This window comes from Epinephelus lanceolatus, chromosome 4 (genome assembly GCF_041903045.1).
Source record: "Epinephelus lanceolatus isolate andai-2023 chromosome 4, ASM4190304v1, whole genome shotgun sequence".
Lineage (NCBI taxonomy): Eukaryota > Metazoa > Chordata > Actinopteri > Perciformes > Serranidae > Epinephelus > Epinephelus lanceolatus.
Window position 1 is genome coordinate 35459751 of NC_135737.1, and position 132789 is coordinate 35592539.

The 132789-nt window shown below is 41.5% G+C and overlaps 1 protein-coding gene across 1 annotated transcript; it reads right to left on the reverse strand.

The window, feature by feature from the left end:
* Positions 1-40040: 40040 nt before the first annotated feature.
* zbbx (zinc finger, B-box domain containing) lies at positions 40041-117684 on the reverse strand. Its single transcript, XM_033630789.2, has 21 exons — positions 117500-117684; positions 114216-114349; positions 113620-113733; positions 100710-100812; positions 99038-99089; positions 98203-98318; positions 92088-92183; positions 83588-83725; positions 81298-81523; positions 77899-78046; positions 71214-71314; positions 67515-67636; positions 67260-67318; positions 66342-66547; positions 63353-64201; positions 57997-58223; positions 55660-55828; positions 49908-50072; positions 46416-46703; positions 46119-46197; positions 40041-40468 (listed from the first exon to the last, which is right to left on the reverse strand). The coding sequence occupies exons 2-21, from the start codon at positions 114278-114280 to the stop codon at positions 40390-40392; spliced, it is 3402 nt and encodes a 1133-aa protein (XP_033486680.1). The 5' UTR covers positions 114281-114349; positions 117500-117684; the 3' UTR covers positions 40041-40389.
* Positions 117685-132789: the final 15105 nt, after the last annotated feature.

Here is a 132789-nt window from a genome sequence, read left to right on the forward strand (position 1 = left end):
ATTTCTATTGGTTGGTTGGTAGATCATAACAGCGGTCACACAGTGAGATGGAAAACCAAAAGGCAACACTAATTTATTTTTTAACAATTTCACACAGTATGTGGTAGCATGGTGCATGACACATCACGTGACATATGATGTATTTGATGCAAGTCACATGAGGTATGTCACAACATATTACCATAGTAACAGCCATACTTATTTTTAGCCAGACCATGACCTCTTTTCTAAACCTAACCAAATAGTTTTGGTTGGTGCAACCATTTCAAAACATGAACACGTGTTGCACGTGTTTATAACTGCGGCCATTAACGGCCATACATGAGCTATTCTGTCATCCGCCACTAGGGGCGCTAATTTAGGAAACGCTCAGGGGGGTAGAAACATACGACCTAATTAGCCATAACAGTTGAAGGACTTGTTGGTCCTAACCGTTTATCTTAGAGTTAGTTCAACTATTAGTCTGCTAACACTTCATTTGAAATTTCTTTTTGAAAAACTTTGCCAGAAGATGGGAAAACTTTTTTGTTTTTGTTTTGTGTGGTTTTTTTTTTTTTTTTTGCAATCTAACAGGGTTATTTTATGATGGATGAAGCATGCAGTCCCATGCTTCATTTTTTAATAAGTCAGAATGGCTTCACAGTCCACCCAGCTTACTTCATCCAAGAGCGCAACCCGTCTGCCAACAACATAAAAATGTGGGTCTTGTTCATTTGAGCTGACAGGAAAGCTAGGCTCTCTAAAGGGTTTTGCAGAAGGGGAAAAAATCTATACAGTACTCAGGGCTGTGGTGTCTCTTTTCCAGTTTGCCAATTCAGTGGTTTTAATTTCTGCGTTAAAGTTTAAAGTGTCAATTAGAGTGTCCGGGGATATCATTAGTGCTCGCTCAGTCTTTTCCATAGTTGCAGGGTAAACTGAATGACTTGTAATTGTGTGTCATAGCAGTCGGCAAGATTGTAAGCTGTGATCCAGACCGATCATGGCACAGTGGGTTATAGCCCACATTAAGGGTGACAGGCGGGGCTCAATTTGAGAGGGGGGTTCAAGGGGATAACTGTTGATGCAGCAGAGACTTATCTGGATCAGACACAATTAGGATGCAATATTTCTTGCTAGCTGTTCAGTGTTGTGCAGCTGTACATTCAGTTGCATTCACATGGCACTGACAGCCCTGTCCTGTGGAGTAAAGTTGAGAAATGGGTTTATATTTATGTGAATCATTGCATGTTTGTTAAATGCTGCAGCTGCTCATAAGTTGGGCACTGATGTATGAAACAAGCTCAGCGTGTACTATCTTTGTGTGGATGGGTTGCATTTCAATTGTGGAAAAAAAAAACACAGCAGGTTTGCACCTAAATAAGGGCTTGTATTGTCTGACAATCACCAGATTACTTTTTGGGGGAATCAATCCAGTTGGCCGTGGTGGAGTTCAAAACCAGCAACTGCTTGCTGTGAGATGATACCTAGCAACTGAACCACCAGGTGAGAGGTTTGTAAAATAACAACCTACCCAAGCCCAACCTGGGCAACATCCTAAAAGTGTCTCTACAGAGTATGTAAGCTAGCTCTAAAATTGATTTTTCAAGCAAAATCTATAGATTCAATACCCAACTTTTCCTATAACCATCAAACTGTATTCTTGCACAACATTAAAAATGCTGTTACATGAAAAGTGTGTAGTGTACAGGTTGTAAGTATCAGATAGTTTGTAAACCATTGACTCTGCTCAGAGATTCTGTCCTTGAAAATCACAAACAGAATAGGTGACAAGGCACATCCCTGACAGAGCCCAATGTCCACTGCAGGGAATGCAGACACAGCTCTGACTGCAGTTACACAAGGACTCACTGGCTCATGGTAATGGCCCAGGTAGCCTCATACACCCACAGTACATCCACAAGGTTCCCCTAAGGGGTATGTTCAGAGGCCTTCTCCAAGTCCACAAAACACATGTAGACTGAATGGGCAAACTCCCATAACCCCCAGTGTAAACACTGTCCACTGTTCCACAACAAAATCTAAATGGGTCCCTCTGAATCTAAGGTTTGACGAGTCTTCTTTCCAGCACCTTGGCATAACCTTTCCAACAGAGGCTGAGTACATTCTCTGGCCCCTTGTCTTAAAAACAGGAACAACTACTTTGGTCTGCTAGTCCACAGGCACTGTCCTCCACCTCCACGTTCGCACCAATGTTTGGGGACTCACAAAAAAGTCACATTGTGCAATGACAACTATAAAACACTTTAAACCTCCCATTAAGGCACTATACAGGACACCACCACTGCCTGAGAAACACCCTCGGTAGGGCCCCTTGAAGCTAGGGCATGACAGCTGGATACCGTTAGTTAGGACAGGGCCTCAATGGGCTTCTTTGCCTGGGGCTCCCCAGAGTTTAGGATTGCTCCTGTCCACCTCCACGCAACATACAGGACCCAAGTGTCTGGAGCCTTCTTCATGTCAGGGTGAATCTCACACACCCCAGGTGCCTTGCCACTGCACATCTTTTTAACTATCTCAATGACCTTTGTGAGACAGAAGACCTTTCCTTTCCTGAGCCCTCCAGCTTTCCCCCTTCACACACGATGTGTCATTAGGGTTCAGAAGTGTTCCTTCCACCGGCTGACAACATCCTCAGTCCAGCAATCAGTTTGGAAGGGTTCTGTGTTTTTTCAAATTATTATTTTCTGTGTTTAAATTGTGTCACAGTTATGTTTCACAAACAGTAATCATAATAAGTTGTAGCAATCTATTGGTGAGGCGTGTGACAAGCTGTCGATATATGGGTGTAATAAAGGACAGATGATGCTTGGTTAGTGGATAGATGGACTGTGACCTTATGCTACTGCACTGTATGTTAATCACCATAAACATTTCATTCATAGTAGTAACACTCAACGCTGGGCGACTGTCTGTTACCATAACTTTCATTGACAGCAAACATACTCACACACACACTCAAACTCATGCTCATGAATCTCTCAGACTTAGGCTTGGATGGCTCATTGACTTGCCATTAAAAGAAAGAGCCTTCATTAGTTAGGATGTCCCTCCTCAAAGGATACCAACTGTGCAAATTTGTGTGTGCGTGTGTGTGTGTGTGTGCGCGTGTGCATCTGAGAATTGTTGTGTGAGACATATGCATCTAACTATTCAACCGGTCTCCAGCACAACACGCACCCGCGAAGGCGTATTCATTAGCATGAGGGGTGCCATTCCCCGGCACTTGGAAACTCAGTGGAGCGTTCATGGCTGTGGCTGGATGTAGAAAATAAAAACATACTGGGACAGATTCAGATGAACAGAATGGAAGAATGCAAGCGGAACATTAAAGAGCATTCCAGAACGGAGCGTTAGCGAGAGACAATCAGCTCCGGTCAGGGACAAACAGGATCGGAAATGAATTCAGGCAGAAAGCTCAGGCATTTTCCAGGCTAGAAATTTTACAACAGCAAGGACGAATAATGACAGAAATTATGTTCAGTGGCTTGGACATAATATAATGGTAAGTAAGCTTCTATGTCAAGGAGTGATTCTCGCCGCTTTCAGCTCTCAGACTGAGAACGGCGGTCATCAGTCATCACTTTAATATGTATTGCCTTGTAGTAGCTATAATATATTTAGATTAGTCTCACCTGTTTTCATTGATAGAAAAAAAAAATAGGATTACCGCCTTGCGTTTATATGCCTCTGCGAGAACGCATCAAGTTGCAGTCTTTGAAAACATGGATGCTTAACACACATCTTCAATCCTCCCCATGCAGCACAGAAGATCCATACAATCATCACAAAGTGGGCACCCAAGATTAGCGTAACCAATTAGCATCTGACCAAACGTCGCCCCTTCTGTTCCTGAGTTATGACGTTGCATAATGGCAAGAAAGTGTTTTTGCAGAACACTATGATGTCACAGTGAAGCTGACCTTTGACCTTTAGGGTATAAAATGTCATCACTTCATCATTATATCTTATTAGACATCCATGTGAAATTTTGTCACGATGGGCCTATGAATTGTGAGGTCATGGTGACCTGTGACCTTCAACCATCAAATTCTAATCAGTCCATTCTTGGGTACAAGTGAATGTTTGTGCCAAATCTGAAAATTCTCTCAAGCACATCTTGAGATATTGCGATCGAAGGAATGAGCAGGATGAAAGATGACTGAGGCTACAATTCGCAATAGAAGATTGGAAAAACGTTGCCTGGTCTGATGAGTCTGGATTTCTGCTGCCACATTCAGATGGTAGGGTCAGAATTTGGTGTAAACAACATGAAAGCATGGATCCATCCTGCCTTGTATCAACGGTTCAGGCTGTTGGTGGTGGTGTAAGGGTGTGGGGGAGATTTTCTTGGCACACTTTGGGCCCCTTAGTTCCAACTGAGCATGGTTTAAACACCACAGCCTACCTGAGTATTGTTGCTGACCGTGTCCGTCCCTTTATGACCACAGTGTACTCATCTTCTGATGGCTACTTCCAGCAGGATAACGCACCATGTCACAAAGCTCAAATCATCTCAAACTGGTTTCTTGAACATGACAATGAGCTCACTGTACTCCAATAGCCTCCACAGTCACCAGATCTCAATCCAATAGAGCACCTTTGGGATGTGGTGAAAAGGAAGATTCGGAAAAATGGATGTGCAGCTGACAAATCTGCAGCAACTGTGTGATGTCATCATGTCGGTATGGACCAAAATCTCTGAGGAATATTTCTAGCACCTTATTGAATCCATGCCACGAAGGATTAAGGCAGTTCTGAATTCAAAAGGGGTCCAACCTGGTACTAGGAAGGTGTACCTTATAAAGTGGCCTGTGAGTGTATCTGATGTTCTTTTCCTACAAATACATACAGTTGCATTGATCTCATCAAACCTGTGGTTACTGTGGTAACAGGAGTTGTGATGTAACCGATAACACTCTTTAAGCAGCTACTTTGTCATAAGCACAGTCAGAAATACAACAGAGGAGCAACTGGTGTATCTGTGCAACCAAACAAACCCACGTTACTTTAATAAAGCCAGTCAATAATAATTGCAGCCACCATCTCATTTCATGCTGTGCACAGTGTGACTAGTTGTCCACTCAACAGCGGGAGGCAGTAAGAAAGAGATGGTTATCTTACTGAGAAGTCAGGGGGGGCGGGGTGCAGCCTGCTGCCTGCAACTCTCCATTCATTACATTCCTCTCTGCAATATCTGAAACTGCTCTGCTGTCAGTAAATGTTAGAACGACTTGTCTTGTTTTGTAGATGCTTCACAGTAAAATTCAACCAAGTTTAGCCAGTAGGATGCTTTTAATGTGTTGGCAGGAAGACATGTTTCATTTGCATTAAAATAAAGTAACTTAACATTGTTGTAATTATTGAATGTGAATACACTGAATGGCTACTGCAAAAAAAATCCTTGCCATAAATAGCATTAATTTTTCTAGTCTGAGAAAGTTTAAGCCTGCACATTAAACTCTGATTGGTCGACTGTTTCTCCAATCGACAAGCCACTGGTGGCTACAAGATCAGACCTATTTAAATCACTGGATATATCAGAGAATTGGTGGTGTTTCAGAGGTCTGTAATCAGCCTTATGTCAGCCAAAGCCTGCTGTTCAAGATAAATAAACCCAAATTAAAGTGATATAGTTCTGTGATGTCAATGCACAATATTTTTAACCCTCACTTGACCAACTCTGCAGGACGTCTGAGGATGTGATCGCAAGTTAGAGTGGGAGTCTTTCCTTTCTCTGCCATCCATCCCATGAATGCAGTGTTATGCTGAGGAGCTATCTCTGCTTTTTAGTGTTCACTTCACACACATGTAACCTTGTAGAATGTAAATTGTGGGCAGAACCTTGGTATAATTAAACAGCTGCATATTTAAACAGTGTTAAAAGTGAGATGCCAGAGCAAGAGGAACAGATAAAGATAAGCACATGAACCACCACCAGTGCATAAAGATTACAATCTCTATGTCTCCCCTCACACCCCTCATCAAAACCAAGCTCAGTATAACAATGCCGAAGCTCAGGATTAGTCAAGAGGACAATACTTCCAGCGGGCCAGGGTGACTTATGTTTAGATGCCCTGAAACGTGGCTGTTAAAGAATAAGTGGATCGTTGCAGTGGCAGATGTTACAGCATGAGTCGTCCAGCAGCAGCATGTGCTATCGATGTGGATGATGATTAGGTTACATTAAATTTGACAGATGCATATAGAGATCGTAATGCTATAATAGAGACACCTGCGCTGTGGTTATGCTTTACTTGAGTTAATGTGTGTCAAGATGTGCTTTCAGGTTTACGAAATTTCACTGTCACTGATGTGACTGTTGTGACGCTGTAACACCAGCATGAAATGAAGGTTCCTCTCTGGTACCCACTTCTGGACTACTAAAGCTACTAAAAAGAGTTCCTTCATATGAAAATATCTGATTGCAATTATTTTGACAGATATCGTGATTATGATATGGTTTGCAACCCATGACCCACGTGTCTTGACTAAAACTACAAAGGTGATAATGATGCGATTGTTGCTGGGGTTTATACCAAACAAGCATGTTCCCTTATGTCTGGAATAAGGGCTGCCCCCTAGAGTCGACCAAATGTTAGTCAACCAGAAAGGTCGTTAGTTGGCAAGATTTTATTGGTCGCTTAGTCACAGAAAAAAAAGGAAAAAAAAGTGACACTCTGTTAGGAGCTGCGACTTGGCAAAATATATCAAAACCTATATGATTGGACCATGTGTGAATTTAATTTGAAAGGACACAGGAAGAGACCACGCTCAGCAGTCAGACAGGAGTCACGTTACAGACCAATCGCAGCCAACTTTTTTCCATTCTGTAAATATTCAGTCCGATAAATACAGAAAAGTTGATCATGTTAGTGCAGGGCTACCCAGAGCTTTATGTCTGTCCCACAGACGATAGGCCTACACACTTATAAACAGCACCTGGAAGAAGATCAGCTCTGCACTCAGGGTTTCAGGTAAATAGGCTATACGGTGCATGTTAAGGTTGCTTAGCAACCTCAGACCCAACCTGCCGCCACGCTCTTGGAAGCTGGCACAAAAAAGGCACAAAAGTAGCATGCAGCCCCCGACCTCGCGTTTTTCACGTGGTTAAAGATGTGGCATGTGTACGGCCCCTAATTTCCAGGGCTGGTACCTGCGGTTATTCCACAGGCTAGTTAATAACATGTCGGGCAGGAAATCCAAAGTGTGGGATCATTCTGAGAAGGTGAAGGACGAACCCAAGGTGATATGTAAACTCATCTTCATTGGTCGACTACAAACATGACGTATCATCTGAAACATGGAAGCAGCTACATGCCCATTAGCCACTTAGCACAATCATTACTGCTTTGCCCACAGCGTCATTAACAGGCGGCTCGCTCAGTGTGTGACGTGCACTTGTAGATAAAATATAGGCCTATATTAATGAAGGTTCATTAGTACGGTTTTGTATTTCTCTGTAATGTAGCACAGTGTTAACAATGTTACTGATACTATTCTTTCTCACACCTTCAACTCAAACCATTGTGTTGCCCCACCCAAAATATATCATTTAATAATTAAATTAACATCGTAAACATGCGGGGGACTAGTCAACTAATGGCCCTAAATAACGACTATTAGTCGACTAGGAAAATTCTTAGCCGGGGGCAGCCCTATCTAGAATATAATTTCTAAGCTGTTGCATCTCTGTAGCACCACAATTCTTAATGTATAATGTATGTTGTGACACTTTTATCCTATCAAAAAATTGCAGCTCCTGGGATTTGGATATTGCAATTTTGACCATATTGTGATTTTGATTATATTTAATTAACTGTGCAGCACTACTTCAGACTTTGCTACACAATAGGTGGATTTAGTTCATGTAGTTCATAATTAGAAGGCAGATAAAAGAGCTGGAAACTGTAAAGACTAGGAATGATTAAGCTAAGAGCTTAGCCACTTCTGTGACATCCATAGATCAAGGCAATAATAACAGTGACTCCTGTTTTTCTGCAGTGATTTGGAGAAAAATAATATTGCAATTATAAATTCCCCAATCACAGATTTACAACCATAAAACACAACACATAACAAGATGCAGTCAAGTCTTCAGAGTGTACTTGTCCTGAACATATTGCACAATTAGTTTTGAGATAATTAACAGCAATTTGACACGCAGCCACTTCAACATGTAATGAAAAGCAAGTAAACAGTAGTTGTACACATGCCTGTATGTACCCACAAACACAAACAACAACATTAAAAATTAACACCCCCCACCACTTCAGACATAGGCACAGGGGGATAGAGTAAAACTAAACAAACCTTGGAAGTTTTGAAAAGTAATAACTCCTTGAACTTGAGACAACAAAACAAAACAGCCAGACCACTAAATGTGTAAATGAAAGTGGCGCTCTCCTTGGACAACAACCTTTTAACGAAACAGCTGTCCACAGCTGATCCTGAAACAGCCACAGCTCGCCTTGTTAGGGAGCAGACCCTGGCTGTTTGATCATGACCTCAAACACTGACAATGCCAACGACAAACCGCAAGTGTTCTTAGTATAGAGCAGAGTGACCAGGTGAATCCAGGTGGATCTCTTTTTGTTTTAACCTTAAATCCACTTTAATAATCAGGGGGAGAAGTGGGCAAAGTAGAAGAGACGGGATAAATAAGGATTAAAGCTACAAAGACATGGATTGTGCACAAGTGAGTATTAGGGAAAGGCTTCTGACAATTTTGCACATCAAGATTAAGTTCCCCCATTGGGGCATTTAGCCAGCATTACAGCTGCAGCAACCGCTACACTTTAAAAGTGGTCAGGCCTGAGTGCAACCTGTGTCTCAGAAAGCAATTCACCCTCTGCTGCGGCCTCTTAACTAAAAAGATGTGCATTCAGTGTAATGTATATCTCTCCACCTCCTGCAAGTGTACACACATTTTTTTCTCATTCATTTTACCTTCAGGAGTCAACCAGTATATTGAAATGTAAGTTAGATGCATATTCATATATGCAACTTCTGAGTTTGACTTCAAGTTTCACGAATCAATATTTATATTGGACGTCAACTGATTTATCGGTATGGCCAATTAATCTGTGCGGATAGGATGTTTTAAAAACTGTTGTTATCAGTGGAACTTGGCTCCAATAGTGGCCGACAGCTGCAGAATCCTCCACCAGTCATGCAGGGACAACACATTCTCACTCTGACCTCATCACATACGGTCATGTCGTGGACTTTCCACGTCCACATACAACGTGCAAGGTACCCTGGGTGTGTTGGTTGTTTACGTTCTGGGACACTGTGTCAAGTTCTGCCTGTTACATGCATCTTTCAAAATACACTTCTGTTTTCACAGGAAATTTACAATGACCACCCCCCCTGCCCATCCCGCTCAGACTTTGGCCACATCAACTTTTGATCTTGTCCGACAGCATTTCTCCAATACCAAAGGGCGCCATTAAACTATAATGGCAACAGACTGCATTGCACACAGACATTAAACGATGGCTTTTTTTTGTCGGTGTCTGCTGCTGCAAGTCACTGCCCATGCACCAGATTTCAATGATTTCGGAGTGAGACCAAGTTGGCAGGGACATATATCCTCAGCCAGACATGAAGTGGGAAGGGTTGTGTTAAATCAAGCAATAAGAAGCTGATTAGAGGGTACAGTTCCAGAGAAAACAGGTACCTCTTGGTGAGTGTGTCTAAGCTATTGTTCTTCATTTTAAGAGGTATTTACATTCATTTTTGGCTGGACTGTAGCAGCCCTACAGGGGCGCTAAATTGGTCTTTAATAATCCACTATCAGTCGACCTCTAATTTATATATTAACAATGGATCAAATGACTGTGTGTCATGTAATATGGATCCCTCCAAGTGACGAATAGGGACGTTCCTAACAACAAATTTCCCAGATGTTTAAACAGATGTTTCAATTTAAACTAGCTAACAAGAGTAAAAGTTTAAACTATAAGGTTAATAAACATTGTCCAACAAAATTTTGCATCTGTTAAAAGAGCCATATCAAATCATTAATTGCATTTTTCAATAACCAAAAAAAAGAGACAGCAACTCACAAAATGGAAGTTAACAAATAACATTTAATTACTGAGCATTCAACATCTCAAATGAGCTCCATTCAAAAACACACTCATTTGATAACTCTCTTAAACATGAGAGTACACACACATTCACACACATACATACACACAAACAAACAACCAGGCTTCTTAGGATCACCCGTGTGCCCAAAAGCACCTCTCTCATTCAGCCTAGCAAGAAGACATCTAACTGGAGCTATTGTGTTAGGCTCAGATATAGACTGATACAGGTCATGTGGATGTGCATGCAGTTCCATCCATGAGAGCGCATATGTGTGTTTGTGTATGTGTGTGAAAGAGACGAAAGAGAGCCACTGATGATCAGAGCTGGTTAGTCTCTCATATCGACCCAAACCACTCCCTTTTCCTCTGAGTATCTATTAATGATAAGCTAAACCGACTACTATTTCTGGTTCAGACTAGCGAAGGTAGCAACGTTTAATTGACTGTTTGACTAATCGCGACATGCCTAGTGACAAACTTGCAGAGAATTATTACCCAACCCTCCATTTCCTTTTAGCTTCACTGAGCTACTCGGCATCTTTCAGCTCATTGTTGTGGTCCCTCTGGCCCACAACTTTAATGTTTTTGTTCTGTTCTCATCAGCTCCATTTGCAGTCACAGCAGGCGGCAAGCAAGCTCTGAGAAACTCACTGTACACTACCTGCCCATCACCAAACAGTACACACACAAAGCTGGAAAACATAGCCGAGCATTAAGCAGCTTAAGAGCTGGACTCTTCCTTCCTGAATATGTTAATGCTGTGCGGTTTGAACACTGCATTGCTGTGTATTAGCATATTAATCAATGTAGCTATATCCACATTTGGATCACTGTTTGCACCTTTAACAGTAACTCTCTAAGACCACGCTGTTACTCATGTAGAAAGTCTTTGATGCTTTTGGTTTCCAATAGTTTTGGCAACACATTCTCCGTAACAATCAAACCATTGCTGTTGTTTCATCAACTGTTATTGAATCAGTCTAAATACTTAAATCTTGTTCATTCTTTTTATCTTCACTAAACTTCTCTTGTGTTTGCCAGCTCAAATTAAGCAGCATTCTCTCGTCTCATGTTAACAGCCTTTTCTATTTCTTCTCTACCCTCAGCAGATTCACTCTTATTTAGAGTTCATCCACTTTTTGATTTTCTTTTCCTTTCTTTTGACGGTTTAACTTGTCTCGTAGCTAAACTGCATTCTTCCTCCAACATTTTTAGTATTTAAAAAGGATGACTGAGAAATTGGCAAAGAAGAAATGTTTTTGAGACAAACTAGGCTACAATCTTTCGATGCAACCTGCTGTCAGTGGAGCATGGTGCAAGAAAAATTTCAGTTCAAACTGCACATAACTGTCAATACATGGTAAGGGTGGGAATCGCCAGAGGACCCACAATACAATATTTTCACGATACTTAGGTCACGATACCATATCACTGCAATATGCAAAGTATTGCAAGTCAAATTTATTGTGTTATAGTACCTTTTTTCCCCAACTAAAATTATTACCCCAAAGGAAAACTTTGTCAACATCAGTTTTACTTCATAAGATAAAGTTTTCAGTCTGTTCATCTGACTTCAATCATCTTTATTGCAGGAAAAAGTGATGCAGACAGACTGACCAACACCATCATAAAACCTGTCAGAAATGCTGCATATATCTGACAAACTGAACTGTTGGCAGATTTAACGCCCTCTGCGAGGTCAGGTTAAGAACAAAACGCTTCACATGAAGGTATCTCAATGACTGAATGGCAACATCAATATAAGAGGCTTCTGTTACAAGAACAAGGTTTTTGTCTGCGGCCCCTCATTCTTGTGCTGCATTTTGCAGTAGGTCTGCAGTGTTTGCTCTAGTTTGGTGAACATGTGACAGCAGTCTCCAGTCCTCTGTGAGATAATGTGCCATTATAGTCACTGGCGCCTACCCCTATAGGCAAGTAAGGCAAATGCCCCTCCACTTTTGTGGGGGGGGCAAAACTCATATTTTGCCCCCCCACTTTTTTCAACTCTTTTTAAGTCAAAACGTTGTTGCATAATATTTAATTGAACATTTTCAATATAAAATGTAATTAAAATTTAAATAAATTAATCTTATTTACATTTAAATAATCGTATTTGAATTATTCTGCACCCCATTTTCAATCCAAGTGGCATATTCCAGGCAGTATGGAGCAAGTGCACCATGGTTGCCATGTCCGCTCATTAGAAGGGGTTTGGATTGTTTGTTTTTCTGTAAATTTGCTCTCAAATACTGGTAGTTAGCTTGCCTGTTTTAGTTGTGAATGCATTTCACGTTTTCGCCATTGTAGTTTAAGACACATTAATGATAAAAACGGGAAAGATGTGGAGAAGCAGCTTGTCTGATTGCGTGTTTCACTCCAGACATCTGGCGCTGCTCTCTGCATGGCATACTGCAGCAGAAGCTGTACAGTCTGGTACAGTGTGCCACAGACTGTAGGGTAGGCCTACATGAAAAACCAACCATGAAACGCCAGCTAACTATCCATAACTTATGGAACAATAAGATAAGGAAAAAAACATGTGAGGTGACCAGACGTCCCACATTGCGTGGGACTGCACAGCATTTCTCTCTCTTTTCACACGTCACACAAATTGAGACCATGTCCCGCATGATTGGTTGTCACCCGCGCTTGCATTCCCCCTCAATGAGAAGAAGCTGCATGCAGCGGCCGGCCCATGTAGGCTCTCTGTTTATTGTCATCGTAACACCGCATGTGCTTTTAAGCCCTGTAGGGCTCGCCCCTCCCGCCCCATATAGCAATTATTTCAACCTCCTTGATCGCAACAGGTGACACTCGTTAGCGAGTGTCCATAGGCTCGTTGGAACTGCGCCTCGCCTGGAAAGTAGACGAGAGCAGGCGGCTGGAGCGGGGCCGGTGACAAAAAGCTGCGGTGAAGTCGGACAGTTTCCCGACAGTTTCCAGCAGCCTTCAGTCCATAGGCCTACAGGGAGTCACAGACACACTATCCTGTCTGGAATGATGTCAATTCATCAAAAAAGTGATCAGACCCATATATCAGTTTGTTTTCAGTCTTCAGTTGTTTTTGTTTTGATAGATTAATTTAGTAAAATGCTTTACAGGTGATCTGTAGTTTATGTTCATGGTTTATCCTCAATTTGACATGAATTCTCCTGTAAATCAGCATCATATCAGTTTGACCTGTCCCCTCAACTACACAGGCTAAATAAACTGTGTTTGACTGTAAGGTTAATATTTTCAGGGAAAAAAATACAAGACAACAGCTTTCATTAAGGCTCAGTCAGATACAGTCAGGGCTTCACATCGGTAGGCTATAGATGTTATTATAAGAATCCTCAAATCCCACTGAAGACAAATCTCTGTGTTGCTAAATACTTCAATAAACAAAACAGTCCAGTGTTAATATACAGTAGACTACGTATAGTTTATGATGAATGTATTTAGTCTCTGATGACTAAACTTCGCACTGGGGGCGGGTGTCCCACATTGTCCCTCATAAACCTACTCCTTGTCCCACTTTTGGTTTACTGGGACCTAGTCACCCTACATACAGTTGTGACCAATGCAGCGTTAATGCAGAGCCCTCCAGCGTTATGTTGCTCTGGACAGTTGAAAAAAAATGTGTAACTTCTGCCTTTTTTTTTTCTGCCATATTTTGCGCCCCCCCCCCCCCCCCCCCCCCCCCCCCCCCTCCACTGACCTTGAAGTCCAGGCATCACGAGTTATTGCCACCCTTCCTGCTGTACTCAAAGATTCCTCAACTTTATGCAGAGGATACGGCTGTGTCAGTGAAAAAACTTTGGGACGGAGTCACATACCTGGGTTCACGTGTTCTTAGCATGTAACAAAAGCCTTAGTTTTCAACAACCCTGTGTGGACGCAGATCTTTGTACATGAAGTAGGTGATAGACTGTGTTATTTTCCCAGGTCTGTCAGAGTTGGATGGTAGTCGTGTAGAGCTAAATTTGTCCAGTGTTGGTTTATTTTGCAGCAGAACGGGTTTAGTGTTAGCTTGGCCGTCAGCGGCTACCACTATCTCTGGATGTGAAGTGTGAGGTGAGCCCTCATGTGCGTAATATTCCTCGAGTATTTCATTTTTATATGACAATGCCTCCAAATTGCATTCGTCATATCCACGTCCTCATTTGGTTCCATGTTAAAAAATATCCAAAGTAAGTCCAGACGTTTCATTTCAACTCCGATGGCGCATTTTTGATTTCCTTTTTTGGTGCCTCCATCTTTGTTTTGATGAACTTCCTGCCAAATGCTGCTTACTGAGACCTCTGGTGACCTCACCAGGGCCAAAAAAAACAAAGCAAAAAAAACATCAGCACCATCTAGTGGACCGAAAAAGCATTGGGTTTATATTCTAGTACCAAAAGTTGTATTAAAAAGTGTATTTGCAAAAATCAATAATGTATATAATAAAAGATCGATACTCGGTGACCTCGATTGATTTCCCCCAACCCCTGGTGACTTTTTTGATGTAGAGATTTACCCTTCCTATGTGCAAGTCATGCAGTGCAGATTAAAGAAGTCTGTGTTTCTTCATATGTGATTGAAATGTACTGTAATAAACTATTGCCAAGAAATTATGTTAAGCGGGTTCAAAGAATAAATGTTCCTTATCACATGCTGCCATGCATGTCATCCATCTCATTATCATTTGCATTTTCCTCGGATGTGAGTTTGCTCTTTCTCCAAATGGTCTCTATGCTGAGTGGGTGGATGTGCCTCGTGAATTTGCTCTTAAAATGCTATCAGAGCTCTCCTTAATTATTTCCACTGCAGCCTCCATAATTCTCAAGCAGAAGAAGCAGAGAGAAGTGTAGAAAAAAAGACGGAACATGACCCACGGGACAAATGTTGACAGATGGCATCGGTGTTTGGCCATTTGTGGTGGATTCCTCTTAGATTTTTGTTTCACAGATTACAAACATGACAGATTGGCATGGCTTTAAAGTAATAGCTCAGGATTTTTGGAAACACACTTATTTGCTCCCTTGCAAAGAGTTAGATGAAAAGATCAATATCACTCTCCCATCAGTGCGTTACTCATGGGTCTAGAGCTGGAAGCTGATTAGCGTCAGTGTTTTCCCTATAACTGGACAGGTCTGGCAGGCCTCCAGGCCAATGGGAGCCCCCTCTAGGCCATAAAAAAATTTCATACCAAAACCAACACCAAATATCTGTTCCAGTGTTTCCTCTTTATTCGTTCTGCAGTGGAGCTGCATCTAAACTGTTGGTAGGCTGCTGGTTACAAAGTGGACTGATTGTGAATAACACGCTAACGTGCTGACAGATTGTGTGTTTTGGTTCTATTAGCTGAGCTAGACCAGAGAATGTTTGGTTAAAACAGATCAGTGATGTTGTTTTGCACTCACTGGTCTCTGTGTGTTAATGAAGACTCAACACCCAGCAAAAGTGACCTACACTCACCGGCCACTTTATTAGGTTCACCTGTTTAACTGCTCCTCCTTAGCAAAGCTAAACTGATAAAAAAAACAAACAACAACAACAACAACAACAACAACAAAAGCAAAGATATAATGTATTTTTTAGAGCATTTATTGTGCAGAATGCAGATCTCAAAACTCAAAATTAAAACCCAGTACTCTATGGTGCAAAATGGGATCTATATCAAAAGGTAATTTCCTTCTTTTAGCGAAATCCCAAATGACTGAGTTGTGTTTTTTCCACCTGAACCTTTATGCTCTGCCATTTCTCCTCTAATCATCACGCTGTAACCTGTGACAGGCTGTTATGATACCACAACTATCACACATTCACATATGGAGTTTTTTGTGGAGCCCCTAGCGTCACATGGGTTTACATTACCAAAGGTTTATGACAAACTCTCTTGCCAAAAACCAACTCCCGTGTGCGCACGGCGAGAGAGGAGAGGGAGAGACGCTGTGCTGCTGCCAGAGGAGACGCTGAATGAGTTCTCTCTGAGCGGTAAGTCGCTAAAAGAGTCTGAGAAGTCCGGGGCTGTTCATAAAACATTAACTCACTCACTCACAAGTTCTCCAGCAACACATGTTGCACGTGCAACGCTAATCACGGACGTGAACCAGCTCCTCTTACTCCGCTGTCTCTGTGCTCGCAGCCATTTTCACACTGAGGCAGGTGCGATGACGTCATTGACAATAGGACGGTAGAGCGCAAATCTCTACCGTGGGCCAAATTTATATCATTTCTACCGTCTACCGCATATACCGTGCAGCCCTAGATGGTAGGGTCAGAATTTGGTGGAAACAACATGAAAGCATGGATCCATCCTGCCTTGTATCAACGGTTCAGGCTGCCGGTGGTGTAATGGTGTGGGGGATATTTTCTTGGCACATTTTGGGCCCCTTAGTACCAACTGAGCATGGTTTAAACACCACAGCCTACCTGAGTATTGTTGCTGACCGTGTCCATCCCTTTATGACCACAGTGTACCCGTCTTCTGATGGCTACTTCCAGCAGGGTAACGCACCATGTCACAAAGCTCAAATCATCTCAAACTGGTTTCTTGAACATGACAATGAGTTCACTGTACTCCAATGGCCTCCACAGTCACCAGATCTCAATCCAATAGAGCACCTTTGGGATGTGGTGGAACGGGAGATTCACATCATGGATCTGCAGCAACTGTGTGACGCTATCATGTCAATATGGACCAAAAAGGAATGTTTCCAGCACCTTGATGACTATGTCACAGTACTGAAGGCAAAAGGGGGTCCAACCAAGTGCTAGCAAGGTGTATAAAGTGGCCGGTGACTGTATTCCTTTTTAGCTAAGTGTGGTGCAGGGGAACTAATCTGTGCCAATGTGAAGAGTCGTATATATGGATTTCAAAAAGCAGGTCTAATATAAGTGCTCAGAGTGGTACCGATCTCCTCAGTCAACTCTCAGCAAGAAAGTTTAAATCATTTCCCAAAGTGTCTGATTATTTCCTTAAGAACATGGATGCACTATGGGGCAATAGCAAATTACATGCAATCATGGGAACTGATAAAAAAAAGGGCTGATCGTACCTTGTTTGCCTTGATAGAGTGCAGGCTAATTGAATATCGAGGGTAATGACAAAGTGTTAAAAAGGTGCGTAATTCAATTTTGTCATTAGTCTGCTAGCCAAACTATAGCTTCTGCAGCTTATGCTAACAATCCTGCCAACATTATTTCCTGTCCTGTCAGCGTTTTGCCACAGCATGTCAGTATAATTGACCTTTCCACTTTGGCCAGTGACTCTGAAGCCTGCAGAGTACATCATTTTGAACACACACAGTCTTCAGCAACACAGTAATCCTTCATAATGAGTTGCTGTTTGTGCATACAGTACATACGAGGGCAGTTTGACCTTTGTCGTTGTAGTGGTGATGGATGCACGAGCAAATGAATAATAGATAGAGAGCAAATTGAAGATGTGCTTCCAATCGTTCTCAGAAATGATGTATTCCCCGACTCCTCACGTTAATGCACACACTAACACACACACACAAACAGGTGCACACAGGACCACTCTCAATGTACAGCATATGTGTTGTCTTCCCGCACATGGATTGTGCAGTTCATCTCCGTATATCAAGAATTCTAACCAGCAACACTCTCTTTTAGTCTGTGTTTCTGCAAGTCTGCGAGCAAGTCGGTACTGTAGGCACCTCCAGTAAAGCGTGTACTTCAAATATACACAGTATCACATGGATTTCCCTGCCACTATCGATGGTGGGTGACTCAAAACATGTCTGTGGAGAAAAACAATTCATCTACATGCACTCTGAATGAACCCCGTCCCTCTCTCTGAGCTCCTTCCTCAACATTTTCCCTTTGAAAACACTAAATGGGCAAATGAGACGACTGCAGGGACGAGAACCGCCAAGAACTGTCAGGAAATAAACAGTGAGTGGAGCATGTTCACATTTGAATGCACAAAAAATCTCTCTTTCATCTCATTTTAGATAAAAATTACAGCAATGCTGGACCCCTAAATACATGACATCATATCTCATTGCCTTGGTTACTCAGTCGCCCCGTTTCCATGGTGTCTCATGGGGAAGCGATTTCAAAAGCGGATTTGATTGGTTGCTGGGACTGTTTCCCTCTGTGCTGCTAATTAACAGTCTCATGGCTTCCCTCAGGTCTGTAGTGAAGTTAGTGGGACAACAGGCTTTCATACTGAAATACACACACACACACACACACACACACACACATAGAAAAGCGTGCACAGAAAACACATCCACACAAGTATGTTCGCACACACATACACGCACTTGGCACTGTGTGTGCCGTCAGCAGGACAGCTGCACTGTTGTGCTTTTATCATGTGAGTTCAACTTAAACACAACTGTCTCCCTCTTCCTCTCTGTGTTTTACATGTGGTGTTTTTCTCCCTTTGTGTGTCATCACTTCCCCCCTGCCTTACTTAGGGATGTAATCAGGGAAACAACACAAAAACAAAGCGAAAAAAGCAGGGAAGCCAACTCCCATTGCAAATTCATGGAAACTGAACGTCGCAAAATAAAACAATCTTGGAAAATGAAAGCTACTCTGTCTTTTGCACAGCTTCACCCTGTTGTTTCATTTAATGATAGCTGCAACCTGCTTCTCTTCATCCGCCCATCTTTCCCCTCTTACCTCACTTTTTCCTCCACAACTCCCCGTCCACTTTTCTCTGTCCATCACTCTCCTCTTCCCTGCCTCTCCTGTACTCTGCTCCTCTTCTCCTCTTTGTAACAGCATTAACCCCATGAGTGTCTATTTCCACCTCTCATGCTACTGTGGGCTAAACTAAAAATGCAGCTCATGTTTCCATAAACATATACAATACTCTGGTGGCACTGGCCTCTGCAGCATGTGTAGGAAACATTTATAAGCATGGGGAAATGATGCAGCCATGTGTGAATGTTATATTAAGGCACAGGTTTATAATCAATACACACACTTACAAATACCTGGGATTGCCAGGAAATGTTTAGAAAAATGGAGAAAAATACTATTCTGTCCAATTGTCCAGTTTCTTTTAAAGAGCAGTTCAACAAATATGAAGCTGAGTGAACCCCCTATCAGCTATCAAGGAATTTCTTGGCCAGGCTTGTCTTGAGGTAAGATGCATAGAGCTCTATGTAGATTCATTACTCAAAGTTTTTGTATGCACAAAAGCAGAAATATACATGTCAGATTTATGTAGCCGTGTGAACGCCCGATTCTGTTTTATAAATCTCAATCGCTGAGCCTCATATCACGCCCACAGTTCGTCATAAATGGAAGCAGAAACACCCTTAAACATCCATATGCATATCGATACTTATGCCCTTCCGCCATTCATCAGATCTGTCAGTGGAAACTATGGTCCATAAAGTGCAATTTCACCAACTGTGTTGCACCCGAACCCCTAACCTCTCTCCAGTGGTGCCAAAACAGCTGTCATTATGCACAGCTGTGGATATTTGTAGCGTCCATGCGACTAATTTATCACGTTTCTGCAAAACATCATTCATTCTTTTCCATTACTGCTTATCCTGGCCTGCCAGCCAACAGGGGTCACGGGAGGGCTGGAGCCTATCCCAGCTGATACTGGGCGAAAGGCGGGATACACCCTGGACAGTTCGCCAGACTATCACAGGGCTGGCACATAGAGACAGACAACCATTCACGCCTACAACCAATTTAGTATCACCAATTAACCTAGCCTGCATGTCTTTGGACTGTGGGAGGCAGCTGGAGCACCTAGTTTGAACCAGGAACCCTCTTGCTGTGAGGCAACAATGCTAACCACTACACCACCATGCTGCCCTCTGCAAACCATCATAGCAATGAAATCTTAGTAATCATAATTATTAAATGTCAGAGGGATGATCAATGACTCACTCATAGTGCTCATGTTAAAACTGGCTGTGTTTCACAGGATAAAATTAAACAATCACTAACAGGCAGATGAATGTCAATGAAGCCCTGGCGAAAGTTCAGTCAGGAAGACAATACTTTTCATGCTCAGGCTGTAAGTTTCTTTCTCACCCTGCCATTCACCTCTTGCACATATGCTCACTCACTATCTCTAGCTGACATTGTCTGGGTAGGTCAATAAAGTCATCAGCTGATGGCGACACACCCTCTCTGTCAGCCTATCATCTTAGTGGTCCTCATTTTAAATATGGTTCTCTCTGCCGTAGTTCTTTCTTGCTGCCGTCGTGCGCGCCCTCCACCTCACCATCACCACCTCGTCTTTATGGATTCATCAGCCTCATCTGCCTCAGCAGTCATCGGCCTCAGAGTCATCAGCCACCACCACCAGTGTCTGGACTCCATGGGGGGGATTTATCCTGCTGCCACTCAGATGTCCCTGAATCACAAAATATCTCCCTCTGGTGTCCAAGAGCCAAAGACTCTAAATCTTAATCAGCACAAATCATCTGTTACACTCATACTCTGTATTGAATATTGTGTTTACTTCATTCTCCTGATTGAAATAAAACTGATGAAATTTATCACTCATAAATAACACTCACATATAATTACATAATCAGTGAAACTGGCAAACATCCTTGAAAAAAAAACCTTATCCGTCTCTGAACTTTTCAAAATTCTCCTTATCCTATCACCTGCAGCTCTCTCAGCTAAAACCGTGTGTGCACTTGGTCTACACACATTCTCACCGCACATTCGTCCTTAAACATCAGTTAATGTGTGGGAAAAGGTGTACCCATGATTTTTGTGCACACAAATTATTTATGCATCGGCCCCTGGAGTCTTTTTGTCTTCATATTTACTGTACAGACATGAACATTTAACTCTTAGTACGACAGCAAATCAGAATATTTCCCAAATATCAATTTATTCCTGTGTGAATCATTTAAATATATGTATGTACATCTACAGCTGAAACAATAAATTGATTTGAATTAAATAAACCTGTGAACTCATTAAAACCTCATTCCACTGTCTGTTTAATGCTCAGTATTTACAGACAGTCACATCCTAAAATATGTATGACCTTCCTCTGATAACTAATAACCTCATTAGCATCTATTAGTGTCAGCTTGATGCAGTGTTGGATTTCAGAACGAACCCTTCCGACATTAAAGGCAGAGCTCAATCTCACAAACAAGATCTCAGAAGCCTTTTTTTCCCCTCTGATGCACTCCCTTGCATCATGCCCTCCTTCAAATCAGTGTTTATAAGGATCTTATAAAAAATAAACTGCCATTCTCTGAGGGTGCACATGATGAAACAGATCATTGTCAGGTATGATGGGATTCATATTCCGAATCAATAAGGGCTCGTACATCAGGGCACAACAGCTTCTAACACTCGGAACTCTGTATGCTGCGGGTGGTGCATTCAAGGTCCTGACTTTTGACTCTTTCAAAGGAGAGAGGCGGAGAGGTTAGGTGAGGGGAAAGTGGTGTGAGTGAGAGGTGAAATTTAAAGGAACTCTGTAACATTCAGAGCATTAATACAGCAACGAATAACCATTTGCTATGTGAAGATATAGTCAGACTTTCTCACTAGATTTAAAGACTCTGCAGACCCTCTTCACGACTTCATTTCTAAATGGCAACTAGCAACACATTTAACAACTTATTCAGACCACTGAGGAAAAAGAGTGACACATATTCAAATATGTTATGTTATATTTAGGGTTTGGTACTGAAGGTCAGGAACCAGTACCTATACAACCAATACCTATCGGACCGAAACAAAACGCACATTACTCCCTCTATTGGACGTTACACGTAACAGAATCATTCATTATTCATTCATTAATTCGTTCATTTGTTGAGTGTATATTATTATTTAAAGGCACGCTAAGCACTGTTGGGCATCACTTCTGTTTATGTTCAACAATGTTATCAAACACAACGGAGCTAGGACGGAGGAAACACTGTTTTTATTATAATTTAAAACTGTTATACAAAATACTCACACACTTCTGAAGGGTGGCCCAATCATGTCACTTTTCAACCTCCATAAAAAACTCAGATTGAGGTATCGGTTCAGACACCGTTTAAGCACCGGTAACGTTTTAAAAGTATCGGTTTGGCACCGGTATCAGAAAAAAACCAAACGTTACCCAACCCTAGTTATATTTCATTCCCATGCTTGCTGCTCAAAGTAATCACATTCAATGGCTCCTCCACTGATCTCCACCATCTCTCCCCCTCTCTCCTCGGTCTCACTGCAAACTTGTTGAAATCCAGCACTTGGGCAGTGACTTGCAACATCAGACACTGTCTTTTAACATTGGTATGATACGCCTTTATACTTTAATGGCGCCGGTGCTGTCAGATGGAAGCACGGTGGGACAAAAACAAAAGTTAAGGCAGCAAAAGTCTGAGTAGGGCAGGTGGGAGTGGTGGTGGATGGGTATGACTTTCACCCCTGAGAGTGGTGTTCACGTTCCGTACGATTATAAAGCCAAACCCTGTTCTTTTTTCCTGAACCTAACCATGTGTTTTTTGTTGCCTAAACCCAACCGCAAGGTATGTAAACGGTGAATGTCCTGTGGAAACAGAGTGTATTTTGAAAGAAGACAATGCATGTAACAGGCAGAACTTGTCATGGCGTCCTAAAACGTCAACAACCAACGCACCCAGGGTACCTTGCACGTTGTATCTGGACGTGGAAGGTCTTTGACCAAACGTCGATATGTGACGAGGTCAGAGTGAGAATGTGTTGTAGGCACAGGCAGGCCAGACCAGCATGAAGCCAATCAGCATCCATCGTGACTGAGCCTTTATAAAACAAACTAACCAACCGATTTAGGGGCAGCAGAAGACCAGAGACTCACTGTGTTCTGTTCTGTTTCCGTTTCTGTCAATGGAGTCTGGTGGCTTTGAAGAGAGCGTAATGTAACAACTTTAGTTTCCTGTTGGAAAGGGACAGCAAAGAAAAGCAGTAAAAAATATTCTGATGCTGACTTTTTTTTGTAGTCCTATTTTATGTGGCTAAAATATGTTTTGCTACTGCCCCCGTCCATTGTCACCAGAATCGTTTGACAGAAACAGTAACAATACCTCATAGCCCTTCTGCTATTCAAATGCTTTACTGAGGATTTTTCTGTTGAATCTCATTCGGCAATTAGCAATAATTCACAGAGGCCATCAGTGCAGGGATCTGTAACAGTAGGCAGCAACAACTAGCAAAGCAGTCCACTGCTTTTGTCAAAGCCAGAGAGAAGCCACAAGAGCACACAAACCCAACAGGGGGACCTCTGGCAACAGCCCGGGACTGGCAGCTGAAGGTCAATCTGGTGAGACAGCTCAAACTCCCAGACACCATAGCTGTGATCACGCTTAGGCCTGACATGGTTCTCGTGTCGGAATCATCAAGGCAGGTGGTCCTGCTGGAATTGACCTGATGGGAGAGGCGTTTGAGAGGAAGAAGGCCAAGTACGAGGAGCTTGCTGGTGAATGCCAAAGCAATGGACGGAAGACCCGATGCTGCCCTACTGAGGTCGGCTGCAGAGGATTTGCCAGCCAGTCGCTCTACAGTGCCCTCAAGTTGCTGGGGATCAGAGGACATCAGGAACATCACTGACGCTGCTGAGAGGGCATCAAGATGGCTGTGGATCTAAAGGGGTGATCCACGGACCACACTAGCTACCAAAACACAGGCCGGGGTCTGATCAACCCTGGCTTGGTCTCCTGGGTGAGGGTGTGCGATGCTGAAAGACCCGCAACACCCAGTGACCCCAGGTTACATCACTGATGAAGGAAAATTTCACCCCACCACCATTCCCTCCCTCCTTTCAAATGAGGCATCCATATACTGCTGTCTCCATACCAACTTCCTCAAGTGAGGTAGATTCCACCATCTACCTGTTTACATGGCTTGTCCTGCACATTCTCTTGCTACACCCAATGGACTATGAAGTCATCAATATGCAAATGAGCACAATGACATCATCTAGCAACTTTTGGAGCTAGTGCTAGCTACTGTCATTTGAAGAGAGTTGGCGACACTGGATATAGCGGAGTCATGGCATCCTGAGCAGATAATGAAGTCATGCTCCCTCTGTATGTTTTGTAATCTGAGCTTCTCTGTTCTTTGTTTTTGTAGACAGCTCAGCCACGCATGCATGTTTGTGAATGTGTGTCCCCCATTGGCTAGCTAATCACCACCGCTCTGTACTGCTCTCATACACTTGTTACTGATATTGGGACAGTGGCGTCCCAGAAGAGTAGCGCCCACCCTCTGGTTCCCCCCCGATTAAGACGACTCATTTCCACTGAAAATTGCATAGAGCTCCTTTAAAATGCAGTTAAAGACATGTGGGTAGTAAATTTGCCGACAGAATAAAAGATGGCGGAGAGCAGGATGCTTGAGCATAATTTTGAGCGAACAGAAGATAGTTTTCACAAGCTGTACAAACATATGGATGGGGGGATAGACAAAGGGGTAAGAGAGAGCAAGATCCAGAGAGGCCGGACAGACAGACGGTAAGAGATGTACAGCAGGTTAGGGAGATAATAAAGACATGAGGAAAAGCGAGACAGCAAAAAGGATGGAGGCAAGGAGGGGGATGTTTATCCTCCCCATGATCATGTAGCCGTCTGTCTCTCATTTAGCCCAAGGTTCTGATTAAGTCGTTTGTGTTTAAAGAGGAGGAAGCCTCTAATTCCCCTCCTTTCATCTAATTTAATTATGTGCTGACATTCTCCCTTTCTTCCTTAGAAGGATAAAAAGCAGCTTAAGCTTTTATGTGGAGCTTTAATGACAGCAGCGAGGAAACTTTACTCGCTGATTGCTTAGCCTTAAGTGTGTTTAGCCTTAACACAGTGCTGCACCAAACACAGTTGTAAATACGCTCTCGCAGACACATGCACCATATCCCACACAGCCGTCCCACACAGGCACACGGGTGGCTTGTATACACGCTTTTCACACACACAGTGAAAGTCTTTTTATGTTTAACTAAAGTTCAGGCAGGGAGCTAGAAACACAGCGCACTGTTTAACATGCAGCTGCATTACTGCCTTTGGGTGCGCTCACGCTGTTGTGTTTTGAAGTTGCTGGCATGGTGGATCAGTGGTTAGCATGGTTGCCTTACGGTGAGCAGGTTGGCTGGGGTTCTTCTGTTTGGAGTTTGCATGTTTTACATTTGTTTTTGTGGATTTCAACCCACAGTTCAAATCAAAATAGAAGTTAAGTGAATTAGAAAATGTAAATTACCTAGAGATGTGAGTGTTTTTGTGTGTTTGCATGGTCGCCCTGGCCTTACAACTCTTGCCATGAAGGGGAAGTTAACTTTGCATCAACACAAACAGCCCCACAAAATGTACACAGTAAACAGAATCATATCAGAATACAGCGCAATAAAACATAAATCACCAAATCAGAGACGGTCTCAGAGGCTCTTTTCAGCGGGGGTAAATACTATAAAAGCCCCAGCTACTAGAATGTTCTGGCAATCTCATGTAGAAAACATGAATGGCTTGCAGCAGGACTTAAAAAAACTGCAATCTCTCTCCAGTGTGCACCCTGCCTCTCACCCAGTACATACTGGGATAGGCCCCAGCTGTGGGGTAAGTGGTTTAAAAAGGTTTAAGGGGAGGAAAAAAAAACATTTCAGTCAGCTCACTGTGGATTTATTATGAAGAAAGAAGCTTTCAAAACTTTTTATAAAGCTGCGCTGCAAAAAATTCAAAAACTCAGTCGATGCTGCAATGTTTCTAAAAAGCATCGAGAATGAGGCTATATCAACAATAGCGTTATATTCCTGCATATGTCTTAGATGGATGAGTTACTACTTGTTCTGGTGTGCTGCACATTGGCCAACTGTCATAATTTCTGTTGACTTTCCTAAAAGTTACCCCAGTGTAGGTACAGTAGAAAAGCATTATCAAACTATCCAGAAATAAATAAATAAATAAATCTGTAAGCCTTTCTGGCAAAGATAATTAGGACAGCAAACAGAATTTAGATACAAACACTCACGTGAACTAGCAAACGCTTGCATTTTCACAGACACACACACACACATATTCACAGGGAGCTTCGTTAATACTCTGGGCATGTCTACACTTCACAAAAATAATCATCCCATTCCCATCAAAAAGTAAGTTTAGAGACATTCATCAAACTACTGTACAGCATCGGCGTAACAGCCCTCAGCAAGAAGTGTATTGTAAGAATCAGCTGTATAAACAGCACTACACGGGTGGGGCCCAGCCAAATCAGCAGAAATATCTTTAATTAGGATGAGGGCTATGGGTATAGTCACACAGACAAACAAACAAGCCATTAATCACCTCATTGGCAGTCTCACACACACATTCTTTAAGAGGGAGACTAGGGGTGTGTGTGTGTGTGTGAGAGGACAAAGTCAGAAAGTGAGAGCAACAGTCAGAGGCAGAAAAAGAAGAAAAGAGCACTGTGAGAGAAACTTTAATAAAGATGATGAAATGATGGAAAGACACATTTAAAGAGGCCATGGAGAAGAGAGGGACAGTGAAAGGTCCAAGTGTTATAGTGACAAAGAAGGGACTATAGGGCTGCCCCCTAATAGTCGACCAAACGTTAGTCGATCTTACTCTTCAGCGACAACAAACCTGCAGGCTCACCTGCGAGCTTACCACCCAACTGAGGCAGCGGAGGCAGAGGCGCCATAGACGAGCGTAGCAGCACCAAGTGCACAGCCTCGTTTGACTGCGTATTATTCAGCATACTCAGCCTCAGCAGGCCCCTTGTCAGACGCTCGTAAAAAGACCATCACCGATAAGATAGCAAGATTTATATGTAAGGATATGCGGCCCATTGGTGTTGTTTTGGGAGAAGGGTTTCAGGGTCTCATGATGGATCTGGAGCCACGATATAAAATTCCCAGTCGCACCACAATCTCAGCACACATAGTGCAGCTGTATGACACCACAAGGGAAAACATAAAGACTATTTTAAAGGACAAAACACTCACTCTTACAACAGACGGGTTGTGGTGTTTAAGGGGAGCAGACAGGGTTTTACGGGACATTTTAAATTTGTTCGACCTTGATTTTATTGAAAAAGTGACAGCCCTACTACACACTTATAAATAGCGCCTGAAAGGAGATCAGCCCTGCACTCAGGATTTCAAGTAAATAGGCTATACAATGCTTGTTAGGGTTGCTTAGCAACCTCAGACGCAACCTGCTGCTGCGCTCTTGAAAGCTGGCACAAAAAAGGCACAAAAGTAGCATGCAGCCCCTGACCTCGTGTTTCTCAGGTGGTTAAAGATGCGGCATGTGTATGGCCCCTAATTTCCAGGGCTGGTACCTGCGGTTATTCCACAGGCTAGCTAATAACATGTCGGGCAGGAAATCCAAAGTGTGGGATCATTTTGAGGAGGTGAAGGACGAACCCAAGGTGATATGTAAACTCATCTTCATTGGTCGACTACAAACATGACGTATCATCTGAAACATGGAAGTAGCTACATGCCCATTAGCCCACAGTTGTGTTGCCCCACCCAAAATATATCATTTGATAATTAAATAATATCATAAACATGTGGGTGACAAGTCGACTAATGGCCCTTAATGAGGACTACTGGTCGACTACGAAATCTCTTAATCGCTGGCAGCCCTAGAGGGGACAGAGGCAGTGAGAGTAGGGGGTTAAATAATCAACAAAAGTCAGAGAAATGTAACAGAAGAATAGAAGACGTGAAAAAGAGGAGTGAATACAGTTCGGTATCATGCAGCTGCACGTGTTCGTATGTTATATAGACCAACATTCATCATCATCATGAGGAAGTTAATGAAGCACAGTAGCTTAGGGGCAGGATCCCTATCTGTGTGGATGGCACATTATTCACAGTATAGCACTCCCTCACATACACCACTGTTTCTATGTGAGACACTGTCATATGTATATATAAAAGACCTGCCAGCCAACATTTACAGGTATTTACATCAACAGCTAACTAACCCCTGAATCCCTTCAGGCACAGCTGCACAGCATTCCTGCTGCGATGCGGACATACTTTGTGATTCTACCACATGTGCTGCACCACATTTCATGAGCGTCCCCTAGGGATCCCAGAAGCAGCTCTCTGCTCTGCTCTAGAGCTGCAACACATCATTGATTAGTTGTCAACTATTAATTTAATTGCTGACTAATTTGATAAGCAACTGATTGGTTTGAGTAGAAAAAACGTACTCCTCTATAACAGCACACTGAATATCTTTGTGTTGTGGACAAAACAAGACATTTGAGAATGTTATCTTGGGCTTTGGGAAACTCTGATCACCATTTTCTTACATTTTATAGACCAAACAACTAATTCATTAATCGAGAAAATAATAAACAGATTCACTGACAATGTCTCAAAAGCATGCTAAGGCTTTTGAAAAACTGTGGGAGCAGACAAAAGTCAATGCAAAAGAGTACATTTGTGCTCAAAAACAGCAACAGGTATAAACTTGAGTCATTGATATGGAACAAAGACTGCCTCCTATGCAGCAGCTCTTCCCTCACATCTCAATCTCAATTCTGAAAATCTGACCAAACATGGACTTGTGAATACTGGAGTCACATGTCAGGAATCCTTCTGCGTCTGCTGCTGATGTTCCAGGACAGCCGCTACCAAATGCAGGGACATCAACAAAAGCACATGGTTAGGTTAAGAAAGAAAAAATCATGGTTTGGCTCTACATTTATACAGAAAGTCAACACCAGGCTCCCAGGTGAAATTTAAGGGTTTCTTTGACCATCCACCACCCTCCCCAGCCACCTTATGGGGACTTTCCAGCTTCTTATATTATGTCAGTACAAGCAGCGTTTCAACCTGAGGTCATCCAGCAGTGAATTTTACCAGTGCAACAGGTGCTGTCCGGCGACGTTATAAACTGACGCCGCCCCCAAAAAAACACTCATCAGTTCTAGAGTATGGACACCAAGTATTGATATTTTATCATACACATTATTCATTTTTGCAAATACACATTAATACAACTTTTGCTACGAGAATAATAAAATAAATTGCTTTTTGATCCACTAGATGGTGCTGATGTTTTTTTGTTTTTCCCTGGTAAAGTCAGCAGAGGTCTCAGTCAGCAGCATGTGGCAGGAAGTTCATCGAAACAAAGATGGAGGCACCGGAGAAACAAATCAGAAACGCGCCACTGGAGTTTAAATCAAACATCTGGACTTTCTGGGATTTTTTATGCAAGCAGTGTCATATGAGAATAAAATACTGCGAATACTACGAACAAAGACAGCATTATCTGCTGACGGCCAAGCTAACGCTAAACCCGCTCTGTTGAAAAGTCAACCAACACTGGACACATTTACCAAAACTACCACAAAACTACCATCCAACTCTGAAAGAGTGATGAAAATAACACACTCAATCACTTACTTCAGTTGCAAAGATCTGCGTCCACACAGTGTTGCTGAAAAGGAAGGCTACTGTTAGATGCTAAAAACACGTGAACCCAGGTATGTGAATTTGTCCAGTTTTTTTTTCACCAACACAGCCGTATCCAAGCTCTACAAAGAGGTGAAGCATAAAGTTGAGCAATCTTTGAGTCCAGCAGGAAGGGTGTTATTAACTTATGACGCCTGGACTTCAAGGTCAGTGGATTCATATGTGACTGTAACGGCACATTTTCTCACAGAGGACTGGAGACTGCTGTCTTACGTTTTCCAAACTGGCATGTTCTCCAAACATACAACGCTTCTAACATGGGAGTTGCCATTCAGTCAGCGGGATGCCTGCATGTGAAGTGTTTCGCTCACTCACTTAATCTGGCCTTGCAGAGGGCATTAAATCTGCCAGCAGTTCAGTTTGTCAGATATATGCAGCATTTCTGACAGGTTTTATGACAGCGTTGGTCAGTCTGTCTGCTTTGTATCATATTTTGCTGTAATAAAAATGACTGAAGTCAGATGTACAGACTGAAAACTTTGTCAACGACAGTTTTACCTCAGAAGATAAAGTCTTCCTTTGGGGAAATAATTTGCAGCTGGAAACAAAAGGTAATAAATCACAATTTATTGCACTTAATTATATCGCAATATCACAATAAAATCATATTGTGACCTCAGTATCGTGATAATATCGTATCGTGGGTCCTCTGACCACTCCCACCCCTTTAAGTCTTAAAAAAACCAATGGTTCAGAACTTGCCTGAGAAGCATTGCATTTTAAGTTTTCTTTGGTATCAAAGTAATCCAGCAGTAGTCGTCTGCGCATCCATAGGTCCATCACTTCCAGGAACTCAGTGTCAGAAATTAGCAAGGGCCACGGGCCATTCGGCCAGCAATTTATCCAAGAATGCTCCCAAAAGCCATGTTCTGGGGGCCAAAATTGCCCCCAAGTTTTCGAAACAACTATATGTATTTATATTTTTAACAGTATTACAATCTGACATTAAAGTATAATTTTATTTTCATTAAATTAATTTACCGTCACGTCTACAACTCATTTTCCAGACATAATCAACGAGATTGCACTGATTACGTGAGAGTAATCTGACAGAGAAGGGGAGGGGGCTTTGCTGTACCATAAGTATAAATTAACCATTTCTTGGGTGATCTGTGTCTACACAATGACAAATTAATGAAAAATTAAGGTAGAATGAATGTTAAATTTTAAATTAACTTACTTACAGGATTGCATCTAAGGTTTTGCTTTTCATGTGCTTATTGTTAGAACATAATTACAGTTTTTTGATGGCCCCCAAACATTTTGAAAATGCCCCCATTTTTTAGACCGTGGGGGCCAAAATTGCCCCCAAAATATTTTGTTAATTTCATACCCTGACGGAACTGACAGATAATTCAGCATACTTTGATTGCTTCATACTTTGATTAGCAAATATCCTGACTGCGTACTGTTTTTACACAAAATTCAAACATAACACTGACAAAAAAACTGGATTGACAAGAAGCTCCTCCCACATAAGAAAAAAACTTCTCATTTTAAAAGACAAGGATGTTGCTTCAAACAGGATTTAAATTTCAGAAGCAACTTTGCTGAAAAACAGCAGGTAATTACTGCTTTAATCACTGCAAGCGTTGGGGGTGAAAAATTACCCACATACACACTCCAGACAGGATTAATCATATGCAAATAAACAACATAGTATGCACACAAAATTTACTGCACTGCAAAATCATCTTAATGCAGCATACCCGTGCTTCTTCAGCATTAAAAAAATATTCCTCTTCCTCCATCCAATACATTTTTAACTCTAACAATGTGACAAACAAAAACACATCACCCTCTGTATTCTGAAGATTCTAAAATGTTGTCCTAAAAACTGCATATTTTTATAATTGCACCACAGATAGGCGGTACACACACGCGCACACACGCTGCACAGAGGAGAGGGACTAGAAGTCTAATGGGACCTGAACAAGGGATTCCTAACGAGGAGCTCTAACAGGTGTTTCTCATTAAAGCTGGAAGAAATGAATCTAGTGCAGGGAGAGGCAGAGGGAGAGCCGAGTGTGAAGAGTGAAGGGGAGAGGAGAGAAGCAAACGATGAGCTGATATATTCCCGTGTTATTCATTAGTGTCTTACAGGCTGCTGATATTAATGATTCACTGTCCATAAGATTTCCCACCCTCGCTACACACACACACACACACACACACACACACACACACACACACATACAGAGAAAACAAGCACAGGCTCATAACCACCTTCTACTTCGCTCTTCTGTCCTCTACTCTCCGGCCTCTTGCGTTCTGTCAGCTCAAAAACAGACTTGTCTTTTAATCTCAGCTGCCTTTTTTTGTTTGTCTAATTTCGCCTCATATGCCTCTCTGTCTTTTGTTTTTTGTCGATTCTGCTGCCTCTCTTTTATGGTTGTCTCTTGCTTAATGGTATTCCTGCCATCTGTGGGTGAGTGTGTGTGCATCTGTTAATCCACAGCAGGAGTGGGTCAAGAATAGACTGTAATTGATGCAACTGCAACCAACAGGTTAGCGAAAACACGCCGCTGCGAGCAACTAAAAGCACATACGAGCGCACGCCTACGCCCACCCCTACCTTCTACCTGGCATGTGTTCTTTCCTCCCATGGCTGGACATTTTACATCTACCCTTTACCTGTCCTAATTAACCAGCTGGACCGATTCGTCACCTCGGGAACTGCTCCGATTAACCCTCAACGCCCCAAACTCACCTTCTTTCCCCCCAAACCCCCTCGCCAGCTCCTGTTCCTCACCCACCGCTGGCAACACTTCACTACACATCAATGCCTCGGCTCCATTAAGCGTTATAGTGGACAGTGCCAAAGCCTTCGTGCAAAAGAAGGAGGAGGAGGAGAATAAAGGGGGGGGGGGGGCTCTCATTAAACACAATAGGCCCCGACAGAATCAATTACAGTGATGTATCGATTTGTCAGCGGGTCCCGGTGGCTCAGTCAGGGCTCCTGGACCTGCCACCGAGCAGGAGGGAGTGGGGACAAATGGAGGGATTAAAGGGAGAAAGGAATGGAGAGGTGGAAAGATGAAAGGACAGCGATGGAGGTAGACATATGGGACGAGGAAATTTTCGAGAGGAAGGAGAAATGGAATTGGAAAGATCGCATTGGTGAGGAAGTGGGGAGGACTAAAGAGGTGGAGTTGGGTAGAATTGGTTGAAGGAGGTGGAATAAGAAAAGCGAGGTGGGGAGAAGAGGCAGATGGAGGGAGAGAGAGAGCGGAATATAGACCTGTAAATGGAGGGAAGTGGGAAAAAAAGAGTGGAAATACATTTCCGTATCAACCTACCAAGCGTTCTCATGACGAGTGCCGCCTCATTTCTTTCATGTCCTCCGCTCACCTTTCTTTGATTTCTATCCTCCACCTCCTCAACCTCTTGTTCTTTGTGTTCTCCCACTTCATCTCCCTCTCTCCTCCCCTCCATTATAACTTTCTCCACCTGAACTTTCCATCCAGGGCGTACTGTACTTCCATCTCCAGCGTGTGGGGTCACTTAAGCTCAGACAGGGCTATAACCTTGAAAGTAATATCGAGCCGCAACTAAGTTAAAGCCGTGTAGGCTGCAACATGCGAGGACGCCGCAGGGACGTGGCCGGGGAGACATAATAATACTGTATGTCCACGAAACGGGGATTTGTGTTGATTAAAGTAAGAGAAATGTGGAATCCTTTGGGTTCTGGTGTAATAAAACTTTATAGCCGGCTTGAGACAGTTTTATCTATCCATCCATCTATACTGTGAGATAACTTATGCCTTTGGTGTATTTCTATAAGCATATATGTGGTGTTCATACGTGCACAACCATTATTATCTTTTGCTATTTGCCAAAGTCATCTCACACCTGTGTTACACTTTGCTGCTGCGTCTATTCAGAGCCAGGGAATAATAGGGCAGACACATACGGCAGCCCGCACAAACTAAGTAGCTACGAGGCTTTTTATGTTTCACAGATGACAGACAGCACGTATTCTCCTTCCCCTGTAATGAGGCAGCAGGGCTCCAATAGACAACATGGGACATGATTAGATGGCACATTCACAGCAAATATGCCTCCAACTTGACAACCATAGAAGGAAACGAGCCAGTCATTCATGCGGCGGCGTAGATGGCGTGCTTAAAAAGGCGTACAGGTAGAATGACGGTGCATGATTCACTCATGGTGTGTTGTCAGGGTCAAGGGTAATCATGTTGTTGTTGAGCAGTAAAGACAAGCACGGCAAGCTGAGCAGAAGTGCGTTCTCTGTCAGTAATGACGGACATAATACTAGAACGGGAGGATAGGACATTTTCTGCCATTTTGTTTATCATAATAGGCCTTTCATGTTTTTTCTTATCTCACCTGTAAATGCTCAAATACAGATGTGGGTGTTTCATAACCACAGTGATGGCTGAATTACACTGCTCTTTTTGTTTGCTACAGCTGTCGAAATTAGAGGATCCTGAGCTCCTGTGAGCCAAAAATCAAAAGCTGTTTCATAAAGTCACCCCTTAAAGCAGTTAGGTCAGTTTTCTATGGAGATAAATTTCTTTCTTTATTATTTGTAAGCAGTTTGACCATCTGTGTGTAAATGTGTAAATGTAAATGTGTGCCTTGTTGATGCCAGAGGTCAGAGGAGAATGGCCAGACTGGTTCAAGATGATAGAAAGGCAACAGTAACTCAAATAACCACTGGTTACAACCAAGGTCTGCAGAAGACCATCTCTGAACCAACAACACGTCCAACCTTGAAGCAGATGGGCTACAGCAGCAGAAGACCACACCAGGTGCCACTCCTGTCAGCTAACAACAGGAAACTGAGGCTACAGTTCACACAGGCTCACCAAAACTGGACAATAGAAGATTGGAAAAACGTTGCCTGGTCTGATGAGTCTGGATTTCTGCTGCCACATTCAGATGGTAGGGTCAGAATTTGGCGTAAAAACCATGAAAGCATGGATCCATCCTGCCTTGTATCAATGGTTCAGGCTGGTGGTGGTGGTGTGATGGTGTGGGGGAGATTTTCTTGGCACACTTTGGGCCCCTTGGTACCAACTGAGCATGGTTTAAACACCACAGCCTACCTGAGTATTGTTGCTGACTGTGTCCGTCCCTTTATGACCACAGTGTACCCATCTTCTGATGGCTACTTCCAGCAGGATAACACACCATGTCACAAAGCTCAAATCATCTTGAACTGGTTTCATGAACATGACAGTGAATTCACTGTACTCCAATGGCCTCCACAGTCACCAGTCCAGCCGACAAATCTGCAGCAACTGTGTGATGTCATCACATCAATATGGACCAAAATCTGAGGAATGTGTCCAGCACCTTGTTGAATCTATGCCACCAATAATTAAGGCAGTTCTAGCAAGATGTACCTAATAAAGTGGCCAGTGTGCGTGTATATATATTTGCACATCCATTTTATATTTGAAAAATAATTCTGTCTTTGTGAAAAGTGTTAACACACAAACTGTGAGCTGTTCACACAAATAATATTGAGACAAATCTATCTCTGTAGTTTCATAGGTAAAGCAGAGGCTACACAACACAAGAGCCACACACTTTGAATATTAACCCACATTAGCTTTCCCGGTAAGAACTCCTTTTATCTTACCTACAGACAACAGGTAGTCTCACCTTAGTTTGTTGAACAAGCCACCAAACAAACCTTTACTGGAGAAAGTGCACTGCTACAGTCAGTTTGCGAGCTAGTTGCTAATTAGCTGCTCAGCTGCAGCTCATTAAACAGGTGCATGTAAACTTACCTGCATGTGTGACGTCAGTCCGTTAGATGCTGGTGTAGTACTCTTTACAAGTGATAACAACCTGCTGACAGCCCGTGACACGTGCACTACAGTGTAGCCTTCACCTGTAGTTCCCTTCCGGTGCGCACCTGCCACTTTAATGGACATGACACGACACCCGTCTGCAGCGGGCTGACAGGAAAAGGAACATTTCTACATTTTTTTTCTTTTCTTTTTTTTTAAATCCAAAAACCTTTTTCCTTCATTTTTAATTAATAAAAAATAAAGAAAAAAAAGAACAAAATATATTAATAAAAACACGTTATTATTTTTTTTACTGCCAAAAAAACGAGTGAATAAAAAATAATCTTAGTTGAACTATAATAAATATTTTCTGAAAGCATATATTGTCAAATAACACTGTATAGAAATGTATTAACCCTTTCATACATATTGGTCACCGCAATGGACAGCTGTTTAAAAGCCATTTTCTTGCAGGGAAATATGCTGTAGTTGCTTTTAAGTCACTTTAGTGGACCGTAGTGCGTCATGCTATACACTGCCACCCACTGGCCAGGTGTTGTCAGTGCAACACAAAGCTCTCAAAACCAAGATGGCCAACGGAATGCAAGAAATGTGCAGCTCAAGAATATCTTGCCAATCCGTCTATAATAGGAGACCCTGGCAGGTAAATAAAAGGGGGGTGAGGGGTGAAGAGGAAGGAGGTGAATGAGGGAGGGAGGTACAGGAGGGAGAAGGAGAGAGAGAGAGGAGAAGCTGAGGAGTCAGGAGCAAAGTTCAACGTCTTTGCATGGCATTGAATAGTATTGGAACATGTTGAAATATGTGAACACACAAGTTTAACAGCATTAAAAATATATATTTTTTTATAGTTTCACATGATATATTTACATCATTGTTTTAGTTTATATTTCCTCACTTGAAAACTTAAATGCATGTGTGAAATGTGAATTATGTGGAAAAACTCCTTGAAATATGCATGTTTTTTTAAAAAAAGGAACTTCATAATTTTTTTGTCATGCCTAAAAAGGTCATAAGAATTTATACATTTTGTATTTTGATTATGTTATTTATTTATCTTGCTGTACAGCACTTTGGGCCTCTGTGGTTATTTTAAAGTGCTTTATAAATAAAGTTGGATTGGGTTGGATTGGAAATACAGTGTGCCAAAAATACCAGGATGTCCTACTACACCTGGCACGCTTTTCTGGCTACTCTGACCCGCAATCCTTTGTGCAGTGGACGAGATGTCACATCTACTGAGCCACAAACAAATGACTGCTGATTGACAGTTGTCAGAAGTCACAGTGATGGATGACACATTCAAGTAACTGATGACCAGTCGAATAGTAATAATAGGAATATTGATTTCTTAAGTGAACAACATAATCATAAATATTACAAACAACAAAATATTACAAACTATAAAAATACCAGTGACAGAGATCTGCAGATGTATTTTCACTGTTGCAAATATGTAAGAATCTACAATCTGTGCAGTTATAACTATTAAGTTCAACTTCATACGTTGCAAAGTAACAGCAGCAGAGCTCTCCAGACTGATCTCAGTCTCTGGAGAACTTGGTAAGTGGCATATGTTTTTTCTCCACATACATTTCAAGGGCAGCTGCAGCACCTACTAAAAGTAAAAAGAAAAAGTATGCGATTCGGATTCAGTCTGTACACTACAAATTTGCAGCAGGAGATGTGTTTGAAATAAATATAGTGTTTAGTAGGATAGTAGTAGCAGTAGCATATTTATGCAACTGAAGCATGATTAGCATTTTACGGTTTTAAGCACTTAGTTAAACCCTCATCCTATTGACTGGAGTACCTGCGGCCCTTAGAGGTATCCTTTCTATCCCATCTCCCAGGTTCTTTATTATATCATTACAATTTGTCATCACTTTGTCATTCAGTTTGTTCCTAATGACTTTACATCATTGTTTTCTGTCTCCGTTTTAATTAGTGTTTTTCAATAGTACCAATGTATTGGGGTCCGTGGGGACTTAAGTCAAAAGCACATTTCTGTCTGTGCACTTTTAAAAGATGAAACTACTTATGTTTGCCATGAGTCCTAATTAAAGTGTAACATATTATCAGTGGATTAGAGGCACTCTATCAGTCATTATGAAGGACACACACAGATTTCCTCATGTGCTGTCGACAACCCTAAACACTGCTCCTGCTAAGATGATGTTCAAAGTCAGCTGACTGTAACTTAACTGTAAATATCCTTGAATAATAATACTCCTTTGTCAGTTTATATCATTTCATATCATCTCATCAAATCAAGTAAGATTTTAAAAGAGCTGCAGCAGCATGAAGTGTAAATAGTTAAGGCAGTAAAAGTCCGTGTAGGGCGGGCAGGAGCTGTGGTGAATGGGTCCAACAAACACTGACTCTCACCCAGGAGAGCAGTGTTCACGTCCTGTAAGATTATAAAGCCAAACCCTGTTCTTTTTTTCTACACCCAACCATGTGCGTTAGTAGCTGGAGGAAAAAGACATCAATTCACGTTTTTGTACTTATGTAGCGCTTTTATTTTGAAAGAGGCTGTATGTAAACGGTAAATTTCCTGTGAAAACAGAAGTGTATTTTGAAAGAAGACAATGCATATAACAGGCAGAACTTGACACGGCGTCCCAAAACATCAACAACCAATTCACCCAGGGTTCCTTGCACGTCGTATCTAGACATGGAAGGTCCATGACCAAACGTTGATATGTGACGAGGTCAGAAACATTACTCATACCTCCTCCCACAGCAATTCTGTGTCCTCCAAAGCATTTAGTAGTAAATATGCATAATTTGTTGGTAATGTGGTGCCTACAGAAAACATGACACACTTTATAAAGGACAAAAGACTTGAAAGACAGAAAATATTAACAGAGCATTCCCTCGAGTGTTCATGAAAAGGCTCAGAAGAAGTAGGTAAAGCTACCCCTTTCTGCATTAGGGGTGCCCTTTCCTCCATTTTACCCATTTCACACTTTATTTGTAGACTCAAATTGTCACACATGGATGCAGCTGCTGTCCCTCGCAGCTCACTGTAGGTGACTTGTGAGACTCTGTGAACAAGCGAGTCCTTTGAGGGCTTTCTGGGTGAGGAAACTTGAATGGGTTTTCATCAGAAAACAAGTGGACATGCAGCCAGAGGCAGAACAAAATGTTTCCACTGTGCAACTCGCTGTCAGAGAAAATGCCAAAACCAATGCGAACCAAAATAACAAATATGGTAAGAATCACAGCGAGTCTAAAGGGAGCTGCGTTCTCCTATTAGATTTACCACAAATGTCCACTGTGTTGGGTTTAAAAATGAGAAAAGCTACATGATTTCTCTCAGTGTATAATGTAAGAGAAAGTTTCCAAAATTGCCCAGCCCCCCCTGCCCGCTCTTAAAAAACAAGTTGGTTTCATAACACAGGATATTTTTCTGTCTAACGCACCCAGTCTGAACTCCGGTTCCGGAGAGGGGTCAGTTAATATACTGCAGTTAAATGTCAACTCCTCCAGTTTCACTGTCTTTCTGACAGCATCAACAACATCACAGACAACTCCAAATCTAACAAAGGTCAGCCCTCTTTTTCCGTCCTCCTTCCCTGTTTGTATGCATGTGTACGTACGTGTGTGTGTGTGTGTGTGTGTGTGTGTGAGAGAGGGAGAAAGACCGAGATGGAGAGAGAGAGAGAGAGCGCACAGATCTCAGAGTTGTTTAAAACCAGCCTAGCGGTTCGATATCCATCAGATTTATGTCTCTGTTATTTTCCTCTCCTAAACAGTAAGTGATAAACTCAGTGAAGGACACAATAACAAAGATCTACCTTTTCACCTCTCTCCCTCCTTGTCTATCTCTCAGTCTTTCTCTCTTTGTCGCCGCGCCATCAATCAGTCTTGTGGTGATTGCTGTTGGATTACAGGGCTTTTGCTGTCCGCTTCTAGCGATTAACGTCGGGACAAATAAAATACCCCTATATCCCCTCGCAGTGACTGAGGCAAAGAGCAGGCCTGCATGCACTCGCGCTCATATTCGCACACGTAACCACATGCAGAGCACAAATGAACCTTAATCTTAAATTCAATCACACAGTCCGCACCTTTGACATCCTACCTCAGAGCTCCTGTGCGTTTAGTTGAGTAACAAAAGCCTGATTTTCTCCCTTGTCTACTGGTTTGTCCTTGTTTGATCCTCAAATGCACATCAGGCTAGAGATAAAGCAGTGGATGGTGGGTTGTGAACTCAGCTGAGGATAGTGGCAGCCATGATAGATTAGGACTGGATGTGGGGAGTAATGCAAAACAGCAGAAGTGAGGAAATAACACACACACAGACACCAACATGTACACATCCACCACAGAGACGACAAACCAGTTCCAGTGCCTGGTGTTTATCTTCCCCCAACTCCTGCACACACATACAGACAGATGGCAACAGCAGCCATTGGCACCGTTCCTTATTCCCTCCCTTACAAACATAATTTATCACCTGCAGCCGCGTCTTCAGTGTGTGTGAGACTATGTGTGTGTGTGTGTGTGGAGACAGTCTGACCTGATCCAATGCCACCCTAACCTTATTAAGGCACAAACAACGGAGAAAAATGTAGCGTGTTTTAATCCCTGTAGGTAAAATTGGCACCGCAGCAAACGGTCCCTCAACGTCTCGTCATTTAACACACACATACACACACGCACGCTGACAAACACACAGTCAAAGAGATGCGAGCAGACTCCTGATTAGTCTTAAACGTAACTCAATGTTTATCCTCCCATCAACTCCCCTCCTGTCCTGTCCTCCTGCATCCTTTGCTTTTCTTATCAGGTGCTTTATACCTTCAGCTAATCCATCCACGAGCATGTAGCTCAAGTTGAACGTGGACACACACAAAGAGACACAAAACACACCTCAAATCAAAACAGCATTTAATTTATATTTTCACAACAAGAGTTCTGTGCAGATTTAGTATAAGTAGCATCTGCACCACGTGAACACAATTTAAATTACATCCATTTTGTTTTCACTCACTTCAGTCTCTTATATCTCTTGTGCATGTCCTTTTTTCCCTTATTTAACAAGCAAGTGTGTGTGTGTGTGTGTGTGTGTGTGTGTGTGTGTGTTTTTATGTGCATGTGTGTGAATATCTCAGGGTAGTGAGAGGACACTCTGCCGGTCTCTCTGTGCAGCCGCCTCCTCATCCTTTTGTTCCTCGCTGGCTCTGCCCCTGCAAGACCAAATCCACCAATCAAAGGCAGAATGTACACACACAGCACTCAAATACCTGCCTATGATTAAAGGACAGATGTACCGAGCCTTTTGGGAACTAGTTTCAGATGCAGACATCATAGCTTTTTGCTCCAGGGACATTTGTGATATATTCAGATGGACACACGAAATGAAAGTGCAGTTTGTGTGTGGTTCGCATCGGTCATCACCTGGGTTGTGTTTTGACAACAAGCTGAATCCAGTATAGAAGTCACCTAAAAATCCAAGTTGCCCAATGCTTTGTTTTTTGTGTGAAATTTATTTACCTCTAAAAAACAGGAAGACAAACGTTCAAATGTTGTTAATAAGAGGGCACTGACCATTCTAAAGCACTCACATACAGGAGGTTCAATTAACTGCACCAATGGAGCCTGCACATTGTTTTATTAAGACATTTAGGAGATGCCTCTCCCAGTTTGCATCTGACTATGAAAAGGCCAAACTAACTTTGGAGTCTATAAAGACAGCAAGCATATCAATGCCATCCACACCGCCCACCTGATCTGACACTGGTGTCAGAAGAGGGTGGTGTCAACTCAGCCTCAAGTGATCCTCCAACAGATGCTGTGGCATTTTCTTTTGTCTTTTACTTTTATCAAGCGTCCAATTATTTTCACTCGTTTTTTATAAATGACTCATACACTTAATTTATAAGACAGTTTTCAAAACAGGTTCTCTAAAGCCCAGTTCAGACCGAAGATTCGAGACGAGACGAAACCGTTTAAGAACGTTGCAGAGAAAAGATTGTGTCACCTGTGACTCAGTCGGTCAAATTGCTGGCAGCTGCTTTTAGAACGTAAGGCAGGTCACCTGTTTCTACAGCCAATCAGCTTGTAGTGAAGTCTGCTGGTCAAGTCAAAATGATTGAGGCCACAAGTTCGCTTGGTGCTCTGTCCCCGCTGAGCCCAGCCCAGTGTCCAGGTGTTGGACATTGGGTTGCTGCTGCTGCTGCTTGCTGTTTATGTATATGAATAAAGACCATCTGTTGCTCATTTTGTTTCTGTTTTTCACCATCTCATCACTACTACAAAAGCAACTGTAGCCAGTATCTCACTATCACTATCCTCATTCATATTTTAATAAGCTACAAATCATATTCAGCCACAAAATTAGCCTGAAAAGCTGCAAACAGAGCGGAAGTACAGAGAGTTGTTGCATAGAGATGATACACCGTCTCAACAGCGCATTACAAGTAGCTGCCTGTTTCAACTCGTGTCGCCGTAAATCTTTGCTGTGAACTGGACACACGAAAGATTTAAAATGTTGCTGTATTAAAATTGTGGGTGTTTTATTACTTTAAAGTTTCATTGTGTAGGATTTAAGGGGATGTATTGGCAGAAATTGAGTATATAATTATGAAATTTCTGTAGTGTGCAATCACCTGACACTAAGAATCATTGCGTTTTTGTTACCTTTGTGTTTTTTGCGGCAGCCACCGTAGTTAGCAGCCCCTCCGCAACAAACAGCATCATTTTTTTTTCAATAGTTTTACTGGTTAACTTCCTGTATGTCTAGATCTTAAGTTAGCAGAGAAAAAAGACGAACGCACATTAGCAGGCACTGGGCTAGCAGCCCGTCTGCAACAAGCCAAACAGCATCTGAGAAACACTGATTTGTAACATGAAACTGCTGTAGTCAGTGTTTATACCAGTTTTAATCACTCGGTTTGTTTGTTTTGGAGAGGAGGGAACGTCTGTGGATAATTCGGCTCCCAGTAAACTGAAGGGATCCTAACTGGAAGTTCACACTTGGCACATTGGAGAAGTTTCAGCTGTTTCCAATCTGAAATCCTCACTACTAGATGCCACTAAATCCTACACACTGATCCTTTAAGTATCAGTATCTCTTTTGAAGCATCACTGCATTCTACTTTGCTTTTGTTTTCCAAGCTTGATGACAGCTGATTCTTTGATAAACCCAATAACTGACTTTGCCTTTTAAGGTCTCCTTTACTTGCTAAATGTCAATACACACATGTATTTAAATTACATTCAGAGTATTACACTATCAAGGAAGCAAACACAGCTCAGCTGATGAAACCACCAGCTGAAGCCTCGTGTTAGGTTGACACACTGTAGGTACTGCACTGTGTAAACTGTAGAATCAGAATACACCCATTTTCTACATATTAATGTGATACCGCTGTGCAAGTACACACTGACTGAAGGTTAGATCAAAGACAGCCAGAGGACTGAGGCAACACTAAAGCACAACCAGACAGCTGGAAGCAGTTGAGTCAGAGATAGCTCATGAATCGTCGTCTGGATATGAGGTAAACATAGGTTAGGTCACAGCTGACACACACATCGATTGATGCACACATGCTGCACCTAACGTACTGTCGCACAGCAGTCACTTGTGTTTTGAGTGGGTTGTACTTGAGAGTACTCTATTACTGGATTAGTCCCCAAAATAAATGTATATTTTATAGGTTGAATACCAGACTAACTTATGAAGTCACTCAAGTTTTCCTGATAACACTCTTATTTTATATGATGGTGGGCAGCAGGGACCAACCAACAGTAGAACTCCATTATCGTGCATTATTATCATTAATCTACTCTGCGATGCACCTGCAGCTACCACTCAGCATCTGTTGGCACTTGGTGGCTGAGAGGAGGATTCAATTGAAGCATCCCATGAGGATGCTACCATAAACCTACATTACAAGGGGCAGTTTTTGAGATATACCTTTTGAAATCTGACTGTACAAAGAACATTCAGAGAGGAAAAGTGGAAAGAATTAAAAATATACTGAGCAGGATTTTCCTAAAAAACAATGCATGGACTTACAAAGAAGTAGTCCCTCTCAATCATCACTTATGACCCGTTAGAAACGTGTGGCAGTGTGTTTTTCTGCAGAGACTCTGCCCTCTGTCTGTATTTTCCTATTTTCTTCTTATTTACTGTGTTTGGGACATTTATAGGCATATACCCCCACAGCACTTAGGTGAGGTCAGGGCTTAGTAAAATGGTAGTGACCAGGTGCCAGACTGTAAGTGAGACACAGTGCCAAAAAAGCAAATACAAGGTGAAATGCCAAATGAGAGTGAAACTGGGGTTGGCTTTTAGGGTGCTTTCCAACCTGTCCTGTTTGGTTTAATTCAATCGAACTCAAGTTTTTTTGCCCCCTAAGTGTTGTTTGTTTGGGCAGGTGGCAGGAGACCTTCTTGAAGAGGTGGTCTCAGTCCGGCTCCAAACGATCTCTGGTTTGTTTGTGGTGAGAATGTGTTCCGACCTGGATCCGAACCAACTGCAGTCACATGACACATTGTTTGGGTTAAACATGAGCATGTTACAGTCCTGGAGGATTATTAATGTGCACCTCCTCCTGTACTGCCTTAATATGCACATTCAGCACATCCAATGCATCAAAACATTGTTTTCTAGTTGGAGCCGCGCCTCGTTTTCAAACTGTATGGTTTGACTAAAATGAACAATGACAGTAATATAGTCCACGATGAGCAGCGCTAAAATCAACCTGCGTAGTTGTCCCTCCATTGTGACATTAGAAAGTGTCACATTTATCTTGCAAGTGTACTCTTCTTCAACGTTTTGTTTACTTCCTGGATTTTTCCTGCATGGAAATTCTGACCAATCAAGAGCAGCTTTCTCGCACAAGGCATTTGATCTGGTCCCTTACTTTCACTCTCTCTGACAAGCATGTTTACAAATAGTAACTGACAATCCTGCATGGTATACCTTTAAAGTACATAAAAGTTCCGTACATACAAGTTTTGCTTTTGGTTTCACCTGAGATAGCGAAACATTTGCTGTATGGTAGAGAAAAGTGGATCCATTACAAATGTAAATTTATATTTCCCTATTATGATGAGAACTGCAAATAATGGTGAAGTTGTGATACAATTCATTGCATGGTAGGGCTGTCAAAAGTATCGATACTCTGAAAAGAATCGATACTCAAACGCTGTATCCGGATACAATGCTAATTTACAAAAGTATCGATACTAACAGTGCACGCCACCTCAGCGCGACGGGTGCGCGCAATGGGTTCTCTGATCACATAGTGAGGTAGAAACAGGAGCATCCTAAGCCTAAACTACCAACTTTATTTGATCAGCAACGAAAATATGGTGCCAATTCACCAGAAGCACAGAAAGTTAACAGGGCTGTAGATAAATACATTTGTATGGACAGATCTTGTTTCTGGTTGTTCTTTACTTATTTATTTATTTATCATTGATGTTACTGTTCTGATCTTTTTTTAAAAAATGACATGCCTCTTAATTTTTTGCTGCTGTATTGAAAATGGTGTCGAGTATTGAATATTTTCCTGGGTATCGATATCGAGTTTGAAATTTTAGTATCGTGACAACCCTATTGCATGGTAAGTTCCTCTTACATCAAGAACTCTAGGTTTTTAATATTTTAGGAACTGAATATTGTCACATTGACCAAAAACTGCATGATGGGAGAAAATGAGACAGTAATGACGAAGGTGAAGGTGGAACAAAAAAGAGAAAAAGATACCTATTCAGCTGTGCCAAACTAGTCAGATTAAGTGCATCAGCATATACATGTTTGCATGACTGCGTGTGTGTGTGTGTGTGTGTGTGTGTGTGTGTGTGTGCGTGCGTGTGCATGTGCGTGTGCGTGTGCATGTTTGAAGGATGTACGGAGCTGTTTTGGAAGCCCTCTGTGCAGTATGTGTTAATCCGGTTATTACACGTCTCAATGTGATATTCACAGTGCTCTGCTCAGCACAAGGCCTCTAGCGCAGATTATGCCCACTACACACACACACACACACACACTGACACACACACAAAACATCAACAACGCACAGACACACACACCCCCACACACTCGGAACTACAAGAAAAATGCATCAACACTCTCTGTCTCGCACACATACACACACATTAAGCAGCACATTAAGGCCCGATACCCAACATGCTGTCAAAGCTAAAGTCGTTCTGCTGGCTAACGATCCATTACACACTCCATATATCCGACAGAGAGAGGGATTGACAGAGCACAAAAAAAAGAGGGATTACCCCCCATCGTGACCATTGGAATATTGGAGGAGTGCAGAGGGAGAGGGAGCAATGGATTACATGCCGATCATGGTGAAAAGACACAGACAAGAGCAGGAACAGAGACAGACAAGGGCAGGGGAAAAAGCACATTTGCTTTTCAGGATATCAAATTGGAATGGAAATTTTAACAGCTACCTAACAGCTTCAGACGGTACTTTTAGGTTCGAGAAGGTAGAACTTGATATATTAACTTTCCTTTAGGTCTGGTAACAATAACATATGAGTCGCTTTTCTCCGTGAACCCAGCAGTACTGTGCTAATTTAGTTAGATTAGTTAGCTACATAAACATGACCCTGGTAATGATCTGCAAATAAAGAGAGATTTTAAAAATAGCTCTTTTTGTTTCTGGGAACACCACTATAAAATTTGGGACACCAAACTGGCAAACTCGCCTCAGGGAAACACCATTTCGCCGTTTGCCAACACAAAAAAAGAGCTCCTGGATTTGAGTTTACCCTTGGGGACTGGGTTATTCACATTGTGTGTGCTTTGAGCAACCACAATTAATAAGCAGGAGCGGGTTTAGTTTGTGTGTGCATGTTACGCACCATGTGAAATAATGATTTCCATGCTGATCTTGACATCTGCTGTTTTCCAAAGCAAATACTGAAGCCTGCAATGCTGTTTCTGGGGTAGAAAACGAGGAAGGTTAATGCTTATGGCTTTAATTAATTAAAAAAAAAAAACTGTATCCTTTAATTCTTAAAACACTGTTATGTTTAACATCAATACACCCTTGTTTCATTATTATTATCATTATAAAACATCAAATACAGAGTAAAATGTTGATCACACTGGCTATACCATGATGCTGTGTTTATATCTGTGACTTGTGAATGCTTTACCCTTTGCCATAAGTCTGAGTTCCTGCTCCAGACTGTGGAGTGCGTGTGCAGTCGTGTCAGTGTCCAGGTCAGGGTCCTCGCAGCCTGTCTGGTCCACACCGCAGATCTCCATTATCTCCAGGGCTGCACGGGACAACGGACGGAACGCTGGACCCGATCCTGAGCCCGACGTGGGACGGGATGCAGAGAATGGAAGAGAGGAGGAACGGGAAAGGGAGGGAGAGACGGGTGCAGAGAGAAGACTTGGGTGAGAGACAGTTGGTGTGGACTTGCCAGACAGGTCAGACCCTGAAAATGAAAGAAAGGATGAATGTTTTAATGCACAGGAGGACAGATGGACGAATGCAGTGATATACAGTACGGGTATCTTACAAAAACAGCTACAGAAAGTGTGAGTGCATGAGAAAGATAACAGGAGATGTAGAGGAAGACAGGGGAGGGTTATGCAGCTGAGGATACAGGGAAAGAGGGTGAGAGACAGAGAAACTATCACAACAGTCAGTGGAATGAGTGGTGTCTCATCCCACTCCACTGCGAGCCACATCAAATTGAATCAGATTGAACATCCATCCCCACCTGCTCACTGTAAATTACATCGAGGCCCCCATTGAGCGGCTATGATGGTGTGGGTGTGCATGTGTGTGTGTGTTTGCGTGTGTGCGGCACACTGATTCCTCATGCTGCGTGCTGTCTAACCAGTTTCAGCTCCAGTGTTAAGTCTTTCAATCTTCCATTGTCTCCTTACTTCTCCCTCCCTTCTCTCCTCCCCTCCTCCCTCTCTCAGTGCCTGTCTCTGTCTTTCAACTGGCACAGAACCTCCACTTAGTGTTTCACAACCACCTGCACTGTCAAACTAAGCGGCAAGGGAGGAATGATGCATGCAGTACAGTGCTGCTTACACGTGTGCACTCACACATACACACACCCGTAGACTCAATTTACTTCAATTCCAAAGCAGAGGGGACATAGATCTAGGTGTCAGTTACTGATAAAGGTTGGTGCCAGATTCAAAATGTATTCAGTGTAAAATGGGAGTGAGATTAAAATCTGATGTCTCTAAATTACCACTATTAAAAGTTCCTTAGGAGGGTCAGATTCTAGGTACAACTGGGGTCTGGATAAAGTAAAGAAATAAAAGGTAAACACTTTGCTGTGAACTCAAAAAGGAGTTCCCTACTCGCAAAGATGCTCAGGAACACAGAGCTATTTCAAGACATTCATTAATGGCACATGGGAGCCAAAGCACAGATGTTTCGGCGTGAAGCCCTCTTCAGTGTGCCATCAGACAGCACACTGGAGCGGCACATTGACAAAACAGCACAATGAGGCACGCTGAGTGAGGCAACTTGCCGAAACGCCTGTGCTAAGGCTCCCTCGTGGAATTAAAAATACTGAAAAAATGCTGAGCACCCAGGAGTCCTTCTGATGCTGTAATCAACTGTGTTGAAAAGGCTTTGAGCTCCTGAGAGGTTTTTACAAGTGTGGACCTCCTTTCAAAGTGTTCAACTTTAACTACACCTACTGAGCACAATGTGGGCCTCGGTGCTTTAAACTATTTGCTTTAGATGTGAAAGTGTAAATGAATAAAGTGAAAGAGAGGAATAAAACAAAAAAACAAAGACTTCCGTAAATGCAAAAAAAGTTTGAGGGCATGGCAGGGAAGAATGGGCAAGAGACAGCAGGGTTAAACGGTGTGAAAGTATAGAAAGAACAGAGTGGTTGAATGAGATATTGTATTTAAAACACAGTGGATGCAGTTCGCACCAAAATTCGTTCACCTCCCATGTAATGAGTCGATAATTTGTGCATAACCCGTGTATTTTGGAAGGCTTTGATCACGTGACCCGTGCGAAGAGGGAGGGGTTCCTGCCTCATGTCCAGAGTGGAATCAGCCTTTAGAGAAGGTAACCCTGGCAAGAGGAATGGTCTCGACTATCTTTAATTTCATGTCTATAGCTGTCCCGAATACATATTTCTATGTCCCGTTGACTTGGGAGCATAACCTAAATACATCTCTGACTGCTTCCAAGTGGAACATAATTTGGAAGTCGGCTTTGAGATCCTCTAAATGTGTGAGATTTAGGATTATACAATATAAGATTCTGTGCAGAGCATATATAACTCCTGTTAGATTATCCAAGATGGATGACAAACATTAATATTAAGGCTGGCATAATTGTAGCAACCCAGGTTTTTAATTCCACCTGCTCTGGGACTGTCCCTTATGAGAGTTTTTCAATGTCAATTTCCCAGTGTGCCTCAAAGTATGCTTGCTGAGCCTGAAGTTGGACAATAATGTTGGAGTAACTGTCGAGCACCTAGGTTGCTTATCTACTAACAGACTAGGGCGCATTCACACCAGGATAGTTCAGGGGACTCAGTTCAGTTGGGTGGGGAACGCCAAAAAATTTCACACCTTCATTTTGTTTGGTTCACTTTCACACTGCACTCTTTAAAGCGGACCAAACCGCCTGGACAACATCACACAGTCATAACAGCTGCTCATTTGGGGGCGGTATTGCCCGAAACATCCACTGACCAGGAAGAAAAAAACGCATGAGGAAGAAGAAAACCCTGCTCATTAATTGGCCAGGACCGAAAACGGAAAAAAAATCCCCTTCAGTCACGGACCTTAATATATTGCTGTTGCAGTTTTTTTTTTACCTTGATGCGACACTGATCTGCTGACCGGTTAAATCTGCGTAAAACTGCTTCTCCTGGTTTGCGCTGTTGTCTTTGTCTTTTTCTACCCAAAATGCACTGCACTCTATGTCACTTCCTCTATTGGGTTCACTTCCTCTATTTGGTTCACTGGATAGTCCATTTGCTTTTCCCACTGTAAGCAAACTGCACCAGGGTTCACTTGCAGGTGAACCTAGACCCCAGTTTTCAATCGGACCAGGGCTCGCTCGTTTGGTTCGCACCAGAGTTCAAATGAGCGTTCACACCTAAACCTAACCATTGTAACTTTACTTGCTGAAACCTAACCTCCATAACTTTATGTTAATCACATAACGTTTTGTTATGAATGCATTATTCGTGGGGCACAGGCTCACAGGAAGGGGATCCTGAGAACTGATGAGCAGCGTTAGATACATCACTGAGTAAAACAGATTATCGTCTTGTCTCTCAGGTGTCTAAGTTTGTGTGTGTGTATCATCATAAACAGATTACTGCAGTGTTTCTGGGATCTGAGCAAGACAAGTGATGAGAGGACACATTCCTGGACCGACTCCCAATCCCGCATGTGTGCGTGTGTGTGTGTGTGTGTGTGTGTGTGTACAGTATGCTCGTGTTTGTGTTTGAGAGTGATACAGTATAATCTCTTTCAGAAACCTCCGGTGCCAAGACAGTGTGGCTATATGCCGAACTGAGGTATATTAATTGTGTATGAAATGGAGTTTGGTGTGTGTGAGAGTTAATAAGTGAGAAGCAGAGCTCAGCGAGCCTGAATAGTGTTCACACAGACGGCACACACACGCATACACCTACCAGATGTTCCCAGTTCATTTGCTGATATTTCTCCTCTCCTGGTGGGTCTGGTTGAGTGAATTTGAATTCCACTTGGCTGCATGTGGTTGTCCTTCATCATTCTAAAAACCAGGTGTTCCTCAGCGTAGGTACCGCGGCTTCTGCTTCGCCCAAAAGCCTCTGACCCTAAAAAAAATGAGAGAAAAACTGAAAGAGGGCACAACAAATTTGAGTTGAGAAAAAATAACCCACAAAGAACGGTCTAAATAAATGTCTAGAAATATAAAATTCCTTTTAAAAGTATCATACACAGGAGACTCTCTCCTGACCTGGTTTTAAAAGCATCCCATCGCTCTATCTACATTCACATTCTATATATTGCCTTTTACATGCTCTTAAAAACACTTGGAATATCCGAATACAAGATAAATGAAACCTGAAGACACAGATCATGCAAAGTCACGCTCCTATCAGTTTTGACTTATGGCAAGTAAATGGAAATAACATTGCTATCTATCTCCAACAGAGTGTGAGTTTGTATAGATCCAATGCATGTAATAACTTTTTGGGAATGACAGTGCACCTGTGATACACAGAATATAAAGCTGCTGTGTGAGTTATAAAATATGGTTTCTCACTGTCGTTGTTCATTAATTTAAAAAGTAAAACTGGCATTATGGTTACAAATTATTGTAATCAGTCATTTCACTCCGACACTGTGCACTGCTGTTAGTCAGTCTCTCTTTGAAGTCTACCGCTAACAAACAAAAGTCTTCAAATCCTAAACACAGAAGCAAAATCACAACATACTCATTGAAGCTAAAGTAGGAGCAATAAAAAGACGTTGTTGTGAGAGGATCTCAGTTTACACAGAATCTGTGAGCCCAACCTGATCTCACAGAAATATGTGAAGTCACAACCTCTTAACACAGCATAACTAAATAAAAATATTTTTTAACAATGTGAAACAGTTGCAGTTTTGTTATGTTGTGGCATCAAAACTACTTGGTTAGGTTAAGGAAAAGATTTAGGTTTTGGATTCACGGTAAACTACGCAGGGTTTTCCTAAAAAAACAAAAACAAAGTATAGACTTTTACAAAAACAATCCCTCTTAATCATCACTTATGAACAACTAGGAGTGTGTGGCGGTGTATTAATCTGCCGAGAACCTGCCCTCTACCTATATTTTCGTCTTATTTTGTTGTGTTGGGTACGTTCCAGTGCACAGATGAGTTGGGGACTTTATGAAAAGGTAGCGAACAAGTGCCAGACGGTATGTAGCACACACTGTGTCTACAAAAATTGTAGATACAGTGCCAAATATGTGCAAAAATAACGAGTCTTTAAAATAAGTACGTTTGTTTATGGACATTTGGTAAGTATATTGAAACCTGACGTCAAGTACGTTAAGTAACGCCACGGGCCGCAGTAGCTAAGTCCATAGGCTGTGTTGCCAAGTCTGCTTATTATAAGCGATTTTGGGCTTGTTTTTTTGTAAAGTCGCTTACAAATATTGGTAGTCGCGGGTCGTGTTTTTTTTTGGGCTTATCTCTAAAGCGTAGCTGCTTATTTGGGCTTGTTCCCAGCTCCATAATAAGTTGTCAAGCAGATATTTTCGATATGTTACTTAAACGTAAGATAGTTTGTCTTGCCTGTTCCCTCTGTCCCTCCCCTTTCCCCATACACACAGGAGACAGCAGAGTTTTTTCCCACCCGCATCCTGCTTCTAATTGGCTCTGACTCTGATGGCAATGAGTACTAGCCAATCAGAGGCAGAACAGGGTAATGTGTTTTTTTTCTGGTTAGGAAAACGTCAGTCCTGTAACTAAAAGAAAAAGTTAGATGAGTGCATAAAAAGCAATAATAAATAAAGAATTTGTGAATTCAGGATGATATTTATTTGTGTGTGCAAATTTTAATTATCAGAGGTTTACTGTGTATATAATGTACTTGGTACATCAGTCTATATTTGATATCCCATCTGTTTTCTAATGATAAATAATGTTAAAAGGTGGTTTAACTCCCTCTTGTGGTCATTGTCCTGAAGCTCAGGGGGGAGAAAAATAAATAAACTGTGTACCGTGGGTACAGTTTTGCAAAACTGCGCACAGTTTACTAATCTGTCCACATGGTTGTAAATTGGCAATCTGTACCATAGACTGTATAAAATAAGATCTGTACCCACAGTTTAAAATCCGTCCCCACGGACTGTAAAACCGTGCACATAATTTAATTTTCTCTCACTGGAACCTAGGTGGGGCTCTGTAGAAAAAGTCGCTTGTTTTGGGCTCGTTTTCACAGGCCTGGTTGCTTATTTGTCTCGCACTGCCAAGGTGCCCTTGAGCAAGGCACCGAACCCCCCAACTGCTCGGGGTCTGACCAAGGCAACCCCCCTCACTCTGACATCTCTCCACTTTGTGCATGTATTGGTCCTGTTTGTGCATGTGTGCATGTGTGTTAATGACAAAAGAGTGAAAAAAATGAATTTCCCCTCAGGGGGATTAATAAAGTATATAAAAAAATAAAAATTAAGTGGCATAAGAACATAAAGTACGTAAGTACATATAGTGAAAATAAGACATTGTTGACTTTAGTCTCACATGGGACATGACAAGTGGTCTCCTTGGTGAAAGCCCTGTGTTTGTTTGACCCATCCACCTCCCTGAAATTCTCCATACACAAATTTAGCAGTTTTCCTTCTACCTATGGAGTTCTAACCAAGCGGCAACCTCCGATGCTGAAAAGAACCCAATAAGGAAGTGCCAAAAACTGCACTTCATAGAGTGGCCCTAGCGGGTCCAAAATAGAGTCAGCCACATAGACCCCCATGTTAAAATGCCCAACTTCACAGCAGAAATAAACATGTTCGCAGCCTGGTACAAAAACATGTTTGCTCTCTATAGCTAATTTTAACATTCATGTCAACTGTACAGGGGCTGAATTTTGTTATAAATCATCTGTTATATATAGAGGCCTAAAGTTACACATATTTAAGGGCGGGGAAGCTTGAGTGAGGCTGTCTGCTGATAGTGTCCTCGGCTTCTCGGTCAAATCTACCCATCACCCCTCCACAGCTCAACCCCCTCGTCCAAATATGGTCACCTCTCACTCCAATAAACCAAGATGGCGACAGCTGAAATGCCAAACTTGAGCTTTAAAATTTCAGTCCACAAACCAATGAGTGACATCACTGTAGCTACATCTATTATTTATACAGTCTATGGTTGCAACATTAACTATCACTCACTACATGATGTTGTTGAACCACGGATTTCATGTGTCTACCACGACAAGGATCCCAACTGACTTTCCACTGGCACTGTTGTGGTGCTGGCATGTCACTTTAACACATTACATGCTGCCACCATGTATTGCAGTGTTAAAAGTTAATGGTCCATTCACATATTCCTTTGAGAGCATGCTGATTAGCCTATTGATACTAATAAATATATAAATAGATTCAAGCAAATTAAGCAAATGACATGTGATACATTAATCCATTTGTCTATTCAGCAGCAGCATCTGCACCAAACCAATATTGCTTAACAAGCCTGTTCAGCCAATCCTGACAGCTGCAATGCAATTACTGCTGTTTTCTTCTTTCTCTCCAGTGGTTACCCAATCAATTAATACTATTGACTGGATGGAGAATCCACTAACTAGTCTAAATCAGCTGCAAATGAAAAGTGGAAAAGGGAGCAGAGAAGTCAGATAGCTTCGAAACTCACAAAAAGAAAATGGAGCGGGTTGAAATGGAAAAATGACTCAGAAATGCATACAAAGATACCACCAGAATTCTGTCTGTATTTCATGCATCTGTCTGCTGGTCTTTGATTTCCTTGCTGTTTGTCTGTCTACCTGTTTGTCTCCTTTTCAGTACATCATACTATATACTATACTACTATACTATACAGCTGCATCTATTGCTTCTCTCTCTGTAAAGGTTTGGCCATTGTCCTACCTGTCTGTCTATCTGTCTGTCTCTTTGGATGCACACGAGACAGAAACTGCACACTAACAACCTCATTTTCTGACTGACCAGGTGACAGGGAGTAAGAGCAGAAAGGAGAGAGAGGTGGAAAGGTAGAGCAGGAGACATATAAAACCTGTTGGATCCCAGCCCTGTCTGGGAAAAAAAAGAAAAGAGTAAAATAGAGGAGACAGATGGAGGGATGGAGGGACATAAATGAGTGCGGAGCGTTGTCAAGGTGATATTCCTCCTCTCTAACCTTTCTCTCTCATTAACTTTGGAGCTTTAACGATGGTGGCAGAGACAGTGCGGGGTTTGACGAGCGGCTGTGCTGCATGGTGCGAGGAGGGTAGTGTTGCCCTTGTGGGAGTCTCTCACTGTCAACCTCATTCATTTAACACAGACTTGACAATGAAACAGTGAAATGCAGGGCTTCAAGACTTGATGAAAGAAAAGGTTGATGGGATCATTTTGCGCCGCGGCAATTTACTTACGCAAGTAAAGTATGAATTAGAAATCCTTACTGAATCATAGAAGTACAGCTGCTGTTTGAAATGCATGCAATTCAAAAGCCTTGGACAAGAGAGCAAGGTGTAAAGAGCACCACGATAAATTACAGCATCTGATTTGATCCAAATATTACTATTTTAACTCTGATGCAATTTGGAGGTGGAGGCGAGACTTCCATCAGCCTGGTTGGGCAGTCTCAGCACCTCAAAGTCATGGCCAGTTTACAAATCATTAGTACTTAAGAACATTATTTTTAATGCTCATGCTGTGGGTACAAATAGGAAATCCATCATATACCTAAGGGATACTTCTGTGGCAACAGCATGGTGTACCAGACACAGTTAATGTCAGAAGTTTTACAAAAACATCTTGTAACAGCATGATTTGTCTGCTGTAGTTCAAGGTGAAACTTGGCATTAAAAGAAATGAGGAGGAGGGAGGAAATCTGAAATCCCCAAACCATTTCAGTATTCTATTCATTTCAGTATTGCAGACAAAGTGTTAGACATAGTGTTAGAAAAATAATGGAACATACGTATTTTTTAGCAATAATGACTGATTAGACAATATGTTTTCAGATGCATTGCATAAGAACAACACATGCCTTTTAACGTTCTTCTCAAAGGTAAAAACAAAGTAAACTTTGGGTGCAATGTGAAGGACACAGGCATTATTATCTAGTCTTTTCAGCTGAGACAGAAACAAGAAGAAAAGGCTGTCAACGTGTCTTTGTGTTGAAATATAGACTTTCACAAGTTCTGGGTAAACTGTGTTCACCTATAGTTCGAGAAAATGGAGATTATTTCCCTAAGTATAAAAAAAGAAGCACACAGGCTGAGACACATGTGCAAGAAAAGGCACACACACACACACAAAAAATAAAAAAAGGCATCTCAGGAAAGCTCCCCTTGGACCCACCAGTAGTAAATTATCGGTGTTGTCCCCCATCTCTCGTTTTCCACCAAGCAGCCAGCACTCCTCTGGGTTTAAAACTCATTTTCATCTCTCTTGTAAGCTCTACGTTTTTACATATTTGTTCTAAATCCTATTATGAGGCCTTTGTGATATGAATAACGCTTGCAAATTGGAAAGTATCTCCAGGCAAAAGTTGGACACAGAGGTAATCTTCACAATCTAATCTCTTGAAGCACAAAAACAGTAACGGCACTTCCTGATGTAGTTTATAGGAAAACATGAGCCAGTTTAAAGACAAAAAGCGTGGTATAATAGGAGCATAAAAACTCATGCACACACACACGTACACCAGAAAAGACTTCACGTTGATAACGTACCTGTTGGATCTGAGCAATGGGGTAAAGTTTGGCATGTGTGCAGTGGGTCACGGCGTGTGTGCTCTGGTGTGTCGGACTGACCGGAATTCATGTCCAAACCCAGAGGCGGCAACCCATCCAGATCACAGAACTGCTCTGATCCAGACCCAACACTCTGGTTGTGCATCACCTAAGGGGATATGGAAACAGATGGAGAGACGCAGGAGAATGAGGGGTGGAAGGAAGGAGGGGGTAAGTGGTATAAAAAAAGGGAATAAGTGGAAGGAGTGAGGCAGAAAGACAGATCATGTGAGGATGAGATGGAGAGATGATACACAGAGAAATAGATTATGGAGGGATGTATTGGGGGACATGGGAATAGAGTGAAGAGAGTACAGGGGAATAAGGAAGTAAGAGTTTGGTCTTGAGTTTCATTTCAATCCTAACACAATCAGTTCAAAGGACAAACCGAAATTCAATATCAATTTAACTTTTATTGAGACAGGTGAGTGTGTTTAAATTTGTGTTTTTCCATTTTCTACTGTGTGAATGCATATTAATAAGCCGGTGTCTTTCACTGGAGATTATTCCCCTCACTCCCTGTTTCCTTTGTTTCCACTTGATGAATTGATTTTTAATTAACCCCTGGAGCTGCTGAGAGCATCTCACAACGGCGTGGTGGGTTAGCTGTTTCTTCCCCGCGCAAGTGTCCTCCTGTGAGACGGGGGTAAAATGAGGAAGCTGTGTTTTCGCTGAGATTAGATCTGATGCATTAGCATGCTAGCCGTAGCATCGCGAGACACTGCAGATGGGCCAGGAGAAAATAGGAAGCAAGGCATGTGGGAATAGTGTTGCTAAGGATGAGGAAGGAGCAAGGATGGAGAATGACAAGAGGAAGACAGGGCCGAAGAGAGAAGAGAGGCATAACAATGAAATGGCAAGAGACCAAACACAATGGGACTGTGTAGCTGTAAAAATTGGAGTTGTGCTTGTGCAGACCAATGTCTCTTCACTACAAATAGGATGTAGAAGTTGACTAGCTGCCTGAACTAAAGGGTAAAGGTAAAACAAAAAGGAGGAGGGGCAAAAAAAGGGGACAAAAACGTGGACCGAAGGAAAGATAGGAGGAGCAAGTATAGCAAATACATGTAAGACTAGAGAGGAGAAGAGATTGGGTCCAAAGAGAAAGAGAGAGCTGGAAAAAAATGACTATCTAATCATTTTAGGAGCAGTTTGATTCAGATCCAGAGGCCACAGATAACCACCATCTCCACAATCATGAACCTCATTTTGCTCCAGCATTTTAATAAAGCACTACCCACCCCCCACCCCCTTATTTTTTTTCATTCCCCTGTCATAGCATAAAGGATTCATACCATTAAATGGCTGATAGGTCATTTGGGACCATTCAAGCAGTGTCTTTTTAATCCACTCTGTTTCTCTTTTCTTCCTTCAGCGGTGTGCACCTTTAACACCACTGCCTTGGGTGTCTCCGAGCTATAGATGAATAATGTAAAGTAATTAGTGTGATACAAATGTTATCTAATAGATCAGGTCAGCTACAATAAGAAACTGTAACTGTATGTCGCTGAAGTCTTCTCATCCTATGGAGCCATTATGTCCAGTCTAATGATGTGGTTCTCTAAAACTCCTAAAACTTGCCCATTTGTTCATTTTATTACCCGGCTTGAAAGACAAACTCTAACATATTGGTGTATAATGATTACAGCCTATTTGGTAATTCTTTCATTCGTTTGTTAGCAATCAAATATTTTCCCCCACTGTAATATCAATTATAACTTTTATCAAGTGAAGAAGTTTGCTGGAGCCCTCATTTAATTATACAAGGCATTCCATTTTTATGCAATTAAAAACTGCGTGCCAATAAATGTTCCTGTATTAGTTATGTGCACCTCTGCATTAAGAAGGAAGGGGTATGCTGGCTTCAATAGGGCGGCTGTGAGTGAGACATGTCTTATCAGAAGTAATGAGTTGGTGTCGTACACTTTGAACAAGTAACACGGGAACAATGATTTCATTCTCTCTAATATTTCATCTGAGTGCTTTTTTCTTTTGGCATCCCCTTTTGAAAGTGGTTACCAATGGTTGCAAATGGACTAAATAATGAATTCAATTTAGCAGGCTTTTGTTAGTAACACTGGTTTAAAGTGAAATCGCTTTTGTATTGATGCCTGCTTGTCAGCTTTGGCAACCCCCTGATAAAATGTACTTAGATTTGAGCCCCGTAAATGCAAAATATGTCTTGTGCTCCCCATAAAATAGTGCTATCAGAGCTTTCTAGCCTAAGGTTCATCCTTCAAGAAGCAAAAAGCATGTGGGAATATGGAAACATGTTACCATGGATGGTTCTGACAGCTGTTCTTGCTTATCAGTCTGCAAATCTTCTCCTCTGTCTGCATCTGCTGGAACAAAGGGATCTTCTGTATGAGATGTGGCAGGATTCCCTTGCTCTTCTCTGGATCTCCCTCTTGTTAAACGTCCGTGCATCTGTGCTTCTTCGTCTGAGGAGTCTTCATCGTGTGGATCCAGACCCAGGCTATCAATGGACATTTCGTCACCACTGTCTTTATGAAAAATACAGACATTTTTAAGACCTTTATCAACACGTATAATCTAAATATGGCTCAAATGTACTTTCAGTGTGAAGAGTACGAACACATTGACCGTCCCTGATTCATCAGACTTTCAAACACTGAAACATTTTCATCTCTAACATCCTGTGAAAAATTTAAAACGTTTTGTCCTTGACATTACCACGCACGCGTCAAGCTCTAATAAGCTAATAAAGCAGGCTTTCAGTGCCAAACTAGTCAAAGAGCTGTGAAGAGAAGGATGAGAAGGATGAAGGAAAACACAGGGATGATGGATGAAGAGAGGAAGAGGGGTAGAAGTGTGACTAAGAGAGGTAAAAGCCAGAAGAGGAAAAGCTAGGAAGGCATGGGGCATTTTTGAGCATCGCAGTTTACAGTTTCCCTGGTTCTCTTTTTAAAGCTCAGATTTTAGCACAATTTTTTAATTCTAAAGAGACAGTAAAACATTCCCAGAAGCTTCTGGAAAAAGAATTGCTCTCAGCAAACCATGGCCTATGCACACACATTCATAACTTCCCAATGTGCACAGACACACACACACACACACGGCGTACTTTAGCAATTCAGCAAAAACACTTCAAACAAATTGCTCTCATATGTGTATGTAGTACTCTAGTACAAATACATGTGTGTGTGTGTGTGTGTGTGTGCGTACACCTGCATGTATGAGTCAGAAGCATGTATCTGCATCAGTGAATCCAAATGTGTGTGTGTGTGTGTGTGTGTGTGTGTGTGTGTGTATACTGTATACTAAAGGGAATTTAGGGCCATTCTTTATAGTGTAATTACCTCCCTGTCTGTTGTAGCATTATGTCAGGTATTTACTTAAAACCCTAATCAATATAAAAAAAAAAGAGGAGAACACTTTTTACGGTTGACCTAAATTGGCTTTGACAGCCCAGTGGAATAAAGGGAGGCCATTATTGCTGAGATCTACAAGCATTTTCTTCATATAAACTGCCTGGCCTTTGAGAATTGTGTTGAGGCAAAATGTAGCACGACAAAGTGTTCTATCAGGAATCACTTTACTCCAAAGACCTGTGCTTCCCCATCATAATTTCTCTTGTTTGTTTGTAACCCAAATCTAAGTCCCCAGAAATACTGTTTGGTCTCTGGAAATCTCACCAAATAAAAGTGCCTTGAAATGCAAATTGTGTCAAAATGATTTATGTGATACAACCAAAAATAGAATGTATGATGGAGGTATACTGTAGAAAGCAGTAGTAGAAAGTAAGGATGTTTAGTTGGACGGGTACATAGAACATTTGCTTTTAAGATCTGGCTACAGTACATCTAACTCCAGCCACATTGTTTACTGGCTTCAAAATGTTTTTAACACTTATTTAAACTGGCTACTTGGAGTTTATATTTCATCTGAACACTGTTTTCTTTTTGTTTGTTCTTTTGAAAGTGGTTACCAGTGGTTGCAAATGGACAAAATAATGAATTTAATTCAGTGGGCTTTTGTTAGTAACATTGGCTGGAGTGAAATCACTTTTGTACTGGTGCCTGATTGTCAGCTTTAGCAACCCCTGATAAAATGTACTTAGATTTGAGCCCTGTAAATGCATTATTTTCCCTGTGCTCTGCAGAAAATAGTGCTATTAGAGATCTCCAGCTCAGGTTCTTCCTCCAAGAGGAAAAAGCCTCTTCAGAGATCACCCTGGTAAGAGTCGCTAGGGTCAAGACATTTGGATCAGCCCACTCCACTGAGCTCGAGTTGACTGATTCATCCGGCAACGTGACATGAACAACTGTACTCTGAGTTCAGTTAGTCCATATTTGTGCATGTTTTCTGGAAGCTTACAGATACAGACGAAACGTAGCAGTACCACTGGAGATTGTGGAAGCAGTGTAGCATAGTTCAAGCATGATACGACCACAGGAGACGACAAAGAAATCTACGATGCTGCCTCTGTTTTAAGGTAATATATTACGACCTCCTCCATCGTCTCATTTGATGTTGTGTGGAACTTTTGTTCCACTCTGCTCTTTACTGCCATCTATTGGCTGTGTCTGTGCCATCATAAGGGATTCATGGAAGTATGAGAGCAGTGACGTTAATGTTTGAAATGGAAGTATCCATTTTTGTACATAAAGGGAGTATAAATTAGCCTTAGCGCCTTCATCAAGTTGTTGTCAAGGAATGTGCTGAAACCAGAGAGGAGTGATAACAACAATGGTGAGTACTATGGACAAGACAGATGCTGCCATCAAGGCTGTTCTCAATCGACATATATTCTCAATATCGATTGACATCGTAGTTTGTGTTACTTCACTTCGCTCCACTCTTAAAACCCAGCAAAACAGGTATGCTGGCATGGATATGCCTTTGTGTGAACTTAAAATGGAGTTAGATTCAGATGGATACTTTGGTCTGTAGTGACTGGTTAGGGAAAATCAAACTCCCCTTCCCAACAGAAATTGGTGGAGTGTTAGGTGTTGACAGTTCTCTCTGAAATCCAGCAATGGTAGGATCCTAGCTGATAAGGAACACACATAGACAAAACAAGACAGACAATGAAGAAATATTATAATACAGCTGAGTCACTGTTAAACTTTTGAGTACAGTGTGGGTGGCTGTTAAATTAGATATTTGTAATATGTGACAACAGGAGTGATGAAGGTCAAAATTCTAGCAGCACTTGTTCCATAGCTAAGAAATTTAACTTTAAAATTCAACACACTTCAGTCTATTACCATGCTCCTTGTATGCCTTTGGGTTCAAGTTGTGCTCACTCTTAAAACACCAGTGGCCTTCTTCAGGATAATCAAGAACTTAATTTTAGCATTACATTCAGTTTTTTGTTAAGAACTTAAGTGATCAGGCACAAAGAAATGTGAGGCCTTGATAATAAGATTGACCTTAAAAATACATCCAGTCGCTTGAGTTTTCACGTTCAAGACTGCCTCCTAGAGTCTCGCTCTGACAATTTCAAGATCTGTGCCACCACGAGACAGTTTTAGAAAATGCTGAGTATATGTGGAAATGTTCTTTCCAAATCACATGATCTTAGTTAGAGCTGTTAATTATATGAGGTGTAAATTGGCAAGTGCTTTTTGAATAATGAGGAGAATCTTTCATGGAGAACTGAATCTCAGGAGGGACCAACTGAGCAAAGAACTGTATTATTGGCATATACATGAATGCAGGAGGACTGAATTCTGATCGCATGTGTTGTTATTTATGGAAATAGTGAGGAGCTTTGTCTCTACTCTTGTTGACAGGGAGTAGGCATGGCACCTGATGTTGCAGTTGTAGTCACTGTCCCCATTTAGATACACACTTTGAGATCTGTAGCTGAAGTCCAAAACATACTACTTTCACAGAGCCGTGATGCCTGGGACTGGGTATCATTTAAAAAACTACAATAACCACCAATCACCAGTAACAAAGTGATTTTTTTTATCGTCATTTAAATTAAATACAAGCTATCTTTTAACACACCAAAGATGAATAAAGTAGCCCAGTAACCATCTATCTTACCTGAAGTAATCAACAATTCACTTTCAAATGTTTTTTCATGGTATCTCAACATGCTGAACTGCCAACTCTGTCAAATATACCATGCTCAACTTCACCACATCACAAACTGTATGGGTTGTAGCTGCTGCAGGAGTGGGTCAATCACATGCCGCTTTAATGTAAAGAACGTTTGGGGGATTGGCTGCGAACACACCCATACAAATAGTCATTTTTTTCTAGATCCGGGTACAAAAAAGATTGAATGCAGGTATTGTTTTACTGGAGACATTTCAATACTACTTGGGTCATTTCAGTCCATACCTTAAAGGTACCAAGTACAAATACAGAGCCCTACTGGTGCGTCATGCAGTTGAGAGGATCAAGTGTGGTGATGATACAACCATAACAAGAACAAACACCTGACTGCATGAAAGACAGATTAAGCTTGGGACAAACCTGACTAGCAGAAACCTACAAGGACTGGACAGACTACACATAACAATTGTTTATACAAATTTGCTCATATTTTTTGTCTTTGACAGTCAGGAAGACGCGTAAACCTGACAACTGAGAAAATACACAAGATACAACACTTAATGACTGGTCAGTAACGACTGGAGTTCTGGCGGTAGACGACCTTGCAAATCCCATAAGAGAGCCAATTGCTGCGTTCTTTTGACAAAGCTGGACGGCACCCACTGTTTGCATGCAGGGTCGTTTGTCCTGAGAAGGCTAAAAAGGAGGTAAAATGTACGGTTTGGGTATGATACTAGATAGAGAGCTGCGGGCAACACAAACTGTATAGTCTACTGAAAGAATTTGAGGTAAGTGAACTTTGTAAAACAAAGCTAGCATCAGGTAAAGCTGCTTATATCCCTGTATGTCCCCCTGAGGCGACACACATAAGTGGCATCATCAGTCAAATATCAAACTAGTTTAAAAAAATCTTTTTGAGAACGACTAGACCTGCAGACTTAAGATCAGAGTCTGTACATATCACATTCTATGGGCCCTGTTTAAACAATTTATGGCACATAGTTTAAAGTGCATGGTGCAAGTGCATTTAGGCCGTGTCCAACCACTTTGCTAGTTAAATGGCACATGATCTGGGCACAAGGTAAGGCACAAGGGGCAAAGGGGTTGCTATTAGTCCTTTGATTAATCATAGGTTTGTTTGGGATGTAACTTAAATTCAACCAATCAGAGTGTCATCACCCAATCCCTTTAAAAGCCTGATGCGCCTACCCCTGGCACTCTATTTACATGGTAGACTTGGGAAATAGGAGACACAAGCAGCCAACAATATACCGCAGCGCATTTGCTACTTAAACAGGTGCAAGACAGGGCCCTTTATGAGTTGAGTCTGCTGACTGAACACCAGCTGACCCAGATTGGAACAGACCTGGTCCATGCTCAAAACACATTCAATATCTGCTCAACAGCCTCATGTGAGTCCCTGCCTATTCATCTCTAAGAAATCTTCAACGAATTTTTGACTGATTAAAAAAATATTCAAGCCCAGTGAACTTACCAACCATTATCAACCATTCATTATCCACAAAGTAACTATTGTGTGTCTAATTTGTGCTTTTATCACCATCTAAGCACCATCTGTGCACACACACAATTCACTTACCTTGTGATAGCTCCTCTTCCTGCTCCATTTTCAGTGCTGAGGGAGGATACTGGATGAGATTCAAGTGATGTAGAGGAAGTGTTGGGACACGCTGTGTGTCCTGATGTGATTTATGGTCATGAGAGATGGGGACAGAGGACATAAACACTGGAGTTGGAGTTGACCCGTGTCTGGAATATGCATCTGGAGGGGACTTGTTAAATAGAGATAAGCTGGATGAGGTTTTTACAGGTGGACTTGGCGCCAGAGATTTTGGTGGTGGGCTTGGATTGGAGGACACAGGTGACAGAGGCGGCTGGAGTCGATTCTCTGATAGGAGAGACTGAGGGTCACAGAGGTCATGTTGGAATTGCCTCGGGGACTCCAGATTGCTTGGGGTCGATTGGGAAAGCTCCAGTGATGAGATTGGTTCTGGGCATAACTGGGAAGATTGGAGTTGTTCTGATAACAGAGATGGGTCTGAGCCTTTTTCTAATGGTGTTGAATGGTAAACTTTAGGCAATAAGGTTGAGTCAGTGGAACTTGATGGTGAGACTATGAACGTAGACCTAAGAGGGAAGGTTAAGGATGGAGAAGAGGAGATATGCTCTTCTGGGACTGGGGATCTGGTGCTAGCCAAAGGAGAAACATCAGGTGAATATGAGACAGAGGAATGGGAGGATTTAGGGATCTTGGTTTGGGAAAGTGCTGATGAGGAAGAGGACAAACGTGTTGATCCATGGTCAGGTGTTGATTTCTGGACTTTTGGGGAGCAAGTGGGCTTTTGTGACGTTGAGGTTGGTGTCTTGATTGATGTCTTTGGAGTCCTGGGAGTGGGGCAGGTTGATGGTTTACTTTTAGAGGGCAATGCTGTGCAAAACATAAGACAAACAACAATAAGGATATTAGATGCTTTTACGGGCATGTGGTCGCATAATCTTTTCATTTAAGTTTTTCACTGGTATTGGGATTAATAAATTTGCCCTTGAAAATACACTGCCAAACACTTCCCTAATCTACTACAGTCAGGTCCATAATTATTTGGACAATGATACAGTTGTCGTCATTTTGGCTCTGTACACCACCACAATGGGTTTTAAATGAAACAATGAATACCTGCTTAAAGTGCAGACTCTCAGCTTTCATTTAAGGCTTTTTTCAAAAATGTAGTATGAACCGTGTAGGAATTACAACCATTTCTTCACACAGTCACCCAACTTTAAGGGCTCATAAGTATTTGGACAAACTAACATAATCATCAATTAAACAGTCAGTTTTAATACTTGGTTGCAAATCCTTTACAGTCAATGACTGCCTGAAGTGTTGGACACATAGGCATCATCAGATGCTGGGTTTCTTCCCTGGTGATGCTCTGCCAGCCCTTTACTGCAGCCGTCTGCACTTCCTGCTTGTGTTTTGGGTGTTTTGCCCTCAGTTTTGGCTTCAGCAAGAGAAACGCATGCTCAGTTGGATTCAGGTCAGATGATATGACTTGGCCGTTGCAGAACATTCCACTTCTTTGCCTTAAAAATGTCTTTGGTTGCTTTTGCAATATGCTTCAGGTCAATGTCCATCTGCACTGTGAAGCATCGTCCAATGAGTTTTGAAGCATTTAGTTGAATCTGAGCAGATAATGGTGCCCCAAACACTTCAGCTTTCATCCTGCTGCTCTTGTAAGCAAGACAAGACTTCACTAGAATAAATACAGAGGGTTTATCACAAGATGCAAACCATTGGTTAGCCTTAAAAATGGAAGGCCAGATTAGAGTTTGTCAAAAACCATCTAAAAAGCCTGTACAGTTGTGGAACAGCATACTATGGACAGATAAAACAAAGATCAACTACCAGAATGATGGGAAGAGAAGAGAAGGAAGAAGGGAAGGAGCTGCTCATGATCCAAAGCACACTACCTCATCAGTGAAGCATGGTGGAGGTACTGTTATGTCATGGCCATGTATGGCTGCCAGTGGAACTGGTTCTCTTGTATTTATTGATGATGTGACTGCTGACAAGAGCAGCAGGATGAAAGCTGAAGTGTTTGGGGCACCATTATCTGCTCAGATTCAACCAAATGCTTCAAAACTCATTGGACGATGCTTCACAGTGCAGTTGGACAATGACCTGAAGCATACTGCAAAAGCAACCAAAGACATTTTTAAGGCAAAGAAGTGGAATGTTCTGCAACGGCCAAGTCATATCATCTGACCTGAATCCAACTGAGCATGCGTTTCTCTTGCTGAAGCCAAAACTGAGGGCAAAACACCCAAAACACAAGCAGGAAGTGCATACGCTACAGTAAAGGGCTGGCAGAGCATCACCAGGGAAGAAGCCCAGCATCTGATGATGCCTATGTGTCCAACACTTCAGGCAGTCATTGACTGTAAAGGATTTGCAACCAAGTATTGAAACTGACTGTTTAACTGATGATTTTGTTAGTTTGTCCAAATACTTATGAGCCCTTAAAGTTGGGTGACTGTGTGAAGAAATGGTTGTAATTCCTACACGGTTCATACTACATTTTTGAAAAAAGCCTTAAATGAAAGCTGAGAGTCTGCACTTTAAGCAGGTATTCATTGTTTCATTTAAAACCCATTGTGGTGGTGTACAGAGCCAAAATGACGACAACTGTATCATTGTCCAAATAATTATGGACCTGACTGTATGTCTTTACCACCCTCCTGAAATAGATGACATCATGATGGGGTCTAATCACCAAAGACTTTACATTTCTCATTTTTCTGTGCACATTTAAATAAATATTCTCTCAGAACGAGTCTCTCCTGATCGAACTGTTAAATGGAGCCACAGTCATTTCTGTTTGATTAAACAATAACTGAAGTCAATGCCAAATTTTTCTTCAATATTTCCATAATTTCTAACACCTACAACAATATCTAACACTACACCTGTTTCTGTAGAGAATACTGTAAAAAAAAAAAAAAAAAAAAAACTTTCCCTTTTACTCATCCTTACTAATAAACCCCCCCCCCCCCCCCCCCACAAAGCTCACATTTTGTCAAGTGTTCTGCTTGTGAACTCTGGGGCTTAGCTACATGGAGCTGCTGAACTGCTTTGACTTGTGCTGGTGCTTTAGGCTGCCTGGATGGTTGTGCCGGACTGGGAGAGGAGCAGCTGACTCTTGAGGACCCACTATTGGTTGAGGCTGTTTGGGGTACCAGTGTTTCCTTATTCAGGACCTGCTGCGCAGAGGAAACCCTGTGTGGAAAAAATTCCAGTCCACATTTTCATGGTTGCACATAACTTCACTGACACTACAATTATTATACTTCAGAAATATTGGCAATCAAAACAGATTATACTTCACAAAATTCCTTATTAATTACCGTCTGAATTTTAATGTATGCTTGTACTTTTGTGATGTTTGATTTTCAATTCAATTCAATTCAATAAGCTTTATTGGCATGACATTTCTTATGTGTTGCCAAAGCACAATTACAATTTAAGACAGTTAAAATTCAAAAACAGTTTACAAATACAAAGACATACATTTTAAAGGAAAAATAAATCATTAAGTGAAGGAGTAAATAAAAAGGCAGAGTGTGATCTGCGTTGAGATGAACTATATGTTGTTGTGTTGGTTGTCTCTTGTTGTGACATGCATTGACATATGCTCCATCTATGGCGCTGACACTATTTTCTGTTTACTGACACCAGCCTCCACAACACTGCTCTTTCTTGTACGTCATGCCAAGATGTCTCATATAATATGAGTAGACTGGATGTGATATAAATGATAATCTTTTACTTTGTCTCAAAAGGAACAAAACGCAAATTTTGATCAAGCGGCACCTGCTTTTCACCTGATTGTTTACCAACTCCTGTCTGTAGTTACTTGCTGCTTGTCTGTAGATGAAAAGCCAAAGACAGTTATGTGAATGTGGTAGGTTTCTTAAAAATTTTGGCTCACTTGCTGTTGTTGTCTTTCCTCTGTTCAGCATCAGATCCTCCATTTATGTCTCTGTCTGTCTGTAGAAAAAAACAAAAAACAAAAACAAGCCCACACGTGAATGAGACAGAGACCGAAAGAAAGAATATGCTGGTGCCTGTGAAGCCTTGTGCACAGCTGTGTGTCTACTCCCCCATTTGCCTTGTTCAAGTTTCAAGTGTGTGTTCATGCAGGTAAAGCACGTTTGTTAAAATGAAATGCTTCAGTCATTCTCACCTCATCCAGGACTTCTATGACGAGGCACGATTCAGGTGTAGTAATCTGAGGCTCAGCCCTGCCCCTGCTGACAGGGACGGCAAACAATGATGCACAGTAGCGACGAAAATCCTCCTCCTGGGCTATAAACACACACACACGTAATCAAGAAGGGGCAAGAGGCAAAGAGCCGTGTTATATGTTGCAACATGAGGGACTCAGAGTATTTGGTTTTGTTTGTTTGTTTTTACGGCTGCTACCATAATTTTTATTTTAGCTATTGTGAGAAGAACATGCAAAGTCATGGAAATATAACAATCAAGTATAGATTAATTAATGATGAAGTTATGGTTGATTCAGGAAGTCAGTCAACATTTGCACTGACAGGAGCATTCATCATTATACTTGCATGCTGGCCAATATATCAATCACAGGTGAAATCTACATCCCCTCAGCATTCTGTTTGACCCTCAGGTCAACACCTGACTATCGGCATCCAGCCAACTTATCTATCAAGCTTTTGACTGAGCACTGAAGGTGACTTAGTGCAAATTTCAATGATACCTGACGGACACAGCTTTGATAACTTATAAGCAAAATACACCAGTTGAATTATAATTTTACAAACATGTATTAATCATTTATTTTTGTGTTTTCCTTCACTTTATGAAGTGACCTCCAAGTTTCAGATCAAAATTACTTGAGCTTACAGAGAGCCACTCCTCTGTCAGTTTTAATTAAAAATAGCCGGTCAATTAGAGCTGGCTAATGTGATTGTTTACAAAGGCGTAAACCGAGTTGTAAATTGTAACAGCATAAAAAAGAAAGCCGTGTGCTACTGAGTGGTATTTCAGGTGGTTGTTTGCCGAACCTCTTATCACTTTTCTCCCTGTGAGAGAAACCAGTGGACATGCCAGGACCCTTGGTACCAATCGGGACATCTTCTTCTCTTACACCCTCCTCCTTAGAGGAATCAGAGGTCGGGGTCACCGAGAACTGCACGCTTGGGTCTGTATTAATGTATTATCTTGTTTCTGTTGAAAGATGTTGCTGACACAGCAGGGGATGAACAGCGGTTTCCCTTCTGAAGACAGCAGACATGTGGTGATCTACAGTCCCTGTATGTCCGTGTGATTATCTGTGTTGATATTGAGCAAAAAGCTACAGATACATTCAGCTAACGTGATTATTTTAAACTCGATAGACACATAAAACATTGAATATTTAGAATATAATTTACCATGCTGCACAGTAATTTCTTCCTGACAATATGATAATAACCCTCTATGATGAAATCTCCTTCTCTTTGTCTTTAGTTGTAGTTTTTGCAGTCCATCTCTTCCTATCGTTGTTTCACCACTCCAACTTACCTGTCTGCGCCACCTCCCTATCTCTCCCTCTCATACTAACAATCCTTCTATCACATCACCACATGGGTCTGACAGCTCGGGAAAATGAGAATTTAAAACAAGGGAGAGCTCCCCACATGATGCCGGAAAACAGCTTTTATTATTCATGGACACACACATAGCCCACCCTTTCATATTCAAAGGCAAGAGAGGAGGAGAAACTCCGCAACCTGTTGTAATTGGCATGCGTCAGAAAAGTTTGAAGCAGGTGGAAGGAATAGTTTATCAGCTGCTGAACAGCTCTACATTTCCCAAAGACGCCGCTGTCTTCCTCGCATCTGCATATCGCTGACACAATGGAATATCAATTATTAAAGTGGGAGCAGATAAATGAAATTCATGATGTGAATTGCTGTGTTTTTAGTAGACAGGGATGGGTATACTTAAGAGCTGGAGTAAGATAACCACATTAAGTATGAATAGTTTGAGAAAGCTGCAGAGATGTGACAGAACAAGAAATTGCATAAGATATGTGCAGAGCTGCCTGTTTGCCTTCATGGTTAACACTGAAAAGTCTAAACAAATCAGTTTAAATGTCCCGTCCTGTGTATTGTATGTGTATGTGTATGTAAGGAATTTGCAAAGAAAAGCAGGGGTAGTACCGCAGGTTTTTCTCACATTCTTGCACCAAATAAATGTACATTTACCTGCAACATCATGTAATATAGACTTTTTTTCCCTTCAAGACTGGTATACTTATAGTATTTATTTGACATATTATTTGATACAACTCTCTGTGCCCTTGGAAAAAGTATGACAGAAGTGTACTCTACTCTGACTCCCATAGCCAATTGTCAACTTTCCAGGTCAATGTTAGGTTAATGAGAATTTTGCAACTTAGAAAACTGGGTTATGAGATAGAGAAGGTTGTGAAACCCTCCTTCAAAGCAGAGCATGCATTTTCCACAAAATATAACCGTTTGCAACAAATGATCTAATCCTCTGAAGTAAATGACTCTGACTGAACTTCCAGCTTTTAGCCTCATAAAGACCGAGATCTGACAGAAACAGTCTGGTCCACTGATAGCTTTCTAACCATTATAAAGTCTCCAGAGGTTATTCTTGAAATTTCATGTCTGTGTTTTTCGTGCGTCTTGTGAAAAACAAGAATTCACCTAAAGTTCATTGTTGCGTAATCAAGTCCTTTTGTTTCAGGTCATGAATGGCAGCTAAAAGCTTGTTTAGAGAATCATCAGATGTGGGAAGAAAGAGAGTGGTTTGTGTATTTGGATTGGGATTTATACAAGTGCAACCCGTGGCTGGATGGTAGGCCTTATTAAAGATGCTGGAGCAGGGAGAGCAAGAAGTGAGAAAAGTACAAAGCTGCGTATCTATAAAAGTTGTAATACTTAGGAGGATGGAGCGGTTTTAAGCTGTATAGTGTTACTTTTTGGACTTTTGTAAAGGCATCTTTGATTTATTAGATCAGGCACGGTGGAGAGCTGCAAGAGATATTGTTAATTTATAATATGCGCCTTTTTCCTTTATGGACAACAGTTGCTATGAACCTCTAAACTTTACTGTTTCATATTTGGGTGGTTGTCACAGATTTAACATTTCCATAGGGAGCACAGAAACCACTTTGACCTCAAAGATTTTAAAGGAAACAACTATTTGAGATAGACAGCTATGGGGAAAGGGGTAAGCAGGGGCTTGCAGATCCTAACAAGGTCGGGATTGAAGTGAATCTTGATTGATGTGATGAGAGGCAGTTGACAGCCCCAGGGTCCAGAGGTTTGGAAGGGGAGAGATAACCGTGGTCTGCCCGTCTCCTGACAGCCTCGGCTGGGGGCCAGAAAGCCAGGACACTCCCCTGACTGATGAGCTCCAGGCCCTGAGCTCCAGACTACAGGCCAACCCCCACTCCCTCTCCCTGCCCCATTCCTTACCCAGGCAGAGTGCAACCTGTCAGGCATGAGCCGCCTCTAACGGCCCTCTGCCCACACAATCACAGCCAGTGATTACCCGTCACACCGCCACAGATGGATGGGCAGGCACTGATACGTCTGACCCGCTGAGAGGGAGAGGTTTTTTACTTTTGCTATTGTGTGTTTGTAAATGTGTGTATGTGCGTGTGTGTGTGTGTGTGTGTGTGTGTGTGTGTGTGTGCAGGTCATCTGTCAAACTATTCCGTCCGTGGCTGTTTCTTTGCATGGTCTAAGAGCCTGTTTGGGTATGTATATCAGAGAGGAGGCACGAATCGCAACAGCACACAGCTGTCAAGACTGTGTGTCAACATCCTGTTTTAGAGTCAAAGGGTGCTGATGGACGTACAAGTGTGTGTGTGTGTGTGTGTGTGCATGTGTATTACCTGTCAGGCTGCATGCAGTCTCCTCCCCAGTGTTTGTGTTACGTATGGGTTTTAAATCCGTACCAAAGGCCAACGATGGACGAGAAGTTTCGATTGGTGTTCTGGAAACATAAAAATCAAAGAACAAAAAAATCAATGAATAAACACTAAATGAATAAAAAATAAAACATAAAACACTGACTCAAGACCAGACCTGGATGAGAAAATACTGGGCTGACTAAAAGCTGTCTTACTTTCCTCTTTTCACGCCTTCTTTGTGAAACCAGGATGGCTGCATGCATAGATAGATGTGTTGATAGATACGTGCACACTATGTGGATTTGTTCTCACTTTGCTGCAGCCCCACCTTCACAGTCCCTCACATCGTCTCTCTCTTTATTTCCCCCCTTACCTCTACTCCCTGCTTCCTGATCTAATATGGCCAAAGTGCATGTCCAGCGAGAGAGACTTTATGAGAGGCTCCAGGCTGCCCACAAGGGGAAACCGAGGAAGTTACTTGTAGTTTATATCTTCTCCTCTCACTTAGTCCATTTCCTGAATCCTGGCAATGTTTATATTTCTCCGTCTGTTTAATACACTCAGATGTTTTTATTTAATCCTTCCCCTCGCATCCCTTTTCTTTTCCCTTTGCTCCATCCATCCATCTTCTCGCCTTGCGTACAGTACTTTACATGCAGTAGCTTCACTACCCCGAGGCTGTTTGCATTTAAGCTTTTGCCGGAGCGCAGGAAAAAGAAGCATGTTGCTCTTCTGGGGGTCCTCTGGGGTCCTGCATTTTTTTACCTCCCATTGGAGATATATATTTGATAAAGAGGCCTTCAATTTAGCCTGGTCATCCACAGAGACAAAACCCGGGTGAAGTGTTCTCGAGGAAGGATTTTGAATCCCAACCAAATTAGCCTGCACCCTGTAAGGAAGAGCTCGAGGAGAGTTTCCCTACAGTAATTAATAAAGTGGCAAATAATTTATAAGTCTCTCTAAAAAAAGGGGAAAGTGAGATACAGTATAACTACGATGCCATTTAGAGACAAATTATGGAACCATAATAGTGATGTATAAGATGTGCTTTCTCAGTTTGTCAATTTTATTTATGATACCTCAGAAACAATACTTCATTTTGGTTTAAGGATTATTTAAACACCTCTTAGACTAATGGAAATACCCTTATTTGATGCCCCCCTGCAATAAAGCCAAGCTAAAGCAAGAGGGATTTGACAGCAATGAGCCCTTCAATAGGACCATTATTGCTGCTATATTTGCCCTGCGGACAGCAGGCTAGCTCAATCAGATTTGACATTTGTGCCAAAAGTGCTTTGTGGAAGTCACCACATCTATCAGAGGTGATATTTCGACCATTACTCCAACTATTTAAGCTTCTATTTCTGTACTCGAAGCAAAACTTTGGCTCTGAGTGACTGTATGGCACAGGTCAAATCTTGTCTTTTACTTCAGAACACAACTGACAGTTTAGAGTCAGAAAAAAAGTGTGAGGATCTGCAGTCTCCCGGGGAAATAATGTTTTTTATTTATTTATTTACTTATTTGAAAGGGACAGTACACATTAATGAACATCAGTATGTGAGTACACGTGTAAATGTGTCGGAGTTAGCAAACCTGCTAATTTACATCCGTAGTAAAAAAGGAGGAGTAATAATAATAACAGTACACAAGGAGTTCACATTAAAATACCCATTCATACATAGACATAAAGTGCGGTGTAGATTCTATAAAGTGCCGGGTGTAAAGTGCCAGTTGTTAAAGTGCAAGTGCATGATAGTTAAATAGATCCACATGTGGTGGCCCACTCCTGCCGCTTAGAGTGGACCAAGACATCAGATACTTAGCAGCAGATGAAAAGTCCCATTCACAATTTAGGTACACAAAAATAATACATCACAGTGCAGTATAGTGCAGTGCATGCCTACATACGTATATGTAGGCATGCACTGCACAACAACAATAACAACAACAAAGACAGTGCAAAGCATGGCGGACAGTCACAGAGCACGGCACATACGTATATGTATCGGGCTCTGCGAGAGGTCCGCCTAGCCATGATTACAGTGTTGGTTTGTTTTGAGCCAGTTTTTGAGGTGGGCCTTAAAGGTGCTATAGGTAGGGCATTCTCTTATTGTACATGGTATGTTGTTCCAGATGTTACTGCCCTTTACCGACATAACAGATTGTCCAAAAGTCGTGTGTCTGTAAGGTACTTCGCAATCTCCCCTGGAATAGGCTCTGGTGGTTCTGCCACTGCTAACTTTGAGTTTTATATATTCTTTTAATGGAGGAGGTGCAAGTCCATTCAGTGTTTTGTAAATAATACAGGCGTACTTAAGAACTTTAAAATTTTCAAAACTCAAGAGGTTGTACTTCTCAAGGATATGGCAGTGGTGGTGAGAGATTGGTTTTCTGTCAAGGATTTTTAGGGCCCTTTTATATAATGATTCTATTGGTTTAATTGTAGTTGTTCCAGTGAGAGACCAGTTTGTAAAACAATATTCAATGTGGGAAAAAATCATAGCATGCATAAACATTCTGGCCGCGTTGACTGTCAGCGATGGCCTAATCTGCTTGAAGTTAAGTAGATTGAATTTGATTGTTTTTGAAATCTTTTTAACATGATTTTTAAAAGAGAGATTAGGATCAAGAACAACACCAAGGTACTGGAATTCTTTTACTAACTCAAGTTCCTCTCCTCTCAGGAATACATTTGATTGTGTGACCTTCACTGGCTGTTTGGAAAACATCATACAAACAGTTTTTTTGGTATTTAAAAGGAGACATGAATTCGTGAGCCAATTCTGGATATCGGACAACGCTGACGTGAGGATAAGGGCAGCTTCTTGGGTATTTTTTGCAGATGTGAGAATTACATCTGTATGTGAATGTTTTTGCATACTAACGGTAAATCGTTGATGTAAAGCGAAAATAAAATTGGACCGAGCATGGAGCCTTGTGGGACCCCTACTGGACACTCCAGGTATGGTGATTTGACTCCGTTGACCTTGACACACTGTGTTCTGCTTAATAGATAAGATTTCATCCACTTGATGGCTTGTTCCGAGAAGTTATAGTGGGTAAGTTTGGTTAAGAGAATATTGTGGTCAACGGTGTCAAATGCCTTTTTCAAATCTAAAAACACAGCACCAACACAACCATTTTTATCCAGAAAGTTTTTGGTTTTCTCTAAAAACACAGTGATGGCCGACTCTGTTGAGTGGTGGGCATGGAAACCAAATTGCATGGGATGCAAGGGGGTATAGCCCTTGTTCAAATGCTCAGTTAATAATGTTACTACCCATTTTTCTAATATTTTAGAAACAATTGGTAGAATGGTGATTGGTCTGTAGTTATTTTTGTCAGTTATATCTCCAGATTTAAAAATTGGATTAACTACACCTATTTTCCAAGCAGTTGGGACAACAGAAAGCTTGATTGACTGATTTATCAGATGTGTAATCGGTGGTATCAGAGCGTCCTTGTGTGCTTTTAAGAAGTTGGTGTCAAGATCATAGATATCCTTGGCTTTAGAGCTGTTGAGGGATCCAATAATATTGGCTACTTCAGTTTCAGATATCTCCTTTATCTTGAAGATGGGTTGTGTGTGGTTGATAGGAGTATAGTCATAGTCAGGTGGATTGAACAATTGCGATATCTCATGTACAGAATTAATAAAATAGTTGTTTAACTCAGTAGCAAGGATAACAGGATTTTTCACCAACTTGTTGTAAATGTATTGGGCGTGACATACAAACCAGAAGAAAACAAGCCACTGGGTTTAACACTTCTGTTGATAGAGTTGTTTGGAGGCATTCTGACAGCTTTGTACGCTCGAGCATAACAAAGAGAGCTTGTCTCTTTTTCAAACTCATAACCTAATGGCTCTGCCCTTATTCTTTTCTCACGCAGACATGGAACAACATCATCACCCCATTGGAGTCGTGTTCAGTAAGCAAATAATGGCTGAGCTATTTATGTTCCATGCAGGCAGGTTGCCACGTTTTATTGTGTGTAAGGTGGCCCTTTAAAAGTCTTTCTACGAGTCTAAAGTAAACATACACGCCTTGTAGATGACCTTTACTTTGAAGGGATTAAAAATAACAATTTCCTCGGACAAGAAATAACTAGAATCCCATCAGTTCACATTTGAGTTTCAGCTGGCCCCTACCTACATGGCATCTCAGTTCTATGCCTGTGCAGACTTTTATTTCAGGGTTCACTGCCTTGATCAAAGATACTTTGACTCTGGCAGCTGATGGAAGGGTGAGTATTCACTTACCCCACCCACACTGCCCAGCCAGCGCAGGAAATCAGATTGATGCCCCCCCCGGTCACAAGCTTGCTTTCTGTAACTTGCAGGCCACCCACAAATCTAAGAAGGTGATAGAGTTTATGACTCTAATATAGCTGAGCACTTTTAGCAAATTCCTTAAAACTCTTTCCTCCTCCACGCTCCCCCCTTCCTTCACTCTCTCTTCCATTATTATAGAGGCTTGTTAAAATTCAGCCTCCCACTCATTCTTTCTGCCAGCCAGCCAGTCTCTCTGTCTCTCCATTAAGCTCTGCCACCATCACCGCTGCAGGCTTATTGCACTCTAGATTGGCTCTCTAGTCTATTCCACAGTTAAAGGCTGCTACAGCTGGGGACTTAGAGCATTCCAGCTCAGGCAGTCAGCGGGCCTAAAACTGCACTCTGCTCTCCTCTCCTCTGGCCTGCTCTCCAGTGGGCTACTCAGCCCAAAAGGAGCCGCTTAAATAAAGGGCTGTAATAATGGGACCTGCTGAAGCCAGGCCCTCAGGCAGTCTACTGCACAATAAGTGCTGAGAAACTGCTTTGTACACTGGTGGCTTATGTAGGCTGACTGAAGAAAGGCAGGAGAGGCATGTGCAGCGGCATGAAAAGGTGTGTGATCTGAAAATTGTGTGTGTGTGCGCACATGCGGATGTATTTGTGTCCCCGGTAATGGAAGTGGCAACAAAGAGAAAGTGTGTGTGTGATGTGAGAGGGAGAGCTTGTTGGGAAAACTGTGTGTCATGCGGTTCTTTCCGTGTTCCCAGCTGTACAAGGAGTGACCTCAACAAGTTGTCACTAAGCAGCCTCTGTATGTGTCTGTTAAAGTGTTGGCATATACACCAGAAAAAAAAAGTGACGTCTAAATGTCTAAAAAATGAAGAGAATAAAAAAAAACAGATAAAAAAGAAAACAAATACAAACCTCACATCCCTAAATATCACACCCCAAATGTCACGTTGCGTTCCTGCCGCTAAAGTTGTGTTCTTGTTTTCTTTCTTTTTTTCGGTAATTATTTCCTGATTTTTTTTTTTTTGTTACTCACCTTTGTCTCTCATTTCAGATACAGCACTTCCTGCCCCCTTGTGTTTCCCATCTTCCCCGCCCTGATTAGTTTCACCTCTCCCTCATTACTTGCCTCCCTTGTGTATTTAGGCTGTATGTTCCCCTTTGTCTACAGCAGTTATTCTTCCTTTCTAGTGAGCGTTCCGGCATTTATACCTCATGTTTTCTGAGTGTTGTTCGACCTATATTCTGTATTTTGTTTCAGTCTCCTGCCTAGCCTTTTTTTTTGATACTTCTGATATCTTCAGTTGAGATATTAACTTTTCATTGCATCCTTGAGTTGAGCTTTTGAGTCTCACCTCTGTTGTAGCCAGTGCATCATGATAAACAGATCAAATGAACATCACATTAAGTTCTTTAAGCTTCACACCAACAACAGTTGTTAATATACAGTAACAAATACGGGGCTACTCCCAGTTCACACCTGATTCAGGAGAATTTACCTGGTGCTCAGCTCCACAACATGCCAACAATGAAACTCATTTTGGCACAAAAATTACCTTTAATTAAGTCCTGGCTCATTTGCTCATAAATCTCCACTCGTCATATGGGCAGACTTCATGTCTTATATCCACTGCACTAGTTAACACAACACTGCAGTCTGAACTTGACATTTTCTGTGGTACCCAATCAACTTGAGCCTGACTAATCATGAACACAGTAAGTGTATTACCTGTAAGCTCTGTAAGAAAAAGTGGTCCCTACTAGAATACTTGGAAATCATCCTATTTTTGTGAAGCAGCATTTGCAGCAGCTTAGAAACATCAGTCGGCACTAAGAAGGGAACAGCAAGAAATCAAGGTAATGGAACAGCAAGGAGGGACTGAGGAGTTGTTCATGGTGTTTCTTGAAGTTGATGGAAAGGCTACTGGCACTGCTAACTTTTGAGTTTCGAGTTTTCCTAAGAATATCTATTTTATTTGGTATTAATTTATCTGCAGACATTGCCTGAATGGATCCACTGTAGGCGCTTTTAGACAAGCTGTCAGTGTATATGAGTGGTTATGTCAAATTTAAAGCTGTCGTAAATGCATTATAAACACATACGTACAAACATAACTGTTATTCCTTGCTTAGCAACCACATTTTTTTGGTATAAAGGCACAAAATGATATCACTATACAGCTGAGTTGAGAGGTGAGTTACCTCTGTTTAATAAAGGAAAGTGATTCTTAGCAAAAAAGATATGTTGTCAGGCATAATGAAGAGGAAGAACACACAGCTTCTCATAGCGCCCACTGCATGAACCCCACAACAGAAGCTCTACATGCTTTCTGATATGTATGTGTGGTGGATGCACATTGTTGTCTGTGTGTGTCTGTGTACCTGCGGTGCTTCTTAAGAAGCAATCTTTCCATGTAGGTAAGACTGCTTTCTTTGAACTCCACCCTGACAGGTACCCCTCCTCTCCCTCGTCCTTCAGCTCCTCTGTCTTGAGCGAGGTCAGCCTGGGTCGCCATCGCTGACACCGATACTGGAGGAATACGGGGATGGGAAGATCAAACAAAAATAAAGTTAAAGTAAGAGAGCAAAAGGGAGGAGGAGACGGCCAAAAGGAAAGAGGGAGTCAGACAAAAGTAGAAAAAGAAGGGGAAACATCATTCGCCAGCATCTCAACACCTTCCTCAAAACACCTCCCCTCATGAAGTGAGAAAACACCTTGTCACCACGCCAAGAGTGCCAAAACACAAACAGACAGGAGAGAGCCCCCTGAGAATATAAAAAAGATGTACACAATACAAAAGGAACATAGGAAGCGCATGAGAGGAAAGGAAAGATAGAGGTAAGAAAGAGAAATGTTATGATTGTACTCCAGACACTTTGGCAGTCCATAGTGGCGGCTTTAAATTGGGCCTGGGTGCCACTGGCCTGACAGAAATAATTAGGGCTGGAGGGGCTAGCAGCAATTTGCAGAGCAGGGCGAAGGCAGACAGGAGCAGAGTCTGTCCAAGCAGTAAAGCAGAGAAAATAGGAGGCCTAATAAAAAGCACAAACACCTAGACACATACACACAACCTGGAATAATAGCACTAATAACACACACCCACATAAACCTGGGCACACAAACACCATCGCACATGCGCACACACGTCGAAACACAGTTTGTTGGAAAAGGCATAAAAATTGCCTGACGCAGTGGAGCTTGTACACATACGGATACACACAGCTGAGGCGATTAGTGCTGTGGTGTGGAGTAGGGCCACCCCTAACACTTCTCTCATTATCTCAATATGCAACAGCCATGGATTACCCTTCTACTGCAGTGGTAAGCACTTTCTGTAAGGCCTCAACAGATCAGAGCACAGACAGGGAGAGTGGGAGCAGGGAAGCTGAGGAGTAGGTGAAAATGGGAGGGGAGGAGGAGAAAGGAAGAGCTAAATAGTGTAAAAAATGGAAGAAAACACTTACTCAAGTATTACTGTATATATACATACATTACTCAGGTACCTGCACTTAACTTAAGTGTTGCATTTGTGAGGGAGACACTGTAGTGCTATAATCATCTGATCGCTATAGCTACTTTGTACAATTAGCTTTAACATGCGCAACAGAGGCAAAACTCATTAAATATGATACTCTATATACTCCGCTGCATGGAATATTGCACTAAGCACCACTTAGACCATCGCAACATACCATACCAGGCGTGTCAAACATCTTCCAACCCTTCAGAATAAGCACTGTAATTTTCTGTTTGTACTTCAGCTTGAGTCATTCTCTCAATGCAGAGTTGCTGCTTTTACTTAAAGCTCCACTAATTAATATTTTATGGTGCTAATTAATCAAATGGCAATGTGTAATGTGAAAGGGTTCATTCAGAGTGACAAACCAACAGAGACTCACCACCTAACTCCCTGGTCACAGACTTACAGGAGGGGAGAGTGAGGAGAAGATACTCCACCCTGGTCTCAACACAGATTCAACACTATCTGTTAACAGGGGAATTATTTGTTGCAAGGCTCTTGTATTGCACTGCACTGCATCACACAGGTGTTCATGATATTCTTTCTCACCAGCACATCATAAGCCCACTTCTTACCCAGCCATAGTCTGTGTGTATGTGTTTGGGGCTGCATTTTTTGCAACCTCAAATTCATTTAAAAAAAATACATACACAAACACAAGGACAGAAAAAGAAAATAGGGTGACACACAAAGCGACAGTGACATGACACTGTCATAACTATGACATGACATGACACGGTCATGAACCTGTCATAAACATTATGTACATGTCATAAACATTTATGACTGCTGTCATTAAGTGTCATGACAAGTTGACATTGTTTGGGTTGTCTTGATTATGACAACTTGACATTAATTAAAGTGACATTACCAGAAGATGTCTTTATCATGACAAGTTGACATTACATTTGTTTGGGATGTCCTTATTATGACAAGTTGACATTAACCAGGATGACATTACCAGAAGTTGTCTTTATGTTAATGTCAAGTTGTCATAATAAGGACATCCCAGGACATCCCAAACAAATTTAATGTCAACTTGTCAGCAGTTATAAATGTTTATGACTGCTGTCATTAAGTGTCATTCGGTTTTTGTAATGACAAGTTGACATTTTTTGGGTTGTCATGATTATGACAACTTGACATTAATAAAAGTGATATTACCAGAAGTTGTCTTTGTCATGACAACGTGACATTAAATTTGTTTGGGATGTCCTTATTATGACAACTTGACATTAACATAAAGACAACTTCTGGTAATGTCATCCTGGTTAATGTCAAGTTGTCATAATAAAGACATCCCAAACAAATTTAATGTCAACTTGTCATGACAAAGACAACTTCTGGTAATGTCACTTTGATTAATGTCAAGTTGTCATAATCAAGACAACCCAAACAATGTCAACTTGTCATTACAAAAACCGAATGACACTTAATGACAGCAGTCATAAACGTTTATGACATGTACATAATGTTTATGACAAGTTCATGACAGTGTCATATCATAGCTATGACAGTGTCATGTCACCCTCATGTAGATACCTTCAAGAAAAGTGTTACCGATAATTCTAAAGAAAGCAATAATAGAAAGACAACACATATACATGAAACAATGAATACATAATGAATATGTGATGGAAAGGAAGCAATGAAAGAATTAATATAAATAAAGTAAATATATAAATAAGTATTCAGCTGTTATAGTATGAGGTTGGGGGTGGCAGCAGATGTTAAGGGTTGGTTTATAGTTGAATGCGTAGATGTGTGCTGGTGGGGGCATCGGAAAGTCATTGTTTTCAATGTAAACACTCAGCAGGTGTGCTCAAACGCCAGAGCGACACCGTCGTGGCGCGCACACGTTCCCAAGCTCTTATTCTTATGGGTCTGAGATAAACAGAGTTCAACTTTTGGAACGCAGCAGTGCGCAATGCATGTCATGTGACGACGAACAACCAATTACAGCTGACAGACATCTTTCCCTTCTTTTGAAAATATCAGTCTGTGGTAAATATGGAGGTTAATCATTTTAGCGCAGGGCTGCCAGAGGATAATATATGTTAATATTTTTGGCCTAATACACACTGACAAAACAACGCCTGGAAGATCAGCCCTGCACTCAATGCAACCTGCCTCCATGCCCTTGAAAGCTGGCACAGAGTAGGCACAAGAGAAGCACCCAGCACCCAACCTCACGTTTAAAGACAAGGCATGTGTACGGCCTCTTAGTCTGTTTGCCTGCAACCATGTATTCGCAGTTCACCTGGTCGGATTGGTGTCCACATTGCATCCTCACTCATTGGTTCTCCTGCTCCCTCATTTGTCTCTCCTCTCCACTGTCTGAGAACTTCCTGGAAAGATTTTGCAGACTCCTCCTCGTTGTACTCTCCTCTAAGAAGAGAGGCGGAGAACCCCCTCTCATCCTCCCTTTTCTGCCCCTCTTTTATCAGCTCCACCTTTTGCTCCACTCTGTGATTCACAGCCGGCACCTGCAACAAACAGAATATCTCCTCATGTTAGTCAGTAATGAATGGCCAAAAATATGATATAAGGTTAAGAGGCTGGCCTAATGTATACAGATTTCATTAGTAAAGGTTAGCCTTAACATAAATCGAACTCTAGTCACACAAATCTTGTAACAGTAAAAACCTCATTTGTATGCCTGTGTACTTTACCTTTGCATGACTAAATATTCAGTGGTTGATGAGTGCAAAATAACGGAAGGGACAGTTAATGAGATTTTGAATGCCTCCAGACATCACTGCCTGCTGACTCTGCAGGCAAGGGCGAGGAAAATCGTGTTTTTAAGTTTGCATGCATGCAAGCCCGGCTGTGACCTTGGCTATACCTTTGTTGAGACACCATTAAAAATTGATGGGGAATTTTCTAAATGCATCTATCTTCATGTTAGACCTCTAAAAAGGAGTTGGGCTGGAAAAAACAAAAATTTCAAATGCTCTCAATGCAGTTCATACTCACAAGAAAACATGTCAAATGGTGTGATTGAGCATGAGGCCTTGAGTCATATTCATCAGAAGTAAAACACTTGAGCATAATTCATCACATTACATACGTAAGAGTCACACTGAACAAGTCAAAATTAGTTGGCACTTGGCAATAGTTGTAATTTTCGAATCTCAAGCTTCTAAAAACCGTGTAGAAAACGACTCCTTCTCTTGAGCCGTCTGTAAAAGTAAAAGTATTATTGGAATTTTCAAATAGGAAATACCTCCTAGGAAAATCGGGTGTGATATTTACCCATTTATATATATTTTTAAAAGGAAGGTTTCAAAAATCTGGAGCAGTACACCGTGGAGTGGGTTCATGCTTGTACATATCCAGCCTGTTAATGCTAATTGCCAGTACTCAAACATATTAACCTCCCTGTTAACTCAGATAGTTGTAGCTGCTTCTCAGGTTGCTGGCATTTTGATGGGTCTTGACTCTATTCCACGTCTGAATTAATATATCAGTCGAGCACTATTTTGACATGAAAAGTATACCGATCTTCTCAGTACTGTCTGATCCCAACTGTTCGAAATGACTGCTGTGTGAAGAAGGTCAACTGAGCTCTGTGGTGTAAAGAGTCTGAAATGTCAATCTAACTGTTTTTGCCAGACCTAGACTGTTGGGGGGCATTTTTTAGTCTAAAGGTACATGCAGTTCACAAGCCTGCCTGTAGATACGGCCTGTGGATACAGCGTCAATTAGGTTTTGTTTGAAGGCTTTTCAATTGACTCACAGGGTGCAGAGGTAAAACTCACACGGTGCAAAGGCTTGTTTGACATGTTTCTGCTGTATTGTCACAGCGAGTGAACTACACATGGGGAGAATTTTCATTCGCGGGTCAATAACCATTTGAAAGAAATCACCTATTTTTACAAAATAATTGTTTGTGAAAGGAAATTTTTTTGTAATTTAAGATTCTGCACTGCTCCCTAGTATGAAATTAAAAATCAATTAAACTTGACGTAAGCACACAGAGCAGATTTGAAAGACAGATGAACCTGAAGTTGTAAAAGAAACAGCTGCATATCTGTATTCTTGACTTCTGATGCACTGATTTAACCCAGCGCTTTTTACATTTAAAGCTTTGACCTGATGCTCTTGTGGAGCGTAACCTTCAGTTCTGTTGTCAAAAGCTAACAACAGTAAGAGCCAAAAGGAAGGCCACATACTCAGACAGCATTGTTAATACACCGTCACTGGGAAAACATCTTTCATTCACAGCAATGACTCATCTTCTTATTATGACTGTTATTTCAATATTTTAAGACTTGCAAAAAGTCAATACAATCTACCTCACCCAGTGACATCAGAGCAGAATCTCATCTCATCATTGTTTAATGTGGTATATTATTATGTTGTACGTTGTTTGTGTGCTGCTTGTAAGTCAATGAACTATGTGTACAAGTACTGTACACGCTAATTAAGTGAGTCAGTGCATTTCCACACAATTGTATTCTTTATCCTAGACTCAGCCCTTCTTCACATATACAGTGCCTGCACTGGTGTTTGTGAGTACATAAATAACAGTAAAGATTACCACCTACCTGGCTGGGGTCAGGGTGCAATTGCATAGGTTTTGCCACAGCAGGACTTGTAAAGGTCTCGGGATAAGAGCTAGGGTTAATCTGTCTCTGGAAGCAGCTGACAACATCTCGAGTGCTCACATGGGTCTGTAAATCTGTCTGTAAAAGAAGGCCGCGGTGTATGAGATTAGATCAACATTGTTGTTGCCGAACAAAACGGCAGCAGCTGGCACTTTGTGAGAGATTCTTATAAATTCCCCAAATAAAATGAAATTAGTTGAATCAGAAGCAAGTGGGGGAAAAATGCATGCACTGTATAAAAGCAATAGATAATGCAGCATAAAATAAGACATTAGTCAGTTATATAGTCAGCATTTTGTTGGAGGAAAATAAAGCAACTTTGCAGAAGTTTTTAAGTGTGTGAACTACCTTGCACCAGGCGTCAACTGGTAAACTAACAACGTAGTGGAATCAGAACTAATGGTGTAACAAGTGGAAAATGTAGAGCAGCGAAACGCAGAGCAACATTTGGTCAATCATCCTTTTCAGTGAGAGGTAACATAGTCATTGTTAATTGTTTTTTGTCTCTGTTCTTATTTTGGTCTTCTCTTTGACTTTGTCTTTGTCCGTATTTTACTGTATATGCTGTGTTGTATCATTGTATAGAATTACTCCATGCTCAGTAATCTTACACTTACTGTTTTGATTCCAAAAGCCTAACCAGGGACAAGGGTAGAAAGCTGTATGCATTGCATCTACTTTGTATTTTACATATGAAGCAATTAGAGATGCACCGATCCAGCTTTTTCAGTTTCGATACCGATCCCGATGCTGTGGCTTTGAGTATCAACTGATACCCGATACTGATCTGATACCATGGTTGACCTAAAAAGCTATATACCTTTACATGTAGAACAGAAAAGACTAGAGGCATCAGACATTGATGACTACACAGTTCTTTGCTAAGATAAAATGAAACAAGATGAAACAATGATGAACTATTTATTTTTCACAAAAATAAGCAATTGTGCAACAGCAGTTGAAACAGTGTGAAATACCTCCACACAGCAGATTCTCTCCTTCGTTCCATGACGTATGACGTAGCTCACGTCGCAATAGATTTAAAGGGAAAGGATTGCCTCAGATATAGGTTGCATTTTCCGATACCCGATCCATCTGTTTTGATGATATCAGGGCCGATATTTGATCTGGATATCGGATCGGTGCATCCCTAGAAGCAATGTCTTGTGCATTTGTCTTTGTCAAATAAACAAGTAAATAAATAAAAGCGGCTAAAAAGCAGAGTCGCTTTACATGTTGCTGGAGGAGCAACCATGTGCCCGTCTTGTTTAGGTCGGGATGTGTGGACAGTAAAATCATTCCACGACCAGTAACCATGGATACCCAGAACCATCCAGAGGCATAGACAACAATAAAGCAGCAGCCAACAATGTAAGAAGAGGCAATAAAGGATTACATTACAGTGCACAAGTTAAAGGAGCTGATGGGGTCACAGGGGGTCGTAACTGATTGTGACATATAAATGACTGATTGATTGATTGATTCATTCATTCATTCATTGATTCATGCATTCATTCATTGAACAAGAGTGAGACTGCCTTCAGGGATCAACCAAGAAGAAGCGTCAAAGTGTAGACAAGAGATGAATCAGTCAAAAATGTCCACAAATTTTCGTACAATCAAGAATATTACCAAGTTCTGCTTCATTTACACTAACGACATGAAGGCAGTGAGATGAGGCCTCTACGGACAGCTGCCATGAACCTCATTTAGAGGCTACAACCTAATCATTTTAAGTGCTCATACCTACATCACTAGCATAACCTTGAAAGTCACGGTGATGAACTCAGTTTTATAGAGTTAATGTATGCACTTTTATTTCATGTAAATGAAACCACAGTGCAGAAGGACTCTAGTCACATGACCAAGCTGGTACCACACTTTATGTACATTGCCTTTACACTACATCCCATTTTAACCACAAAGCAATGAGGATCTATTGATAAAATCTATCCAATAACGCATCACGTACACATCCAGTCTCCTTGTCTTCCTTGAAAAAAATTCATTTACATATATGTGATCAGATATCTCCATACTTATGGACAAGAGAAAATGGGAGGCATGCTGCATGAGTGCTGATTGATTTTCTCTATTCCACAGGCTGAATTCATTATTCTGTTCCATTAATCACCATGGACCAGTTGGACTGTTTAGGTTAACCCGTCTGCAGACTATTATCCCGTCCTTGAAGGTGTCCGACAGAAACACGCAAACAAACGTGTCATGGAAATGTGGATCATGTGGAAGACAAGCTAGCCTAGGCTACAATATTTTGGTTATTTTATAATATATTTTATTGCCGGCCCCGAAGCCCCTTCACAGAGAGTCATGTGATGTAACAAAGCATGATCTTGAAGATGTCAAGCAACCTATTGATCATCGAGTAAAGTTTTAGCATCAATTTCATCCTAGAAACACAATCAAATTCTTAGTCTTATAAACCCCTTTGGCCCTTTCAACTTGTGGGTGTAATATCTGTCTAGCAATACGTACTAAACAGAAGGCATCATGCAGCTTAAGATCACCTCACGCCAGATATTTTCCCCTGCAGGACAGAAACACAATCATATGTTTCCTAGTTGGGAGTTCTTTGTTTACACCTATGATGGATTCTGCATCTGGTCTTGAACAGTTGTGCAAGGTAATAATGTCATTATGGATGGATGAATCTATGTACACCCAATCTGGCAAAGACAGAGACTTGTTCGTGGTCTGAAATATCTCCGGTCTCACTACTGATGAAAGCAGAGTGTGTTTCATTCAGTGACACTTTATGCATGTGTTGAATTAGTTCATTCAGTATCTTGTGGGAGGGAAGTTGCCCATGGCCATGAAAACTTTAAGAATCAAATCTTTGTCTGCAAACAATCCCACAAGCCCGGGGACATTACGCTCCTACTCTCAACACCCTCTGATGGCAAATCTTTGCATCGCAAGAGGTTTCAAACAAGCCTTCAGTTTTTCTCTATTGTTTTGGTCACCAGCCAAATGTGCTTACAGGTGCACATCAATGGACACTTAAGCCCTCGGTATGCTTCAAACTAAGAGCTGGTGAGATCATCTAAAAGCATCCGAAACTGCCTTTCTGGTGGTGTAACTGGAAGAGGCTGAGTCTGACAATTGTTTGTACCTTTCCCAACTATACAATCCAACAATCATACCATCTTTATAAAATAACCAGGTGTACAGAGGTCTAAGAGTAGCACCTTCTTTTTCAAGCTCTATTCTTCAGACAACTTCATGTGTACAACCAATTGTAACATAACAAATGCCTTCCAGCAGGCACAATTCAAGTGGGACACATGTTGCACAAGCTCTGAAAACTGTGCCATTTACAGTCCCAAATAGTCGGTGTTAAGACAGTACTTTGGGTTTATCCCTTTTTTTTTTAATCAGAAGATAAATGAATGGCAATGACACACACACATTTGACCACTACCTGCAATTATATTCTGGGTTGCTGTGTTTTGAGTTGCATGCATTATATTCAATTTGTGCGTATATTGTTGTAGAGTTATGGTTCGCTCTTGCATGTATTGTGTTGAATTCTAGTGTGTAGTTCCTCTTGTGATTTGGCCACAGCCATGAGAGAAATAGATCACACCTGTAGCACAGCGACAAGAGAATATTACTGGCAAGACAAAACAGAGCGATAGAGTGAAGCAGACGGGCAAAGAGAAAGAGACACAGATGGCGTGAGACCGGGGAACAATGGGACTAGGGAGCAGTGTTACCGCGGCCTGTGGTCACAGGTGAGGACAGCGCGCATGTGGTGACTGATTTGTGTGTGTATCTCTCTCAGCATACCTATAGCCCTGCCGTGATGGATTCGCAGTGGACATGGAGGAAGAAGGCCAAGCAGTGTTAGCACACCATGGTGACCTCAGGCATCAACAACACTGTTCCCCCTACACACTAGCCAGCTGTGGAACCACAGCTACTAGACAACACAAGAGACAGAGAGAGCAAAGCAGGCGGACGCAGTCGCAAAGTAGAATATGACAGGCAGTCCAAAGAACTGAGCCCACGAGCAGTTAAGGGCCTACTCATTCAGGCAAGCTACACACGGTCTGGACGGCTATGGTGTGCTGCCCAGACAAAGTGTAAGAAGCCTACAGCAGGAGAGGGCGGGTGAGGAGTAAAAACTAGTGCTGGGCTTGTTTTCTTATACCAGATCTGGTGAGGACGCCAGGGGACACGCTTTCTCACTCAACTAGCTGCTTGATGGGCATAACCAGTTACCATAATAGCAGTTACAGAGTCGTAAACTGTAGAATGGTTTGTTTACAAAGTGGCTGGACAATAGGAAGCGGTGACCAACTTGCAATGGACTCTGTGTCTTCAAAAAGGCTTCTGCTGTTAATCTTTTACTGTTAAAGCCTTGTTTTGCTGCTTGTATTACTAACCCAGTATGTGCACAGTATTTATGGAACAGTTTGTGAATAAATTATTCAACCTGACTCTTTGTACACTTGGGTAATTCCTTCTGCCCACTACTTTAAAATTGCACACAAGTCCTTGGCTCTTTCCTCGTGGCATTGTCACGGCCTAACATTTGGCAATGTGTTGGCTTGTTCCCTAGATTCTCTGACTACAATACAGTTCTTTCTATGCACAATTCAGAGTTGACATAAACGCAGGGAGAGGGGATTATTAGCATGATTATGGTGACCTTGGGTGTGTGATGCTGTGCTGTATGTCCAGTCTGAGATCTGTCATAAATAATTCAAATGGCATTAATCCAAACACTCAGATGGGTTTGTGTTCACAATGTCAGATAAAAAAAAAACATTGGCCTTGTATCTAGGAACTGTGGGCCTGCTAAATAATGCTTCCTACAATAAATGCAAATCCTGCTGGTGCTACCTAGTATATTTGTGGACAGCCCATACTATACCAGCTCTAAGATAATGTTCAGCAGTTGAACAACACCTTAACCTTGAGAAGGAGATGAATGGGGTTTGCAACGAGAGACAATGCAGTTAATCAGATTATTTAAATGATATCAGCTATGTGTGCTAATGTAAATTTTGAATATTGCTATATGACTAAACTCACCTGACATCAGAATTGTTTTGATACAGCGTGCCACGCCCATCTGGTACCGGTTAAGCTGAATCAAATACCAAGAATGCTCTGGAAACATTAATTGAGCCAGGTTTGTGTGTGTGTGTGTGTGTGTGTGTGTGTGAAACACGATCTGATGAAGCACTGACGAAAGCCCCAACACAGCGTACTGCTGAAATTAATATTCTTTTTGTCTTCCTGACTCCCATTCGCTGTCTCTCCCTCCCTCATTCTTTCCAAGGCAAACGAAACAGGATTAGCAGAGGAGAGAGAGATGCCTGCGTCAGCTGCATGTGTATAATCCCCAGTCTTTATGTCCTGCCAAAATACACAGTTTTGCATGTGTGATTGAATAAGAGTCTGCATGTGTGTGTGTGTGTGCTTGAAACTGAGAGAGCAGAGAGGAACACTGAGGACATATAAAGACACAGAGAGCTGCCCTGTGTGGTTTCAGGAAGCTCTTTCTACATGTATTCTGTTTGTCAGTATGTATGACTTTGATCCACCTTGGTGGCTATGCAGTAACATAATAGTCACTTGACTCAACCAGCAGCAGTCAGGTAGACACAAACACTGAAGAATGAGCTGTCTACATAAGCCAAGCAACACTGCATAAAGGCTGGTTAATGGTGTGCTGCTCTGTGTGTAATCACACAAAAATAGCTTCTACATAGCTACGCAAAGAAATGTATAGGTGCATATACAGTCATATAGACGTGCACAAATGCACACCGTATTACACATATAAATCATCCACGCAGCCATATCCATGCACACTCACAAAGCCCACATCGCAGCACAGTGGATCTCTCTGTGAGCACTTCTAGATGAAAATAATAGCACCCAAGAACACAGTCATATGAAAAGAAGAAGGCGAAATCACACACATCCTAGGAGGGGAAAAAATGTACAGCTAGCAGAAAACAGAGGATGCACATAAGCCGAGAGTACATGGAGGAGCTCCATAAAACATAGATACCAGTACACACACGTGAACACCAGTAACCGTAACAAAACTCCCATAGTGTATGAATTTAAAAACATGCCTTCTGCACATAATAAACACAAACACAGGTGTAAGGGGAAAAAGTTCATGCTGCAGAGACTTGTGCATTACGCATGAGTACCTGAGCTGTCAGTCTTAGCTTAGTTAATTATGGAGACCGAAACGGCTTGGTCTTGCAATCAAATGGGTTACCACGGTTATTAGGGGTGTAAACCACTAGTTTCATCATATGATATTATATAGATTCTTTGGACAACGATATGGTATTTGCCGATATCACAAAGTCTGTTGCAATGCAATTCAGTGGCAAGAAATCTACATGAGACAATATTATATGCCTGCTTAACACAATCAGTTACAGAAGAAGCTGCCACCCCTTTCTTTTTTGCTTTTTGCTATAAAGATAAAAATAAGCACGCACGCTTTTTCAGCCTAATATTGTTGAAACAGAACAGCTAATGTTGCTGTAGTGAGATGCCCGACCAGACAGGTACATCCTGTTTCCTGAGTATTTTAGCTTGTAACAGAATTGTTGACACGTGACATGCTTTGTCTGTCGACCCTAATTTTCTCTGACGTTGAAAATATTTCCACACTGCTTTTTTATTTCCGAATAAACAACATTATCCTTATCATCTTTTTCTTGGCTGCTTGCCTGCTGCTGTTTGACGATGATGCAGAAATCCAAAATAAAGGCGTATCCTCAAGATAATGATACGGATCGATGTTTTTCTTTTACTTTGCATCGATGATATTGAATCATTGATCACTGACTGGATATATTAATCCAGATTGGTGAATCGTTGCAACCCTAACAGTTGTAAGCAGCAGTGGACCTGATAGCAGTTAGTGCTTCTAAAGCTTGTTGAAAACACTGGTATACACTCCAACTTTAAAGAATGAGTTCATTTGAGAAGCAGCTGTTTTAAGCAAAGCCTACTTAAGCAAGCAAATTAGTGCTTTTGATGTCAACGAGGCAACAGTATGTTTACTAGCTGGTTAAAACTTCCTATCTCGGGCGACAGACACAAACGCTGCTGCGGAAACAGAGCAATAAAAAAAGAGCAATGTCTGCTTAACACCACACATTATGCAGTGCAAATTTAACATGATTTTAATTTAATTTATAAATAAGGTCATTTTAAAAATCCATACACTAAAAGGGTGTTTTAGCAACTCAGCACACTGTATTTCTTTATGAGCGTTTGGAAAAATGAGGTTCCCCTAATGAAAATGCTTCCCATACAAATTTGGGTTGATAGGACATTGCTTAATAAATACAACCCATTGTTTGAGAGTGTGTGTGTGTGTGTGTGTGTGTGTGTGTGTGTGCTTACAGCTTGTGTCCTGTATTCTACTCCCAGTGCATAGTGAATTTACAGCATATAGATCTGTGTATGTGTTATCTGCATTCATAAGCACTCACTGAGGGGGTTTGAGAATTACGAGTTGTGTGTAGATTTGTGCCTGCAGATGTTAACGTGTTAAATTACCATAATATTTTTCTATCATATATATAATAGCCGGGAACAATATATACTTCCAAAAAGTTCCAACATCATTCTATCCTCTTATTAAATGCCTGCTTTTATATATTTCTTTATCAAGATTAACTTCATAAATGGAGGCGCAAACTAGAGTCCTGACATTTGTCATCCATGATCCTTTATAATCATCATTAGTCAAATTACTCGACACATTCTTGGCAGATGTACTGCAGAATCTTTTTCCCTTCATGTGGATCCAACACAAGTGTGTTGGCTTAATTAAACTCTCTGACAATGACCTGCTGTCTTGTCTCTCCGTCTTATCTTTGACTGAAGATTGCTGTTGCTGGTCTTGGGTTGACTGTTGCCTGAGGCCTGTTCTCTGCTCTCTGTCTAAATGTGAGTGTGTGTGTGTGTGTGTGTGTGTGTGTGTGTGTGTGTGTATGTGCATGCGTGCATATGAGTAACCAGAAAAGGCATTTGTTATCAACCAATTTGCTAATGAGGGACATCCATTTTGTTATCAGGTAGAAGGACGCAGCAAACCTGCAGCAGCACAACACACACAGAGACTCATTCGCACGTTCTGTGCAGCCTTTCAGATAATTATGTGTGTGTGCATGCACATACAGAAGTGCGATTGGGTGCAGAAAGACAGAAAGGGGGGAAAAAGACGAGAAGTTGAGATAAGTAGAGACGGTAGTCGGGGTTGCAAGCAATGCAAACGACAGAATGAGTGAAGCAGGAGGAGAATGGGATCAGAAGGGGTATTATTGAAAGTATCTGTGCAGGAGAAAGAGAGACAGAGAGAAACAGACAGAGACACAGTCACAGAGAGGAGAGGAGATAGACTTGATGCTCGTGGGACCGTGCTCACCTGAATGGGGACCATTCTGTGGAGCTTCAGTGCTCCCTTCTGGTGGAATTTGGTAAAGCAGCCGATGCAGTAGTCCTCTGTGCATTCAGTACACATCTGCAAAACAGGGATGCACAGTTATGTCAGTGTGTTTATATGTTTGTGTGCATACATCGTGTGTGCATTAATGCATGTACATCTGTGTGTTTGTGCAAACGTGCAAGACACGGATCTGAAGATTTGTGTGCTTGTATGTTTGTGCGTCTTACAGAAGCATAAGATTGACAAAGGGTGATCATGTAGGTGCATGTATAGTATGTGCATGTGCACATGTGTGTAACTACCTGCGCTGACGAGCAGAAGCTTTAGTAATATTTGTTAAAGATTTACACCTAAAGTCGGATATCTTTCCCTCCTCTACCTCAACCTTGCCAAACTTTGACAGGAGGGATGAATATTGAAATGGATTCTCTGGCAGGATGCTGCAGTGTGTGTGTGTGTGTGTGTGTGTGTGTGTGTGCAAGCTTGAGAGAGAGTGCATGGGAGGGACTGTCTGTGTGTACATGTAATGCATTTGTGCTAAGTGTGTGTGTGTGCTGTGTATTTGAGTGTGTGTGTGTGAGTGAATGCATCTTAAGGGAGGTCATTATCATTTCTATCTGTGAGAATCCGGTCTTATTAGTGGGGAAAAGTCCTTGCATCAGCATGTTGGGAAGATAGGCCTAGACCGGGTGGCCGGAGCACACAGGCGAGGCCAGAAGGAGACAGTGAATTAGAAAGGAGGATATGTGGAAGAGGGTTGTAGGTGGGGGCGTGGGGGGTGGGCAAGGCTTCTTAAAATTCATAAACAACAAACAGTCAAGAATCAGCCAACATTTGTTTGGTTCCCTCTGTTTAACATGCAGGTTTATTTTTCAGTTATGGCCCACGGTTTCATCATCAATACCATGTCAAATTCAGAAAGTATAGTTAAGTGCGCTCTGTGAGGGAGGAGTACAATTCCCACAGTGGGACTTCAACTGTTTTTTGTGACTGTGTTTTCTTTCTGAATCCAACAATTTATATTCCTTCTTAGTCCCTTTCTAGCTACTTTTTACCTGTTATTCTGAGCTTAATGTAATATATAATTGAGCTAAACAAGGCAATACAATAAACAGAACCACTGCAGTGTTCCATACAAATTCACTGTGAATCAACAGAGGTCTTACAGTGCAATTTTCAACCAGCAAATTCACCAATTAATCCTGTTCCTTTCTTTTTTACTCTTTAATCTCATCTTCTGTCCCTTTTACTTCATTATGTATTAATGAATGCAATTATTTTTAACATTAGGTTAAGTCTCTTTTGCCCTTTACTTCTTTCTCACACATACCAGCCTGTGTGTGTGTGAGTGTTTGTGTGCAGTCACATCAGTGGTGCCACCAAGAGGTGGCCATGGGGGGACCATGACCACCATGATTTGCATTCCAGTAAATGTTTTGTTCCTTACAATTAATAGTCATTCATTTCTTTTCCATAATCACTTATCCTGTTGGGGGTCGCGGGGGGGCTGGAGCCTATCCCAGCTGACATTGGGCGAGAGGCGGGTACACCCTGGACAGGTCGCCAGACTATCACAGGGCTGACACAGAGAGATAGACAACCATTCACACTCACATTCACACATACAGGCAATTTAGAGTCACCAATTAACCTGCATGTCTTTGGACTGTGGGAGGAAACCGGAGTACCTGGAGAGAAAACCCACGCTGACACTCCCTCCCAAGGAACCCTCTTGCTGTGAGGTGACAACCAGCTTATTTAAAGAACATTTAATCACCTAACATACGTATATAAAGATAAATAATAGCTCAAAATGGGGTTGGTGTGTAATTCATAATGTTAACTTTAATGTTAATGTTAAGAAACCAATGTATATCAGTATGCAAATCTTTAACCCTCGTACTGACATGGTTTTCAACTAACCTCCACTACAGCAACATATTAGAATTCCTAAAATTCCTTTACTGCTTTTGGTTTTGGTGTGTCACCCCAACATTCTCTGTGTCCCCATATAACCACCCCTATGAAAAGATTCAGGGGGTGCCACTGATTCACATGCAAGTCTACAGCTGCGACATTGCCCTTTAATGGTCCCATAAAGCAGGGCCTCATTTCCCCTCTCAGGCCTGAGGATAAATTACAGCCACTCCCCAGGGACTAGGCATCCCTATCAGACTGCAAGCAGCATATCACTGCGCTCTCCTGTGCTACACAGGAGGAAATGAGGTCCTTTTTTTTTTGCCTGGATGACTCTGGAATACTGCACATGGCTAGACAGGTAGTGTGTGCGTGTGTGCACATGTGAGTTTGATAGTGTTTGTGCCAGTATGTGTGAGTCATAGTTTAAAAAAAGCCCAGATGTGTATATGACTGTGTGTGAGTGCCGTGTGTGTGTGTGTGTATACACGCTTATTTGTGTGCTTAAGTGCAGCTCCAGACAGAATGGCAGGGACAGAGTCGTAACACTTTCCATTATTGCCATCATTATAGGGCACAAGGGCTATCCAAAACGTGTGTGTGTGTGCGTGTGTGCGTTAGTGGACTGTGTGTATTTGTGTGTGTGTTTAGCCTATGTGCTTGCCCAGACTACTATAAGCATTGCCATTAAGCCCATCACTATGGGGCATCGGGGGCACTGGGCCCTTCATTGGACAATTCAGCGCCATCATCATCAAATGCACTATCAAGCAAATTACCACATTACATTTTAACGTAATGTGTGTGGTGCACTTAAAATAACTTATTCCACAACAAAAGGGGCAGAAAAATGGTAGCTGTCAGCTCAATCAGTTCAACCCCTCCCTCTCCTTCATTCCCTCTATCAATCTCTCCCTCTCCCTCATCGCTCTCATTCCCTCTCTCTTACTGTCTCTCAGCAGCATCAGTTATTCAATACTAAACTCCGCTGGCTTTGCGGTCAGACGTAGGATACGAATTACACACCGGTGGCCGAGGATCTAGAAGGCGGGGATGTGGGTGTGACTGGTCATCAAGCATGTATTACTCGCCTCAGTTTGCCACAGTCCATTATACACACACATACACACACACAAACACACACACAAACACACAGTAATCATTTCTCTCTGTCTCTCTGTCTCTCTTCCTCTCGTCCACACGTACAGTTGCAGGCCACGGTCCCTCCTCCTGTGTAACAGTAGATGAAGCGCGAGGAAGAATAAACAATGGTGCCCTCAGAGGTCTCCAGTATCGATGAATGGATCTGGCTAAACTGTTATCAGTGCAAACACAAACACACAGATAGACCAACAGATAGGACAGCAGAGGCACGGCAAGAGAAAGAGACAGAGGCAGGGAGAGGAGAGGAAAGAAAGAAAGAAAGAATATGTGACGCAAAGACAACGAGGTAAGCAGGATGGGAGATAGCAGGTATCTGAATGACAAAGGGAGATAAAAGCTGATGCAGGAGTAAGAGAAAGAACAGAAATATAGACAGAGACAGAGGGCAGAGTGGAAGGTAAAGCAGCAGAAACAAATTAACACAGAAAAATGGAAAGTGATTGACATGTAGGAAAAAAAGACGGAAGAGAGATGGAAAATGAGAATTTCTAAATTTTAGCAAGAGTGTAGGTCAAGTAATTTGACTCCTTATTTGACAGCCGAATGCTAAAAACTCTGTAGATTCACTACTAAAATCTGTGTGTACAGAAAGACAGAAATGTGCGTTCTTTTCATTGGATTTATAAAGCCTTATAAAGCTGCACAAGCCTCATTTCCTCGCCAACAGACAGCCGTAAATGAATGGGAAGTTTCGGCCCCCAGATAAAGCTGCAGAGTGAGTGCTTCTCGCTTTCAAGCTGTGCTCAGGTACAGGCAGCTGCAGACCCACACCCAGGTTGAGCCTGCCCAGTGAGGCTCTGAGATACAGTAACATTATTTTGTGTTGTGTGTTTGATATGTAGTGTAGGGCTGGGCGATATGTCCTGAAAATTATATCACGATATTTTTAGGCTATATCTCGATACACGATATATATATCTTGATATTTTTAAATCTCCTCAAAACACTTCATTCATAGCCTGGAAATCCAGACTCAAATCTAGAAAGATTTTGAGTCTGGCCCTCATAGATACACCCTTCCTACCCAAGGGGCGGCACTAACTGAGGCATATTAAATGCCGCTGCCGCACGCAATTGGATAGCACAATGGCCAATCAGAGCAAAAAACAAGGTTACGTATTCATTGCAGTTAGCCCCGTTGGTTTGCCAACCAGTGGGTCTAACTGATATATTATGCTTCTGCCGTATCCCGTCGGCAAAATGGCAAAAACATCCTTCCTGGAAGCGAAAGCTTCTATGGCAGTCTTCTGTTCCTCTCTCAAGGAAAAAGATAAGTGTAGTTGGCTTAGCGTTTCTTCCAAAGCTAAACTGAATGGACGCGGTCCTTCTGCAGCTGCCATCTTGGCTGTTTTCTTTTAGACTCCTACGACACAGCGCTGTCGTCATCATGTTACACTGCCCAGAGCCCACCTCTGTCAGATAGACTGATCTGATTGGTCCAATTTGCCATTCAACGGGCTCTGCTCGTCGGGACCAGATTCCTGTGCAGTGCAAATTTGAATTTGTTAGGGGCGGGGCATCTGGATTTCCAGAGTACTTCATTCAATATTTCTGACCAAATACCCTCCCTGATGTAAAAAAGTTGTAGGGATTACTATTCTTGTTTTTTTTATTCCCTGAAAAAATAACGCAATGAGATTGTTGATCAGTAATCATCAATAATGTGGATATAATGACTAAGTGGTTTAAGGCAAGCATTAAAACAAAAAGTCTGGTAAGTTGATAAATTTACACCACTACTGTAATGCAGCTTTTAAAACGAGGGAAAGAACACAACCTATGCCATATCACAATACAACCATATCCAAAATTTAAGACGATATTTAGTCTCGATAATGATAAAATATCTTCATACTGACCACCTTGATCTAATGCTGGCCAAAAAAAATGCTGTTGCAAATTTTCAATCTGTCGTTAGCATAGTCAACACACATTAGCTCGGAGGGCTAACTTGGCTTGTCAACTGGATTACGTGAATGCCGCTGTCGCCCTAAAAATCTGCTCAAACTCTTAACGAATAGTCCAATATTCCTATTGAACATCCAAATCCGATTCCACTGACATAATTCTGTGTCTAGTATAGCTCTAGTAAAAACACCCTAGATGTACGTTTGCATATCGATATTTGTGTCTGCTCCACCACTCATTTAGCTTGTCAATAAGAAGAACAGCACAATGCAACGTCACAAACTGTGTGACAACAGTGATGTTCTGGCAGCTCAACAGCTGTCATTACACACAACCATTTTGCACAGCTGTACTACTTACAGTGCTAAAACCACTAATTCATCACATCACCTCTATCCAAAACATCTCAATCATCATATTAAGCATCACAAAGATGTTCAATGATTCATTTATGGATTTATTATTGAAACAGACTAGAGTGCTTCACAGCTCACAATAAAATGAAAAGATTAACAGGGAAATAACGGCTCAAATGTAAATAAAAAGAATGATACATTCTTCACTCATAAATAATTTAAAATTAAGTTTATAAATGTGCCTTTGACATTGACAGGGCTGTTCAGATTGCATACAATCCATACAAACTGTGTTTTACTACAAGGTTACATCCATATACTATCCATGGTTACGACACATTGTCACCACAGATCTTTAATAATTACCAGTTCATGTGTGGGAAATGGCATCATATGCATGCTTTTTGTGCAAACATGAATCATCATTTATACATCTGGCCCCTGGTATTATTAAGTATGCATAAGTGTGTGTGCATGTAACTATCAATGTAAAATCAATTTACAAACAAACCTACAAATAAAGATTTTGTCTGAGCTTGTTTTTCCTCATCAGAGACCTAAAGCATGCATGCCTCCAGAGGAGCGGTGTTTGTCTTTTTGTCAGTTGAAAAGCCTGCAAGGTGAATGTTTGATGAGTGTTACTGGGCTTTCTGTCCAGAGAGAGAATTCTTAAACTGCCCAACACTAGAGTTGCAAAGATTTCAGCTATGCAGTGCCTTCTGTGCGTGTTCACTTGTTTGTGTGCTTACCACGCCTGCAGTCTTGACTTCACACTGTCCACAGTATTTCCCCTTCAGCCTATTCTTTCTTGTCATCAGAAGACTGACAGTAGGGTTTGGAGGTGGAGGTGGTGGCTGAGGTGGGGCTGAACAGAACAAGTATACTGTTGTTAACACTTGGCAAGGGGATATCCTTTAACTTTATGGACATTGAAAGGATATTTACATATTTTATTAACTGACCTCCTAGCTAGTCCAACAATGATTCAGTGACAAACAGAAACAATGTCAAAAATACACAATAGATATGCTTGTGTTTTTCGTGCAAAAACCATGAACAATTAAAGGTTATTAAAGGTCAACTATATGGAGTTATCAGCCACTGTTGTAAAAGGTTTTGTGGAGTAAATGACAACAAAACAAAACGGTTATATCACCTATTACAATTATGACTACTCGTATAAAAAGTCCGTCCTTTTAAAAGTGCATTTACTGTTGCTGTGTGGCTGTGTGGCTGTGTGATTTTTTGCCTCAGGCATGTTCAAAACATTAATAATTCTGCCAAGGTTGGCCACTGGTTACAGAGATCAATCTTTAACAAGAGATCTCCACAGTCAGGCACCTGTGATGACAAGTATCCACCTTACTGAAGTAACCGTGTGCAAGACACTGAACCCCTACCAGTTTCCAGGGTGCTGCTCTGCAGCTGCTCTTGAATGCTAACCTCCACGCGGAGGGCACAAAGAACTTCAGTACGGGGTAATGTTTCAAAGGACCCACGATTTTCGAGAACACATCCGTGTCAAGCCGACCTGGTGCAGGTAAGCCACAGCTGAAGCCGAGGCTGTGACTGTAAACTACTCACCTGTCAGCGGTTCATCCTTCAGCACTCGGATCTTCACCTTGCCTGCTGACAGCTGTTGGGGAGACAGGAAGTGACACATCAGTGGCAAGAGTCTGTGTGAGCTCTTTGTTTATGTGTTTATATATAGGTTTCAGTATGGCTGGTATGTTTGAAGTAATACAAGCTTAGATGAGGGATTTCAGTATAAAAATAGTAATAACCCATTCTTCAGTTCAATCATTCTTGTTCCTCTTTAATCTCAGGGAGTATAACCTTTAGAAAAGGAGACTTTTTCTGGTATAAACTCAAAGGCGTAAGGGTTTCCCCCCCTGAAATATAGGGTACAAGCTTATCTAATCAAGGTGCAAAGTGCAATCTCAAGTCTGCAATACACAGTGCACTTAATGAGTAGTTGTACACTTTTGGTATGTTTATAGACCCAGGCACATGGTGCATCCACAGCATATATAGAAACAGAAATTAGGAGACATCTATCACAGTTGATGTAACCCTTAAGGTCACAACCTACAAGGAAAAGCTTCTTGAGGTTTAAGGAATGCGACTAGACAACAAGAAATGTATATTCGTTTTCAGTGGTAATTAGCATGGCAACAAATGTGTAAGCTAAGTCACTAAATATCAGAATAATCTTACATAGACGCCCTTTTTTAATGCACAAGTTTGAAACTACTTTTTTACCTTCAAAAACTACCCTCAAAATCATTTTAATGATACACTGATTTGTAAGAGGGAGAATGGCACCTCTTAATGGCAACTCCACACCACAAACACTTGTTCCAGAACAATGTATAGACATCAAGGCAGAGGTGAAGAACTGTTGTTGTAAAAAATCAAAACCTAATACACCGTTTAGCCTGGCATGAATTATACATTGTAATGGAGCAAAGTAATGGAAACTGTTTACACTGTTCTGACAAATGCTCTAGTGATCTGTCTCAAAGCTAACAGGAAAACAACAACAATCTGACAACAGAGTGTACATCCCTGCCAATGCCCAGTGCTTTCCAAACACTCATTAATTTGTGGCAGCCTGCCATAATATTAACATGACAGCCAGCGCAAACCCCTGGTAGCACGCTGCAGCACTGAGTCTAACCTGTGTAACAGCAGCAACAGAAAGTTTCCTGATCTGGTAGGGAGTCATGAATTTGTGTTCCTAACGCCATCAACTGAAGGTCCATATTTACATCGGTGGTGTGCCACTCCGAAAGTAGGGATGCCAAATTGCAAAAATACCAATTCTTGCATAATGTTGCTTTAACACATCAGCTGGGGAATATTAAAATATGCACATCATGTAGGTTCAAGGCTATCAAAAACAGCATACAGTGATGAAAAAAGTAACGCTTGCACGCTTACTCCTTGCCACACAAGTTTAATGAAGACAAAGTTTCGATCCTACTTGGATATTCATCAGGTCAAAATGTTTTACAAGTTGGAACCACAACTATATTTATACATAATGCACATCAACGGTTGACAGGTTCAGTGGTGGCAGGTGTGGTTAACCATGTCAATCAACAACTCAATAAAATACAGGTAGAAAACGCAAGGGAAAAACATAGAAAAATGTACAAGGGAAACAACAGTACTTTTTTATGTATTTCATTTTGATTGTCAATTGATGTGTCATACACACATCTGCAGATGTATAATTAGAATTCTTTTGTACCTTTTGGAGTGTGTTCTCCTTGGTCTTCTTGGCGCTGTTTGTTACAGCATTGCTGTTTAAAGAGCCACGCTGGCCAGACTTCCATCTAAACCCTCCAGAATGCCTAAACAGACAAAAAGACAAATGAGGGGAGAGAAAGGGTTTGTCTTTGGTGAGGTAAGCCAACAATCTTGAAATATAATCCCTTTGACTTTGACATGCATACTTCATCTATGGTATCATAGCTACCAAGAGCTACAAGTATCAATAGGTATCATATTTCAGAAACTGTGATTACATCTGTTTCTGTGCTTGTTTTGATTTTTGTTTTCTGCCTTTTTTCTTTTGCAAAGACATAAGCATGTTCATGAAATGTAACAGTCCCTCAGGTATTCATTTTACATTAGAGGATCTGGGTATGGGAGCTAAAACCTTAGCAATCCTTCATAAATAACAATGTAATATAAGCACAAGCAGGGTTTTGTTGTATCTGTTGACGTAGCATACAGTATATATGAATAAAGCATAGTGAATGGAGGAGATTAATTTCTTTACCACACAAAAGAATAGAATAAAATCATCCTTAAACTGTATTAGACTTGTAGGATTTAGAAAAAAACTGCAGTGCTAACACCTTGCCGCTCCTGCATTTCCAATAGGGCAAAAGTAAAGCAGGATAAATTTAACAAAAGTCAGGATTATTGCATTTTAATCCATTGAAGTACCAAAGTAGACTGAAGCATTTTAATAACGGTTCCAAGGTTTAAGTAGAGGAGAAGGCACTGATGTCAAGAAAAAGGAAAATAACATCAGCATGAAAAAGGTGTAACAGCCCCACGTAACTTAATCCCTAAATCCATGACGGAAAAAAAAGTAAAAGGAAATTAAGAAAATCACTTTGTTCCATTGAACAGAGCAGAGTGTTTAATTTATCACAACATGGTCCTTGTGTTAAGAGGAATAAGAGCAGCGAGGCAAAGCTCTTTGCCACTTGCCTTTACACACACACAAGAGTTTGGCTTTACCAACATAAACTGTGCGCATATACAATGTCATATAGCCCAAATTGTCACACCATGTGATTCAGTCAAAGGCCAAAACGATTTTTTTAACTTGCTGCAGACAATAGAGGTCTATTCAATCTCACATTAAAACAGAACATGAAAGGTTAAAGGGGTTATACCTGCTAAAACAAACACACACAGGCATCGATACAGATAAAAAAAAAGACAAGAATATGAATGCAAATGCAAACACACATGCATGCACATACACACACACACACGCATGCAGGACGCTCCTGTCAGTTGCAGAAAGTGAAGAAATGGAGAGGGATCCTCATTTAGACGTGAGTTATTCATGCTCATGTTGTTGAATTATTTATGCTATTTATGCTATTGTGATGTCTGGCTGTCTTTGAAAGAAGTTTATTTTGGATTGAGCTGGCAGCCTGTCAAGGCACAGGAAGTCAGACTCTATTTGTGTGTGCGTGAGAGTGTGCGTCTCTCTGCATTTGTGTGTGTATGTGATGGCAAGAGTTGCCAACACCCCTGACGCCATCGCTGTGCTGTGCTGACACTGAGGGTGGGCGTCAGGTAATCACCCTGGCGACATCACCTTGGCAACTGGACTGTCGCTAGGGGAGACAGTTGAGGCACACCCGTGTCGGTGCAGGATGACAGGGTGTCCCCTCAGGACAGGCAACCTGGAGAGATAAAGTGTGTGTGTCTGTTTGTGCACCTCTGTGGACTCTGCATTAGTGACGATCTCATTATCCACACAGAGACACACTCGGCGACACCCACACACGTGTGTGTGAGTAAACAAAAACACACTTCGAAATAATAATGGCTTAAAGTTGTTTTTAGAAACGTACAGATACTGACACATTCCCACAGTAAATGTTTCGCTGTCTTACAAACACACACACACACACACACACACACACACACATACACACACACTACCATCTCCAACTATTGCACTGACTGTGAGTGGTGCTGGCAGACCACTGCAAACTGCAAAGATTAATCTGCACAACTAAAGTTTTTTAACACTTTTAACTAACAGTAACAGTGTGCTTATATATGTGTGTGTGTGTGTGTGTGTGTGTGTGTTTAAGGGAGTTAGTGAGAGAAAGAGATTTTGTCAGTCTGTGTAAAGCCAGCCATGCAGTGAGAATGACATGCAGTGACCTGACCACACCTGTTACGCAGAGAAAATCACATAAATAGACACGTGCACACTCACACGCTGCCGCGCACCTTTTACCGTCTCGCGGATGGATAGCAGACGACAACCTCTGAGTCACAACTTGCATATTGGAAACAAACATCAAACACGACACCAAATGCCACCTCGTCAAAGAACATTTCTTCATCAAAGTCAAAGCAGACGAAACACAGTGAGGAGCACTGTTTCACATTAGCTTGGAGCGAGCTCACATTTGGAAGTGATAAACAGATACAGTATATTGTAAGGACAGGAGAAGAGACGGCAAATGATTCGACGTTAACCCAAGGCAAACAACGACTGTCGTACCTTGACACACTCGTGTCTAACGCGAGGCTATCACCTTTAACTGACCCATCTCACCCAAAGGGAGAAGTGACAACATCTGCACCTGCATGCGCACACATACGCAAATGCACACACACTCTGACGTCTAAGGCCAAAGTGATCAAGTCCACTCTCAAATCCCTCTCTCATTTGCCCTTTTTAAATAGGAATTGTGCAAATTTGCAGGAAAGCCCAATCAGTCTTCGTCCAGCATTGGCAGTATAAAAACAAAACTGGGGAGTGCAGCAAAATGCTGCCTACCTACTTTTGTTCATACAGAAGTGACAGTTAATGGCCTCTTCGTTTGCGGGGGCAAGGAGGGCGTGCAATTCCTTGTCTCCCCAGTTGCTCATCTTTACAGTGTCTGTCAGGTTTGCGTTTCCCTCTTGCTACTAGCTGCTCATTCCTGCTATCAGCTGTTTCCTGTTAGTCCACCGCCAGTGGGTCGCATGTGCGGCGTCATCAACAGCTCCTCTCACAAGTCATCAACAGCTCCTCCCGTGGCGGAAGGCCGCCTCATTCTTTTTAAACCAAAAAGGTTCCGCCGATATGTTTACCCCTCCGCGGCGGAAAATTGGGCACCTCGGATCAACTCGCCAATCCAGCTACGTGTGTCTAAACACTCGCAGCTTGCTGGCAAAACGGCCCAACATTCGCGGAAAATCTGGCAGTGTAAAAAGGGCTAGTGTGAGACAAGAGGATAGGGCAAAAACAGGGTCGAAACCGGAGAGAAACTTAGCAAAGACACAAATGTTCACACATTTTAGTCCAGCATGAAAAGTGTCAGGTTGCAGAGTCAACACATGTATGTACGTGGACTAAACAGGTGCTAGGAGGAGCCAAACGAACCAAATTAAAAGTAAAAATGGAGATTAAAGAAAATAGGACTAACGTAAAGGATGGCAAAAGAGTCAAACAGGGACAAAAGAGCAGATAGAAAGAAAAGCACAGCAGAGAGACAACAGATGAAGCAGGAAAACAGGAACCTCAACTGTACTTTTAGATAAGGCGAGAGCTCGTGTCTGTAAGCTGTATAGGCCTAAAGACAAAGCTACATTAAATCTGTGATTCGGGCAGGCCAAAACAGTGAATGATGTAGTGCGTGTGCCCCAAGCCACCGGACTGGCTCTATTATCGCCTGTGTACTCTTCACAAACTGATTATACCGCACCACCTCTCAGCAAACTGAATTTGTTCGCCTATTCTTTGGGTGCGTACACAAGAGTATGTGTTTGTGTGTGTGTGTGTGTGTGTGTGTGTGTATAGCCCGACTCTAAGACAAAGACGAACAATTCATCTAGTCCGGGAGCTCTGCGATCTAAGAGACAAGCAGAGGGAGGAAAAACAGAGTGGTGCATAACACAGACACACAGTACACTGCACAGCCGGAGCATAAATCATAGCTTGAAGATCTACAGTAAAGGCTTGTCAATGATCCGCTCGCATGTTCTGAGAGGAAAAGACAAGTAGGGGAGAAAGCTTTGAGAAAATCCAGGTAACCTTCACATCATACATCAGAAGGCCTGATTAACCGCCAAATGCCCATCCTTGACTGCTTTCTCCCGCGTCAGTTAGAGGGGAACTGATGAGAAAGTCTTTCAACTTCTTCATTAGAGGTGTACCAATTAATTGCTCAAACTGTTTCTGGGTTTCACATCTGAGAGACTGCTGTATCACTACACACAGCCTTCAGATAAAAGGTAATAGGGTACTGCGGCTACATTCATGTGGAGCTCGACTGTTTTGTTTTATTTTAGTCCCTAATAATGTGACTTACTCCATGACTGCTCCCGCTCAATTCTACCTCTCCTACAAACTTTCCTTCCACCATCAATCCTCCTCTGCTAACTGTGTGTATTATCAAAAATGTCAACCAACAGACAGGGTTTGGAAATGCTGATTAAACTACAGCAGTATGTTAAACTTGAAAGGCAGCACTTAAATATAAAAGTAGCACATCTAATCTTCTGACCCGTCTCAACTGACACAAACTTGCTTTGAGTTTCCGTCTCTTCATCTGCACCCAGCAGTCGCTCCGGAGATGATAAAGGTGTTAAAATGTTCAGCTATGCTCTCCTTGACAACAGCTCTGCGCAGTCGAGACAGATTAGTGACACCGCTGCACATGAAAACAAATCAGCAAAGCATTATTAATCAACAATGCTCTGTGTGAGAAGAGAAGTTGACTAATGACTTATTCTCAACAGCAAAGTAAAAAATAGAAATAAAAAAATCTGAATATGATGTCACCACTTTTGAAGTTATCTCTCAGCCACATCATATCCTGTGTACAATATTTCACCTAACAGTTTGTAGTGTGGCCAGCTGAGTCTTACACTCATACACAAGTTTTCACTAGATCTTTCCTCCTCAAACTGGCTCACATACACACACACATATGCTAAATCTTTAGCTAGTAATATTTCAAAGACATGAGGCTTAAGCAGGCTTCCTGTTGAGTAGCGTAGTTGAGTGTGTCTCTACTGATTACAGCACACAAGACCGAGAAACCAAAAATGTGCTGTACTCTCTGTAACACGCAAAGTGTTAAAAAATATCACACACACCAGACGCAAACATGGGTGCCATTATTTATAGAGAACTAGAATCAAAAATACACACAGGCAGCTACGCACACACCTTGTTGTATCTTGGGGCTGGTGGAGCGGTAAATGTTGCAGTACTTCAGTGTGACAGCAAACACTGTGTTTATGTGCTTATCGTTGGTGCAGCCCAGACCAGACGGCCCTCTCCCCATACTGATGTATGGCTTCTTAATTAGAGCTGGGCTCCACTTAGAAACAGAGCAGTAGTCATACACACACACGCAAAACTCATCTCCTAAAACATTAAACATTAACCTACAATTATAACCTACAGCACGCATTTCCTTGCTTGTGATGATGTATGAATATCTGCCAACAGAAAAACATCATGTGGAAAGAGTGACTCTCACCTCAGCTCTAAATCACTACTGATAGTGTAATTAGCAATGCTGCCTGTAAAAGAGTGTGTGTGTGTGTGTGTGTGTGTGTGGTGTGTATGTGTAACCTTTTCCTGGCTGTTACTATTTGAAGGAGTCTGCGTGTGATGTACGTACTGCGCTTCTCCCTAAAACTGTCCCTGAGTTATGCGCCCATATATTTTGATATACACCCCTATTATGCCGTTCTCCATAACTTCGCATCGGATAACACATCTCTGAGTTATTAATGAAATGAGATGAAATGAGGTAAACTGGGAACAGAAAATAAAACAATCACATTAATAACCAGTGTTTGTTTGCATTCAGCAAATTAATTTCCTGCTCGCACAGGCCGGGATGCCCCTCAATCTAAATCTGTTGGATAATAGTCATAGTAATGGGGCAGGTACATACTCTGTAATGAAATGTGGAGAGAAAATAAATGCTATTTTGTGTGCGTGAGTGAGCTCTCCAATCCATTTCAAATTAATGTGAAGACGAGCATGCATTTTTAATAGTCTTATACACACAGACACTCACACAGAGACGAGGGCCAGAATAATTTTGTGGCAGCATGTGTTTCTATGGCTGCGTTGGCATGCGCCTGTAAATGCTGTCCAAATATATTTAGGAATGCCAAAAGGTCCAATATCCAATCCTATGGTAGCGTGAAAAGTTCACTCGAAATAAAATATGTCTGCCTTGTTTTTTCTGAATTAGCTATAATTTTCTTAAAATTATGAGAACATTTTTAAGAAGGGAAAATTCTGCTCAGTTTAAAAAAACAAACACTTTCTCAGAATTATGCGAAAAAGAAAACTTAAAAAATGAATCATCTTGTCGTCTGAATTAACAAAATAATCATCTTGGAATTATGAGTAAAGTTTTCATGTACAAAAACCTCTCCTTTTGTTTTTCTGAATTAACAAGATAATAATCTTGTTAATTTTCTTGCTAATCAGATTTTTTTCTGATTAAACTTTTCTAATTATTCTGAGATAATAATCTCATTAATTCAGAAAAAAACAGGACATTTTTTTTGTTTGTTTTTGTTTTCAGAACTCTGAGATAATAATGTTGTTAACTCAGAAAAACTGAGCAGATTTTTTTTTTAGTGAATCCATAAACTTCTGTAAAATCATAATCAAATCCAGCTTTTCTTATTGCAACACATAAATTAAATCACAACAGATGTATACAGCTGACTATACAGGTGTGTGTATGAGTGTGCGCACATGCAAGTGCGTGTCAGCCTTTATAATTCATTCAGGCTAAATGACCATGAATTTGTTACAGTAGATACGGCTCCATGACAGCCAATACACTGACGTACTGTATATCTACAGCCACTTTAGTGTTTATCAGTAAAAACACGCCTGCTTTTGTATTCTGCCCACCGTTGATCATCACAACAGAATAGCAGACGAAACATAATCTCTTTTGTCATGATGACACCCATCATTTGTCATTTGACAAGTGAGAACTTGGAAATAGGATGAAATGTTGGAGACTAGCGGGAAAGTCTGTTCCAATTGATCAGTTTGCACAGTGACTCAGGCAATTTCATTACGTGCTGTCCTGACCTTCTCGGGAGTAAAATACATCTAGCTCAAAGAGAACATGATCACGCCGTGTTCCTCGCCAAGTTCAGCCTTGACTTGTGTGAATATGGACAGGTCTGTTATATAGGGGGAAAAATCTCAGACGTTATCATATAAGAGATGAATGGATGGATGGAGAGAGAAAAAATAAGAGGGATTTTCACAGTCTGCGTTCTTGTCTGCACTTGTGTTCTTATGGACTTGTGAAATGTCACCAGTCACTGCCAAACAGTGTTCCAATTCAAAGTCTAGTCCAGTATAATCCAAATGACAAGAAGTGTTTGTGTTCCACCTGTTTAATGGAGGATACTTTGGGAGCTGCATCCAAGTATCCAAGAACGCATTTTCGTGCCAACCGGTGTGAGCCACGCTCAAATCTGTTGTAATTTTAATTCCAGGACAGCTATTATGTCACTTTACTAGGCTTTGATATTTTTCAGACGAGAGAGCAACCATTTAGATTTTGAGCATGTGGTCAATTTATCCAAATAATGCCTTTTATGAAATTGGCTCCGCCATTTTGGAGATGTTAGGTCCCATAAGGCAGTGCAACTGGCCAGTCATCTTGGCAGCTAGCAGCTCAGCTGCCAAGATGATTGTCCAATCAGTGTCTATCATCTTCCTTTACTAGCTTACCACTGCCTCTGATGTCTCTGGAGCATTTTGATATATGATGTAACGCCTTTTGGGAGATATAAATTTGGCCTCAGATGTGAAATACAACATTTGTTGTTGCCATACTTTGTCCAAAGATAGCCTCAAGGTTCATGTTTTTATTTAACCATAGCAGTGCTGCCTCCATGGACTATGGGATCCTTTAATGTACAAATATTACCATGTCAATTAAAAAAAAAACTATATATATATATATATATATATATATATATATATATATATATGTATAAACTGGCAAACAGGCATCTCACTGCCAATTAGGTAATTGTTTCAAATGAAAAAATGTGTTAATGGACCTTGAAATTGACCTTTCGCTAAGCCCTGCCCCTTTGTAATAGTCCGACAGGCTGTCGGAGTAAGCATGGAGCCCACACTATAACTAACTGCTAACCCGCTAAAGAAATATTATCATATTTTTGGAAAAATGAAGGAGTGATTTCAGAGAGAAGCAGACAGAGGGGTCTACAGTCTGTGTTTGAAGGATATATCCAGGATGTCAAACTGACTCAGCAGCAACAACAGGTTAAAAAGACAAAGATAGTTAGAAGCTAAAGCCGAACTATAGGCTACAGATCGCAGTGTAAAAATGAAGACAATGCATATAAAGGGAAACTTTGCTGATATTATACCAGCTGTGTGGCATCGCAGTGTGTGCAGATGAACGGTGTTTGGCTTCATCCCCGTGCAGCTGTCAGCACCCGAACCTCCACCGCTGAGCAAGGATCTCCAGGGGAAGTCAAACAACGTTAATCTGCACACACTGTGATGACACACAGCTGGTTGAATATCAGCAAAGTTTCCCTGCTTCCCTTCACTGGTTCCTGTACAGCAGGGTTGGCCTTTTTTTCACTGTTATAATCATTAAAAAGCAAAAGCAGCATACAGTATGTATACATTCAGTAGGCTATATCTTCAGTAGCTAGCTAGCTAACCCTACACTTTTCAGGGTCTGATTTTGGTTTTGGAACAGGGAAGACATGTATATCTTTTTCCAACCTCTCCAGGTAACGAGTATCATTAATACATGACATTAATTTAGCTCCAAATCCACAAAACCAGCCTGAAAATGTAGGAAATCTGAATCGATTGCATTCGAGTCAATAGAGCACAGCTGTACTTTTGTCGGACCCTGGTCTGAGCCGGCCAAATGCTATGTTAAGACTGACAAGTCTGCATCCGTGGGTGAGATTTAGTAAAGGGTAAATTAAGACTATTTTGTCACAGTACAGTTGTGAGGTGTAATTACCAGAGCTGAGCTGAGCTAGTGGTGTCCCAAATGCAAGTTAATTGCACTGCCTCAGGTCTGGACTCCCAAGTTGAACTTGAAGTTCTAACTCCCAGGTACGCAAGTCCAAACTTGAATTACTCTGTACTGAGAGGGGCCTGTGGTTTGTGTGCATATTTGTGCACACAGGTGCAACATCTCAAAGAAATTGTGTTCAATTTTAATCTGTTAAGCAAAATTGTCTTCTTTGTCGCAAGAGCACATCTTGTTTTATTCTTCCCTTTTTTTAGATGATAGACTAGCAGCATTTATAACTGAACGAAAGACAGCAGCTTGTGATGTGGATGCTCATTGAACAGTATCATGTCAATAACATATGGTTCATCTGTTAAAAAGTGCTACAACAGCACACATAACTGTGTGACACCGAAAGTTACTCCTCACTTTTATCACTGACTGATCTTCGCCTTTGTTGTCAATATGAATTATATGTATGAAGCTATTAATATAAAAAATACTGGGTAACACTGCATCTATGAGTCTTTTTCAAATCCCCTGCAATTACTGTAAAAGTTGTGACAGTAAATGTAAAATACACTACAAACAAATTTAAGCCTTATTCAAAATATAGCAGCAATTACAGGATCCAAACAAAAACATGTCAAGCAGAATACATTGCAGAGCGGTACAATGCGTTTTGGTAATGATTGGGAAAAAATAAGGCAAGAAAAACTAAAAACAAATGGACTACTTGGGTCAATACTTGTCATGTTGAAGTGGTTTTATTACCTTCATTTTAAAGCTTAGTTTAACACCAAATACTTCCCCTTGCTGCATTATTATGCTGCTCCAGTGAAGGGAAAATATGAGTAAAGTTGCATACAAGTTGTTAGGACAAGTTTCTGTAGGGCTCCACTGACCTTTAGTAGAGTCCACTATATGGGCCCAAGCCTACTTCATCTATGAGGGGCTTTTTTCCAATTCTCTGACTGCTCCTTTTTTCCCTCCACGGCAACCTTTTCTTGACCTTTATAGGTGGAGAAGTCATCAACCTCTCCTTCTCTCTCATTTAGTCCCCTCCTCCATCTGTCTCTATTACTCAGTGTCTCTACCATCTTTGTTGCCTGCTCTTTTACAGCTGTTGCAGTCTTTTTTTTTACCACCTTCCCACCTCCCTCCCTCTCCATTAGTCACCTGCTCTGTCCCCTCTGTTTAGCTGTGTGTTAGCATCTATATGTTAAGCCTCTTATCTCTCAAATCTCTCTATTCATTTCTCAGTCCTTCTTGCTTGTATAGCCATTTCATACAAGGCAAATTAAATACCTTCTCAATGTAATCTGGCATCATATTGAAGTTTTTGCTTTTGTGTGGCTGTTACAGACGGTTACAACTCTTCATTCATGTTCACGTGGCGAGGCCTGCCATTAATTTTCTGTTTTATTTTGTTGTGGCTAACAGTAGAGGAAGTGTTTTTCTGTTTTGGAAAAGACAGAAAAAATATGGTTTTGGTTTTGAAAAAAAAACTTAAAAGGAAAGCAATAGAAACATATTCCACAAGACTGATAACCAAGGACAACAAAACCAATTCAATTTATCTTAATTCAGCTGAGCATCTGTCATTACCACCATGGGCTGTTTTTAATGAAAAATGTACACATAGTTTAAGTAAAAGAAATGTTTTAATGCTGTCTGAGGAGTCACATCATGACCAAGAAAATTATACAAATCTAATATCAGCACATGCCAAATCAAATACTGTACATAATCCAGTATTCAATCTGATTTGAATCTCCTGTCTTGCATTGGGTTTAAGAGTCAGACATGACTGACTGATTGTGATGTCTTCCCAATCAACATTCTTCAAACTCATTGGTTTCTAACCTACACAAGTTACTTTCATTTATGGTCAACTATACCTAAACAATTTACATCACACAGTTGGTTTGATTTAAAATCTGTTTTTACATGGTTTAATTTAAGTGTACATATTCTAGCACTGTAGGGTTACACAGGCAAATTGTTTGATATCAATCATCTGTTTCTTTGTCTTTGAGTTTCCGTGGCTGTTTGTGGAGGTCCCTACCTGGTGGAGCGAAAGGCGTGGCTGAGGGCTGAGGACTCTTTAATCCTGGAGCCAACTCATTGGGCCGAACCATGTGCTGCCATGTCATGGGTGGGATTTGGGTTTAGTTTTGCTTTGCTTATTTGGTTTGGCCAAGCCACTAGATATGCTCCCTCGTGTCATTTTGACAGGTCAGTTTGTTCAGTTAACACCTTGTTTAGTTATTATATTGAGTATAGTTATATTTTGTTGACCCCTTTTATAGGCCTAGTTGTTCATTTCTTGGTTCGTAATTTTTAATGCATTTTTTGGGAAAATAAAATCCCACAATTTTGTCAAGAACTTCTGTGTCCCTGTTGCCTCACTGCTTGGTCCATGGACTGCTTCATACCAAGAGCCCTGCTGCTAGTGGGGCTTATATTCCATGTGATAAAGAGCAACACTAGGAGCAGTAAAAATATCTGTAGGGTTGCAGTGATATACCAGTCTCAAGGTATACCGTGATATAAAAGTTGATGGTTAGTATACCATGCACATTTGCTTATCTACGACACTGAAAAAATCCAACTGGATAAAGAGTCTCCCCTTTATTTTAGTTATTTTCAAAGGAGTGACTTTTTACACAAACTTCCATTAACAAAATTGTTTCAAGTTTCAGTTATAGTAATAAAGCGTTTGTTCAACCAAAAATAACCCTTCTATTTTCATTCCTTAAAGGGTCTGTCTGACTGATAATCAGTGTCAGGGTAATATGTTACAGAAATATAACTTTTTAGCAGTGACAAAGTAATATAACATGTTACCAACAGGATTTGGGGTAATATTATTACATTTACAATGTCATATAATGCGTTACCACCCAAAATAAACTGTTTAATTTTTCATTCATTCACATCCACACCGCTCCACTCCCACTAGAGCACCACCAGGAAAAATATCCCCTGAAGGCTGTTGCCTTTTGACATGTCATCCATTCATTCATCATGCTACATTATAGAATAATGCCAGTGATTGTGGGTGTTGTCATGTCCAGGGTGTTTCCATTCATATACCTACAACTTATCCTGTTCTGCTTTTGCATCCCGAGGCTGCCTGAAAGCAGTGGGAATAAGAAGCTGGCTTCCGATTTGTTTTTACCTGTCCCCATGATATCACATAGTTACCTTCATTTATTACTTTTGAATTACTTTTGAGAGTAATTTGCCCAACACTGCTGATAATAATATAAATTCTGTAATACTGTGATACCATGAAACTGCGATATATTCTGAGACTGTTATCGCACTGTGAAAACCTCATACCAATGAAATCCTACTGTACGGTAAGCAAAAACTTGATTCAGGAGTATGAGTCTCTCCCTTTTAGGGTTGTGGCGGTTTAATGATTTCATAGTATACCATAGTATGAACACTGACAGTTATACTGTGTACATACTCTATCTACAGCATTAAAAAGCAATCAGATGGAGAATCCCACCTGCAAGTGGACATCTCCTTTCCTCTTTGACTGTCTGACATTTTACACATACTTCCATTAAATGGTTTTATGTTTCACTTATAAGTAAGCATTTCTAATATGGTCATCTCACCATACCTTGAAAAGCTCATACCACTGCAATCCGATCCCCTCCTGTGTTTTTTGTCACAGTTGCTGCAGCTCATCCTGCACAAACTTACTCACTCTCTCTCCTCTTTTACTCCCTTCTGCCTGCTGCCTTTCACTGCCTTACTTCCATTCTCACCCTCCCACCCACCCTCAATCTGCCCCTCTCTCTTCTCCTCATAACTTCTCCCTCCTCCATCTCCTCTTTTTCTAGTACACTAACCTTTAACATGGATACTCACCCTCTCTCCTCCTTTTCTTTACTCATGCTCTCTTTCAACTGTTGCAGCTTCTCCTCCATCTCTTTGCTCTCCTGGGCCAGAGTCAGCGTCTGCATGTGCTGTTCTCGCAGGTTCCTACGGCAACATACACACGCGTTCACGTATGTGCAATCAATCAACAACGATCAATCATACAAATGACCTACTCCATCAGATTGGATGGCCAGGCTTTCATCAGTACCTTCAATTCATCTACTGAACTGGCAGACCCCTGTTGCCATGACTTGATCAATACTTTAATCAATTAGTCACTGGATCAGGGCACCACTAAGCCAGACATCAATTTAGTCAATTACCTGCTGGCGAATGAGAAACTATGTACAGTAAGGAAATGGACTCAATTTTGCATTGGACAATATGAAGAAAACAAATACACTGCACTGAAAACCATCAGAATCCAGGTCACAAGGTTTATCTCGCCCGAAAGTGCATTTTGTGAAATACTCACTCTGTGGGCAGAATCTGAATGGACACAGATGGAAATAGTATGGCAGCCAAGTAACTATAATGGGCTTCTACCTGCCTTAAATCACATCATTGATCTTATCTCATCTTACCTGGCATTGAGCCTGACGGATTTGGCCTTGTTGTTAGGAAGCACCACAAAGTCATTTAAATTCATGTCTCTTCTTTCTGAGGGCTCAGGTATTCCTCCTGCGTCTTGTGTTGTGCTTTTCACAAAGAGCTGCTTCTGCAATAAACAGTAACAACAACGGTAATTGCATAAAACTGGCTATCACGCCGCGCCCGGGCTAAATCAAGCACTGCCATAAATGAACAAAATAGCAGGGACAGATTTGCCCAAATGTATATGAGGCCGTTAAATCAAGAAATCTTGTTTGTTTAAATTGTATCTGGCAGAGTTATGCGCTTGACAAACTCTTTTAGGCAGTAAGAGCCAATTAAGGAAATCAGCCAGTTAGGCAGATATCATATATTGTTATACAGTAACAGCAAGACAGCTACACCTGATAGCAAGTGAACTGATTGTAAAGTGACATTAGGTGGAGGTGATTAGCTCCTGTAAGTTTCTGTAAGGCCCCATATGAAACCTTCGCCCACCAGACTGTAAAGCAGCACAGTAAAGCTCACTGAAATTATAACTTTAACGATCTCAGCTTGCATGATAGCTACCTATCTCAGACAGGGTGTTTTTACTTTTCACAGCAGTGGAAGCACAGTTGTAACCAATAACATTAACGATGGCACAGTTATATTTGAGTGTCCCTTGAAGTTACATCAGTAATACACAATATAAGGGCAAAACTCAAGGATGCAGCCTTGATTGATATTATTAATTACACCTGTGCGTTTTCCGACCATGATGTGAAATCGACTGCCAGTGAAAAAGGGTCTGTTGCAGGCATTCGGGTGACAGACACACTGTGGCACACTGAGGCTTTTAGTTCTTCTTGACAACAGCAGCTTTCACAGCTGCAGCTTCGACACGGTGACTTGAGGTGAGGGAACAAACCCCCTTGGCAAACACAGTGTACATCCTTAGTTTTTTTGGCAACAATGGCTGAGAGTACATCATTGTGTTCCTAGTTCACTCCTGTAGCTCAGTTGTCTTGGTCCAAACCAAAATAATAACCTGTAACTTGTTTAATTTTTGTGTTAGAGCTCTCAAATTTTGGCCTAAACTCCCCTAATTTATCTACTACATATAGCAACTTGTTCAAAGTCTCCAACTATACCACAGAAGTCACTAATTGATGTCAAATACAGGAGTTTCACTGTTATAACCTGCCCCACTGCAGGGGGAAGTTGTAGCACAGTCGGAGGCCTGTACCACAAACTCAGTTCAACTTACCCAGGATATCTTTTCATTATCTGGCTAAATAAAATGTCAGTGGCGTGGGATGAAAATTATGCTCTTTTCTTATGATGTTAATGCAGAAATATTGAAAGTACTATCCAAAATGTCACCGTCAGTCGAGACTTAAATTACGTGTGGGTATCACAAGGCGATATCTGACATTAGTAGAGTATTTTTTGCTATTTAGTTGGATGATGATGATGAATATGTCACATAAAACACATAAAGTAAGGCCAGACTGTTTCTGCTACTGAAGTAAAGAGTGGAAAAGTAGCCTAGTTAATGACTGACGAGATCTGTTTGACCCAAATGTTGTATTTATAAAAATGGGAGCCAATTAAAAGTGTGTGGATTACTTTTCTAATAAAATATTATCTTTTTCCCCAGTCCTCACGACACAGGTGTCTCGTTATTTTGAGCTGCAGTTATGGGATCAGAGTGTAAATTAGCAACACTTTCACTGTGGACTAAAATAAACTTTGCATTAGGGATAGACCAATATGGATTTTTTAGGGCCGATGCCGATACTGATTTTTTTCCATCACCCTTAGCCGATGACCGATTATGGACTGCCGATTTTCTTGAGCCGATATTTGGGGCTGATACTGCTTTTGCTCCCTCAATTTACATCAAAAAAATGACAGAATGATAACAAATATTACAGGTCTGAAGTTTAAATTAAGAAACATTTATTGAACAGTAAAAAATACTAAAACAAGATGGAAAGTTGAGGTAGAACAGGTAGAATATTATTATTATTATTATTATTATTATTATTATTATTATTATTATACATTCAAATAAAAAAAGAGTTCAGTGCTCTTAAATCTTCCAGTAATGTCTTTATAAAATAAACAAATATTTAAGCTGAAGCATAAATAAAACAACAACTACTGTACATAGTAGGATTCGCTGCATGTGCACTGCAGGGTCTTCCGGCAACACAGAGCTGCCCGTGGATGCCTGTCTGTAAATCATGCCAGGGAAAAATAAATCCGCGAACCCACGCACGTATCGGCCGATGCCGATACAAGTAAAAAACTCAAATATTGGCCCGATATATCGGCCGGCCGATGTATCGGTCTATCCTTACTTTGCATAAATTAAAATCCTGCTAAAATCATGTGTTAAGTGTTGTAAACGATGGCTCTGTTTGTTAGAAGCTCTGTTTTAAAACCAGTGGAAATAGAGCCCCAAAGAGACTATTCTTTTTTACCTGAAACTCTTTTAGACTTGGACTTTTGCCCATGGATGCTGGATCTGAGGTCTGGGTGTTGACAGGTTAACCTGCTACATAGCAGGTTAGCTATTCAGCTTGAGTTACCACGGTGATTTATCCCGGTAAAAAGAGAACCAGCTCCGTATTACTGAAAACCTTGAGTCAACCCTGAAGTTACCTCGCTAACTCCAAATCCTGCTTCACAGTACAGGCCTCTGGGGTAAGTAGTTACAATAACAGTGAATTAAAAATGACACAATGCCTCATGTAACATCCTCTTGCTATGTATGTAAGACCTTTTGACTGCTGTGATAGCCCACACAGGGCAGCTGTGTTGATCCTCTTTCTCTGATGTTTCGTATTTACTTATTTCTGTTTCTTTTTAGTATCTTCTGAATGTCACATGACAGATTGAGTGATCTTTGGGAACAGACTTTTCTGTTTTCCCTGCCTCAAGCACACCCCTATGAGGTTTTCTTACCAACTCTTCTGGCATGCTGAGAAAAAGAATAAGATATATAAATAAAATGTGTTTAATTGTCATTTGGGTTAGGTGTAACACTTTAAAAAAAGGTGTTAAAACCATCCTGCCTGTGTCAGCCACTATTTAATGAGCTGTAGCAACATGATTGAAATGATTAGATGAAATATCTTACATGTGGCCCAGGAGACCACTCTCTAATCTACTACAAGTTACATAATTCTAATTTCAACAGTATCAGTACTTATCAAAATATAAAGTCGGTCTCTCCTACAGCACATCACATAACGTTACTGCTGAGAATAACGTTAATTTAACTTACGTTTTCGGTGTGTCCTTGTTTACCAGCTCATGTTAGCACAGTCATTCTTTCACTTTTCAATGTAGCAGGCTTTACTGTTATGAAATTAAAACTTTTATGACACTAATACCCGATTTGTATGTTAATATTTCAGGTTTTCGCCGGCTTCATGCTCCAGTCTCTGTGCTCAGGGCGGTTGTGTTGATCTGTCGTTACCGTGGCAACCAACTCTCGCGATAGCCCGCTGCTGGAGGTATACCGGAAGTCGTTTTGTTTCACTTACTGCTAATTTGTCGTGATGAACTTCTTCTGCCTGAATGTGTTGATTAAACTTTAACGCTTTAGGAGAATTATGACAGTATGCCTTTGTTTGTTCAGGGAATAAACATTGGATTCAAAGACATCAAGTCCCCTATTGCCTCAGTAATCACGGGCAGCGGGAATTCCCTTCTAATTAAAATCCTCCCAGCATCAAGATAAATGTTATAGCTCTGATTACAGCTTTTGAACCCTCGTTGTGTTTTTTTTTTTTCAACAGACTTTCATGATGACAAGCATTAGAGATCAGAGGCAAAATCATTTCCCATCCGCCCCATAAAATAAATGTACTAGAATTAATTTGATAGGACCAAAGTAATAAGGTTGTTTATGCTGGTTTGTCAACAAGAAAGCTTAGCCTTCATGTATCTGTTTATTACATAAACATGTAGGCCTAGTGTAAACAAATGCAGAAAAATCCTAAATCTTCAACAGTCAAAAAAGACTTGACCAGATAGTTAACTATTTACCCTGCCTGGGTCAATACTATACATAGCCTATATTAAGGCTATTATTGTTATTATTATTATACCATATGAATTTCCCCCAAATATATTCAAATCATTATAAAGGCAACTAACATAGTTTCTTAAAAGTCCACCTCCCCAGGACAACTTTGGGAACCACATGGAACAAAATTTTGGTTTCTGGTGGAAGTGGTTTAGAAAATATTTTTTAGTGCAGGAGTGTGAAACATATGACCCGGGTGCCAGATTTGGCTCGTCAAAGGGTCCATTCTGGCCCACTAGATGACTTTGTACACCTCATACTGATGCACTTTCGATGGCTAAGAGGAGCCAGGTAGATACTTTGTGTAAAATTCTGCCTCAGAGGCTTTTCCACTCTGACTGGAATACAGTTCTCTGATATAACAATGAATACTTACTGTGGTCATATTTAAAGATATTGAACATTGTGCAAAATATTGTCAACCAGTCAAAACTTTATTTGTATAGCACCATATACAAGAAATACAGCACATAGTGCTTTACAATAAGGGCAGTATAAGCACTGAGTGCTTCACATGAAAAAAGACAGAATGGACGTAAAACAAAACTGATTCATGAAATTATAGAGTTGTAAAACTATGAATCATAAAATCAAGTAAGATTTTAAAAGAGTTGCAGCAGCTTGAAGCGTGAATAGAAATACTTTCAGACCTGTATCAGCAGTGATGGTTCTAGCCTAAATGGCGCCCTGGCACCCCCCACCAGAGGACCACCCCATCACCCCCACTGTCAATGCACAAGAAAATACACATAATTCTGCACAAGGTACATCCATGCCACAGGTACATACAGAAATATAAAAAAAAAAAAAATTAAACAAGAAAGAAGGTTTGTAAATGGATGAATGTTTTCAGAAAGTACTTGCACAGGGAGAAATGTGAGAGGTTTGTTATTTATAGGTTATTATGCAATGGTTTTACTGGTTCGGCCCACTTGAGATCAATTCAGCTGAATGTGGCACATGAACTAAAATGAGTTAGACACCCCAGGTCTGGTGAATAATGATCCCTCTCTAATAATTAGAATATGATAAGTCCATTATTTATCATTATCATATTTCTCTGTGGTGTTCTTGCAGACACACCAGTGGGCCAGACAGAGGTAACTCAAAGGCTTTGTTTGTGCATACATGCTCTGTCCGCACTATAATAGTGCAGCCAGCCAGTCATCCATCCAGCCCTCATCTGTATTCCAGGACAAAAGAAACTTTCTGACGCCATTGCAAAAGCAGTCCTCTACTGCAGACTATGCCCCTTCCACTGCTACTTTTATTCTATGTCTCTATCTGTCCTCGCCATCCTCCCTATCAAACCACAGGGCAATTACAGCTTGGCAAGCAGCGAGCACACCTCCACCTCATTCCTAAATCCTGCTCTCTCACTCTCTCCCTCCATCTCCCCCTTTTGTCTGTCCCTCTCCCTCTCTCTCGTCTTCCTACATTGTTGGCGTATGACCTATTGCTCCTGCCATCAGGGAAGCGTGAGTGTATGACTTATTGAGCGCGCCTCTGTGTGTGTGCGAGCGTGGATGGTCATTTAGGGTCGTGACCCTCCAGCTGGATTCTGTCTCTGCTGCTAAACGGTGACTCTCTACCTCTCTTTCTCTCTGCCCCTCTCTCAGCTCTGCCCGCATAGACAGCTGGGCGTGCAGCGGCATACCGATGAGCGGACGAGCGAGAAGAAGAGCAAGAAGGAGCAGGAGAAGGAGCGAGGGATATAGAACTGAAGGGGGGTAGGCAGGGGAGGCGGGGGGGCATAGCAAGGGGCCAGAAGGCTCATGGAACAGCAATGCAAGAGAAAGAACAAGAACAAGAGAGCGACAGAATGCATGAAAGGAGGGGTACAACAGCAGAGCAGTTGCAGGAAAAGGACAAGCGTTGTGCTGTGAAATGTCAGGGCTATTTAATTCATTAGGAGGCAATGATTATGGCGCTGTACTGAATGTCATCTGCTGGGTTAAACCTTCCTCGGTGACCTCATGCTGGATATATATTGACTGTTTGGCAATGGTTGGAAACCTTTTAGCAATGACAGAGTGGCAGCACCAGGGACAGGGAGAAAGGAAGGGGAGAGAAAATAGTCAGCCAGCCAGCCAGAATCAACAGCATTTTTGTCACTCATGGTATGCACAGGGGGTTGTAGATAATCCTGGGAGTATATTGACGAAATAATGGAGAAATTGTTAAATAACCTTGAAAAGAGGTGGTTGGGAGCTTTTACACGTTCATCCTCTATACCTACTTATTCCCACTCAGAGTCACAGGGGGATGGAGACTATCCCTGCATGCACAATCGGCAAGGAAGCAGGTCACCTGTCCATCATAGGATTAACGGGCACTTTCAATCTTCTTCTCCACCTGATCTGCATGTCTTTTGGGGGGGAAACCAGAGCGAGCAACAGAAAGACAGGGAGAACATTCAGAGATAAACAGCTGATCCACGATCTTCTTGCTTTGACCACCAGGCAACCGCATTAACCACTGAGCCCATGTGCTGCCCCCTCGCTGAAAACGAATGGTGGGGAAATCATTTAGCCTCTCACTAATTGGATCCTGCCCTGAAATTATCGCACCAAATCAAACTAAAGTGCTCGGTATCAAAAGGAATGTGTGATGTAGTAATTGCAGTCAACTCAACTAACCTGCAGTGAAGTGCGGCAGAATGAGGAATGGGCGATGCTGTCAAGTCAAATCATTGGAGAAAACGGCACAGAAGGAAGAAAGACACAGAATGTGATCAAAAACAGAAAGTAGTACTATTCTGGGTTTATGCTTTGAGACAGCTAAATGGCCAACTACTTCATGAGCAGCCAAGAATAAGAACTTTCTGAAGAGACACAGCTCAAATGTTGCAGTGCTGCCTATGAAACTAATATCTGTCAACCATAAAGTGGTGCAGGTGAGCAAGTGATGTAGAATTAAAGAAAAAAGCAAATAAAACAAATGAATGCTGTGCATGTCTTTCAGTATAGTCCCTGATGGAGCTGAACAGGGACTAGAAAGTGGTACTGTCGCAGCTTAAAGTGACATCCTAAGAGACTTACCAATTGACAGTAACACACACCCCAACATGCACCTCTTTAAGCCGTAATAAAATCCTAATAAAGCAATTATATCCCTGAGATTTCCTCCTCCACTCCAATACAGTAGTCCTTTTTCACAGCAGACATTTTGAGGTCTCACAGCAGAAAAGAACAGGTATAATTAATAATATTAATGATGACTGAATTCCATTAAGATGTGTCACTTCCAGGGTCCAAATACTGCACATAGTTGCTTGCTTATTGTGATACTTAAATGGACCCGAGCCATCACAAAGGCTGATTTATACAGTAGTTGTGCATAGGCGTAAGAGTAACCTCCACCGGCGCTTTTTCTGCTATGACAAGTCAAAGTACCTGCTGGGAAAGTGGCCTATGGAGGTGAATAGATTTTATTCGTGGGGCTCACGGCATTGAGGAATTACATTTTTAAAATGTAACACCAGAAACAAGGTCCCACATATTCTGGATAATCCACAGATCTCACTGAGCAGTTTTCATTGCGACTACTTTCTTCAGAAGACACAGTACCTGAGAAAACTGTCCCGTCCAGAGCAACAATGGTTCTGGGAAAAGATGGGGCTGATGAATTGCCTCGGGGACAATACAGATATCTCAAAACCTGCTCATTTATTCTGGTTAATTACACTTCAGGTTGAAGTTGGGTGAAGCTTTGTTGGAAATTAAGTGAGGGCACCAAAGTCAACATACCAAAAAGAATGATAAGGGTGTTGTCCCAGCTTCAGGGGTGGAGCAGGCACGTGAGGGAGATGTGAATGAAGTATGGTCTGTACAAGCTCACGCAGCCCTGAGAAGAGGTCTAATCAGCCCGTTTAAGTGAAACACCTGTGTGGGTAAACACTGCATAAGCAAAGCCTTCACCAATAGGCAACAGAAGACGTTTTTACTTGCTATTATTCAGGTTTCCATTCAAATGTAGTCCAAACAAATTTCCAGACAACATGCAAAAGAAAATAAATGTGCTTTGCGTTAATATCAGGAAAACAAAGATAAACAGTTGATGGTGCTATTTTTCCAGTCCAGTGCCAATAAGCCAATGAAAGAGAGGAGAGCACAGAAAGATAGCGTAGAGCAGAAGATGGAAAACTATGCCGAATGATGTCAATATGTTATTTATGTTTGTGTCATGTAATAGTCTGAGACAGGGGTGTTAATATAGACAGTGCAGACAGCGCGATTGCACTGGGGCCCCTGGGTTGAAGGGGCCCGTAGAGAGAGCAGGCCCTTGCAAGAAATTCAGATTGCTGGAAATATACCTGTGTTCAAAGACTAATGATAAAGAAAAGAATGCTATTAATTTAAAAACAATGCTATTTGCTATATACGTCCTCAAAAAGGCAAACCCATCTGTCATGGTTTTCATTTTTCCTTTTTATTTTTTTAAATATTCAGTAGCTATCTAAAACAAAATGATATGCTTTTTCTACATAAGCTATAAAATCTATAAATAAACTATAAAAAACTTAATTTTAATTCTTATTTTCTTTAATATTTTTTGTCAGATATGTACGGAAGAGGATTAGGGCCACTGTGGGGAAAAAAAAGTGAGTTCTGACTTTTTTCTCAGAATTCTGAGAAAAAAGTCAGAACTCACTTTTTTCCTCACAGTGGCCCTAATCCTATTCCGTACATTTTGAGATTTTAAACTCAGAATTCTGACTTTAATCTCAGAATTCTGACTTTTTTCTGACTTTAATGTCAGAATTCTGAGAAAAAAGTCAGAACTCACTGTTTTTCCACAGTGGCCCTAATCCTCTTCCGTACTCGTTGCCACTTATGTAAGTTTCTCTTTGTTTTTTTTTCTGTGTCTAAGTGCTTTTATTTTATATTGTTTTACTTTGCTACATTGTAAATGCGGTCTCTACCTCAGTGTATTTCTGAGTCAAAATAAAGGTTGAATGAATAAATAAATGAAAATAAGTCACATGTTACATGTATGGCATAATTTATTCTGTCAAAGTCTGTTTCCATCATACTGTCACATTTTGCTTTTATTGATATAGCCACCTTTCCACCACAGCCAAATGTGAAAACCTTAAAAAATATTATATAAAATATTTAGACAATTATCCCAATTTTTTCTACATTTCCACTTCATTTTTTTAATGCTGAAGCTGAAAATGCTCTTAAAATCAGGTAAATGGACATGCACTAAAAGTAGGAAGAGCAAAGGAGTCACATTTAAGAGTGGCTTCCTTCAATCCAATAGACCTTTTTTCACTATGGACACTGGCTCAGAGGGAAAAGCACAAGCTAGCCAAACTTCTGTTACAATGACTGTTTCGTTAGAGTATGGTCACACATGAGGGAATGCAGGCAAGTGACCATTGCCTCCCAAGACAATAACGTGGGCCATGACAGTTGTGACACAGCTTGCTGGTACATGTTTGCTAGCTTATCGCTAATAAATACTAAACATTACGTTATTTTCCATTTTCTTACACTCCCTGCCTGTCTCCTAACTCACTGCCAATCAAGCAGCATCTCTTATGTGGGGCATGTTGTATTGTTCATGGCCACTATTAAAAAATATCAGCTAATTAAACACAGCAAAAATCTGTGTCTCCCTATAGGCTATATACTTCTTTGCAGTTGGTTGAGGCTGCGACTTCGTCAATCATAGTTCACCAAAGTTGAACCCCATGTGATGCGAAGATATGAATTTGGTTTGTCACCTTTGTTTTATTCACCTCTTTGCTCACATTGAATAAAAGTGAACAGGAGGTGGCTTTTGTCAATGTTAATTCCACTCATATGTGACTGTACCCTTAAGTGCCCCAGTAAGCCAGCATGAACAATACCAAGACCCAGAAACTACCTTACCTGAATGCAATTTGCTTATTATTTATGTTATCAATTACACCTTTACTTATTGTATAACAAATCTTTACTTCCTTGAGGCAAGTTCCTGCAGTTATAGAATACAAAGGGATCATTTTAGTGATTGCAATTATATTAACTTAAATTTCAGTAAGATTTTATTGTCAAATGTAACTTTTCACCAACTTTCAACATTTTTAAAAACAGGGACTGGAGTGCATCTGATGATATGCAAAACTCTGCTCATGGCTGCTATTGTTGCGCCACACTAACAACCCACTACAACTGCAGTGCTCCTTTGTTAAAATCAGAGATATTGTTAACTTCTGGCAATAGATGTTTCAAGGGCTACAACCATAATTTACTCTCACTGCTGTGTGGAACATCCAACAGCAGATCCCATCCACCAAAAATAATGAGATTCCTTCTCGCCGAGGTTCTCAACACTGAAAAAAAAAAACCCTCTCAGGCCATGACTGAGAAGAGAGGTACTTGGTGGACATGCCAGTCTGAAAAGACATGAGCTTTATGATGGGGGGATTAGAGAGGCAAGAGCAGAGAATGAGTTTCAGTGGCATCACTATAGGGCCCCGACGGGACGAGAACATGGACAGGAATACTTTGTCCAAGTCCTTGACATCATGAAAGGAGTCCAGTATGCTGACTCCCCTAATGATGTCTTCATTCTGCCCTGGCTTCCCGCTGAAGGTCCCACCGGGTGTGTGATTAGCTGGTGTGTATACTGGACATGTGTGTGTTTGTGTGTGTGTGTGTGTGTGTGTGTGTGTGTGTGTGTGTGTGCTGCCACTGGATAGAAGAAAAGAGGAAATAAAAGACACAAAACCGAATAAAAAGAGCAAACAAAGAACTAAAAACGAGGTGAGAGATGGATGCTGCCTCACAAAAATAGCAATCTGGCTAAGCATATGACATTTGCTGTGGACTAACCATGTGCTGTATATATTCAAAAGCCCCATAGGATTGACACTGACGTTGGATATATGAGTGACAGAGAGAGGAATGAAACAGACAAAGCACAATCCACAGGCTGTGGAGACAGAGTATTTGACAGAGAGCCTGACCAACAGACAGCCAGGAGGTGACTCTATGGACTGAAAGGTAGATAGGAAATTAGAGAGGAAGAACAGTGAGAGGGAGTAGGCGATAAAGACGGTTGCGGTATAAGTGAAAGGGGGGGAGAAAGAAAAAAAGGAGAGCAACGGAGAGATGAGAACATCGAGGTGTCAGAAACTGATGGCCAGCCATTCACTGGATGTCACTGAGAAAGAGAGGTAATGAGAGCTCTGGTGGAGGGAGGGGATGGACGCAAAGGCCAAGTGAGAAATTGAGAGGTGGAGTGAGGGAGGGAGAGATGTATGATTGTGGGAGATGAGAGAGGAAGAGGGTGGGGGCCACGGAGGAATGCACGCGAGTGGCTCTTCATCATGTGGAGTAGCTTAAGCTGATGGCTCTGTGGCACACGCACCCACCCTCACACTCACACACACACACAGAGACAAAGCACATACACAAAGATCAGGCCCATCAGTCAAAGCTCAGATGAGTTATCTGACAGTTAGTGGGGCTTAAGAGTGGTTGATGGCAGGTAGTGATTCTACTGATGACCCTGACGATCAGCTGATAAAATAAGAGACAGATGGAGATGGTGAGATTAAAGCAACAGGGTTAAGAGAAAGAAATAAAGAAAGACAAGACAGGTAATGACTGTTAAACACGATCAAAAGTATTTGGATGAAACACTAAAAAATAAATGTACAGTTCTGGACCGTACAGTAAACCACAATCCTCTGTTGGACGATGATGAATTGCTAATTTTGGCTCGGATGGAAGGTTTGACAGCAGCGCTGACTTGCCTTGTTAAAGCTGCGAGGAAATAAAATTATGTGTCATTCCTTCTTTATATTTACCCCCATTCTATTATATCCAACTCTAGGAAAGGTAGTGAGTGTGACAGTAAGTGCTGCGTAGGAATCTGGGTCAGACATGACGTTTAATAACCAGGGAACAAGCTGATACTGTTTGATCACATCAGCCTATTGTTCTGCCATGGATTATAGAGACAAATGGTGGCACGAACAAGATTTAGAATAGACAATTTTCCCTCCAATGTCTGTAAAACAATGTGCGTGGGAGCACAGGTAAAATAAAACTCCAATACCTTGCACTGCTGGAATTTTTTTCTTCTACTTGATCACTCTTGCGCAGCCTCTCTATCTCGCTCACACAAACACAAACAGATTTCTGCAGGTACACGCACACACCTGCACAGAAGCACACAGTCACAGTCGCCTGGCAGTGAGCTGCACCTCTACTGCCATCTACAGCTCGTGTGCGGTACAGGCCCCGGATTGATTGCATCACAGTGATGAGAGCTATCATTGTGATTCTCTACATACAGGTAGGGAAGAGGGATGGTCACTATGCTCAGGAAGTGCTCTGATACTTTCGTGGATGTGATCTGCACAATATATCATAAACGACATGTAATTTGTTCCCCACTCGTTCGTCACGAGCACATTTATAACTTATAAGTGTATGAGTGTGGAGAGCATGTCTGGATGTGCATGAGGAGCAAGAAAACAGTTCCAATCAATCACGGCTGCTTCTTCTTCAGAGTCCATCTCTATGATTTAACGACTGTGTGTGCGTGTACGCCTGCGTGCCAATTCTGTGTGAGCTCCATGTACACAGCAACGGTGTCTGACTGATGCCTGTGTTTGTTTAATTGTATCTGATATGATTGTTTGGACCTGTCAGTTTGTGTTTTCAGTGGATAAAACAGTTTGCACTGTTCACTCCTGTTTTTTGCAACACTGATAAGAGCTGGAATGTGCGAGGCTTTCGTAAACAGAGGATCGTAAACATACTACAGTACATACTGTAGACAGAGAGAGAGGTTCTGATTGTGTATGCAGACACGACACGATGAAATTTCACTCTGTACCAAGCACGCAGCTCATAACTCCAACCTGAACCAAAAGCATAACACAACACTCTTCATTTTAAAAGTGCGCTACTTTAGCATTAGCTCAGTCTTTTATCCGATGAGCCTGAATTCTGTTGAGGAAATAGTTTAACATTTTAGGAAGTATGTAGGCTTTATTTGCTTTCTTGCCAAGAGACAGAGGAGCAGACCAATAGACCTACCACTTGCACAGCAATTAGCTTAGTGTAGTTTAGCTTTAGTGTAAGGATGAAAGCGGAGGGAATAAGCTAGCCTGGTTCTGTCCAAAGTTAAAAAGTCCACCCACCAGTGCCTCTAAAGCTCATTTATTAATCGGAACACAAAAACAAATATGAAAATTACAATTTGTGGTGTAAAGGGGAGTTATATTATGTAAATATTTCTTGATGAACGACTGTTTATCCGTTCACCTGGCTGTCGCTTGACAAGGAATACTGTACTTGCAGCACGCTTTAACTTTTCACATTTCTGTTTTTGTAGATAACAAATGAGATGTGCTAACCAAGAAAAATGCACTCAGTAGAAAGTAGATCTCCGGGGAGTGCAGTGCAGGATGTGTATCCAGTGTGTATGCATGGCAGTAGTGGAATAAAGGGGAGTTTCGGCTCACTTCTAGTCAAGATGGTGGCAAAGATAACAAAAACTGGAATTTATTTATTATTATTATTATTTATCATTATTTTCTATGTACAAGTGAAGCAGTGATATTAAACATTAAGTGATGAAAAATAATCATTTTTTATCAGAATTTATCAAACGGATAGTCATTTTTTTGTTTTTTGGGGGGGGGGTGTTGTGTGTCATATGTTGAAATAAAATGTCAGCAAGCCCAACATTCTTGTTTTGCTACTTTCCCCTTTGTGTCAGGATACTCCTTGCCAAATTTCATACTTGTATGACTATTTATGCCATTGTAGTGCCCTAATTTTTGGATTTACATGATGTTGCCAGAAACATGTCCCAAAAAAGGGGCCTCCTGAGACTAAACGGCCCCGAGTTAGGGGTGCTCGTTATCAATTTGTGATCACCCAAGGTATAGGCTGACAGAAAATAAAAATGGAAAACATCATGAGGGCTGGACCTGACTCCCGGCCTATATCTTGTATGGTCCCTAACTTTAAAGGATCATATCATCTATGAACTTAATGTGCTACCGTTTAAACTAAAACCAAATTTTTCTCTGGAAATTCATTTTGCTATGTTATTAGCAGTTGTTGATAACTTGCGACCCATAGTGACAGGTTAGGTGAAGTAAAGGGTCAATGATGGAATAAAACAGAGCAGTCAATACAATAGGTTTTTCAAAAATTGTGAATTACCGCAACCATGAGAGGTCCTTGAACATACACTCATAAATGTGCAATAAAATATTAGGTTGATAGGTCCTGTAGTATGTGAGATTAGCTGCAGACAGACAGATACAAGCACACATAGACATAATGCATGATTATCTCCAGGTTTGTGCTAAGCTAATCACCTCCTGGCTCCAGCTCCATACTGAATGCAGCGACATTAGCGTGGCGTCAATCTTTTTATCTAACTCTCAGCATAAAAGTGTGGTGTCATTCTCAGTAATGTCAAACTATTCCTTTAAGCACCGACAAAATCTGTATCATTAGGGAAATACGTGAATGCATTACAGTCAGTAAAGTCTCTATTTTTTCTCCACCAGTTCACAGGCTTCAGTCATGCCTTCCCTTTCCCACCTCCACCACGGCAAACACTGAGGCATTAACTACTGATTTGTGGCGGCAAATGGTATTTAATTAGCTTTGTTGATCTGTGCTCATTTATCCAGCCTCTAAACAATCCAGATTTTTAGTTAATCATCACTGTATCAGGCCACACCACCTGCTAATACTGATTATCTATGGATTAATGGCCATCTAAACACATCTTTCGCCGCGCATACACGTGTGCAAAAACACATGGAGAGATGCAGAAACATGCAGATTTCTTGCCTTTTTCTCTTCATCATATAGAATAATAGTCATTATCACACACACACACACACACACGCAGTACATACATGCATACATAGACGCAGCACTTGGGATGGACAGTTTCTGTCATCGCAGCACTTTCCCAAACAGGCTCTGATTAAACAGCAGCTTAGAGCGCTTTAATTTCATGGAAGAACAGACAGCAAGAGAGGGAGCGATGGAGAGAGACACACAGAGGTGTGAGGGAGGAGGAGAAAAAGAGGGAGACAGAGAAGGGGCTACAGATGCACAGACAGGGGGAGAGAAAAAGAGGGAGGGTGGAGGACTGATATGAACAGAGAGAACGAAACAAGCAGCAGCCAGAGAGTCGATGGAAAGGATGTACGGAGGATGAGAGAGACGTGGGACACAGTACAGAGAGCGATCAGGTAGGCCGAGGAAGGCAGCAATGATGGACAGGATATGGGGGAGAGAAAGAGGACATGCAGGGGTGTAAGGGCACAGGAGGAAGGAGATAAGAAAGAAAGAAAGTGAGAGAGAGATAAAGGAAGAGATCTGAGAGCTTGTCCAGAATTTAAAAAACCTTGAACAGGAGGTGAGAAGAGGTTGGGAAAGATATACGCTGCAGGCAGGTGGAGGGCTTCAATATTTCAGTCACATAAAAAATTTAAATCCCGGCTAAAATCTGTGAATACTGCGTATTTGTGATTTGTCTTATGTCCCATCACACAACATGCATTCTCCTCTTATCTCTATCTCTACACACACACACACACACATGCACCCTATAATACTTTCATGACACACACATGCTTCCAGTTAGCGGCTGAATGGAGAGCGGAGGGAGATTATTAGGGGATATCAGCTATGGGGATGTGACCACAGGGCCAAACTGTCACACCACGTTCTGAGCCCAGACACGAGTGAGCGGGTGTGCGGGGAGAGCCTATAGCACATGAAAGGAGTTAAGCCACCAGCCAGGAGCTGTTTAAGTGTGTGTGTGTGTGTGTGTGTGTGTGTGGGTGTGTATTTGGTGGAGTGTTTCCCTTATTTCTGATGCACTACTCTATAGATTTCCACACTGAAGTGGTTCAGTCAAAGGGTTTTTAGCATTCAGAAAAGACAATGTGGACTGTGCAAGTGCACACACACACACACACACACACACACACACACACACACACATACATACATAACAGGCTTCTTAAAATGCAGGGCTTTATAATATATGTTAAAGTACTCAGAAATCCATTTGCTTTGAAGAGCTCACAGTGGCCTTAAGGAGAACTGAGCAGTAGCTAGCTATGGTACCAGAATAGTAATAATATATGAATATTTATGCCACATTCTCTATTCTGAACTGCCTATAGATGGCACAGGACCTTTACTGCTGGAGTGTCACCTGCACCTATGTGTGCAGGTCTGGATTGTGCACAGAATATGGATACTAGGTTCTGTGCGTGCATTCTACACCTTGCCTTTACATTCTGAGAGTTGACAGTATTAATACTGCCTCAGATGTCTCACTGATCTGAGGATAGACATCGACATCAAACCCAAGCTTCCAGGCTATCTTACTGTTGAGTTTTTGTAACTTTGAATCTTTTATATTTTTTTGATCTTCTTCAGCTGTTGGGGCCAATTTGGCGATTGCAAGTGAAATGATGTTTGAAAAATGTTTCTGCAAGTGAGATGAGAAGCTCAACACTGTCTCCTGTGGAGTGGAGACAGAAACAAAAATGAAAATCAGGCAAGAACAGTACAAAAAGTAGGCATATTGGCAGATTGGTGCGGAGGTCGTTAGGTTATGTAGATAATATTGAGCCTCAAACATGAAATAAGATATGATGAGATGACTTCTTAATTAAAGGTGGAGTAAGCAATTCTGGAAAAATATGAAAACTGAAATATGTTGATTTTGAAACTCAACACCCAAATAAACACCCCTAGCATCAGCGCTCCTCCAGTAGGTCCAGTAATACTTCTATTGTTCAGTGATGTACATGAACGTGCTAAAAGAGCGTATTTACTTGACCTGCTTATCTTTTTGGTGAACAGTGAACTGAACCCATCACTTCACATCTTATAAACATAAGCGTTGTGATCTACGGCATCAAGCATGCCGATACAACAACTCTCTTTATCCTAGATACAGAAATGTTTCTATATCTACGCCTCTTTGTGCATCCACGCACAATCCCTGCATGGCTGGTGCTCATAGCAATTCAAACAAAGCTATCAGAACTGCTGAAGCCAAGTGATGTGGATATTTGAATGACTTTCAAGGAAGAAATCAGCACAAATTCCAACAGAAAAAAAATCTTACATTTATTTGCGAACCATGCCCACCAGGTCTGAAAAACAAGCGCCAACATCAGACACATCAGCACCAAATTTGCAATAACACATCAAGTTGAAGCATCTGACCAGTTTGTGAACTTTTGTGAACTTCATTTTAATCTATGTGAATTGAGCTTTGAGCTAGCTGTCATGACAACAGATTCCCACTCACCACTTGTGAGATATGACACATGGTCAGTGGCCCTACATGTCAAACTATGATGCTCTAGGTACTCCTCCACTGTCAGTTTTGGATACTCAGGGACTGCATGTCGATTTAAGCTCATTACATTCATAGTGTCTTTTCAAAATATACCTATATTTTAACAAGAAATGTACAATTCCCCTCGTTGGTTCAAACGTGGGGTGGAGGAGCCCCTATGTGTGGAGCCTGCAAGTTCTCCTCATGTCAGCGTGGGTTTTCTCGGGATACTCTGGTTTCCTCCCACAGTCCAAAGACATGCAGGTTAGGTTTATTAGTGTGCCAGCTCTGTGACAGTCTGGCAACCCTGCCTCTGGCCCATGTCAACTGGGATAGACTCCAACCCCCCTGTGATCTCTTATGCTACACATACTAGCACATGTTGTTATCAAAATAACTCAAATGACTTTTGGTTTACAGGGAGACAAAAAGAGGCCCCCTGGGTGAAAGTCCTGAGTTTGTTTGACCAGTCCACCTTCTATCCATCCATCCTATATGGACTTTCTCACTCTTTATACAACAAAAGTAGCTCAAAGCTTCAAAAATATGGCTGCCCTGTCTCATACTACCACTTGAAAATGCCTCTGTGTGTCTGTATCTGATGCTGAGGGCAACTAACCAAACGTCAATATTTGAGGAGTTGTGAGAGATACTGGGCTGCTTGTTAAGTGTGAATCTTCACAACACTACTGATGTTATTTACATTTCTTTACTATCATAGTGTAGCTTTGTTCCTCATGGGCGAGAAGGTGGAAGAGGAAGAGTAGTCGGCATAGTGTTATGTCGTGTTTCACTACACATAGAACGGACAGCTAGCGGACTGTGACGACACTTGCACAGAATTTGACAAAAAGTGTGTAGGATTTGAACCGCTGACTGTACCTTTAAGGCAGGGAAATCACATGACACCTGGTGTGTCTCATAAACACACACAAAGCTAAAAAGGTGTGTCAGGCTGCTCGCTAATGAACTGCGGGTGAACATGAAACACCTCTCTTCATCACCTTTACTCTCCTATACTCTGTTGTCTATTCATCTCACTGCCTCTCTTCCCATCCCTTCCTCACCTCGCTCCCTTTATCTTTCTTTGCTGTTTATCTACAATTTCTCTTTTGCCCCTTCCTGTCTAACCT

Excerpts from the sequence above, each read along its gene's own strand:
- zbbx (XM_033630789.2), bottom strand. The coding sequence starts at position 114,280 with ATGAATTTAAATGACTTTGTGGTGCTTCCTAACAACAAGGCCAAATCC. Across the intron at positions 99,090-100,709 it reads AGGAGAACACACTCCAAAAG|CTGTCAGCAGGCAAGGTGAA; the intron begins GTACAAAAGAAT and ends TCTCCCCAACAG. Across the intron at positions 46,704-49,907 it reads AAATGAACTGGGAACATCTG|GGTCTGACCTGTCTGGCAAG; the intron begins GTAGGTGTATGC and ends TTTCATTTTCAG.